The 144179-nt window shown below is 39.9% G+C and overlaps 1 protein-coding gene across 1 annotated transcript; it reads left to right on the plus strand.

Moving 5' to 3' along the window:
- The first annotated feature begins 10639 nt into the window (after window positions 1-10639).
- On the plus strand, window positions 10640-11275 carry LOC110938730 (transcription repressor OFP8). The gene has a single exon (XM_022180853.2). It carries the CDS (start codon window positions 10640-10642, stop codon window positions 11273-11275), a length of 636 nt encoding a protein of 211 aa, XP_022036545.1.
- The last annotated feature ends 132904 nt before the right edge of the window (window positions 11276-144179 follow it).

Genomic DNA, 144179 nt, shown 5'->3' on the forward strand with positions numbered 1-144179 from the left:
AATGTCCACCCGAGGAGGGGAATTCCATTTCAGCACCCCTCGCCACTCGAGTGCGAGTCACTTTCCGTCAGTACCTGAAGAAGAACTACAATTAGGGGAACCTTCTGGTCACCCTGCAGAGGTGAATTCTGCACCAGTTGCACCATCTCCGCCACCTTTCGGATATGACAATCCGATACCAGCGTACGGCGCTTCCACCGCATACAACCCGTTTGAGCAGCCGACTCACACGCACTACAACTATAACTATGATGCCGATCCATATGTGGTAGCGGCTAATTACAATGCCCTCCATGGAACCTCTTGGATACCAGATTACTCAGCTCATAGGTATCCAATACCTCCTAGACCTCCGGTTCAGCAACCGTCGTAGCAGCCACGTTTTTCTCCACCGGAGCAAGAAGAAATACTCCACCGTTTAAACCGTGTGGAACGAGACTTCGAACAAGAACGTAAGAGTAATCGTGGATTTCTCAAGGGCCTAGCAAACCTGCTAAAAGGGAGGAAGAAACGAGATCATTAGTCTCCTTATGTATTGTTGTATTTACAATTTAGTCCCTGCGTGGACATTTGTCGTATTTTAGTCCCTACATGGACTTATCTTTTAGTCCCTGCGCGGACATCTATCTTGTATTGGTCCCTGCGTGGACTTGTTTTTCTATAAACCTCTGTGTAGGTATTTATTTATTTAAAAAGTCCCGTTAAGGGCAGCGTGTAATCATATTTGAAATTTATGGAATGTTATGTTATGAATTTCAATTTTGTTATTATATATGAAATAAATCAAAAATCATTCCTTTTAAATTTAAATCTGCCTAAATAAAGAATCTTAAGAGTGAAACCTAGCCAGGTGTCTTTATAAGACCCGACCAAGATGGTAAGACCTGATTAGAAGATTCAGATTCCAAGTTAACCTCTGTAATCATGTTAACGTTCATGGCAGATGTGATTCGTTAAAATCGCACGCGTCATTCTTATATAAGAATCCTTTTAAGGATTTCAAAGCCCAAATTAATGATTTATAAATCATGGGTTAAATCATCAATGAAGATGATCATTTATTAAACATCCATTAGCGATGTAGTGCCTACGAGCCAAACTTATTAAAACATCCATTAGCGATGTAGTGCCTACGGGCCAAACTTATTAAAACATCCATTAGTGGTGTAGTGCCTACGGGCCATAATTATTGTCATATAAGACAAAAGGCAGTGGTAGTCTATGACTCCATGTCAGAAAAGGTAAAAGGACTATGGTTCAAACTTTCATGCCTTGATTCTCTGTAATCCCGACTAATATTATAAAAACGTCCTCGTGACTAGGCTTTTATGCCACTAACAATATTGTTTGTAATTAGGATAGGTTATGTTCAAATCCTAAATAAAAGTGAGTAACAAATTAACCAGATATGGTCTCTGTTTACCATGGTTAATGAATTGCCATAAAAGACAATTCCATAATAAACTCCTAAATAAAATTTTTCGTTATCTTCTGTAGCAGATTCAAGTTACCATGGCTGATCCAAGTGGGGAGAATAGTCATTCGAAAGAAGACGAATACGATAACGCCCAGGTTCATTTGACGGGCGCTGAATTAAAAGCTCTTGTCGACAGTGCTGTTCAGGCAGCCCTGGATCAACAATACGAGGAGTATACTGAATCCCGGAGCAGAACCATATCTAAACCACACTCAAAGCCGAAAACCCACTCAAAATCTTACAGCAAACCACCGTCCAAGCCTAAAAAGGACGATGATAATCACTCGTCCAATGAAAACAGTGTCCGTCCAGAAAAAGTGTATACTGATGCATCTCGCGCCAGGGGCTGCACCTACAAGTATTTCGTATCATGCAAACCCCGAGACTTCACTGGGGAGAAAGGCGCGGTTGATTGTATGACGTGGCTAGACGAGATGGACACCGTGGTGGACATCAGTGGTTGCGCAGAGAAAGATGTGGTAAAGTTTGTTTCACAATCATTCAAGGGCGAGGTCCTGGCTTGGTGGAGGTCTTTGGTTCAGGCCTCGGGAAAGGTTGTCCTATATAGCATGACATGGGAGGAATTCTTTTCTCTCATCAAGGAGAATTACTGCCCTCAACATGAGGTTGAAAAGATAGAGACCGACTTCCTATCGTTGATTATGACGAACCTTGACTGTCAAGCTTACCTCACGAGCTTCAACACGATGTCACGGTTGGTTCCGTATCTGGTAACCCCGGAGCCAAAGAGAATAGCTCGTTTTATCGGTGGTTTAGCCCCCGAAATAAAGGCAAGCGTAAAGGCCTCTCGGCCAGCAACCTTTAGATCTGTAGCTGACATATCTTTGTCCCTTACTCTGGATGCGGTCCGACAAAGATCGCTGAGGAACAAAGAGGCTGAGAAGAAAAAGCGTGAAGATGATACTTCACGGAGGTCGAGCAAGAAACACCGTGGAAGCGGTGACAACAAGAGGGGGTCTGAGTCAAGGAAGGATGGGCAACAATCTGGTGAGAAGCCCAAGTGCAAGAATTGCAAGAGACATCACTTTGGAAACTGTAGACTCGAATAGAACTCGCAGACTCAGTCAAAGTCATTTGCTTGCGGGTTATGCAAATCCAAGGACCACAAGACCGTGGATTGCAAAAAGATAAAGGATGCAACTTGCTACAGTTGTAATGAGAAGGGGCACATTAGAACCAACTGCCCTAAAAATGCCAAGAAGCCTGAAGAGGCCAAGAAGACCAATGCGAGAGTCTTCAGAAAGGATGCGAAAGAAGCAATGCTAGACGATAACGTGATCACAGGTACTTTCCTCGTAAATGATATCTTTGCAAGAGTACTTTTTGATTCGGGTGCTGATAAGTCTTTCGTAGATCATAAATTTTGCAAATTGCTGAATATGCCTGTCAAAACCTTAAATGTGAATTATGAGGTAGAGCTAGCAGATGGCACCATAGAAACCGTCTCCACTGTGTTAGATGGATGTGTGATATCCATTAAGAACCACTCTTTTCCTCTATCTCTACTTCCCTTTAAATTGGCTGGTTTTGACATAGTTCTGGGTATGGACTGGTTATCTCACAACCAGGCCCAAATCGTCTGCAACAGAAAGTAAGTGGTGGTAAAGACTCCGTCTGGTGAATCGCTTACCATTCGGGGAGATACCCAGTACGGATTGCCTGAGCAAGTGACTATGCTCAAGGCTTCAAAATGCCTAAAGAAGGGTTGTGTCATCTACATGGCACAGGTGATTTTTGATGAGCCTAAACCGAAGATAGAAGACATTCCCGTCATTTTAGAATATCCAGAAGTTTTCCCTGAAGATCTACCTGGTTTACCACCAGATAGGCAAGTGGAATTCAGGATCGATATCATCCCTGGAGCAGCACCTATTGCTAGAGCACCTTACAGGCTAGCACCAACCGAAATGAAGGAGTTAAGGACCCAACTGGATGAACTGCTAGCTAAAGGTTTCATCAAACCTAGTTCGTCTCCTTGGGGAGCGCCAGTCCTGTTTGTCAAGAAGAAGGACGGGTCGATGCGTCTGTGCATCGATTATCGCGAGCTTAATAAGGTCACGATAAAGAATAGATATCCCTTGTCGAGGATCGACGATTTGTTCGATCAGTTACAAGGGGCAAGTTATTTCTCGAAGGTTGACTTGAGGTCAGGCTACCATCAACTGAAAGTCAGAGATGAAGACGTACATAAAACCGCATTTAGGACTCGTTACGGTCACTACGAGTTCCTAGTGATGCCTTTTGGGCTCACTAATGCACCGGCTGCATTCATGGATCTTATGAATCGCGTTTGCAAGCCATACTTAGACAAATTCGTCATCGTTTTCATCGACGACATTCTTATCTACTCTAAGAACCGAGCTGACCATGAGAAACACCTTCGCTGTATTCTCAAACTCCTACATCACGAGAAACTCTATGCCAAATTCTCTAAGTGCGAATTCTGGCTTCGAGAAGTCCAATTTCTTGGACATGTTGTCAGCGAGCGTGGTATCCAAGTGGATCCCGCTAAAGTAGAAGCTGTCATGAATTGGCAAGAGCCAAAGACGCCTACAGAGATTCGTAGTTTCCTGGGGTTAGCAGGATATTACAGGCGATTCATTGAAAACTTTTCAAGGATTGCTGCGCCCTTAACTTCCCTGACCAAGAAGAAAGTAAAGTTCATTTGGGGCCCTAAACAGCAAGAGTCCTTTGATATTCTGAAGCAAAAGTTGAGCAACGCTCCTGTACTGACATTGCCTGAAGGTACCGAGGAGTTCGTAGTTTACTGCGACGCATCACACACTGGCATGGGATGTGTGCTCATGCAGAAAGACAAGGTTATTGCCTATGCTTCGAGACAGTTAAAGGTGCACGAGAAGAATTACACCACCCATGACTTGGAGCTGGGTGCCGTTGTGTTCGCACTAAAACTGTGGAGGCATTATCTGTATGGTATCAAGTTTGTGATCTATTCTGATCATAAGAGCCTTCAACATCTGTTTAATCAGAAGGAACTAAACATGAGGCAACGCCATTGGATGGAGACTTTAAATGATTATGATTGTGAAATCAAATATCATCCCGGGAAGGCGAATGTAGTCGCTGATGCCCTGAGTAGAAAGGAAAGGGTGAAACCCATCCGAATCAATGCCAAGAGCATTGAAGTGAAGAATAATTTGATTGAAAGGTTGTTAGCTGCACAGCGAGAAGCTGTGTTGGAAGCTAACTATCCTAAAGAAAAGTTAGGAGTAACTGAGGAGCAGTTAACTCTTAGCAAGGACGGAATTTTACGATTAAATGGACGAATATGGGTTCCCATTTATGGAGAACTACGAGATGTTATCCTCCAGGAAGCCCATAGTTCCAAATATTCTGTTCACCCGGGAGCTGATAAGATGTATCAGGATCTAAAGGCAAATTATTGGTGGATAGGCTTGAAAAAGTCTGTAGCCGCTTATGTAGCCAAATGCTTGACTTGTGCGCAAGTCAAAGCTGAGCATCAAAAGCCGTCAGGCTTGCTACAACAGCCCGAACTTCCCGAATGGAAGTGGGAATGTGTAACTATGGATTTTATTACCAAGTTACCCAAGACGAGGAAAGGAAATGACACAATATGGGTTATAGTAGATAGACTGACTAAGTCAGCTCATTTCTTACCCATCAAGGAGACTTATAGCTCCGACATGTTAGCCCAGTTATACGTTGATAAGATTGTAGCCTTACATGGCATACCTGTGTCTATTATCTCTGACAGAGATACTAGATACACGTCTCATTTCTGGAAAAGCTTCCAGCAATCTTTGGGCACACGTTTGAATTTTAGTACGGCTTACCATCCTCAGACGGACGGTCAAAGTGAGCGTACTATTCAGACGTTGGAAGACATGCTACGTGCATGTGCTATCGATTTGGGTGGTAGTTGGGATAAGAACCTACCATTAATCGAATTCTCCTACAACAATAGCTACCATACCAGCATTAAGGCTGCGCCTTTCGAGGCATTATACGGTAGAAAGTGTAGATCGCCTGTTTGTTGGGCGGAAGTTGGAGATGTCCAATTATCAGGACCAGAGATAGTCTTCGAGACGACGGACAAGATTGTCCAGATTCGAGACCGTCTCAAAACTGCCCGAGATAGGCAGAAGAGTTACGCAGATCCAAAGCGTAAAGATTTTCAGTTCGAAGTAGGTGAAAAAGTGTTACTTAAAGTATCACCCTGGAAGGGGGTGATGCATTTCGGTAAGAAAGGCAAACTAAGCCCGAGATACATAGGACCTTTCGAGGTTATCGAACGTGTCGGGTCAGTTGCCTATAAGTTAAACTTACCGGAGGAGCTTAATGGAATTCACAATGTGTTCCACATCTACAATCTAAAGAAGTGCTTCGCTGATGAATCATTGGTGATACCACATACAGATGTGCATATAGATGAGAGCTTAAAATTTGTGGAAAAACCTTTGTCGATTGAAGATCGACAGGTAAAGAAGCTTCGAAGGAAGCATGTACCTATACTAAAGGTCAAATGGGATGCCCGTAGAGGTCCCGAATTCACGTGGGAGGTTGAATCCACGATGAAAGAGAAATACCCTTATTTATTTCAGTAAATCTCGGGTCGAGATTTATTTTAAGGGGGTGTGGATGTAACACCTCGAAATTTTGTGTCCAATAATGTGTTGACACGTGTCATGAGCTTACACGTGGCATTAACTATTAAATAAAGGACTAAAGTTGACAAACCTTGGAAGTATGTAAATTCGAGGGTTATAAATGTCAACGAAGGGTAAATATACTGTATAGTAACCATAAATGATTCTCGTACCTTCAAACGAATAAATCATGGATCGTACGGAGCGAAACGCGGAAGAAAGTGAGAGATTACAAGCTACAGGGGTTAATTGTGTCAACATGTTTAATTTATACCTCTGAGTGACCCTTTGACAAACCCGAGGCCTTGTAACAGTAAAATACGCTCACTAGAATATACTATATAAATTTCGCGAAGTTCCGTTTTAAAATGAGAAAGTGCTGATCAAATTCGTATGCGAGGGGTTAAAAGCGTCAACAATAAAAGTTATGGCTTTTCGGATAGTAATTAAACTAACCGGGGACTTAACAATGCGGGTAAAAGTCACGAGGCCCTTCATTGTAAATAATCGAGGGCCAAATCGCAAAGTTACCCCTTCGGAACCGAAAGGTCAGGTTAATCATTACAAAAGATTTGAAAATCTTGGAATTTAACCCTCAGGCGGGCCACGTTATGGTTATGGTTGAGCTAATGCGGGCCGCGCGCCAGTTGAAGATACGTTTACTGACATTAGGATTCATGCGGCCCGCGTCCGAGTTGCTGAATCCTAATGCGGGCCGCGTACGAGTCCCAGATGCAGAAACTTTGGACAGATTCAATGTTTAAGATTGTAAACGATCATTGAAGCATTTATTGAAGCATGGGCGCCCTCTACATGCCCCCTAGCACTTTAGGACACCTGCTGATCATCCATGAACCCTTGTAGGTTGAGTTGTAATGATCTTGAGCTAAGTTATTCACTATAAAAGGCACTACATTGCACACAATTGAAACACACCTCAAATCTGCATTCTAGTTCATCTCTGGAGCTCTAAACCATTCTTCTATCATCCCTAGTCGTGCACCAAGCTTCTGTAAGTGTGTCTACCCTTTTGTGGCTTAGTTTATGCATAGTTTAGCTTAAAAGTCAATCCGTCGTAATTAACGATTGACTTTGCGATCAATCACAAATGGTCCAGTGGTTTGTCGAATCAAAGATAGTTATATGATGGTAATCATGTGGGCTATAAACCCCTAAAAGGGCACCCTCTGATTCCCACTCTAACTAGTCCAAATATCGAGTCAAACGTGCTTAGAAAAAGTCAACAGAAATGCCATTTTGCGATTTAATGCATAATCAGTAATGTAGATGAAATGTAACCAGTTTAAACACTCATAAAACATGATAGTAAGTATATTTACTGTTTTGACCCGGTTCGGAGCCGAAAGTCGCAAAGCTTTGACTTTTGCATTGACTTCCGTTCTGACCCGTTAAAGTATGATTTAGATATGCCTTAGGACTCTCTTAGGAGCAGGTTACATGATGGTATAACCCTCTGCGACCGGTTCATTGTTAGTCCGAGTCTTTTACACATTTCCGTTAAATGCTTAAAAGTTGACCGTAATGCCCTTTTTGATTTAAAACGAGAATTTCAGACATGTGAAAAAATCATAACCTTAGTTACTGATTTCTAAGCATGTCCCTAAAATTTCACGTCAATCCGAGGTCCAGAATAGGAGTTATGCTAAATAGCGCAAATTATGGAAACTTTAGTAATTTAATAGCGCAATTAGCATAACGCCTATCTAAACCCAGATTTCGACACCAAACCTTTTTACACACTGATGTAAAATAATATTTTGGGATTTTTAAAGATTTTTAATTATTTTTAACCTGCTCATAACCTGCGGTTATGGCAACGGTTCGGTAAATACCGAATATACCCCTTTTCGGCCATAACTTGAGTTCTACAAGGTCTTTTGACCCAATTCCAGTTGCTACTGATTTTAAATAATAAATAAAGTATTTTAGACTTTATAAACTGTTCGGGAAACTCAGATTTCCTGTAGAACTCAGAAACCTCTTTTATAATCTTTAAAAAGACCGAAATACCCCTACGGGGCATAATATGAACTTAAACTCGTTACGGGCATTATGGAAGGTATCCTACTGATACCATAACCTCTTTAAAGCATATTGACTTAGGAAAACAGTGTAGGACTCTTACGGTTACCCGTTGCGCCTTTTGCGCGCACGGTTCGGCTTATGTAACTAGTTTACATAAACTAGCCGAAACGGGTCAAACCATATTGTTTTGACCCCAAAATCCAGAGTGTGATTATTACACCCATATAAAACAAGTCTTCAAACTTGTTGGGTCAAAATCACATTCCATTCCCGGTTTTCGCCTTTCACGCGATTAAACCGTAACTATCCGTTGAAACTGACCGGTCTAAGCTACGGCTAAATTAAAGACCCGTTAGGATTCTAATAGGTTAATTTAAACCTTCGTTCCAGAATAGGGGACCAGTAAAAGCTATCTGCAATTTATTTCGATTAAGGATTAATACTTGCAAAGGTAAATACTTTTAACTTATTTTCCGTTATACGGGCTTGGGTTACGGTATATAGCATACCGCTTGATCGGGCATCAAATTCTCCACAGTTAAGTGGGTAATTGAATAAATTTGATCGGCTCGTTTAAACAGTCTTGTTACTTAAAAGCCTTTGGGGGGGTTAATGACCATGTCCCGGATATCCCTGGCATCATTTTACGAAATGGCCACGACCTAAGCGCGGAGTGTAGGCGTACACTCGTCAGTGCATAAATAGTCGTTGTGGTGTGTCTATTGATCTTTAACCCGGACTTGATCCGGGCTACTGAACGCATAAGGAACATGTAATTCGTTCACAAGATTATATATTTAAATAATTCTCCCAAGTTATAAAAGAGTTTGTGCCTTGTGCATTCAAATCAATTTTAATAAACATTTTTCAAAAGTGTCGGTTGAATGTATTTACTAGTGTAAACTGACGTATTTTCCCAAAAAGACTAAATGCAGGTACTATGCGTAATTGGCTGGATATTCTCCTTAGCATCATAAAGAGTCTCGCAAGCTTAAGATGCCTTCGTCTGTTGAACAAACTTATATTTTTATTTGATCCCCTGTGGATACATTTTCGACTATTCGTAATACATTTGATATTACAAACAATGGTTGAAATATAATTATCTTTATGCTTCCGCTGTGCATTCATATATTGTGTGGTTTGACTATATTGTTGCCAACTACGTCACGGTAATCCCCCACCGGGCCCACCGGTGAGACACGTGGAAATCGGGGTGTGACATTAAGCTTAGGGACGGGTTACTAGCGCCTCCGGCTGCTCATGAGGTGGCTCGGCGGGCTCAGCGACAGGCTCTGGGTGGGATGAGCCTGAGGATTAGGCTCAGCCTTTGCCTCCGCATCTGCCGGGTTCGCCTCTGGCTGATCACGTCGTTGACGACGAGATCCCACCACCGTCGCCGCCGTCACCTGTGCACCCGCCGTAGTACCCACAGCACGTCATTGCAGACCTTCCTCCTGCTGCGCAGACGGTGGTTCGGGACTTCGATCTGCGCCTCCGACGTGCTGACGCCCGACAGAGGTGCATCATACAGACGCTCTTGCAGATCATGGGTTATTTGGGATTTCCGCCCCAGCCACTGCCACCGTCCCCACCGCCAGAGGATCAGTAGCTTTAGTCTTTATTTTGTATTAGACATTAAGTTGTACTTTTGTATTAGACATTCAGTTTACTTATGAATTGTATATACAAACTGATGTTATATATATATTTATGCGGTAGATCTTTTATTTACACGATGTTTGTTTCGATTGTTTCCGTTTATTTCATACGTCTCTTTTGCAACTTATTGTACGTTGTTTTAATTAAACATGTTCGTGTAATATAACAAAATAAAATCGGTTAGCATTTATAAAAACAATGGCATAATGAAACGTATCTTATAAACGATTGTTATAAATTAACTATAACCGGTACACTCATGTTAAACGACCGTTATAAATCAACTTTAAATTATATATGTTTTAAAAAATAAAACAAAAATCTACAACTTTTTAACAAAAAAAACACAACCAAACAACAAACCAACAACCCATTTTTTCCACCAAAACCTCACTTTTTCCCCCAAAAATAAACAGTCAGCCCTAAACGTCCCGCTTTGGCCAAAGCGGGGTTTTTTGAGGTATGTGAATAGACAAAGTGCGTGTGTACGGGACGCTTTGGTACGATTTTAACAGACAAGGACTGAGATGCTTAGTCTGTTGACTTTACTCCAAAACAGTCGTTTTAAGGTGCGTTACTACACAAAGCGTGTGTGTGAATAGCGTAGGACGTTTTTACAGGCATCTACACCAAACCTTACAAATTTAAAGATGTGGATGCAAGGTGTAACTTTATTTAACCCACTATAGTTATGTTTCATGCATAGATAGTTCTTTTTTATTAATTATCAAATATTTCACCTTCAACTAGATGTTTTTAAATCAATCATAAATATTTCCACTTCACTTGTTCAACCTCCCTCTCAATGGAGAACCGTTTGAAGCTAAAACTCTCCAAACTCTTCGAAACATGCCGGTCAAAAAACATTTCTGACGTCTCCTGCGAACCGTTTTTTTTTCCCGAAAACCGCCACCACCGGCAACTCATTGCTCTGTTTTCCCCAAACCCCCACCCAAATATCCCCATAAAACCCTCCCCTGTTTCAGCCGATACCGACTTCCGGCCAAATAAAACCACCAAAAAGAAACCCCGTCACCGGAAACCCAAAAAAATCGAATGTTTCTCATCAACAACACATAACTACTACTACGATTGGCGTAGCAGTGACGATGAAGACGATACGAGTGATGAAACCACTCTGTTTTCATCTCGTTCGGAATCATCGGGTTCTTTTCATAAAAACAGAGCATGCCGGAAGTCTGAGAAGAATAATGGGAAGTTGGTTAAGGATAGTATTGCGGTAGCAAAGAAATCCAGCAATCCGTATGAAGATTTCAGGGTGTCAATGGTGGAAATGATTGTGGAGAAGCAGATATTTGGGGCAGAAGAGCTTACGAATTTGTTTGAGTGTTTTATTTCGTTGAATTCCGGTGAACATCATAGAGTAATCTGTGAGGTTTTTGTTGAGATTTTGGATGCTATGTTTCCTAGTTGTGATTGATGAAGCACAATGCTCTGTTTTGTGCTTGTATCTTTTTTTTCTTTTCATTATTAATCTTGTTATTATAAGCTAGTTACTTAGCATTTTAGTTTGAATAAACAGTTTATAAGAATTTATATTTGAAACTTTAACTCATGCTACTAATTTCAATTGAAAAATCTCAACGGAATTAATTTTTTTGGGCCTAGGTCTGCCAAAAAAAACTCATTTGGATTTTTTGGGTTATTTTGGCTTATTTTAAAAATGAGTATGAGTCAGGATGGGTTAAGAAATAATTAAAGATGGGTCATGATGGGTTGTATGATATCTATTTAAAATAATTCATGGGTCAGAATGGGTATTACGTTGGGTAAATGAGTAACTTTAAAAAGAAAAATAAAAAAAATTCTAAAAAATCAAAAAATAATAAAAAATATCAAAAAATATCAAAAAAATTTTAAAACTCAAAAAATTTTACAAAAATCAATAAGAAATTCTAAAAAATCAAAAAATAAAAAAATATAACAAAATCTAAAAAATCCAAAAAATTAAAAAAAATCAAAAAAAGTCTAAAACATCCAAGTTGGGTCCAAGAAAATACACATTAATACATTGTGATTTATTTAGAAAATATGAAATGTTAAATAATTTTTTGAAATATTTTATATTATTCACTCTTAATTTTGCTTGTATATAGTTAGCAACTTTAATTCCTTTTTTATTTTATTATTATGCTAGTTACTGAATTTACTTCCACTTAAAATATAACTTTGCTTAAAGTTTTAAAAGTAACATTATTTAACTTAACATTTAGGTTGAATAGAAAGTTTTAGATTAACAATAAAAGATTTAATTCATAAAACATATAATTTGTAGGTTGATACAGTATTTTATCAGATGTTTAGGATCAACAAAATTTAATTATGCACATAGTAACAGAAAAATAATACAGATAAATGTTTATGGGAAAAACAAGACAATAGGTTTTCTTAATGATTCTTAGGGTGAGGGGGCACTCTCGGTGACCCCATGCGGGGACCAAATCCGCCGAAGAGGGGCGGTGCCGCCATTCAATCGGGGACTAAAATCGGGGAGCCGGCACCGAAGAGGGGAGGAGAGAGAATGTGGGCCCCCCATTCAATCAACCAATGATATATATATATATTTTTAATAAAAAAACAAGTCACCTAAGAGGGGAGTGCCGCCATCAAATTGGGGTGTGAGGAGAGTTTAAGAGGGGAGTTGACGTGGCATAACCTGATTGGGTGTGCGTAAGAGAGGGGACTCCCCTCTTAGGAAAGTGCCCCGCTCACCCTTAATATTCAAAAGGCTATATTGAATTGAGATGCTATAAAGTATGTTGTACTTTATTTTGGTGTTCAGGGTTGAAGGACTACGACAGTCCTGTTGGACGACTTATTCCCTTCAACTCAGGCCAACTCCTTGTGCATTTTAAAGGTGTATTTTATTTAAGAATTTAGAAACTAACAAAAAACATAACAAAAGAGTACGGTTGACTTGAGCTGAAACGAGTGAGCATCAGCGTGATTACGGACTCAAGTTAAACGGCTTAAGTAAGCTTGTAACGTACAGTTTCATTCGCAGGAGTTTACATCTAATCGCAGGTTTAATTATCATTTGGAAAAATTTAACAATCCAGTCCCTGTGGTTGTCAGTTGCAATCAATAAAGTTCTTTATGCAAACGTCCGTTACTTCACCTTTACAGAACTTGTTAATTGGCTATAATCCAGGGACCAAAAGTTCAAGTGCGAAAATTCATCTTCTTTATAACTCTCTACAACACATAACCAGATTCATCACCATCACTGTTCCTCAAAATCTGGATAAGATAAATTGATTGAATAAAAGAGTAATCAGATGGTAGTGGATGTATAATTAATCCTCATACAATATTGCAGGCAAAATGAGGTAAAATAAATAATCACTTCATGTAACACCCCGTGTTTCGAAAGTCAAAGTCAAAGTCAAGATTGAAGTTAAAGGAAGAAAAGATTGCTAATTGCGATCTGTCACTCCTTGCTCAACTCCTGTTTTGACTTCTTTGACTTGTAATTAGCCTATTATATGTATCGCATTAGTTGTATTATGTGGAGTATTTGTTAATAATCGAGGTTTATTCGCTATTTATCGCATGTTTTATCGCCTATCGCAATCGCAATCGCAACTCGAATTATGCGTTCTGGATATTGTTTTACGTGTGTGTGCTTTTTATGTGTTACTTGTGCATGTTTATTTATGTTTAGGTTGTGGTGATTAATCGAGCCGCTATCGCAATCGAATCGCAGACGCTGAACGCAAGTTAACTGTAAGGATTGTATGTTAGATATAGTAGTTGGGATTAATGGGAAATTCTATCGCATCGCAAAACTCAACGCATAACACGAAGCGCCGAAACTCAAACCGTCGGAGCCACCCGATCGAGTGACAGCTCGATCGGATGGCCACCCGATCGGGTTACCACCCGATCGGACAACCCCCGATCGGTGACTCACCCTATCCTATGCACTTTCCTTTTTGGGAAACCCTATAAATACCCACCTATCACATCATTTGTGATGTGACAGCTCTCACTTGACTCAACTCACTCCAGCTCACCTTTCTTCAGATTTCTCGTGATTCTTGTAAGTTTTCAACCTAAATCTTGTACTTTCTTGATCTACACGCACTCCTACACCTTTCTATCTTTTGAATCTTAACTTTTGACCGTGAAATCACTGGATTTGAGGTGTTCTAGGATGACGTCATCATGGAGTTCTTATGAACTTCATGTTTTGGCTTCAATCCACCAATAACAACTTAGATCTAGCCGATTTCCACGTGAGTGAAGGAAGATCTTGTATAGATCTGAACATATTCATGGTGAAAAGGATTGAAAGATGGTTTCAAACTTTCTTTCAACTCCTTTACACCCAATACACTTAAAACTGATAGAACCAGAGACCGTTCTGACCTTCTACTCTTTCACAGTGATGTGACGGTTCAAGATCCGAGTTCTATCAACGAGACAACCGACCTCGGGTTAAGCATGAGCCATCGTCTCAAACAGTTGAACGGTCGGACTAGGGTGATTCCTGCCCGATCGGGTCACCTGGATGTTGATAAGGTTCTGTTGTTTGGCACGTGGTCACACCGTCTCGAGAAACCGCAAAACTTTCAAAACAAGGGCCAAGACGATCAGACCGCCCGGACGGATTGTCGTCCGATCGGATTGCCACCTGATCGGACAGTCGTCCGATCGGCTTGCACTTGGTCCCACACTTATACTCTATTTCAAACTCTTCAAGAAGCTTGACGTCGAACGGATTGCCGTCCGATCGGATTGCCACCCGATCGAACGACCACCCGACCATGTGACGTTTGAACTTCAACATTTAAACAATTTTCCACATGTTCAATACAAAGTCAGTTCCAACGGATTGCCAGCCGATCGGATTGTAATCCGATCGAGTGACAAACTGCTGTGAACTTGTTCTCACTAAGTGTCCAACCTATCGGATCGTCACCCAATCGGACGGTCGTTCGATTGATCGACTTGATGGGTAGAGATACTTCTCTGTTTCCAAAATGCTACAACAAAAACTTCAAAAGTCAAACCATCATACACAAATACATCCTTCCAAAACGAGGTAACAGTCCAATTGAATGGTCACCCGATCGGATGACCACCCGAACGGATTGTCACCTGATCGACTTGCCATCCGATCAGATTGCCATCCGATCGGATTACTGTCCGATCCTTGACACTTTGCTCCGTTTTACGCGTCGCTTATCGTTATGCTATCGTTAACTGTTCAGGCTAATCTCACTCTAGCGCTCCCTTCAATCCATCATCGCTGTGAGTATACTCGAACCCTTTTTGCTTTACGCACTTTTGGGTGTTACATACGTTACTTATTCAAAATCACATCGAACATACTACGCAATACTTTAACGCTGACCATTACTGCATGTATATGTGATTCAATGAATGCTTGTTTGTTATGTTTACACATGGATTGCTGTCTACCTGCCTTAGCAACGATAGTACTATAGTTTGGACTCAGCACCCGTTCACTCAGGGGTTGTTAAGGACAATTAAACACATGGTTCATAGTGGTGAATATGTATTACGAACTGCCTTGCGCAGTCAACACGCAGTCATTGGTATTGGTAGGATCATGTCGAGAACTTACGTGCTTCATTTCACGCATTGTACATGCTGGTTATGCGTAAACGATTTCGACTCTATTATGCTATATCAAACTTGTATGCTCACCTTTACACTACGTGTATTGACTTTTACTTTAACGTATGTGACAGGTGCTTAAGATGATAAAATGCTTGGATTGCTGTGAAATCGAGGCTAGGAAAGAGTCTAGAAACAAAGACAATTTAATTTTTATTTGAATCTGAGTTGTCGGAACAGAACTACCTGTCTTGAATTTTGTCTGTAATAACTATGCTACTTATTATGTCATGGTATGCGACGTGATGCTTTAAATAATTGGTAATCGTAGTTGTTATGGAAACTTCTGGATAATCTGTTTCGCTCAGTGCCGCGCCCCGATGATTCCGTCATCGGTTGGGGTGTGACAGATTGGTATCAGAGCCATAACTATAGGGAATTAGGCAAGACTCGACCTAGTACGAGTCAATGTCTTAGAAACGACCTAGTCTATAGTTTAAGTACCAATGGACCGACTTGTGCGAACCCTGTAGGGGTTCTGCGCAAGCTTACTTGCTATTTCTCACTCGCACTCACGCTATACTATCTCAACCTCCTTCCCTATGGCAGTCGCACTACACTGAACCAGTGATTGGATCGAGATTAGGTGTGAAAACCGCAAACTCTTGATTAGATCGCGTGTTCGGCCCGTATTTTTATCTATAAACAAGAGAATTTGCGTTAAACCAGGAGTGAAATCCGTACTTTAACGTAGATTTCCTTCCCTATTTTCATCAAAACAGGAACAAAGTTGTTGAGTCAGGGGTGAAACCCGAACCTTGACGACTTATTCCGCCCTCATTTTGGTTTTTCAAAAACTCCCACCAAAGTTTCGACGGACTCCAATGACTTGAAGTACCAGTGTAACTGAAAGGATGCGTGCCATTCGCCCAAATTGAGGCGAGAGCACAGTCCTGAAAGCCAAAGCAGGTACTAAGAGTCCTTGTGAATAGTCGAATCGCTTTTGGTAGTCGATGTCTATCAGCCTTAGACAATCTATATTCGATTTCAATCTCGCATTTTTGCCAATTTTTATGTGTTTTCGATTCTGAGCCTGCAACTGCTGACTTTGATACTCGCCGATTTTATATGTTTATGTGTGTATTTACCTGTTTATATGTTTCGAATTTTTGGTGATTTATTCGATTTTCGTTGTTCGCTTTGATCGACACACACGAATCGCACTGCACATCTATCTCAAACCGCTGACAAATCGTTGATACTTATGGATGTTCGCAAGCTATGTTGTTTCGCTATGCTATACTATACGCTGTATGCTCGCTAATCGCAACCGTTATTCTTGAACGCGCGACCTTGAATGATTGGTTTCTGTATTCTGACTGCTTCATGTTCTTGTGTGTTTCCAGGGTATACATGCTTCTGTGCCTTATGTGCTTATGAGATTCTGTGATTATGTGCCTATGTGACTATATGTTTATGTGCTTGTTCGTGTTTCTGAGCTTTAGTAGTACTAGGCGTGTGAGGTGAGATTCGATTAAATAGTGATTGAATCCTATGGCGATGCTTGTTGCAGAAAATGTCGTCCACTGGATCACTTCACTCTCGCGCTATGAAGCGAAAGCAAGCTGACAAGCGACTCGCCTCTCTCGTCGCTACTCAAATAGCTAAAGTAATTCCTCAGATTGTCAGCGAGCTAAATGAGAACGCCAGCAAGTCGTCTGAAGAGTCTCGAACAGATGCGCCGAAGTCTGCTTTTAGCTTTAAGCAATTCAAAGCTTGTGGTCCAAAAGAGTTTACTGGCGAAGATGGCCCAACAGCTATGTTCCAATGGTTTGACTCTATCGAAGTCACTCTACGCCAGAGTGGATGTCCTGAAAATCTCCGTACTCTGAATGCTACCGGCGTCTTCCAGTCCCGTGCTCTAGACTGATGGACGGCTGAGAGGAACAAACGCGGAAATGACGCAGCCTATGAGCTGACGTGGGATGAGTTGAAGAACCTTATGATGGAAGAGTTCTGCCCTCCCCACGAACGCCAGAAGCTGGAGGACGAATTCTGGCATATAAAGCAGAAGGATGGAGATAACGCAGCTCTGACTGCTCGCTTCAAGCAGCTCAGTATCATCTGTCCCGATTAAGTGAAGACGCCTGACATCACAATCAAGAAAAACATCCGTGCTCTGCTGGACTGTGTGGCTGATTTTGTTCAGGCCGCCAAGACAACTACCATCAAAGTGACTTATCTGCTCACCGCTGAAATCAACGACAAACGTGTCAAGGCTGGTGTCTGGGGCAAAGCCTCCAAGAGTCTGCATCAAGCTACAACCGCCACCACCGCTGAAACCGCCACCGCTGCTCCTCAAACATCCAAGTCCTCTCGTCGTAAGAGGAAGAATGCCAACAAGAATTGTGTTGTCACCATTGCTGCTCCACTTCAAGCCGTACCGGCTCAGCAACAACAACACCGCCAAGCTGCACCAGTTACCTATGCACCGCCTGCCAAGCGCGCGTATACTGGTCCTCATCCTGCCTGCCCGACATTCACTTATCATCACCCGGTGGGTATAGCCTGCAGATATTACGTGCATTGCAATATGTATGGCCATTTCACCACCAATTGTCGAATCGGCCCCCGCAATGCAGTAACTCCTGCCCCTGCTCAACAAGCTCTTCTTACTGCCCCGCAGGGTCAACAACAAGCTCCGGCACCCGTGATCCAAGCTAGGGTTTGCTTCGCATGTGGCGATCCTAACCATTTCGCCAACATGTGTCCCAACAGGGTGGTCAAGCAGGAGCCACAGCGGCAGCAGCCCCAACAACAGCAACAACAGCAGCAACAACAACAGCAAGCACCACGCGGATGCACCTTCAACATCAATGTCCGCCAAGCTCAAGCCGGCAATAACGTGGTCAATGGTACGTTCCTTGTGAATGGTATATATGCTTCGTGTTTATTTGATACTGGAGCCGATAACTGCTTTGTGTTGTTGGAATTCGAAAAGCTCCTTAATCATAAGAGCACCCATCTACCCTCGTCATTTGATGTCGAAGTTGCCACCGGAAGAACCGTCGCCCTCAATTCTGTCCTTCGTGATTGTACCCTCGAGCTCAACAATCACATCTTTCCGATCGATCTTATTCCGATGCAACTCAGAAGTTTTGATATCATAGTAGGCATGGATTTTCTTCGCGAGAATCGTGCTGAAGTTGTGTGTTTCGATAAGATGATTCGCTTCTTGCTTGCTCATGGTGATTTATTGTGTGTTTATGGTGAAACTGTTTCGAAAGGTCTCAAGCTCATGTCATGTATCCAAGCTAGCAAGTATCTCCGCAAGGAATACAGAGCTTTCTTGGCTAACATTGTAGTAGCGGGAAAGGAAAAGGAAAAGATAGGTAATCCGGGAGTAAACGGTGTCCCCGTTGTATGTGAATTTCCAAATGTGTTACCCGATGATCTTCATGGTATTCCTTCGAGTCGTGATATCGACTTTCGTATCGACCTCATTCCTGGAGCTAATCTTGTCGCTAAAGCGCCGAATCATCTCGCTCCGTCTGAAATGCATGAACTCTCAAATCTGCTCCAGGAACTACTTGATAAAGGCTTCATTCGCCCTAGCACCTCTCCTTGGGGTGCACCAGTCCTTTTTGTCAAAAAGAAGGATGGGTTGTTCAGGATGTGCATCGACTACAGGGAATTGAATAAGCTAAGTATCAAAAATCGCTATCCCCTGCCTCGAATCGATGATTTATTTGATCAATTGCAAGGTGCCTCATGTTTCTCGAAAATCAATCTACGCTCAGGCTATCACTAATTACGCATCCAAGAGGAGGATATACCCAAGACCGCTTTTCGCACTCGTTACGGCCACTATGAGTTCGTTGTTATGCCTTTTGGTTTAACCAACGCACTGTCACACCCTGGCTTTTGCGGAAGCGTGGGTTTATTTGGTGTGACTTCTTAATACCATAGCGTAATCACAACAATGCTATATGAAAATAAAACCATGATAGTCATCCATTCATTAAGTTTTAAAAGTTATCACACCAACATTGTTTAAAAAGTCGACACTTAAAACAAGTTACAACATGACATAATTTAAAATGTGTTCACATGACACAACCAAAAGACATGAATAAAAACACAGTTTAAGACTTGTAACCCGTCCAGGCAAGGGTCACATTTCCTAAACTCGGATGACATCATTATTCCTTATGCAGCTTGACGTGAATCCATACCTTGCCAGATCCACTAATTTCCTGAAATACATGTAGTTTGAAAAATAAACAAAAAGTTGAGCGAGTTCATGTAAAATTGAGTATATATAAACCTTTAAAGTACGTATAAAAGTTCCTGGTATGTAGCAATAAGGAAAAAGAGATCACCAATGGGTCGCAAAGCCACTGGCATGTGTGAGAAAGTGCAGGGAAACTCAAACCTAGCAAATTTGTTACCGGGCTTCGGTTGGAAGACACAATCACCTCTATGGGCCGCCCCGGCCTCACGGGTGTGGGCTCGCTACACCCATATAGATCTATCACTCTTGTGTCCCTCGGTCCTAACTACGAGGATTAATGGCCTCAAGTGTTGTACCCACCCCTCACATGATCTATTAGTATAAACCCTCCCTACGCTAACCATACCATGTAAATAAATGTTTGTAATAATTGTCGCATGTATTTCACCCCCGAAGTATAAAACTGAAACAGTAAAGAGAAAAGGGGGGACATGAACTCACAGAAGTGCGTATCCTGAAACGTCAATCTCCAGCTCAATCTGCTGCGTGACGACCTACACGTACTAATGCCTATTAGACGGATGGCCGTGCCTTGGCTTAGGGTTTAACGTTTTTGAAAAAATAGTTAGGCAACTATTTCGTACTCACACTTCTTATTTATTTTATAAGTATATTCCTTCCCAAGGATGAGGGTTTCTATACATGTACACGTTATAATTCCAAAAAATATATTTTAAGTCCCACTTAGAAAATATATTTTTAATCACTTGTCTAAAACATTTTAATTCCAAAATACATATAATTTTCCCAAAATTATTATATTTTACCTCATACATTTTCTAAAATAATACTTTATAAAAATATACGTATGAGAGTATTTTCCGAAATATACATAAGTTACGTTTTAGCGTGTCGTAAGGCAACAATACTTGTGTAACTTAAATATTTATTTTGTGAGGGCGTTGGTATTATTTTGGAGTCGTAATTTCATGGTATTTTCAAGTTATATTATTTTTACCCTAAAAATAATATATCTAGTGCACAAAATAACAAACAATCCCACAAGAGTTTTAGTATAAAATATATTCTAAATATACATTTAACAAATTTTATTTACGAAAACTCAACCTCCTCCGGTACTTAGTATTTTTGTAATAAAATCATGGCGAAGTTTATTTTGAAAACCAAGTTAAAAATATATTTGTAAACATTTGTTAGGAATATATTTCTAAGTGTTGAAATTCTAGAAAAATTTCGCCAGAGTTTCCTTTGTAAATGGAGGTGTCCATGCTTTTTAGCATATCATTTTCTTTTGTAAAATCATTCAAACAATCATCAACCAAAAATATACAATCTCTTATCACCAATCTTGACAAAAATAAGCATAAATCATAAACTTATGAACTTGAAATATTTATAAAAGCAAGTAGTAATTTACTAGCATAATTAGTGAGTCTTGTTACCTTTAAAAATGTGATTAGTTTCTTAAAAACTTTATTTTTAAAGGATTTAAACATTTACAACTTCTAGTCATGATTTACAAAAATATTTCTTTGTGAAATTTTCTTGTTACACAAGTGTTTATACACTTGTTTACTTACTAAAAATGTGTTTATTTCATATAAGGTCCAAGTTTTAACAAAACTTATTCTTTTCACTTGGTTCTTTCGAAAAACCACTCATAGATCTTTAGATCTACAAGTTTATAACTTTATTTTCCAAGAAATCACTTATTTGTTCAAGTTCAAAGTTCATGTGTGGATGATTCCATCATCCACAATATCTTTAACCTTCACACCTTGCTAGTTGATGTCTCTAAACATGATCTAGCAAGTCTATGTGATGAATCATCTCATTTTAACTAACAAATAACATTCAACAAGCACAATAACACAAGATCAACATGATTTCAACATCACTTAACACTACTTCATTACTTTATCCATTCTTCATCGTTTATGTTTTAAGACTTGTTTAAGTTCTTAGAGTTTCTTAATATTTTATCATTCTTTCAACTATTAACCACCGGAAATAAGAACAAGATGAAGATTTAAGTCACTTACTACTAGCTCAAGGCTAGGGGAGTTTCAAAGCGTAAAAGTGGTGGATAAAAGAAAACTAGAGCGGTCCTTGAGCTTCCAAGTACACCAAGCTTAATTGTATGATCTTTAACACCTTTGAGTGTATGGAAATTGCTTGAAAGGAAGCTTGATGGTGGATGGTGGTGGCGGCCGAACTCAAGGGAGGAGAAGAGAGAAGAGCTTTGTTTGATGGGTGTTTGTGAAATGAATGTGTTAAACCATTGTGCTTATATATAATCCAAGTTTCTCCTTTATCCATCATATAACATGTTTCATTATCCAACATCATTTGGATAAAGTATTGAAAAGAATGGTGGAGATGTCCCCACCATCATGCAACCGTCGATTGGGGGGGGGGTATGGGGTTGGGTTGTAATGTTAAGGTTACAAATCTAGTTAAGTTTGAATGATATAGTTAGTGTATTATTATGTGTTGTATAATATAAGGTGTGTTAGGGTGTTCGGGGACCCTAACTAGCTCAGAAAAGTGAAAACAATGTGTTTGGCAATATTTTTATGTTTCGGGTAAAGTCCGGTTGTTCGGTTGGATGTTGATCCGTTAAAGTTCTAAATTAGTCTACAAAGTGTCTTTTATACTATTTTTAGTGACACATTAAATTTCTAACACTTTGGAAAGTATCTAGGACTATTTTGCCAAGTTTTTGCACTTTACTAGCATTGTTAAGTGCTGAATTTTGGTTATTTAGTGCAGAATTCTGCACTTAAAATATGTTTTAGGCACTTCCGGGCACTATAACTATCACCTAGTGACGCAGTTTTATGGTCCTCACCTCCCTACACTCCCTACTAGTGTAGTACTCTATCTCTGGCTCATACTGGCCTTAGTGACATTGTCTGTCTATGTGCTGGCATTGTCAACATGTCTTTTTGGTTATCCGCTCATTGTGCTAACTGTGCTTTTGTGCATCAAGTTTGTCACTAATGTTTGTGTGTAAATAATAGAGTGACAGTATAAAATGTGATGCATGGGTATGTATGTATCAAAAAACAGAAAGCAGTTTAATCACAGTTGAAATCAAGCATAGTCATTAAGCATAAATTAATTATTAATTAATTGTACGAATACCGGGAATTGTGAGGGTTGTCACATTCTCCCCCCGTTAAGAAAATTTCGTCCCGAAATTTTAAGCTCTGCTTCTAGTTGCAGGGGTCTTGGGAAATAAATAGGGGTACTTCTCTTTCATACGATCCTCACGTTCCCACGTGAATTCTGGCCCATGTCTTGCATTCCATCGAACTTTGATGAGCTTGACACTACTCTTGCGTGTCTTGTTAATCTTCCAATCAGTAACCTCAACTGGTTCTTCAACAAAGTGGAGCGTTTCGTCAATATGAACTTCGTCAGCAGGAATGGTAACTGTCTCTTGTGTTGGACTCTTCTTCAGATTTGATACATGGAATGTATCATGAATGCCATTAAGTTCAGTAGGTAAGTCCAATTTGTATGCTACAAGCCCAATCCTTTGCAGGATTCTGAATGGGCCAATATAGCGCAGATTCAACTTTCCACGCTTCCCAAAGAGTGCCACACCCTTCCAAGGTGAAACCTTCAATAATACCATATCTCCCACCTCGAATTCCAGATGTTTCCTTCTTCGGTCCGCATAACACTTTTGTCAATCACGAGCCGCCTTGATGCGTTCTCGGATCTGTGCAATCTTGTCTGTCGTCTCCTGGACCAATTCCGGACCAACTAGTTGTCTATCACCTGCGTCAGCCCAGCAAATCGGTGATCGACATTTGCGTCCATAAAGAGCTTCAAACGGTGCGGCTTGAATGCTTGCATGGTAACTGTTATTGTATGAAAATTCAACCAATGGTAGGTGAGTATCCCAACTTCCACCTAAATCCATTACGCAAGCTCACAACATATCTTCTAAGGTCTGAATTGTTCGTTCACTCTGTCTATCAGTTTGCGGGTGAAAAGCTATACTTAGATTCAGCTGAGATCTGAATGCTTCTTGAAAGGATTGCCAAATCCTTGACACAAATCTTCCATCTCTATCAGAGATGATTGAGAGAGGCACTCCATGACGTGCGACAATCTCCCTCATGTATATCTCAGCTAGTCTACTCGTGTTGTCGTTTTCTCTGATGGGCAACAAATGCACAGATTTCGTTAGACGGTCTACTATTACCCAAATTGTATCGTGGCCTTTGGGCGTTCTTGGCAACTTTGTTATGAAATCCATTGAAATCTGTTCCCATTTCCATTTTGGTATTTTAGGTTGCTGCAGAAGACCTGAAGGTTTCTAGTATTCGACTTTTACCTTGGCGCACGTTAGACACTTGCTAACATAAACTGCAACATCGCCTTTCATCCTAGGCCAGCAGTAGAAATCCTTAAGATCTTGGTACATCTTATCCGCTCCTGGATGGATCGAGTACCGTGACTTGTGAGCTTCGTCGAAAATAACCTTTCTCAATCCACCAAACAGAGGAACCCAAATCCGTTTAATGAAACATAAAGTTCCTTCCTCGTTTGGTACCACCTGCTTCTCCATCCCACGGAGATATTCATCCTCAATATTCCTTTCTTTAAGAGCTTCTCTTTGCGCGGCACGAATGCGCAATGAGAGATCTGTCTGGACAATCATCTTTAGAGACCTAACCCTTATGGGCTTGATCCTTTCTTTTCGACTTAGGGCATCGGCGACCACATTCGCCTTCCCCGGATGATACTTGATCTCACAGTCGTAGTCGTTCAATAGTTCGACCCAGCGTCTTTGTCTCATGTTGAGCTCCTTTTGGTCGAATATGTGTTGCAGGCTCTTATGATCCGTGAAGATTGTACATCACGTACCGTACAAATAATGTCGCCAAATCTTCAACGCAAATACCACGACGCCTAACTCCAAGTTGTGCGTGGTATAATTCTTCTCATGAACCTTTAACTGGCGTGACGCGTACGCTATAACTTTTTGTCGCTGCATCAACACGCAACCCAAACCTTGATGCGAGGCGTCACAATATACCACAAAGTCATCCGTTCCTTCGGGTAGCGATAAGATCGGTGCATTACAAAGCTTGTCCTTCAACAACTGAAACGCTTCTTCTTGTTTGTCTCCCCAATCGAACTTCTTGTCTTTCTGCGTGAGGGAAGTCAAAGGTTGAGCGATTTTTGAGAAATCCTTAATGAACCTTCGATAGTAACCAGCCAAACCTAAAAATTGTCGAATCTCGGTTGGCGTCGTTGGAGTCTCCCAATTCTTTATCGCTTCGATCTTTGTTGGATCCACATGGATTCCATTTCCATTAACCACATGTCCAAGAAATTGGACTTCGCGTAACCAGAACTCGCACTTTGAGAACTTGGCATACAACTTTTCCTTTTTAAGTAGCTCCAAAATAGCTCTTAAATGCTGTTCATGCTCGTCCTTCATTTTCGAGTAGATCAAGATATCATCGATGAACACAATCACAAATTTGTCGAGGTACGGCTTACAAACTCTGTTCATCAAATCCATGAAAACGGCTGGCGCGTTTGTCAACCCAAACGGCATAACCAGAAACTCGTAATGTCCATAACGAGTTCTAAAAGCAGTCTTGGGAATACTTTCCTCTTGTATTCTCAGTTGATGATAACCTGATCGCAAATCGATCTTTGAGTAGAAACTTGAACCTTGCAGCTGATCAAATAGGTCATCAATTCTCGACAGATGATATCTATTTTTGATAGTCAACTTGTTCAGTTCTCGGTAGTCGATACACATACGAAAGCTACCGTCCTTCTTCTTGATAAACAAAACTGGAGCTCACCAAGGCGAGAAGCTTGGTCTGATAAATCCCTTGTCTAACAGCTCCTGGAGCTGCGTCGACAACTCTTGCATCTCCGAAGGCGCATGTCGGTAGGGTGCCTTAGCCACAGGCGCGACGCCTGGGACCAAGTCAATGTGGAACTCGACTTGTCTTTGAGGTGGCAGTCCTGGCAAGTCTTCTGGAAAGACTTCAGGATATTCCTTTACAACTGGAATGTCCTCGATCTTTGGCTCAACAGCTTCCTTATCCATGATGTGTGTCAAGAAGGCAACACATCCCTTCTGTAAACACTTTCTTGCTTTCAAACAGCTAATGATTCTCAAAGGCGTATCACGCTTTTCTCCATGAACTACGATCTTCTCTCCATCTTCTATTGGGATGCGAATGGTCTTTTTGTGACAAACAATCTCGGCTTTGTTGCTTGACAACCAATCCATCCCTACCACCACGTCGAAACTTCCCAACTCGACTGGTAGTAGATCCAAAGTGAACTCGCGTTCTCCCAGCTCAAATGCGCATCTTCTGATGACTTCATTGGCTTCAACTAGCTTTCCATTAGCCAGTTCAATTGAGTATGGAATATCTAACTTACTAGCAGTTAACCCAAGCATATTCTTAAATTCTAACGATACAAAGCTATAGTCGGCACCAGTATCAAATAGAACAGATGCAAAGCGTTGATTTATAGGGAACGTACCAGTGACAACGTTGGGATCCTGGCACGCTTCCCTTGCTCCTATGTTGAACACTCTTCCACGGGCTTGATTCAGCTTTGGGCATTCCCTCTTGAAGTGCCCAACTTCTCCACAATTAAAACATCCCAGTCCTCGACCATTACCATTCCCATTTCCAGCTTGAACATTGTTTTGGTTGCGATTTCCATTCCCAGCTTGATTTGCAACATTCCCATGGTTTCCATTTCCGCCATTTCCTCCTTGTTAGCGGTTTCCATTACCATTCCCATGACCTCGATTACCAATACGCCCAACACCAATTCCGGCCCAACACGTATCCTTCGTGTGGCCGTTCCTTCCACATGATTCACACTTCCTCAATCTGCACTGACCAGAATGATGGCGCTGGCACGTGTCACACTTGGGCAGAGTGCCCATATAACCTTTCCCTTTGTTCTCAACACCGGTTGCAGCTCTGGCCGGTGTGCTTGATTCACCCTTCTTGTTCACATTGCTTGTACCTTGCTTGAAGTTTGAAAATTTCCTTTTGTTTTCGCCAGACGACTGCACATGAGTCTCTTTCTTCTTCTTCTTCTTCTTCTCAGTAACTGAAAACTTGTTCAATCGAATAGCTTCCTCCGTAAGAGCCACACTGAGATCTATGGCTTATGTGATCATTGCAGGCTTAGACGTGGTAACCATACTCATAATCTGAGGGGCCAATCCCCAGATAAAGCGCTCAACACGTTTAAACTCAGATGTGACCATGTACGGCACTACATGGGACAGATCGTGAAATCTCTAAACATACTCTGCAATCTTGGGACCTTCCATTTTTAGGTGCCAAAACTCAGTCTCTAGCTTCTGAATTTCAGCACGTGAGCAGTACTTCCTTCTGATGAGCTCCTTCAGCTCATTCCATGATAACGCATAAGCAGCAGCTGCACCTAAAGTTTGCACTTGCAGATTCCACCACGATAGGGCTCCATCCAGAAACAGCCCTGAGATGTAGGTCACTTATTGCTTGGGAGCACACTTGCTCATTCTAAGGACAAATTCTGTCTTTTCAGCCCACCGAACAAATGCAACAGCACCTCCTGTGCCATCGAAATTCACGGGCTTGCAATCAAGAAATTGCTTGTAAGTGCACCCTGCACATACGTTAGAATTTACAAATGGTATTAGCGAACGTGCTATAAATATCCAAATGTATCATAGTATATCTCAAATGACTTAACATTACCATTGGGTGGATTGTTATTGCTGTGGTTGTGCTAGATATTTCCACTTGTTTCTGCATGAAAGGCATCGTATTGTGCGATAGCTGCGGCAATGATCCGTTGGAGTTCCGCCTCTTTAGTGGGCATGCGCGGGTCACGTCTTGGAGGCATCTTCTAAAAGATGTTTCACGTTGGTCAGGTCATAGTAGTAAATAGTATGCGTACGTAATAACATTCACCAATCACATAACATCACATGTTATTAAAACAATTAATTCAACAACGCATATAATGAGAATACTGCGATTGTGCTATCATAAAATCAAGACCACAATACAATGTTTACAAGTTTTATAACTGTATCGTACAACAACAGTGACTAAGGGCCACATCGCCTTTGTCTGAATTATCTAGTCATCTACAACAACCAAAAACTAAATATCAAAAGTCGTGATATCAAAATGCGGTCTTCAAGATGCTGTATAGTCGGCACAATCGCGGTCTTCTCACCAAAAGCCTACCTGCATCGAACCAAAATGCCTATGCTGATGGCGGAGGAGGAGGAGGAAAACGAGAGAAAAGCAAGCGGCGCATGTGTAACCAGTCCTCCTCTAAAGCACGACAGACGCGCAACAAATATGCTATCTGCTGCTCAGATGTCAAGAATCGAACGTCTGAATCAGGGGAAAGTGGACGAGGAGTGTACGGTGCTGCAAAGGGGGTCTGACAATGGCAAGGTGGTCGTGGAGCTCTCTCCAACTCCTGAATACGACGTGTCAATTCATCCTGCTATATAATCAAGGATGTAAGTATGTCCTCCGCAGTGTACCCAACATGGTACGGGTAGTACGGATCAGACAATGGCATGATAGGGGCGTAGTCCATAAAAAAATGGCTCGCTCGATGGTATGAAAAATGGTGCAATAAGGGGAAACTGAGATGTGAACGGTAAAGATGATGACAGCATGGGTGGAGCAGAAACAGACGGCTGCCTCGATGACCCCTCACCAGGACGAGGTGGCGGTATGTCCTGGAGGAACGTAATGGGAAGATCAGTGCGACGAGCGTCTGTGGTGTGTGGGGGAAACAATGGGATATCAGTGGGTGCAGAAACGGGTGCTACTGGGGGAGTGACAGGCAGCACAAACGGTGGGTAATCATCATCGTCATCAATCCACCCGTTGCGGGTGTCGACATAACGAGGGTCTATGTGAGCAGCAAAAGGTGCACGGTCAAACAGTACCGGCACGGGATCGGGTAATGGTGCATCAACAACAGGATCATCCATCAAGGGTGGAGCAACAACGGGAAGATCAGCAATGGGTATATCATCAACAAGAGGTGTAATGGCTCGTGCACCCATATCAGGCGGTGCATCGGCTGGGGCATCATCAAGAACAGGGTCATGGTCAACAACAGGCTCGGGGGCCATGGCGGGCTCAGGATCAACAAGATCCATGTCAAAATCAGCAGGAATGTCAAATAAAGGATCAATAGGAGCTACGGGCGCCTCTAAGGGCTGGTCCATGTGAATAAACTCGTTCTCCTGGTCAGGATCGAAGTCAGGGGGAAAGACCGGATCCAAATCATCATCGACCTCGTGGTCAAACTCGAACTCGTGTGAGGGACCAGGTGCAGCTGACATCGCCAAGTTGGGGCCGGTGTCGGTGTCAGGAGAGTGATGCTGCACTCCCTGGTCGTGCAAAGACGCAGATGCCATAGACTCAAATGAATCCAGGACAGGTGAACCAACAGGAAGCTCCTCTACAGGGGCTTCAGCAATGGGAAGAATAACGTCAGCATCAATAGGGGCCCCGCCCTCATAGTCATCCTCAGGCGGACCTTCCTCGAACAGATCAATGTCGTCATCAGATACGACATCGTGTGGCGCATCCACCACAAGGAAAGCAGCAAGCGGAATGGGAGCAGGGATCACCGTAAGAGGTAAATCCCCGGCAGGAATGCCATCAGCAGGCTCAACTCCAATGTCTGGCAGCACGAAGGGCTGAAAATCGTCGTCATCTGTACTCATGGTGTCAGAGGTGTATACGTCTCCCTCTGATGGTATCTCGTCATCTGACACAACTGCCATAGGATCCAAGGTGTCCGATACTCCTGTGTCTGAAGATGAAACCATGGTGTCTGTAACACAATCACACATATGCACGTATATCAACATGAAATCAAATAAACATGTAAGTCGCCATATAGCAAACAAGTAATTCTCCTAGTCTCCTAGACTACCCTCCCAGCCTCTCAGACTGAACCTCCTAGCCTCTCAGACTAACTCCCTGGCCTCTAAGACCAACCTCCCAGTCTCTAAGACTAAACCTTCCCAATCTCTAAGATTGAACCCTTCAGTCTCTAAGACCGAACCTCCCCAGCCTCTAAGGCTGAACCTCCCTCAGTCTCTAAGACTGAACTCCCTCAATCTCTAAGACTGAGCCACAAATTTTTGAAAAAGAATTTTTGTGCCTTTTATTTGTAAAAATGTTTTGTACTCTGGTTCTGGACGTTTTAGTGTATGCTATGTAAAAATGTTTTCGTGAGAGCCCCAGTGATCATAGTCTAGACTCGAGAAAGAATCCTAGTTTGCTATGATCGATGCTCTGATACCAAGCTCTCACACCCTGGCTTTTGCGGAAGCGTGGGTTTATTTGGTGTGACTTCTTAATACCATAGTGTAATCACAACAATGCTATATGAAAATAAAACCATGATAGTCATCCATTCATCAAGTTTTAAAAGTTATCACAACAACATTGTTTAAAAAGTCGACACTTAAAACAAGTTACAACATGACATAATTTAAAATGTGTTCACATGACACAACCAAAAGACATGAATAAAAACACAGTTTAAGACTTGTAACCCGTCCAGGCAAGGGTCACATTTCCTAAACTCGGATGACATCATTATTCCTTACGTAGCTTGACGTGAATGCATACCTTGCCAGATCCACTAATTTCCTAAAATACATGTAGTTTGAAAAATAAACAAAAAGTTGAGCGAGTTCATGTAAAAGTGAGTATGTATAAACCTTTAAAGTACGTATAAAAGTCCCTGGTATGTAGCAATAAGAAAAAAGAGATCACCAATGGGTTGCAAAGCCACTGGCATGTGTGAGAAAGTGTAGGGAAACTCAAACCTAGCAAATTTGTTACCAGGCTTCGGCTGGAAGACACAGTCACCTCTATGGGCCGCCCCGGCCTCACGGGTGTGGGCTCGCTACACCCAAATAGATCTATCACTCTTGTGTCCCTCGGTCCTAACTACGAGGATTAATGGCCTCAAGTGTTGTACCCACCCCTCACATGATCTATTAGTATAAACCCTCCCTACGCTAACCATACCATGTAAATAAATGTTTGTAATAATTGTTGCATGTATTTCACCCCCGAAGTATAAAACTGAAAACAGTAAAGAGAAAAGGGGGGACATGAACTCACAGAAGTGCGTATCCTGAAACGTCAATCTCCAACTCAATCTGCTGCGTGACGACCTACACGTACTAATGCCTATTAGACGGATGGCCGTGCCTTGGCTTAGGGTTTAACGTTTTTGGAAAAATAGTTAGACAACTATTTCGTATTCACACTTCTTATTTATTTTATAAGTATATTCCTTCCCAAGGATGGGGGTTTCTATACATATACACGTTATAATTCCGAAAAATATATTTTAAGTCCCACTTAGAAAATATATTTTTAATCACTTGTCTAAAACATTTTAATTCCAAAATATATATATATATATTTCCCAAAATTATTATATTTTACCTCATACATTTTCTAAAATAATACTTTATCAAAATATACGTATGAGAGCATTTTCCGAAATATACATAAGTTACGTTTTAGCGTGTCGTAAGGCAACAATACTTGTGTAACTTAAATATTTTTTTTGTGAGGGCGTTGGTATTATTTTGGAGTCGTAATTTCATGGTATTTTCAAGTTATATTATTTTTACCCTAAAAATAATATATCTAGTGCACAAAATAACAAACAATCACACAAGAGTTTTAGTATAAAATATATTCTAAATATACATTTAACAAATTTTATTTACGAAAACTCAACCTCCGGTACTTAGTATTTTTGTAATAAAATCATGGCGAAGTTTATTTTGAAAACCAAGTTAAAAATATATTTGTAAATATTTATTAGGAAAATATTTCTAAGTGTTGAAATTTTAGAAAAATTTCGCCAGAGTTTGCTTTGTAAATGGAGGTGTCCATGCTTTTTAGCATATCATTTTCTTTTGTAAAATCATTCAAACAATCATCAACCAACAATATACAATCTCTTATCACCAATCTTGAAAAAAAATAAGCATAAATCATAAACTTATGAACTTGAAATATTTATAAAAGCAAGTAGTAATTTACTAGCATAATTAGTGAGTCTTGTTACCTTTAAAAATGTGATTAGTTTCTTAAAAACTTTATTTTTAAAGGATTTAAACATTTACAACTTCTAGTCATGATTTACAAAAATATTTCTTTGTGAAATTTTCTTGTTACACAAGTGTTTATACACTTGTTTACTTACTAAAAATGTGTTTATTTCATATAAGGTCCAAGTTTTAACAAAACCTATTCTTTTCACTTGGTTCTTTCGAAAAACCACTCCTACATCTTTAGATCTACAAGTTTATAACTTTATTTTCCAAGAATCACTTATTTGTTCAAGTTCAAAGTTCATGTGTCGATGATTCCATCATCCACAATATCTTTAACCTTCACACCTTGCTAGTTGATGTCTCTAAACATGATCTAGCAAGTCTATGTGATGAATCATCTCATTTTTACTAACAAATAACATTCAACAAGCACAATAACACAAGATCAACATGATTTCAACATCACTTAACACTACTTCATTACTTTATCCATTCTTCATCCTTTATGTTTCAAGACTTGTTTAAGTTCTTAGAGTTTCTTAATATTTTATCATTCTTTCAACTATTAACCACCGGAAATAAGAACAAGATGAAGATTTAAGTCACTTACTACTAGCTCAAGGCTAGGGGAGTTTCAAAGCGTAAAAGTGGTGGATAAAAGAAAACTAGAGCGGTCCTTGAGCTTCCAAGTACACCAAGCTTAATTGTATGATCTTTAACACCTTTGAGTGTATGGAAATTGCTTGAAAGGAAGCTTGATGGTGGATGGTGGTGGCGGCCGAACTCAAGCGGTCCTTGAGCTTCCGAGTACACCAAGCTTAATTGTGTAACATTTGTGCTTGAAATCATTGTGAACAGTTCAGTTGTCAATAAAACAAAGTTATTTGATCCCAATGTTTTTTTTGTTTATGTTTTACATTTTTCATGTTTTGACTTTTGTTGAATTTCAAACTCTACATCGCTTTCTGGAGAATTATACACAAACTGGTGCGTAAACGTACTCAGTTTAACGCGACAAATACTCCGGAATATCAACATAAACCTAACATACCTTAAATAACCTTTACATAACTTAGAAATAAGTTTTGAAGGCTTTGGTATGGCAAAAACAAGTTAATTCGCCTAGAGGGACTAATTTTGACAAACTGCGAATGTATGCCAATTTAAACTGTAACAGACATTCCGGAACATGACCATAAGTTAAACATACCATAAATATCCTTTACATAACTTAGAAATAGGCTTTGAGGGGCTCAGTATGCTAAAATAAACTTTTGGATCATTCAGGGACTAAAAGTGTCAAAAAAGTGCATAAGTTTGCACTTTCGCCATAACTTACGTTCTGAATACGTCCGGACATCCAAAAATTTATGTAAGCACTAAAATATTTTATTTTAGTGTTTGGCATGAGAAAAATCCATTCGTCACGCATTTTGGATTGTTTTTCGCGCTTGTGTGCATTCCGTTGTAATTAAGCGAACATCGCGATCGTGTGACCAAACGAACTGACATCCGGCATATTTTTGAGCATGTTTCATGTCCACAATATTTAGGCATCTTTCTAGGGCCTTAAAGTTGGCTTAACGGGCCTTAAACATGTCGGGAAAGGCTTTAAACACCAACAGGGACTGAATCTGTCATTTTCCAAAGTTGGTTGCAGATCAGGACACCCAGGCGGGGCGTGTAAGCCCTGTCTGAACCTTACGTGGGCTGCTAGGCCTCCCCAGATATGCAGAAACTGGTTTTCATAGCTGTTAGCAGCCTTTCAACACTCCAAAGGGCAATGCCTCTTGCAAACCTCTGGGGTTGGGGTTATATTGTGATACCATAACATTTTGACACTTGTACGGATGAGATTCAAGCACGTAAATCGATAAACGATCCTAACGGTCTTGCATATCCTATAAATACCCCCCCCATTCTTGCAAAACCCACAAAATCTGATCTAAAAGCTCTAAGTTGAAGCCATTGCTTCATACCTGAGCTACTGGACCAAGATTAGCTTTCGGGGACCCTTCGTAAGTGTTCTTTGGTTCTTTTATCGCTTTTCGAGTCCTAAAGTCAAACTTTGTTTGACTTTATGCATTGACCAGTTTATGGTCAATGCGAAGTTCGTTTGAACTTCATAACGTGAGCGTGATCACGATGGTTATAGTCCATAGTGACTATACCTACTGATTAACACGTTATCTAGGCTCAGTGACGAGTCGTAGTTTCGGCCAAAATGCGCATTCTTGCGTATTTTGTAACCAAACTACTCATAGGTTTCAAAACTGTTTGTTTTGATACCAAACCTGTTTTCTAAACTTAGGTAAGCATGTTTTAACATGCTTAGCTCGTCACTTTTAGTTTAATGCTTATATAGGGTCGTAAGGTAAGCGATCTAAACAATCGCTTATACTTTCGAACCCGACCCATTTGGTCGATCATTAGGATCCGACTAAACGCTTTGGGTGACCATAGTTGTTTAGGGAATAACCTTTCGAGGTTATACCTTGTGGTCACGACGTTTATTTAGTTATATGATAGGTAGTTTATATGCCTTAGGTAAATTACCAAAATGCCCTTTTTACGCCAAAATTCATATTAAGCATATGTAACATAACTTTTGATATCTAAACTGATTTGGCAACAATATTAGATATGTTAAGGCATATTTTACTTATCATAGGGCTAGTTAGGCGTTCCGAACGCGTTTTACACGAACGACGCGTTAAATTAGCATAAGCTACATAAACGGGTCGTAAGCACTTAGGTTAGGTTTCATTTTAGTATGTAGGCTTTGTTAAACCATATTACACGAGTCTCCATACTCGTTTGGTTTACGAACCCTCATTCTATCCAATCCTCCGATTTAGGTCCGGTATATTAACATAGTTACCTATATTAGGTGCCGTTTGATATCCGTGATCTCTAGCATTGTTTGGTTGTTACTCAAGGACTAATAAGCAATCTCAGGTGAGTACATAGACCCCTCTTTTACTATTTTCCAAACTGTTTTGGGGTGAAACACATGTGCCTACTTGTTACTTTCGTGCTTTCCTGTTTTCACATCATATACTTGCTATGCTCATTAGTACACTATTAGTACATGATTTACATTACATTGTTTCGCTAGGTATGTTTACTTAGCATACTTAGTACATTGTTTTACTTTACATTTCTGTTGTGTATGTTGACTGATAGCATGCTAGCACATTGATTTACATGACTTTTCTACTTTGTGTGTTAACTTAGCATACTTAGTACATTGTTTTCAAATAACATGTTTACATTTGCTATAACATTTGGTTTGCACAAACGGGACTTATATACGTTCATTAACATTAGCTACGCCGCTCGGTAGTAAGTAGTGGTACCATAGGACTTGACAAATCCCATTCCTGACATCTTGGGTTTGTTTGGATGTAAGGAATGATTGAATCCGAAAACATTTCTTTTGATGACCTTGACTTAGGGTTATCCGACTGTCTCAAGGCTTGAATGTATGCGTTAACTTACCACATAAATGTATGTATCAATGTAACATGCTTTTACTTTGCAAAACATAACTTTTTGATATATTCAAAATACCCTGTTTTGTACATTTTTCTACATTTGGTTATGTGACAATACTTTACTTACAATACATAACATTTGTTACACATAACTTGACTACATTTGGACTTTTTAACATTTGCCAAGGTTTATACAAGGACTTTTGACAATTGGTTTTTACATAGACATTATACATTGTTGGTTGGTTTGAGTGACTTAAGTAACAAGATGTGAGTAGTATAATACAAACATGGTAAATACGCTGCTGGTACTTTTTATATATAAGTGTTTGTATTATATTAGATATCATAGCGTTACTTAAATTATTCATTTTTTACTTATACATTTTACACAAGTAGCACGTTTTCACAAGGCTTCGGTTTGCAATACAGTTTATTTTATACAACTCATTTTACTTGGTTATTCATTTAACCATACATTATTCTTTTATCTATACATATCATTTGATCTTATCGCTTTTAAATGATTTACAAAACAAAACAATTTACAAGGTTCATGACTGAATTTTATTAAACATTTCTTAATCTTAAGTCATGAATCCTATTTTCACAAAACCTATGTATCTCACAGGCATTTTATGCTGACGTACCTATTTTCACATGTGTTTTCAGGACCTTTTGCGTAGGACGATGATCGTGACACTAGGGCGGACCTGTGCCTTAGAGACATAAAATGAAGATAGACTTAGTTTAACTATGTTATGTACTCTTGGTTTTCATGTTTAAAACAATGTTACTCTATTGTTGATAAATAAAACGTAACTTTGTATGCCATGGTTGTGAAACAATTAATTCTGTTACAACACTCCCCGGCGTTTCCGCCACGATTTGATGTTTTACGTGGTCGGGGTGTGACAGAAGAGTTGGTATCAGAGCCAATGGTTATAAGGAATTAGGTTATTTGTAATGCTTTGACCTAGACTATAACTTTCTAGGACCCTAACACAAGTTATCTTGTGTTTAGATTTTAAAACATGCACTTCACCTATCCTTAGGTGATAACCGCAACAAGAACATAAATTTCAAAACCGCTTTGAAAACTAATCATCTGTTCTAGGATGATTGATTACTAGGTTTTGAACCCTCTGCTATATGGTTTTGAATCCTCGTCAAAGTTTTGGATTTTTAATAGTGTGAACACGTGCAAACTCCTGTACCCTGGGTTTTTTGTCTAAGGCTAGAGTGTTCGTACAAATCCACATAATCGGACCAGTCACTCTTACCTGGGAACTCTTGGGGTGAGTGTTCGTTTATAGGCGAGCATGTCTTCGCGATACATTATTTTTAACCCATTTACTTCAATTAGACACTGTGTGTCGCTTGTTTGCTTTGCGATGCGAACAAATGACCACCATCTTTGCTTTTGTTGATTTTGTTTCATCTCATTCTCTTCATCCAATCATCTCACTCGTTTCCTTTCTTGTTTTCCTCTTTTAGAATGCCTCCTCGACGCGACAATCAGATAGCAAATGCCGAACTGGCAGAAATCATTGCGCAGCAAATGGCTGCAGCTTTTCCAAACCTTATTGCTTAATGGAACCAAGCCAACAACAACAACAATGCTCCATGCAATTTCAAGAACTTTAACTCGGCTAAACCACTCAAGTTTAGTGGTTCTGAGGGAGCAACTGGGCTTCATCAATGGTTCGAGAGCATTGAGAATACTTTCCGTCACGTTCAGTGTCCTGAAGATCGCAAGGTCGAGTTTTCGTCGAGTGTGTTCCAGAAGAGGGCTCTTACATTGTGGAACGGGGTTATGAGGGACCGTGGTGCAGAAGTTGCTCTAGCACAGACTTGGGCTGAACTTAGGGCTCTTATGATAAGGGAGTTCTGTCCTCGTCATGAAGTGCGAGCTTTGGAGAGGGAGTTTGATGATTTGAAGCAAGATAGTGGTGGGCATCGGGCGTATACTGATAGGTTTGAGGAGTTAAGTCTGCTTTGCCCAACAATGGTTACCCCACTCGACAAGGCTATCGAAAGGTACATCGATGGTCTACCTGAATCATTACAAGACTTCATTACGGGTAGTAACCTTACCACACTCCGTCAGGCGATCGAGTTAGCAGCGACATTGACTGAGTCGCAAGTTCGAAAGGAAAAGCTGCACAAAAAGGGTGACAAGGGTAAGAAGCAGGCGTCTGACAAAGAGGATAGCAATAAAGGTCAAGACAAGAAGGGAAAGGATTTTGGTTCTCCAAGGGGGTCTAGGAAGCGAAAGGCTTCCCAAAACTATGCCGTTACTGCACAGGCTCAAGCTGCACCAAATCAGCCTGCGCAACCACTAGCCAAGAAGCCTTATCTTGGCAATGCACCTTTGTGCAACAGGTGTAACGGCCATCACCCACCTCATCTTCAGTGTCGTCAATGCACCAACTGTGGAAGAAATGGTCATCTTGCTGCCACCTGCCGCATTCCTGCTAACCAGAATCAAGCAGTTCAGAACCAAGCCCAACAAATTGCTCAGCCTCTTGCTCAGCAACAAGGTCAAGCTGCACGCCCTCATTTCCTCCTGGTTCGTGCTACAATTGTGGGGATCTGACCCACTACAGAAACCGGTGCCCAAGGCTAGCCAACCAGAATCAGAATCAGAATCTAAATCAGAATCAGGCTCGAGGACGAGTCTTCAAAATGAATGCACAAGAGGCACAAGCAGATGATAATGTGGTGAACGGTCAGCCAACATCTGTTCTTTTTTATTCGGGCGCCGATAAGAGTTTTGTGTCTTTATCTTTTGAGCCATTTCTTCGCGTGTCTAGAACGAAACTAGGTAAACCTTTGACAGTAGAGGTTGCTAGTGGTGAACCCATTATTCTTGATTCTGTTCTTCGCAACTGCCAGTTGAACCTTAACAACCATCTTTTCCCATTGACCTCACGCTTATGCAACTTGGAAGCTTCGACGTTATTGTGGGTATGGATTGGTTAGCCAAGTATCGCGCAGAGGTGGTTTGTTTTGAGAAGATCGTTTGTGTGAAGCTTTCGACAGGTGAGATCCTACAGGTTCGTGGTGAGAAACCTGCTGGTGGTCTCAAACTCATGTCTTGTTTTAAAGCTCGGAAGTATCTGCGAAAGAACTATGTGGCATTTTTGGCACATGTTGTAGAAGATAAGGGCAAAGGTAAGTCTATTCAAGATATTCCTGTTGTACGGGATTATTCTGAAGTATTTCCTGAAGAGTTACCTGGTCTACCCCCAGCACGCCAAGTCGAGTTCCGTATTGATCTCGTACCTGGTGCAGATCCCATTGCCAGAGCTCCATATCGTCTTGCACCGTCTGAGATGCAAGAGTTATCTAAGCAGCTGCAGGAGCTCTCTGACAAAGGTTTTATCCGTCCTAGCTTTTCACCTTGGGGTGCCCCCGTTCTTTTTGTCAAGAAGAAGGATGGATCTTTTAGGATGTGTATCGATTATCGTGAGCTTAACAAGCTCACCATCAAGAATCGATATCCCCTACCTCGCATCGATGATCTCTTTGATCAGTTACAGGGCGCTTCTTATTTTTCAAAGATTGATCTGCGATCTGGATATCATCAACTTCGTGTGCATGAAGAAGATATTCCCAAGACAGCGTTCCGCACTCGATATGGGCATTAAGGGTTCACAGTTATGCCTTTCGGTTTGACTAATGACCCTACTGTTTTCATGGATTTAATGAATAGGGTCTGCAAGCCTTATTTGGATCAGTTCGTCATTGTTTTTATTGACGACATTTTGATTTATTCTAAGACGCGAGCTGATCATGAGCAACATCTTCGTCTTACTTTGGAACTCCTAAAGAAAGAGCAACTTTTCGCCAAATTCTCCAAGTGTGAATTCTGGCTTAAAGAAGTTCAATTTTTAGGACATATTGTCAACGAACAAGGTATTCATGTAGATCCCTCCAAGATCAGTGCGATTAAGGATTGGGATATGCCTACTACTCCTACTGAAGTTCGTTCTTTTCTTGGTCTAGCGGGCTATTACCGCCGCTTCATTGAAAATTTCTCAAAAATTGTAGTTCCTCTAACTGCTCTAACTCATAAGAACAAGCCATTTGATTGGGGATTCAAGCAAGAGGAAGCGTTTCTGATTTTGAAACAAAAACTTTGCGACGCGCCTGTTCTAACTTTGCCCGAGGGCAATGATGATTTCGTCGTTTATTGCGATGCATCTAAATTGGGTCTAGGCTGTGTTCTCATGCAAAGGAACAAAGTCATAGCATATGCATCGATGCAGTTGAAGATACATGAGAAGAACTACACCACTCATGATCTTGACTTGGGTGCAGTTGTCTTCGCTCTTAAGATCTGGAGACACTACTTGTACGGTACAAAATGTGTGGTTTTCAAAGACCACAAAAGTCTTCAGCATATCTTCAATCAGAAAGAACTCAACATGAGGCAACGACGTTGGGTGGAACTTCTAAACGACTATGACTGCGAAATTTGCTACCGTCCTGGTAAGGCGAATGTCGTAGCAGATGCATTAAGTCGAAAGGAACGTACTAAGCTTCATTGCGTTCGTGTTCAATCTGATATTCAAGCTCAATCCGATATCCAAACCCGCATTTCTCAGGCTCAACACACTTGTGTTTCACAAGGTTTGATAGATAAGGAATTTCCTTATCACATAACACCTGCTCTTGAACTGAAGGACAATGGATCGTATTACTTCATGGACCGTTTGTGGGTCCCAAGCCAAGATGATCTTCGTACCTTGCTTATGGATGAAGCCCATAAATCTCGTTATTCTGTTCATCCTGGCTCAGATAAGATGTATAAGGATCTTCGTAGTCAGTATTGGTGGCCTGGTATGAAGAAATACATTGCCTTATATGTATCAAAATGCCTTACTTGTCTTAAGGTTAAGGCTTAACATCAGCGTCCTTCTGGTTTATTGGAGCAACCAGAGATCTCAGTTTGGAAATGGGAAAACATTACTATGGATCTCATTACCAAACTCCCGCGCACAAAGAAAGGTCACGATGCCATCTGGGTAGTTGTTGATCGTCTTACTAAATCAGCGCATTTCTTGCCAATCCGTGAGGATTTTTCGGCTGACAAACTTGCTAATATCTATGTGGATGAAATTGTAGCTCGACATGGTGTTCCTTTGAACATCATTTCTCACAGAGATGCTCGTTTCACTTCTCATTTTTGGAGAACCATGAAATCTGCTATGGGGACCCAACTTAATCTGAGCACAGCTTATCATCCGCAAACGGATGGTCAGTCTGAAAGAACAATCCAGACTCTGGAGGATATGCTTAGAGCTTGTGTGATCGATTTTGGTGGTAGTTGGGATTCACATCTTCCGTTGATTGAATTCTCCTACAACAACAGTTATCACTCCAGCATCAACATGGCTCCTTTCGAGGCTCTCTATGGTCGAAAATGTCGTTCACCAGTCTGCTGGAATGAGATCGGCGAGGCTTAGCTTACTGGACCTACCCTCATTTTCGAAACAACTGATAAGGTTAAGAAAGTTGGTGATAACCTTCAGACAACTAGATGTCACGGCCCTCGGCCCCGGTTTGACCAGGTCCAGAGCCGCGAGGCAGGAAATCCCGTGGTATTAAATTTTAAGTGACAGCGGAAGTCTTTTTAAAACAGGATATTTTAATATTAAAACTGCCCGTTTACATAAATTAGGGATAAAACCTTGTAATTTAGAATAAGATGATTTCACTGGGAAATCTTTATTTTACAAAACATGTTTCTTTATTTATTTATATTGAGCCACTTCTCTATGCTTGTAGTGCTTCACGACACTTTTCTTGGATCACAATAGATCACCTAAAATATGTTTGAAAAAGGTTTTGTCTGCGGGGAAATACTGAGTGAATCATTCAGTTTACTAAAAATGACACATTGGTTATAAATTACAGTATTAAGAGCGATTACAATGTTTCTGATATCAAACCAACTACCCACGGTACTTTGTCACTCGACCCATTGGCCCTCTAATTGTCCAATGGTGTCTGTGATTATGGTCATATCACCCATTGGCTGGCCCAATGGTGAAGATTATCAAGTAATGTATACAAAACCCCACATACCGGGTGTAATATGGTGACTACAAAGACTTAATCCCTGTAATTATAACTTTGAAAAATAATTTGGAGTTTTGTAAAACAGTTGATAAAAGAGAATGACTCACATTGCAGATTTAACGAGCAGTGTATAAGCTTACTGATTAGCCTTGATTAACCTAATTTAAATAACAATGCACACAAACGGGGTTAGTAACCAATACAGCAGTTACGACAATTCACGAGATTAAACCCTCACAACGATTAATAAAGTGCAATGCTTAACAATTCAGCGGATTCACAACGAATGAGAGAGTATAGCCCGAGTTCGGACAGCACTCAAACATTCAAGTCGAAATCACGATGAATAACAAAGTATAAACTCAATTTGAGCTGCACTCAAACAATCGTTGGATAGTTACAATCGATCGGACGTTGAATCGTAATAGCGATCGAGTTATTACCCTGATTGCGGCAGCAATTAGTGATCTGTGTGTGTTTTTAGAAGTGTTTCTGCAATATCTCAGTCTACGTAATGAGAATTTACGTCGTTCAAGTGCCAGAAATCAAGTCCCAAAGTCTGCTATTTATACACAAAATTGGCCAGGCTTACGGACCGTAAGCCTTTTTTTCCTTACGGTCCGTAAAGGACACGAAATCACTATACGGTAGCCTAGTCTGGGACTAGCCTAGCTGAGTTGACAACTTCGTAAAATTCGAATTTGACAACGTTTTATTTAGATAATCGTAACTAGGGTTTACCCCCCCGAGTTTTAGGGGCCCTGATCCTGATTCTGATTGTTTTGAAAATTTTAGGGTTTATGCAGAATTACTTGGGTTTCTCAATTAGGATTTCCTTAATAGATAATTAATATACTAAGTATTAATATTAGTGAGAGTTGTTACATCCTCCCCCCTTAAGAAAAATCTCGTCCGCGAGATTTACTTGAATAGATGAGGGTATTTTCGCTTCACTTCTGATTCCAGCTCCCAAGTGTATTCTGGTCCTCTCTTTGAATCCCATTTGACTTTGACTAGCACTAGACGTTTGTGCTTGAGAAACTGATTTTTCTATCTTCTATATGTAGTGGTTTCTCTACAAATTTTAATTTTTCATTTACCTCTACATCTTGAAGAGGTACTACCAGGGATTCGTCAGATAAACATTTCTTGAGATTGGATACATGAAACACATCACATACTCCAGCTAGCTCTTCTGGTAGTTGTAATCGATAAGCAACTGGTCCTATTCGTTGCATTACTAGAAATGGTCCTACGTATCTTGGACTTAGCTTTCCTTTATTACCAAATCGTACTTCTCCTTTCCAAGGAGAGACTTTCAAAAGTACCTTGTCTCCGACTTGAAATTCTAGTGGCTTGCGGCGATTGTCTGCATAGCTTTTCAGGCGATCTCTAGCAGTCTTCAGTCTTTCTTTGATGTGAGTTATCTTGTCTGTGGTCTCTTGTACAATTTCTGGACCTGATAATTGACTTTCTCCTATTTCTGCCCAACAAACTGGAATTCTGCACTTGCGTCCATACAGCGCTTCGAATGGGGCAGCTTCGATGCTTGAATGATAACTACTGTTATAGGAGAATTCAGTTAAGGGTAAGTGGTTATCCCAATTACCACCAAAATCAATTACACATGCTCAGAGCATGTCTTCTAGGGTTTGTATCGTCCTTTCACTTTGTCCGTCTGTTTGAGGATGATATGCAGTACTTAAATTTAGTCGGGTTCCCATTGCTTCTTAGAAACTAGTCCAGAAATGGGAAGTGAAACGACTATCCCTATCTGATATAATGGAGAGTGGGACTCCATGTAAAGATACTACTTCATCTATGTACAACTTGGCTAGCCTTTCCATGCTAAAGGTTTCCTTCATCGGTAGAAAATGAGCTGATTTGGTTAATCGATCCACAATTACCCAAATTGCATCATCACCTTTTCTGGTTTTGGGTAGCTTAGTAACAAAATCCATTGTTATGAGTTCCCATTTCCACACAGGCATTTCCAACTGTTGTAGTAGTCCTGAAGGTTTCTTGTGTTCGGCCTTAACTTGTGAACAAGTAAGTCATTTAGATACGTATTCAGCTATATCCTTTTTCATTCCTATCCACCAGAAATTGTTTCTTAAATCTTGGTACATCTAATTGTTTCCTGGATGTACGGTATACCTAGATTTATGAGCTTCTTCTAAAATCTTATTTCTTAATTCTCCTTGCTTAGGTACCCAAGTTCGTTTCTTGTGCAATCTCCAAATTCCATCATTTCCTTGTTCTAGTTCCTTTATATAACCTTTCATTCCTTCAGCATCGTCTTTGATTGCTGTTTTCTGAACTTTCTTCAATTGTTCCATTAAATCTACTTGTAGATTTAATCTAAGAGCACGGACTCGTTTTTGCTTCTCCTGATACTTACGACTTAAGGCATCTGCGACTACGTTTGCCTTTCCTTCATGATATTGAATATCACAGTCGTAATCGCTTAGGATTTCCATCCATCTTCTTTGCCTCATATTTAACACTTTTTGCCCAAATATGTACCTTAAACCTTTATGATCTGTATAAATAGTAAATTTACTTCCATACAGATAATGTCCCCGGATTTTAAGGGCAAAAATTATGGCTCCTAATTCTAAGTCATGAGTCGTATAATTTTCTTCGTGCTTTTTCAACTGCCGGGAGGCATACGCAATTACCTTCTTGCATTGCATCAACACACATCCGAATCCTAATTTTCAAGCATCACAATATACTTCAAAATCTTCTGTTCCTTCGGGTAAGGCTAAAATTGGAGCATTCGTCAATATGGGCTTTAAAATCTTAAAAGCTTCTTCTTGTCTAGGTCCTCATTCAAACATAACGGCTTTACAGGTCAACTTAGTCAAAAGTACAGCTATCTTAGAGAACTCCTTAATAAATCGTCTGTAGTATCCAGCTAAGCCTAGAAAACTTCTAATTTCCATAGCTGTTTGCGGGACCTTCCATTTGGTGATTGCTTCTATTTTAGCAGGAACTACGTGAATTCCTTCGTGATTCACCATGTGACCTAAAAATTGTACTTCTTGCAGCCAGAATTCACACTTCGAGAATTTGGCATAAAGCTTTTCCTTTCTTAACAAAGTTAAGAGTGCATGTAGGTGCTTACAGTGTTCTTCCTGACTTTTGGAATAAATAAGTATATCGTCGATGAAAACGATTACAAATTTATCCAAGTATGGTTTACAGATCCGATTCATCATGTCCATAAATGCTGCTGGAGCATTTGTTAGTCCAAAGGACATGACTGTAAACTCATAACGGCCATACCTAGTTCTGAAAGCAGTTTTAGGTTTGTCTTCTTCTTGTACTTTTAGCTGGTGATATTCGGATCTTAGGTCTATCTTAGAAAAATACCTAGCGCCTTGGACTTGATCAAAAAGATCATCAATCCTAGGTAATGGGTATCGATTCTTAATTGTAACTTTATTTAGTTCCCTATAATCGATACACATCCTCATTGATCCATCTTTCTTTTTCACAAACAACACTGGTGCTCCCCAAGGGGATGAACTTGGTTGTATAAATCCTTTGCTTAGTAATTCATCTAATTGCTTTTTCAATTCTAGCATTTCAGTGGGTGCTAATCGATAAGGTGCCTTGGCTATTGGTGTAGTACCCGGAATTAGATGAATTCTAAACTCTACTTCTCTATCGGGTGGTAACCCAGGTAATTCTTCTGGAAAGACGTCTGGGTATTCTAAGACTATAGGGATGTCCTGGAGTTCCTTACTTTTAGTGTTAATGATTACAGAAATCATATACACCATTTCTTGTTTTCTTGAATAACTAGCCAACTTCATTACTGAAATGAATTTCAGTGGTTTTCGAGGTCTATCTCCTGTAATTAAAATTACCTCTCCTGTGGGGGTACGGATTTCTACGGAATTGTTATCACAAAGGATTCGAGCATGGTTGGCTACTAACCAATCCATTCCTAATACTACATCGAATCCAGCTAATTTCATAGGTAACAGGTTTGCAGAGAACTTATGACCTAATAGTTCTATCTTTCCTTCTTGCAAAACTTTATTTATGTTAACAGAATTCCCATCTGCCGTTTCAACTGTAAAAACCTGCCTAAGGGTGGTTAAGGGTAAATTAAGAACTTGGCAAAATGAAGTATTGATAAAACTTTGGTTTGCACCAGAGTCAAATAATACTTTCACATAAACGTTGTGAACTAAAAACGTACTAGCTATGACGTCAGTAATTAGTTCGGCTTCCTGAGTAGTCAATTGAAATGCTCGGGCAATTTTCTTTGTTGTTCCATCAGCTGGTTTGCCTTTATTGTCTGCGGTTTTAATCAATTTAGGACATTCTGTTTTGTAATGTCCTGTTTCTCCACAGTTATAGCAAACTATGGTTTTCTTTTTGCAGTTTTCTTCACTATGTCCCACAGATTTGCAAAATTGCAGGTTATATTACATCTTCCAAAATGTTTCTTTTGCAATTTCTGCAGAATGGCGAGTTTGAAGATTGCCCTGTTCTTCTTCTTTTGAAGCTGTTATTATTACCCGTACGAAATCCTTGGGTAATTTTCTGAGCTAATTCCTTCTTCCTGTTTTCATCTCTTGTGCGTACCAGTTCATCGGTTAGGGTATTAGCAAATTCCACAGCATCGTTAATAGTACGAGGTCGTGCAGCCTTAACGATGTTACGGATTTCACTAATTAGTCCCCAAATATTGTGAGAAATGAGTACCGGTTCTGGCGAAGCCAGTGTTGGTACCACTCTAGCATATTCAAAGAATGTCGAAGTATTACCGCGACACTCTCTGCCTACCATACGATGGCTTAGGAACTTATTCACCATTTGTTCCTTTTCATATTCGGGACATAATTTTCTTTCTACAAGATTCTTAAATTCTTCCCAGTTCATAGCATAAGCCATCCTTCTTCCTTTTGCTTGTAATACTGTGTTCCACCACTCTAGTGCCCCTTCTTTGAACAAATTTGAAGCATACATGACCTGATCTTCTTCGGTACACTTACTTATTGCAATTACTGCTTCGGTTTTCTCTAACCAACGCAGTGTAGCAGTTGCCCCTTCATTACCTGCAAATTCTGCTGGTTTACAGGCAGGGAATTCTTTGTAAGTGCAACCAGGCGTTGCAGCTTTCATTTTCTTAGGAAGTGGGGCCTCTCGTGGATTATTATCATCATGATTGCCGCCTCCATTTATGTTGTTACTGTCGTTATCTTCCGGAGTACGTTTGCTAGGAATGATTTGTTGTGGTTCAGCAGGTTTCTGAGCAGCAACCATAATTTCTGGAATAGCATTAGCTATCCCTTGAGCAACGATATTTTCGATATCTTGCCTATTCATATATTGATTTTCTTGATTTTGCTCAGATTGGTTTACTTCATTAACTGGTTCATTCGCGTTTTCCATCTGTTAATTAGTATTGGTATGAATTATTAGTATCCAATAATTGATAGTTAGATATAACAAAATAATTACACAGAAGCACATAAAATTTTACAACGCATATATATATATAGTCAAAATTGTGGATTTTCTCGACTTCTATTTTGTTTTATAGATTATATAGGCATCCATACACACTGTTTATCTTACAATGTTTTATTTCCTATTTTACAGAGTTATATTTTACTACTACTATTATTATATAGACATTCTTCCCACCCCACTATTCTTTGATCAGCTTGCAGTTTAGTAGCGACCCTCCCTCTCGTCGTATTTCTAGGAGATTTGTTCCCCCATTTCCCGGATCCTATTTCCTGTACCTATCAGCTCTTCACTGAACTGACGAAGTTCGGCTAAGTTTTCGTTGCTCATTGGAGGATTGGGGATAGGTTCTGGATCAAACTGTGGGAGAAAGGTATAAGGACTATTAATTATGTTTTGAAATTGCCAGTCATTCATCCACCACTCTTCCATTTCGCCTAGAGGTCGAGTGTGGATTAGAGGGTCCGGAATAGCTGGTTCCAGATTTACGGGAAGTTGGATTTCGGCCGGGTAAGGGTATAGATTGTTGTTGATAGGGCTAATGACATCACAATTTGCCAGCAGACGGTCTATTTCGTCTTGAAATGTGATTTCTTCAGGTTGTTTAGAGCTCTCTCCTACTTCTATTCCCTTTTGTTTAAAATTTTCTCTAGTTTCTATCTCTGCTGGTTTAGAACTCTCTCCGGTCTCGATTCCTTTTCCTTTGTCTATAGGGTTTTCTACTTTGGGAAGTTTCCTAGTGGCTGGCTTCCTCCTGCGTACTTTCCTCCATCCTACATATCTTCTTCTTTTCTTAGGCTTTGCTTTTTCTGGAGGTGGAGCTTGAAATTCCAGGGGTTCCTCCACATCAGCAAAATAACCAGTAAAATCGTGAGAGACTTCGATTGGTACTGGGTATAGATTGAGATTCTGAAATGCTTCAGATAGCTCACTCATGCTGTTTAGCATATATGCAAAATGCACAAAAATGCTGAGTTAAAATCTTATAAGGAAATCTAAACAAATATTTAGTTTTATTGCACATTGAAAGACTAATTTTACAAAAGATAATGGAAAATTTAAACCACACTAGGATTTATTTATTTACGGAGTAGTAATTTTCTACTAGACCAGCTTATTGGTAGTTTAGAGGTTTGCATTCTCTGCTACGGTAGCTAGCATATAAAGGTTTGCCCATTTTTCATCTAATTTGTCTTCCCAAGGTGGACTATTGCCTAATTCCTGGATTTCCGGATTAAACCTCACTTTCTTGACTTGGGGTTTCTGGCTTTTCCTAATAATCGAATTTCTTTTCTCTGGGGTAAGAGGATTCTCATATTGTGCTTTACGGACAAAACCCTTCTTCCAGATTTGCTGGGTATTTGGAGGAAGAGGTTCCTTTTTCTGTGGGTGTAGTATCTAATTTGTGGTAGATAGCAGAAAGCCTTTGTTTACCCATACTATAACAATTAATTAATTAATAAACACATATTCATAGAATGGCAATTAGAAATTCCTAACTGTTTCTCAATTACTTTAATAGGCTAAAATCAATAGTAAGCTTAAATCAGTGGCTCTGATACCACCTTTTCCTGTCACGGCCCTCGGCCCCGGTTTGACCAGGTCCAGAGCCGCGAGGTAGGAAATCTCGTGGTATTAAATTTTAAGTGACAGTGGAAGTCTTTTTAAAACAGGATCTTTTAATATTAAAACTGCCCGTTTACATAAATTAGGGATAAAACCTTGTAATTTACAATAAGATGATTTCACTGGGAAATCTTTATTTTACAATACATGTTTCTTTATTTATTTATATTGAGCCACTTCCCTATGCTTGTAGTGCTTCACGGCACTTTTCTTGGATCACAATAGATCACCTGAAACATGTTTGAAAAAGGTTTTGTCAGCGGGGAAATACTGAGTGAATCATTCCGTTTACTAAAAATGACACATTGGTTATAAATTACAGTATTAAGAGCGATTACAATGTTTCTTATATCAAACGAACTACCCACGGTACTTTGTCACTCGACCCATTGGCCCTCTAATTGTCCAATGGTGTCTGTGATTATGGTCATATCACCCATTGGCTGCCCCAATGGTGAAGATTATCAAGTAATGTATACAAAACCCCACATACCGGCTGTAATATGGTGACTACAAAGACTTAATCCCTGTAATTATAACTTTGAAAAATAATTTGGAGTTTTGTAAAGAGTTGATAAAAGAGAATGACTCACATTGCAGATTTAACGAGCAGTGTATAAGCTTACTGATTAGCCTTGATTAACCTAATTTAAATAACAATGCACACAAACGGGGTTAGTAACTAATACAGCAGTTACGACAATTCACGAGATTAAACCCTCACAACGATTAATAAAGTGCAATACTTAACAATTCAGCGGATTCACAACGAATGAGAGAGTATAGCCCGAGTTCGGACAGCACTCAAACATTCAAGTCGAAATCACGATGAATAACAAAGTATAAACTCAATTTGAGCAGCACTCAAACAATCGTTGGATAGTTACAATCGATCGGACGTTGAATCGTAACAGCGATCGAGTTATTACCCTGATTGCGGCAGCAATTAGTGATCTGTGTGTGTTTTTAGAAGTGTTTTTGCGATATCTCAGTCTACGTAAGGCGAATTTACGTCGTTCAAGTGCTAGAAATCAAGTCCCAAAGTCTGCTATTTATACACAAAATTGGCCAGGCTTACGGATCGTAAGCCTTTTTTTCCATACGGTCCGTAAAGGACACGAAATCACTATAAGGTAGCCTAGTCTAGGGCTAGCCTAGCTGAGTTGACAACTTCGTAAAATTCGAATTTGACAGCGTTTTATTTAGATAATCGTAACTAGGGTTTACCCCCCTGAGTTTTAGGGGCCCTGATCCTGATTCTGATTGTTCTGAAAATTTTAGGGTTTATGCAGAATTACTTGGGTTTCTCAATTAGGATTTCCTTAATAGATAATTAATATACTAAGTATTAATTTTAGTGAGAGTTGTTACATCCTCCCCACGTTAAGAAAAATCTCGTCCGCGAGATTTACTGGAATAGATGAGGGTATTTTCGCTTCATTCCTGATTCCAGCTCCCAAGTGTATTCTGGTCCTCTTTTTGAATCCCATTTGACTTTGACTAGCACTAGACGTTTGTGCTTGAGAAACTTGATTTTTCTATCTTCTATATCTAGTGGTTGCTCTACAAATTTTAATTTTTCATTTACCTCTACATCTTGAAGAGGTACTACCCGGGATTCGTCAGATAAACATTTCTTGAGATTGGATACATGAAACACATCATGTACTCCAGCTAGCTCTTCTGGTAGTTGTAATCGATAAGCAACTGGTCCTATTCGTTGCATTACTAGAAATGGTCCTACGTATCTTGGACTTAGCTTTCCTTTCTTACCGAATCGTACTACTCCTTTCCAAGAAGAGACTTTCAAAAGTACCTTGTCTCCGACTTGAAATTCTAGTGGCTTGCGGCGATTGTCTGCATAGCTTTTCTGGCGATCTCTAGCAGTCTTCAGTCTTTCTTTGATTTGAGTTATCTTGTCTGTGGTCTCTTGTACAATTTCTGGACCTGATAATTGACTTTCTCCTATTTCTGCCCAACAAACTGGAATTCTGCACTTGCGTCCATACAGTGCTTCGAATGGGGCAGCTTCGATGCTTGAATGATAACTATTGTTATAGGAGAATTCAATTAAGGGTAAGTGGTTATCCCAATTACCACCAAATTCAATTACACATGCTCGGAGCATGTCTTCCAAGGTTTGTATCGTCCTTTCACTTTGTCCGTCTGTTTGAGGATGATATGCAGTACTTAAATTTAGTCGGGTTCCCATTGCTTCTTGGAAACTAGTCCAGAAATGGGAAGTGAAACGACTATCCCTATCTGATACAGTGGAGAGTGGGACTCCATGTAAAGATACTACTTCATCTACGTACAACTTGGCTAGCCTTTCCATGCTAAAGGTTTCCTTCATTGGTAGAAAATGAGTTGATTTGGTTAATCGATCCACAATTACCCAAATTGCATCATTACCTTTTCTGGTTTTGGGTAACTTAGTAACAAAATCCATTGTTATGAGTTCCTATTTCATACAGACATTTCCAACTGTTGTAGTAGTCCTGAAGGTTTCTGGTGTTCGGCCTTAACTTGTGAACAAGTAAGACATTTAGATACGTATTCAGCTATATCCTTTTTCATTCCTATCCACCAGAAATTGTTTCCTAAATCTTGGTACATCTTATTGTTTCCTTGATGTACGGTATACCTAGATTTATGAGCTTCTTCTAAAATCTGATTTCTTAATTCTCCTTGCTTAGGTACCCAAGTTCGTTTCTTGTGGAATCTCCAAATTCCATCATTTCCTTGTTCTAGTTCCTTTATATAACCTTTCATTCCTTCAGCATCGTCTTTGATTGCTGTTTCCTGAACTTTCTTCAATTGTTCCATTAAATCTACTTGTAGATTTAATCTAAGAGCACGGACTCGTTTTTGCTTCTCCTGATACTTACGACTTAAGGCATCTGCGACTACGTTTGCCTTTCCTTCATGATATTGAATATCACAGTCGTAATCGCTTAGGATTTCCATCCATCTTCTTTGCCTTATATTTAACTCTTTTTGCCCAAATATGTACCTTAAACTTTTATGATCTGTATAAATAGTAAATTTACTTCCATACATATAATGTCTCCAGATTTTAAGGGCAAAAATTATGGCTCCTAATTTTAAGTCATGAGTCGTATAATTTTCTTCGTGCTTTTTCAACTGCCGGGAGGCATACGCAATTACCTTCTTGCGTTGCATCAACACACATCCGAATCCTAATTTTGAAGCATCACAATATACTTCAACATCTTCGGTTCCTTCAGGTAAGGCTAAAATTGGAGCATTCGTCAATCTGTGCTTTAAAATCTTAAAAGCTTCTTCTTGTCTAGGTCCCCATTCAAACTTAACGGCTTTACAGGTCAACTTAGTCAAAGGTACAACTATCTTAGAGAAATCCTTAATAAATCGTCTGTAGTATCCAGCTAAGCCTAGAAAACTTCTAATTTCCATAGCTGTTTGCGGGACCTTCCATTTGGTGATTGCTTCTGTTTTAGCAGGATCTACGTGAATTCCTTCGTGATTCACCATGTGACCTAAAAATTGTACTTCTTGCAGCCAGAATTCACACTTCGAGAATTTGGCATAAAGCTTTTCCTTTCTTAACAAAGTTAATAGTGCATGTAGGTGCTACAGTGTTCTTCCTGACTTTTGGAATAAATAAGTATATCATCGATGAAAACGATTACAAATTTATCCAAGTATGGTTTACAGATCCGATTCATCATGTCCATAAATGCTGCTGGAGCATTTGTTAGTCCAAAAGGCATGACTGTAAACTCATAATGGCCATACCTAGTTCTGAAAGAAGTTTTAGGTATGTCTTCTTCTTGTACTTTTAGCTGGTGATATCCGGATCTTAGGTCTATCTTAGAAAAATACCTAGCGCCTTGGAGTTGATCAAAAAGATCATCAATCCTAGGTAATGGGTATCGATTATTAATTGTAACTTTATTTAGTTCCCTATAATCGATACACATCCTCATCGATCCATCTTTCTTTTTCACAAACAACACTGGTGCTCCCCAAGGGGATGAACTAGGTTGTATAAATCCTTTGCTTAGTAATTCATCTAATTGCTTTTTCAATTGTAGCATTTCAGTGGGTGCTAATCGATAAGGTGCCTTGGCTATTGGTGTAGTACCCGGAATTGGATGAATTCTAAACTCTACTTCTCTATCGGGTGGTAACCCAGGTAATTCTTCTGGAAAGACGTCTGGGTATTCTAAGACTATAGGGATGTCCTGGAGTTCCTTACTTTTAGTGTTAATGATTACAGTGTAGGACCGGTTTTGACTCCGAAACGATTGTGAAACGTACGTATAACGTGCGGAATCCGTACACGAACGCGACCGAACACACGAGATGTAATATAATCTGTGATTCTATTGATCAAATCTGAAAACGTACAAGAACCTGAATCACGATGTCACTTTCTCTCTCTAGTTTCTCTCTCTAGCTCTAGAAAGCTCCAAATGACAAATGTAGCCAAAAAGTCCTAAACTAAACATAAAGTCTCCTATTTATAGGCCTTGGCTTTTAATGATATTTCTCATTAATTACAATTATGCCACCTTGCCTTCTTGACTAAGTATCACTAATATAACAATATAAATCTCGTTTTCTTCGGTTTCTGCTACGGACTAGATTGACGGAGGCGATAGACAGATAATGCACTAACAAACTCCCCCTTGGATATTGCCGCAGTCAATCCATAGTCAAGCTCGTAGCGACTTTTCTTTCTCTCTCTCTTGAGTCTTCTTGAAGCTTTAACACGTCTTCATCAACGTAGACTCTCTTTTGTTTGAACAGAATCCCCGTGGATCTGTTTTCAGTTTCAGCTCCCTCTTTCGGTAAACTCTTCAGGTTCCCCCTTTCGTCAAGCTTTCATGCTTTTGGGATCGACACCTGGCTTTCCAGTTACAAGCTCTTCCAGGAATGATACCTGGCTCTTTGCACGCGTCCGTTTGCGTTGAGCTCGTCTTCAGACTCCCCCTTAGACTTGGCTTTCGGGATCATAGTCTGGTATAACATCTGCAACACTCAGACATTTATAAGTAACAATGTTTTGAACATTCAATTTTCCAGAAATCGTAATCTGGCATTATTCAACTCTCTAAATCACTCCCCCTATCAACAATCTTTACAGATTTGGCAGTGTTAAAGAATCCAACTCCCTTACAGTTAATCATCCAAGTCCAAACTAATGACCTTGGAGATATCACAAACTGTTTTTGAAATTTTTGATTTTAATTCAAGTATCAAATTAATGTACTTGTTTTATTTTCAGAAACACAATCAGCTTACTTAGATTTTGAAACTTAGCATTTCAGACATCGGTTGTCGAAAATAAAGCAGAATCAAAAATCTTTTTGTATTTTCTGAATATATAAAGCAGTAAAGAAATATGTACAAACATATTTACAGACAATATTTTTGTTTGAGTATGTGTCAGAGGATCATATCAGTTTTCGACAAATCACAAGTACCGTTGAGCTTAGTTACACATTAAGAATTAAACAATTCACTTAGATTGTCGATATACCGATCCATTTAAATTTTCATACAAATTTCAACTGATTCAGGATACGAATTAGATGTTTTAAAAACTTAACTCATTCATGTGTCCCACCTCTTGAATATACTCCCGTATCCAGATCCCAATATTCAGTCTTACAGGTGAGTATACCACAGATGATATCTGTAAGGGGTTAAATGCGAGGGCCGTGAGAGCTCAGGTCGATACTTCCGTATACGCAGAGAGATGACGGCTTCGACTTTTCGGTGTGTCCCCTTTAGAGGATCTTTTGATTACAACAGCAGCGACTATCAATTTTATTGTTTCATCAGCTTGCTGAGGGCGATGCTATATTTCACGCATTTGCGGAAAGTATTATTCGGGGACTAGGTCAGTACTTCCATACAACAGAAATCCCGGAATAATACCCCAGATATCACTGAGTATAAAGACCTAGTATCTCATAATAAGGGACCTTTCAAACGAGATTTCAGGGGTTACCTATATATCCAAGTAGTGTTCCCCACGAAATAAGCAAGTGTTTGAATTTAGGTTTATATCCCGAAAAGTTTACTAAGTGTATAAAAACCTATCGACATATCATCAGTGAGACTGTTTAAAGCTATTTAATCATTACAATTCTTTAGCATACTGTAACTGTCTACTGATGTACTATCATTTCCTCTTTTTACACAAAAACTCAATTTTTGAATTTTATCATGTTTTTGGTTTTTTTAAATTTTCTAATGTTTTTGAATTTTCTGACAATTTTTCTCCCCCTAAAATTCAAAACCATTAAAGGAAATTTGATAACCGATGCTGATAGCTTTGTCTCGCCATCCATGTTCTGCTTCTCGTGTACCGAATTATAGAAAAACTAACATAAAGTACCCCCATGATTTACAACACATTGATTTTTACAGTTTGAAAACCGTTTTCCACTCTGGTGAAAGTAATCATGTTTGTTCAGCCGTGAGGGTTTCGGCGTATTCAATCAACACATATTTTTGAAATTTTCTATTTTAACAACTAAAAACATATTTTTGGTTTTTAATTTTTCAAATTTTTAGGGTTTTGAAATATTGTTTATTTATGTACAAAAAAACACATAAACTCCCTGTTTCAACCAACACAGGGTCCAGCAGCCTCTGCTTCCTCTTCATGTGCCAGGCTGCTCCAACTTCCACTTTTACAATCTTCAGTAGTATTCTTGAGCACCTGCACATTCAACTAATTGAATTACTTGAACAATTTAGCCCAGGTCTGTTTGACCTTAGGCATCTCAACACAATAATTTTCATTCAATGCTGGAAATTCATTGTCATTTTTCACAAAAACTTTCTCAATTTTAACTTCAGCTTTCTCATCTTTACCGAATCAACATGTTTCTTAACACTCCATGTTTGACCTTTCGGTGTACCACGTTTGTAAAAATGTGAATCTTTTTGAACACTTTGGTTTTGAACAACATTTTTTGGTTTCTAAAACTCTTGGGGTTTTGTCATATCAACTGATGTTTTCCAACTTTGTGTTGTTCTGAATCTGGGTGTGTGAGTATTCCAGACCTGTCTTGAATCGAACCTGTTCGGATTTGATTTCCAATTTTGATTCGAAGCAAACTTGTTTGTGTTGTACCTCCAAGTTTGTTTTGAATCAAATCTCGTTGACCTTTGTCTCACATTCTCAGATTTTTGTTTCTCAGAATCAATCTTATTGTTATCAACATCCACAGGTTTTAGCTTTGGACATTTTGGTGCAAGATGTCCTTTTTGATCACATTTGAAACATGTTCTCATGGACACATCTTTGACTTGTGGTTGTTGCTTTTTCTTTTGAGCATGAAACTCATCATTAGACTGTCGTCCAATTTTAAGTTCTTTTTCTTCAGCTAAACTGTTTCCTTGAACAAAACTCATTTTTGCCTGATAATTTGGCGTCTTATTTTTGTTTCGATGTTGTTTCTTCTTATAACCCAACCCAGCCTTCATGTTTTTCTTTTTGAAACAAGGTTTGTTATACGAACCTTTATGACTCTTACCAACAAATTTTGAAATCTTAGACTTCTCAATCTCAACCATTTTGAAAACTTTGTCAACTTTTTCTGAAATCACATTCTGAATCAGGAATATAACATCTAAGAATAATTTGTCCGATCCAATCATGGTATAAACCAATCCCTTTGAATCATCATTCAAATTTTTCTTGGATTTTATGTTTTTCAGATATGCATCATGAAGATTTCCTTCATCTTCATCCTGTGATTCAGATTTACCTGTATCAACCGACTCTTCTTTCAACACACTTTCAGCGACTTTACCTACCACCTCTGAATCATGATAATCATCAGATTTGGAATAGGTTATGTCAATGTTGTCTGGCAATTGGTCTACCATGTTGAAAGCTTTTTCGACCTTTTCCTCATCATAAAATGCAAACTTTTCCGGTGGTGGAACTTGATGAAACTCTGAGCCAATGCCTTTCTTGTTCTGCTCAGACTCACCATCACCCGATTTTATATTGAAAATTCGTTCAAGCACATATGACGACACGTGGTAACTTTTTAACTTGTTTTCCTGTTCTAAATCAGCAATCTGTCGCTTTAGCTTAGCAACATCTTCAATATAGGAATTAACAACATCTTGTTTTATAGCATACATTCGTTTAAGCTCTTTGGTTATTTCAGATAGATAATTCATTCTTGATTGAGCATATTTCATTTCGTCTTTTACTTTTTCATATGACTCTTTTGTAATATGATATGCTAATTTCATAGAGTCATATTCCTTTTTCATTTCTTGACAGACAATTTCTTTTTGTTCGCATTCATCTTTCATTTTCAAAACATCTTCTTTCAAAACTTCATTTTCTTTTTTCTAACTTTGAACATTTTCTTGAAAGTTTTTCATCATTTTCGTTAAAAACCTTTTCTTTTTCTAACATCTCTTTGCATTTTTCTTTGTAAATGTTTTCGATTTTTGTGAATTCAAGATTTCTTATTCTGAATTGCTCATCTTTTTCAGTACAAGATCTGCATGGTTCCATGCATTTCTTGCACTCATCAATCTGTTTTAAGTTTTTAGAATCAGAATTTACCTCAGTGATAGGCACCTCAGTATGTTCAGCAGCTTCTGTCTGCTTCTGATCAGCATCATCTTGTTTCTCTTCAGTACTGACTTCATCACCATCATTATCAACATCTTTCTCATTCTCAATCTGTTCTTCTTTCTTCACCTCTTTTTCAATCTGCTGTTCTTCAGTAACAGCTTCTTTCACAACTTCTTCAGCAACCTTCTTCAGATTATCCACCATCTCTTCAACATTTTTCTTCATTCTTTCCTCATCCCTTTTTTCTCAAACATGACAGCATAGCATATCTGATATCTTTTTTATACTGTTTAACGTATGCATCATCTTTCATCACCCTTCTGTAGTATTTGGCTCTTAACGGGACAACAAGAAGAACATCATCAAAAATTATGTCTTTCTTTGGAACAACCGGTTCACCTTCTTTGTTGTAGTAACATTCTCTCTTTTTATCCCATCTTCTGTTACTGACATCACTTTCATACTCTTCCTGCATTTCATCCATTCTGTTATAGACCACATTTCTTTCTCTCTAAGTCTTCTCACTCAAGATCTCTTCTCGAGTTTTCTCCTTGATCTCAACTTTTTCTTCATGGATTTCAGCAGTGTCTTTGTCTTTGTTTTCATCTTGAATCTCAGCAACGAAAACATGATGCTGGGACTTTGATGCTTTTCTGCCATGAGTTGTTACAGGAGGATCTTTAGGACGATCTTCATCTGGAAGAACTACTATGCTCCAGTCAAAACCTTCATCCTCGTAAATTACAGCACAAGCTCTTGACTTTTCTTTCGGTTTATCTTCAATCAACTTTGGCTCTTCTCTGCTTCGATGGTAAATCGCCTTTCGATAATAGTCATCGTTGAAAGGACGTTCATTTCCTTCAGCAACTTCATAGTTTCTGCATTCTCTTTTGAAATGACCTTTTTGCTTGCATCTGAAGCAGGTCACTTTGGATATGTCGAATCCAAGTTTTGTTGAAGCACCTCCAAGCGATTGTTTCCCGGTAATCTCCATATACCTCTGAGCTCTTCGAATACAACTAGCTAAACACCAACGGATGTCAATGAGCTCCATCTCTTCCGGATCAATCTGATCTTAGTCTTCTTTGGTCAATTCCGAGTTTCCAATTTTACCAGCTACAAGACCTTCATATGATTCCAGAATAGATGCAAGGAAACTCATTTGCTGCTTTGCTGCATTGATGCTCATCGTAGGAGAATTCTTCAGTTTAAGAGCAATGTTGCACAGAATTTCTTCAGATTCATCAGAATTTGACTGTGAAGATGAATGATATCCAGAATGATGACTTGTTGACGTTGTTTGTGGCTCTTTCATCTTCTCATCACTAAATGTTGTTTTTGGAGAACCAACGCCTTTATCAGAAGGTACACTGCCTTTGTAGTACAAGCCCACATTCTGTTGATGTGAAGAACCAGTCATCGTGCTTTGCTTTTGTAACTCCAGATCATGACATTCAATCTTTTCAAACAGAGAATCAAGAGAAATTTCATCATATGAAGCATTACTTTTTAAGATAAAAACAAACGTTTGCCACTGATCGGCTCGTGGTAACGCTTCAATGACTTTATCAATAAGTTCCTCTCTTGTTTTGTCAATTATAAAACGTTCAAGTTCGATTTTGAGGTGACAGAATCTCTCTATCATTTGTCTCACTGTCTCTCCTTTTATATCGTCAAACAGATCAAATTCTTTTTTAAGTAACGCAATTTTATTTTTTCTAATCTGTTTTCCCCCCTCAGCTTTAACTCGTAAAGCTTCCCAAACTGACTTTGACGATCCATCATGAGTGAGCAAGGCAAATATATTATTTCTGATTGTTGTCTGGATCAAAGCAATCATTCTCTGTTCAGCTGCATATTCTGCTTTGTCATCTTTTGAAAATCTCTTGAATGGTAAAACTTCGCCTTTGTCATCTTTTGGCTTTTCGTACCCAAACTCCAGACAAAACCAGCTTTCATGGATATACGCTTTTGCCTAGTTGATGAAGCGTTCTTTCCACCAGGTATAATCTTCAATGCTTTCCAGAGTTGGTGGCTTTGAATGAGTTCCGTAAAAGTTATCATGCTTGATATTTTCGTTGATCGCCTTCATGATAGTTTTTGGTGTAACATTTGCAATCTCGGACGATTCGGATGTGAACGCGTTGAAAAACGTGTTGTAGAATTCTTCAGCCATGATGCGAACCTTGAATATCTCGAATTACCTTGAATCAACAAACAAACAAACAAACACTTATCAACCAACTAACTCAAAATAATACTCGGACTGGTGAATATTCTGTATTGACTGAAGGTTGACACACTGTGCGGACTGAAGGTTGACACACTGTGCGCACTGAACTTGATGCGAACTGAGATTTAAATTGTCAAACTGTACGAAGTGCTATGACCCGGATCAAATTCAAACAACCTGACAAAACTTAAAGCAATTTAGTGTCCGACAAAATTAATGCACCTAAAACACTCATTGGGCCGCTTGATAATTCTTTATTTGATGATTGGACCGTTTAAAAATGGGTCGGTTATAAGGTGAATGAAAAGAGCTGATTGGGCCGATTATAATGAACAATTGTGATTGGGCCGATTAAGTGCTTAAATTGTGAGTGGGCTGCTTATTATGACATCAGATCTCATGCAACACAAATGCATTTAATGAACTTTGATAGGACCGGTTATCTACAATATTCATGCACATGGGTTGTCAATGTATTTTCTACAATATTCATGCACATGGGCAGTTAACTTCTCGATGACAATTAATGACCGACAATTTGATTTTATTCGTTTAATGTGTCTAACAACTTTATGAACTTAAACAACACATGCACTAATTAAACCTTTCTCTTTTATTAAACAATGACCGACATCTTTTCATGCAATACTTTGAATCAATACAATCAATGCAATGAGCTGACAAAATTCTGATGTAATCACGTGAATGGCTGATAAAGAAGACTGACAACACAATCAATAGCTACACAATTAATATTGGACCGAGATATCACATGGGCTGACACTTTAAAACTCAAATGGGCCGATCAAATTCGACAGTAAACACACTTTACTCAGATTGGACCTCCCTTTGAATGTGGCCGACAAACTCAATGAAAATTCAATCTAATTGGACCAAGTAATTTGATGCTATTATCTTTATAAATTTGTATATTCAATCAGGGTAAGTGGCCGGCAATCTTATTTAATGACCTAATATACTCGTGACTATGTTTTTTTATTTAACCGAAATGATGACCTTTTCAAACGAAATACATTCTCAAACGGAAGGTTTAGTTTTCAAACGAGAGGACCACTTCAAACGATAAGTTCAAACGGGATGGATAAATTCAAACGATAGGTCAGTTTTTTAAACGGAAAGATGCGGATTTCAAACGGTCACATGCATTTTCAAACGGTATGGTGCTTGTTCAAACGGACAAGACAGTTTCAAACGGTCAGGACTGCTTCAAGCGAACCTAAAAACTCGAATATCTCCTAATCGGCTAGGAGTTTGAATCTGAAACTTGGTAGGGTTGTAAATCAAGTGTTTTCGCACAACATATCAAAAAATCAGATGATTTGGACCGTAAAAACCCATTCAATTTGACGAATTTCAGCTAAAAACGTGAAAAATATGAAAAAGATGAAGAAATAGATGAAATTCAGATCTGAAATCGATGTAATCCTGTGCGAAATCGTGTGATAGATCAGTGCAATCGAGCTCCTGCTCTGATACCACTTGTAGGACCGGTTTTGACTCCGAAACGATTGCGAAACGTACGTATAACGTGCAGAATCCGTACACGAACGCGACCGAACACACGAGACGTAATATAATCTGTGATTCTATTGATCAAATCTGAAAACGTACAAGAACCTGAATCACGATGTCACTTTCTCTCTCTAGTTTCTCTCTCTAGCTCTAGAAAGCTCCAAATGACAAATGTAGCCAAAAAGTCCTAAACTAAACATAAAGTCTCCTATTTATAGGCCTTGGCTTATAATGAGATTTCTCATTAATTACAATTATGCCACCTTGCCTTTTTGACTAAGTATCACTAATATAACAATATAAATCTCGTTTTCTTCGGTTTCTGCTACGGACTAGATTGACGGAGGCGATAGACAGATAATGCACTAACATACAGAAATCATATACACCATTTCTTGTTTTCTTGAATAACTAGCCAACTTCATTACTGAAATGAATTTTAGTGGTTTTCGAGGTCTATCTCTTGTAATTAAAATTACCTCTCCTGTGGGGGTACGGATTTCTACGGAATTCTTATCACAAAGGATTCGAGCATGGTTGGCTAATAACCAATCCATTCCTAATACTACATCAAATCCAGCTAATTTCACAGGTAACAGGTTTGCAGAGAACTTATGACCTAATAGTTCTATCTTTCCTTCTTGCAGAACTTTATTTATGTTAACAGAATTCCCATCTGTCGTTTCAACTGTAAAAACCTGCCTAAGGTTGGTTAAGGGTAAATTAAGAACTTGGCAAAATGAAGTATTGATAAAACTTTGGTTTGCACCAGAGTCAAATAATACTTTCGCATAAACGTCATGAACTAAAAACGTACCAGCTATGACGTCAGGAATTAGTTCGGCTTCCTGAGTAGTCAATTGAAATGCTCGGGCATTTTTCTTTGTGGTTCCATCAGCTGGTTTGCCTTTATTGTCTGCGGTTTAAATCAATTTAGGACATTCTGTTTTGTAATGTCCTGTTTCTCCACAGTTATAGCAAACTATGGCTTTCTTTTTGCAGTTTTCTTCACTATGTCCCACAGATTTGCAAAAATTGCAGGTTATATTACATCTTCCAAAATGTTTCTTTTTGCAATTTCTGTAGAATGGCGGGTTTGAAGATTGCCCTGTTCTTCTTCTTTTGAAGCTGTTATTATTACCCGTACGAAATCCTTGGGTAATTTTCTGAGGTAATTCATTCTTCCTGTTTTCATCTCTTGTGCGTACCAGTTCATCGGTTAGGGTATTAGCTAATTCCATAGCATCGTCAATAGTACGAGGTCGTGCAGCCTTAACGATGTTACAGATTTCACTAATTAGTCCCCAAATATAGCGAGAAATGAGTACCGGTTCTGGCAAAGCCAGTGTTGGTACCACTCTAGCATATTCAAAGAATGTCGAAGTATAACCGCGACACTCTACGCCTACCATACGATGGCTTAGGAACTTATTCGCCATTTGTTCCTTTTCATATTCGGGACATAATTTTCTTTCTACAAGATTCTTAAATATTTCCCAGTTCATAGCATAAGCCATCCTTCTTCCTTTTGCTTGTAATACTGTGTTCCACCACTCTAGCACCCCTTCTTTTAACAAATTTGAAGCATACATGACCTGATCTTCTTCGGCACACTTACTTATTGCAATTACTGCTTCGGTTTTCTCTAACCAATGCAGTGTTGCAGTTGCCCCTTCATTACCTGCAAATTCTACTGGTTTACAGGCAAGGGCTTTTTTGTAAGTGCAACCAGGCGTTGCAGCTTTCATTTTCTTAGGAAGTGGGGCCTCTCGTGGATTATTATCGTCATGATTGCCGCCTCCATTTATGCTGTTACTGTCGTTATCTTCCGGAGTACGTTTGCTAGGAATGATTTGTTGTGGTTCAACAGGTTTCTTAGCAGCAGCCATAATTTCTGGAATAGCATTAGCTATCCCTTGAGCAACGATATTTTCGATATCTTGCCTAGTCATATATTGATTTTCTTGATTTTGCTCAGATTGGTTTACTTCATTAACTGGTTCATTCGCGTTTTCCATCTGTTAATTAGTATTGGTATGAATTATTAGTATCCAATAATTGATAGTTAGATATAACAAAACAATTACACAGAAGCACATAAAATTTTACAACACATATATATATAGTCAAAATTGTTGATTTTCTCGACTTCTATTTTGTTTTATAGATTATATAGGCATCCATACACACTGTTTATCTTACAATGTTTTATTTCCTATTTTACAGAGTTATATTTTACTACTACTGCTATTATACAGACATTCTTCCAACCCCACTATTCTTTGATCAACTGGCAGTTTAGTAGCGACGCTCCGTCTCGTCTTATTTCCAGGAGATTTGTTCCTCCATTTCCCGGATCCTATTTCCTGTACCTATCAGCTCTTCACCGAACTGACGAAGTTCGGCTAAGTTTTCGTTGCTCATTGGAGGATTGGGGATAGGTTCTCGATCAAACTGTGGGAGAAAGGTATAAGGACTATTAATTATGTTTTGAAATTGCCAGTCATTCGTCCACCACTCTTCCATTTCGCCTAAAGGTCGAGTGTGGATTTGAGGGTCCGAAATAGCTGGTTCCAGATTTACGGGAAGTTGGATTTCGGCCGGGTAAGGGTATAGATTGTGTTGATAGGGCTAATGACATCACAATTTGCCAGTAGACGGTCTATTTCGTCTTGAAATGTGATTTCTTCAGGTTGTTTAGAGCTCTCTCCTACTTCTATTCCCTTTTGTTTAAAATTTTCTCTAGTTTCTATCTCTGCTAGTTTAGAACTCTCTCCGGTCTCGATTCCTTTTCCTTTGTCTATAGGGTTTTCTACTTTGGGAAGTTTCCTAGTGGCTGGCTTCCTCCTGCGTACTTTCCTCCATCCTACATATCTTCTTCTTTTCTTAGGCTTTGCTTTTTCTGGAGGTGGAGCTTGAAATTCCAGGGGTTCCTCCACATCAGCAAAATAACCAGTAAAATCGTGAGAGACTTCGATTGGTACTGGGTATAGATTGAGATCCTGAAATGCTTCAGATAGCTCACTCATGCTGTTTAGCATATATGCAAAATGCACAAAAATGCTGAGTTAAAATCTTATAAGGAAATCTAAACAAATATTTAGTTTTATTGCATATTGAAAGACTAATTTTACAAAAGATAATGGAAAATTTAAACCACACTATGATTTATTTATTTACGGAGTAGTAATTTTCTACTAGACCAGGCTTATTGGTAGTTTAGAGGTTTGCATTCTCTGCTACGGTAGCTAGCATATAAAGGTTTGCCCATTTTTCATCTAATTTGTCTTCCCAAGGTGGACTATTGGCTAATTCCTGGATTTCCGGATTAAACCTCACTTTCTTGACATGAGGTTTCTGGCTTTTCCTAATAATCGAATTTCTTTTCTCTGGGGTAAGAGGATTCTCATATTGTGCTTTACGGACAAAAATCCCTTCTTCCAGATTTGCTGGGTATTTGGAGGAAGAGGTTCCTTTTTCTGTGGGTAGAGTATCTAATTTGTGGTAGATAGGAGAAAGCTTTTGTTTACCCATACTGTAACAATTAATTAATTAATAAACACATATTCACAGAATGGCAATTAGAAATTCCTAAGTATTTCTCAATTACTTTAATAGGCTAAAATCAATAGTAAGCTTAAATCAGTGGCTCTGATACCACCTTTTCCTGTCACGGCCCCCGGCCCCGGTTTGACCAGGTCCAGAGCCGCGAGGCAGGAAATCCCGTGGTATTAAATTTTAAGTGACAGCGGGAGTCTTTTTAAAACAGGATCTTTTAATATTAAAACTGCCCGTTTACATAAATTAGGGATAAAACCTTGTAATTTACAATAAGATGATTTCACTGGGAAATCTTTATTTTACAATACATGTTTCTTTATTTATTTATATTGAGCCACTTCTCTATGCTTGTAGTGCTTCACGGCACTTTTCTTGGATCACAATAGATCACCTGAAACATGTTTGAAAAAGGTTTTGTCAGCGGGGAAATACTGAGTGAATCATTCAGTTTACTAAAAATGACACATTGGTTATAAATTACAGTATTAAGAGCGATTACAATGTTTCTGATATCAAACCAACTACCTACGGTACTTTGTCACTCGACCCATTGGCCCCCTAATTGTCCAATGGTGTCTGTGATTATGGTCATATCACCCATTGGCTACCCCAATGGTGAAGATTATCAAGTAATGTATACAAAACCCCACATACCGGCTGTAATATGGTGACTACAAAGACTTAATCCCAGTAATTACAACTTTGATAAATAATTTGGAGTTTAGTAAAAGAGTTGATAAAAGAGAATGACTCACATTGCAGATTTAACGAGCAGTGTATAAGCTTACTGATTAGCCTTGATTAACCTAATTTAAATAACGATGCACACAAACGGGGTTAGTAACTAATACAGCAGTTACGACAATTCACGAGATTAAACCCTCACAACAATTAATAAAGGGCAATACTTAACAATTCAGCGGATTCACAACGAATGACAGAGTATAGCCCGAGTTTGGACAGCACTCAAACATTCAAGTCGAAATCACGATGAATAACAAAGTATAAACTCAATTTGAGCAGCACTCAAACAATCGTTGGATAGTTACAATCGATCGGACGTTGAATCGTAATAGCGATCGAGTTATTACCCTAGTTGCGGCAGCAATTAGTGATCTGTGTGTGCTTTTAGAAGTGTTTCTGCGATATTTCAGTCTACGTAATGAGAATTTACGTCGTTCAAGTGCCAGAAATCAAGTCCCAAAGTCTGCTATTTATACACAAAATTGGCCAGGCTTACGGACCGTAAGCCTTTTTTTCCTTACGGTCCGTAAAGGACACGAAATCACTATAGGGTAGCCTAGTCTGGGACTAGCCTAGCCTAGCTGAGTTGACAACTTCGTAAAATTCGAATTTGACAGCGTTTTATTTAGATAATCCTAACTAGGGTTTACCCCCCCTGAGTTTTAGGGGCCCTGATCCTGATTTTGATTGTTCTGAAAATTTTAGGGTTTACGTAGAATTACTTGGGTTTCTCAATTAGGATTTCCTTAATAGATAATTAATATACTAAGTATTAATTTTATTGAGAGTTGTTACACTAGAAGCCGTCAAAAGAGTTACGCGGACCTAAAACGCAAGCCCTTGGATTTTCAAGTCGGTGATCCTGTATTACTTAAGGTCTCACCTTGGAAAGGTGTGATCATATTTGGAAAGAAAGGAAAACTTGCACCTAGATACGTTGGACCATTCAAGATCGTCGAAAGAATCGGTAAGGTAGCCTACAGACTTGAGTTACCTCCTGAACTTGGAAATGTTCATCCAACCATTCACGTGTCTAATCTCAAGAGGTGTTTAGCTGATGAGAACCTCCACATACCGCTTTACGAAATTCGTGTCGATAACACACTGAAATTTGTTGAGAAACCGGTGGAAATCATGGAACGTGAAGTCAAGTGGCTTAAACGCAAGCGCATTCCTTTGGTCAAGGTTCGCTGGGAATCTAAACATGGACCCGAGTTTACTTGGGAACGCGAAGATCAATTGAAGGCGAAGTATCCGCATCTTTTTCCACGAGTTTCCTCTAAATAAATTTCGGGACGAAATTTCCACAAGTAGGGGAGACTGTAACATTTGTGCTTGAAATCATTGTGAACAGTTCAGTTATCAATAAAACAAAGTTATTTGATCCCAATGTTTTTTTTGTTTATGTTTTACATTTTTCATGTTTTGACTTTTGTTCAATTTCAAACTCTACATCGCTTTCTGGAGAATTATACGCAAACTGGTGCGTAAACGTACTCAGTTTAACGCGACAAATACTCCGGAACATCAACATATACCTAACATACCTTAAATAACCTTTATATAACTTAGAAATAAGTTTTGAAGGCTTTGGTATGGCAAAAACAAGTTAATTCGCCTAGAGGGACTAAATTTGACAAACTGCGAAAGTATGCCAATTTAAACTGTAACAGACATTCCGGAACATGACCATAAGTTAAACATACCATAAATATCCTTTACATAGCTTAGAAATAGGCTTTGAGGGGTTCGGTATGCTAAAATAAACTTTTGGATCATTAAGGGACTAAAAGTGTCAAAAAGTGCATAAGTTTGCACTTTCGCGCATAACTTACGTTCTGAATACATCCGGACATCCAAAAATTTATGTAAGCACTAAAATATTTTATTTTAGTGTTTGGCATGAGAAAAATCCATTCGTCACGCATTTTGGATCGTTTTTCGCGCTTATATGCATTCCGTCGTAATTAAGCGAACATCGCGATCGTGCGACCAAACGAACCGACATCCGGCATATTTTTGAGCATGTTTCATGTCCACAATATTTAGGCATCATTCTAGGGCCTTAAAGTTGGCTTAACGGGCCTTAAACATGTCGGGAAAGGCTTTAAACACCAACAGGGACTGAATCTGTCATTTTCCAAAGTTGGTTGCAGATCAGGACACCCAGGCGGGGCGCGTAAGCCCTGTCTGAACCTTACGCGGGCCGCTAGGCCTCCCCAGATATGCAGAAAATCGTTTTCATAGCTGTTAGCAGCCTTTCAACACTCCAAAGGGCAATGCCTCTTGCAAACCTCTGGGGTTGGGGTCATATTGTGATACCATAACATTTTGACACTTGTACGGATGAGATTCAAGCACGTAAATCGATAAACGATCCTAACGGTCTTGCATATCCTATAAATACCCCCCCATTCTTGCAAAACCCACAAAATCTGATCTAAAAGCTCTAAGGTGAAGCCATTACTTCATACCTGAGCTACTGGACCAAGATTAGCTTTCGGAGACCCTTCGTAAGTGTTCTTTCGTTCTTTTATCGCTTTTCGAGTCCTAAAGTCAAACTTTGTTTGACTTTCTGCATTGACCAGTTTATGGTCAATGCGAAGTTCGTTTGAACTTCATAACGTGAGCGTGATCACGATGGTTATAGTCCATAGTGACTATACCTACTGATTACCACGTTATCTAGGCTCAGTGACGAGTCGTAGTTTCGGCCAAAATGCGCATTCTTGCGTATTTTGTAACCAAACTACTCATAGGTATCAAAACCGTTTGTTTTGATACCAAACCTGTTTTCTAAACTTAGTTAAGCATGTTTTAACATGCTTAGCTCGTCACTTTTAGTTTAGTGCTTATATAGGGTCGTAAGGTAAGCGATCTAAACAATCGCTTATACTTTCGAACCCGACCCATTTGGTCGATCATTAGGATCCGACTAAATGCTTTGGGTGACCATAGTTATTTAGGGAATAACCTTTTGAGGTTATACCTTGTGGTCACGACGTTTATTTAGTTATATGATAGGTAGTTTATATGCCTTAGGTAAATTACCAAAATGCCCTTTTTACGCCAAAATTCATATTAAGCATATGTAACACAACTTTTGATATCTAAACTGATTTGGCAACAATATTAGATATGTTAAGGCATATTTTACTTATCATAGGGCTAGTTAGGCGTTCCGAACGCGTTTTACGCGAATGACGCGTTAAAGTAGCACAAGCTACCTAAACGGGTCGTAAGCACTTAGGTTAGGTTTCATTTTAGTATGTAGGCTTTGTTAAACCATATTACACGAGTCTCCTTACTCGTTTGGTTTACGAACCCTCATTCTATCCAATCCTCCGATTTAGGTCCGGTATATTAACATAGTTACCTATATTAGGTGTCGTTTGATATCCCTGATCTCTAGCATTGTTTGGTTGTTACTCAAGGACTAATAAGCAATCTCAGGTGAGTACATAGACCCCTCTTTTACTGTTTTCCAAACTGTTTCGGGGTGAAACACATGTGCCTACTTGTTACTTTCGTGCTTTCCTGTTTTCACATCATATACTTGCTATGCTCATTAGTACACTAATAGTACATGATTTAAATTACATTGTTTCGCTAGGTATGTTTACTTAGCATACTTAGTACATTGTTTTACTTTACATTTCTGCTATGTATGTTGACTGATAGCATGCTATCACATTGATTTACATGACTTTTCTACTTTGTATGTTAACTTAGCATACTTAGTACATTGTTTTCATATAACATGTTTACATTTGCTATAACATTTGGTTAGCACAAATGGGACTTATATACGTTCATTAACATTAGCTACAACGCTCGGTAGTAAGTAGTGGTACCATAGGACTTGACAAATCCCATTCCTGACATCCCGGGTTTGTTTGGATGTAAAGAATGACTGAATCCGAAAACATTTCTTTTGATGACCTTGACTTAGGGTTATCCGACTGTCTCAAGGCTTGAATGTATGCGTTAACTTACCACATAAATGTATGTATCAATGTAACATGCTTTTACTTTGCAAAACATAACTTTTTGATATATTCAAAATACTCTGTTTTGTACATTTTTCTACATTTGGTTATGTGACAATACTTTACTTACAATACATAACATTTGTTACACATAACTTGACTACATTTGGACTTTTTAACATTTTCCAAGGTTTATACAAGGACTTTTGACAATTGGTTTAAACATAGACATTATACATTGTTGGTTGGTTTGAGTGACTTTTGCTTTGTTTTGTCTACTAGATGTCTTGTCATGATGTAGTAGACTAGGTTATGAGGTGTTATAGGTCTTTGGTTTTTGTTTTGATTACATATATGGGGCATGTCCTGTATATGAATTAGTGTGGAACACATCCTCACTACTTGTACTTAATTGCGGTTGCATTTTAATAGATTCACCTGGGTAACCCTTTACCCAAAAAAAAGTAACGAGATGTGAGTAGTATAATACAAACATGGTAAATACGCCGCTGGTACTTTTTATATATAAGTGTTTGTATTATATTACATATCATAGCGTTACTTAAATTATTCATTTTTGACTTATACATTTTACACAAGTAGCACGTTTTCACAAGGCTTTGGTTTGCAATACAGTTTATTTTATACAACTCATTTTACTTGGTTATTCATTTAACCATACATTATTCTTTTATCTATACATATCATTTGACCTTATCGCTTTTAAATGATTTACAAAACAAAACAAAACAATTTACAAGGTTCATGACTGAATTTTATTAAACATTTCTTAATCTTAAGTCATGAATCCTATTTTCACAAAACCTATGTATCTCACATGCATTTTTATGCTGACGTACCTATTTTCACATGTGTTTTCAGGAGCTTTTGCGTAGGACGATGATCGTGACACTAGGGCAGACCTGTGTGACACCTGTGTCACCGCGACCATCAAACAAATACCAAGCCAATGAAATATTGTATTTCATACATGGGATCTTGTATAAATATGTGTATCTTTTGCACATATCAATTCTTGTTCAATTTCAAACTTTATATCGCTTTCTGGAGAATTTTACGCAAACTGGTGCGTAAACGTACTCAGTTTAAATGCGACAAATACTCCGGAACATCAACATATACTTAACATACCTTAAATAACCTTCACATAACTTAGAAATAAGTTTTGAAGGCTTTGGTATGGCAAAAACAAGTTAATTCGCTTACAGGGACTAAACTTGACAAACTGCGAAAGTATGCCAATTTGAACTGTAACGAACATTCCAGAACATGTCCATAAGTTAAACATACCATAAATATCCTTTACATAGCTTAGAAATAGGCTTTGAGGGGTTTGGTATGCTAAAACAAACTTTTGGATCATTCAAGGGCTAAAAGTGTCAAAAAGTGCACAAGTTTGCACTTTCGCGCATAACTTACGTTCTGAATACATCCGGACATCCAAAAATTTATGTAAGCACTAAAATAATTTATTTTAGTGTTTGGCATAAGAAAAATCCATTCGTCACGTCATTTGGATCGTTTTTCGCGCTTATGCGCATTCCATCATAATTAACCGAACATCGCGATCGTACGGCCAAACGAACCAACATCCGGCACATTTTTTAGCATGTTTCATGTCCACAATGCTTAGACATCATTTTAGGGCCTTAAAGTTGGCTTTACGGGCCTTAGAAGTGTCGGAAATGGCATAAATATGCAACAGGGACCAAAACTGGCATTTCTGAAAGTTTGTGCAGATCAGACATGCCCAGGCAACCCGCCTGAGTTTTGTCTGCATCCTAACGCGGGCCGCGTGAGCCCTGCAGATGCAGAAATTTGTTTTTTTGCTGTTTTTGGCCTTTCAAACACTCCAAAGGGCAATGCCCTTTCACAATCTCTGGAGTTAGCGTCACCAAATGATACCACAACTTCTTGACAAGTGTACGCATGAGATCATGGCACGATATTCAAGAAACGATCCTAACGGTTTTGATTTTCCTATAAATACCCCCCCTATTTGTGTTAAAACCCACAAAACTGATCAAAGAGCTCTAAGTTGATGCCATTGATTCATACCTGAGCTCCTGGATCAAGTTTACTTTCGGGGACCCTTCGTAAGTGTTCTTTCGTTCTTTTAATCGCTTTCTAGTGCTAAAGTCAAACTTTGTTTGACTTTCTGCGTTGGCCAGCTTATGGTCAACACGAAGTTCGTTGGAACTTCATAACGTGAGCGTGATCGCGATGGTTACAGTCCGTAGCGACTATACCTACTGATTACCACATTATCAAGGCTCAGTGACGAGTCGTAGTTTCGACCAAAATGCGCAATTTTGCGTGTTTTGTAACCAAACTACATATGGGTATCAAAACCCTTTGTTTTGATACCAAACCTGTTTTCTAAACTTAGTTAAGCATGTTCTAACATGCTTAGCTCGTCACTTTTAGTTTAGTGCTTATATAGGGTCGTAAGGTAAGCGATCTAAACAATCGCTTACACTTTCGAACCCGACCCATTTGGTCGATCATTAGGATCCGAGCAAACACATTAGGTGACCATAGCTGTAACCTTCCGAGGTTATGCCTTATGGTCACGATGTTAGGCGTTCCAAACGCGTTCTACGCGAATGACGCGTTAAGGTAGCATAAGCTACCCAAACGGGTCGTAATGGGTCGTAAGCACCTAGGTTAGGTTTCATTTTTGTATGTAGGCTTTGTTAAACCATATTACACGAGTCTCCATACTCGTTTGGATTACGAAGCCGCATACTATCCGATCTTCCGATTTTGGTCCGGTATATTAACATAGCTACCTATTTGGTGCCGTTTGATATTCCGTGATTTCTATCATTATTTGGTTGTTATACAAGAACTTCAAAGCAATCTCAGGTGAGTACATTGAACCCCTCTTTTACGGTTTTCCAAACTGTTTTGGGGTGAAACACATGTGCCTACTTGTACTTTCATGCTTTCCTGTTTTCACATCATATACTTGCTATGTTCATTAGTACATTTATAGTACATGATTTACAATACATCTCATGCTACGTATGCCCGTTGTGTGCATACTTAGTACATCACTTTACAATGCATTTCATGCTACGTACGCCCATTGTGTGCATACTTAGTACATCACTTTACAATACATTTCATGCTACGTACGCCCATTGTGTGCATACTTAGTACATCACTTTACAATACATCTCATGCTACGTATGCCCGTTGTGTGCATACTTAGTACATCACTTTACAATACATCTCATGCTATGTACGCCCATTGTGTGCATACTTAGTACATCACTTTACAATATATGTCATACTACGTACGCCCATTGTGTGCATACTTAGTACATCACTTTACAATACATTTCATGCTACGTACGCCCATTGTGTGCATACTTAGTACATTGTTTCACATTACATTTCTGTTGCATATGCTCATCCAGCATATGAACACATTATACTACATTTTGAACCGTTGTAACCATTTAACTATGTGAACCGTCTTAACCCTTTGATTTTATGAACCGTTTGTAACTATTGAACCGTGTGAACCAGTTGTATCTGTTGACATCATTTACATTTGACAATAGACATTTGACTATACATAAACATTTCTACAATTGTTAAACATTACATCTTGATGGTTTGGTTTGAGCAAGTGATCTAAGTAACGAGGCGTGTGTAATATGATACAAGCATGGTGGATACGCCGCTTGTACTTCCTATATATAAGTGTTTGTATGGTATTACATATCGTAGCGTTATTTGAATCATTTCAATTTGAGACATATAACATTTTATAAAAATAACACACTTTTAACAAGACATTGATTTACAAACGACTTATCTTATACAAACTCATTTTACATGGTTATCCATTTAACCATACAGTGTTCTCTTATTTATACATATCATCTGATCTTATCATTTTTCAAATGATTTACAAGACAAAGCAAATTACAAGGTTCATGACTAAACATTTTCTCAAACATAAGTCATGAATTCCGTTTTCACAAAACCAATGTATCTCACAGGCATTTTTATGCTGACGTACCTATTTTCACATGTGTTTTCAGGAGATGATGCATAGGACTTATCAAGACATACTTAGGTGGACCTGTGCCTTAGCGACTTAAAACGAGACAAGAACTAGTTAAATTATGATATGTACTCTTAGGTTCTTGTTTAAAACAATGTAAACTTTCATGTTTGATTAATAAAACGAAACTTCATTTGCCATGGATTTGAAATAATTGATTCTGTTACAACACTCTTCGACGTTTCGCCACGATTTGTATGTTCCTCGTGGTCGGGGTGTGACAGAAAAGTTGGTATCAGAGCCAATGGTTATAGGGAATTAGGTTATTAGTAATGCTTTGACCTAGTCTATAACCTTCCTAGGACCCTAACGCGAGTTTACTTGCGTTTAGTCATAAAACAATACCATCACCTATCCTTAGGTGACGACCACAACAAGAACATAAATTTCAAAACCGCTTTGAAAACTAATCATCTGTTCTAGGATGATTGATTACTAGGTTTTGAACCCTCTGTTATAAGGTTTTGAACCCCTTTGAATTTTCAAAACTCTCGTGTGACAACCCTCAATTTACATGTATTCCGTACAATTCATTAATGATAATTAAAGTGCTTGACGACTGTGTGGAAATATTTACCTGCTCTCTAATTTATGTGTTATATTCACATGTGCGTATTAACATACTAGTAGTATGCAGAAAACCTGACTAAATGGTCCTGAATATTTTCCTATATGTTAGAAATTTATTTCATTACAAAAATATATAAATAAGACACTTTACGGTACAATTAAACACTTTAACGGACAGTATCCGACCGAACAACTGGACATTACCCGGGACACCAAATTTTTGTCAAACACAATGTGTAATTATTTTTAGCTAGTCGTGGTCCCCGTTTGACATAATACCCACTATAAATCAAATAACCAACATATATTATTAAGTTACTTACATGATAACTTCCAATTCCATTCTAGTTACAATTTTTGCAAACATACCCCCCCCCCAACGATTTTAGTTTTCTTGTGGACCCACCAAATGATATTCACCATGCTTCATATATTCTACTTGATTTTATTTCATTTCTATAATGGATCCTTGCTTGTAGACATCACCATAAAATATGAAGCAATCTTATATGTAAGGAACTCTAAGATTCATCATCATTCACTTAGATCACTCTCTCTCATCACATCTCCGTCTCTCTCATTCAGTCACCATCACCACCATATCTCCACAAAGATTTTTCTTCTTATTTTATTTGATGTCTTGCTTGAGGATATGAACAAAACATATTGAGTGTAGATTATAAGTATGGCAAATGAGATTACAAGATCATTCTTCTCACACTTCACTCAACTTCACCCCACACTATCTCACCCTCTCCTCCCTCTCCGCTCACTTCAACCGCCACCACCATCACCATAACAACATCATCGTCATCAATTTTGAGCTTCATCTAAGTGCTAGAAGGTGAAACTAAGGTGCTTGAAGTTGTGGATCATTAAGGAGCTTCATACATTGCTTTTTCACCATCATCTTCTTCATCTTTTTCACTAGAGATTCTCCCCTAGCCTTGTGCTAGTAGTAAGACACTCTAACACTCTTGATCTACATATTTATGATGGTTAATAGATGATTAATGGTTAAAAACTTAGGAAACTCTAAAAGAACTTACATTAGTCTTGGATAAAAGATGAATAAGATGAATAAAGGGAAGATAGGTGTGTAAAGCATGTAGATCTTGTATGATTATGATTATTGGTTGATTATCTGATGTGTTGCTGGATTATATGGATGTTTGATGTTGTTACGATCACTAAACATAATTAACGGGATCAACCGAACACAAACTAGTAAGCTAGAGACCAAAAACAGCAATCTGTCCATACTTTACAGCCAACTTCAGTTGGCTGTAAACAGGTCATAAACTTAACGAAAAACCGATATTTTGAATCTAAAATATGTTATTATGAAATACGGTTCTAATGGCACCAGAATCGTAATTTTTGGACTCCGTTTACTATTTTTAAAGTGTTAATTTGTAACAGCAACTTAAGCTGAATTTTGACAGCAATAAATGGGTGTCATACTTTCAGTCATAACCTAAGTTTTGTGATGAATCGGACCATGAAATTTGTACAGTAGATGACAACCGATGCATATGTAATTACCCCACTGGAATTTCGTAAATCGGACACTCGATAAATTTTTAATAAATTGTTCCGTGGACTGTGGTCAGAAATACACAAATCTGAGTTCAGTCCGGAACATGAATTTTTATAAAATATTGGTAATTAAACGGACCCCGATATTTTTACACAATAAAATATGGAACGTTTAAGACATCCTGTAAAAATATGGGAACTTTTGGAATAATTTAACTATTTTATTTAAAATGTCCGAGAACAGCCGGTTTTGAATATAAATGCTGAATTGAGATAAGTTGTGACTTGCGTGTCTAAATGTCGAGTATGCTATCCGTGAATGATCTAACATGTTATATATGTTATGTGCATTATCGTATGTTTGATTTTGAGTGGGGAATGGATGGGAAACTTAGAGGGCATAAACCGTTAAAGTGATGCATGTTATGTGATAGATACGTGTAGGAACTTTGTGTTCTATTTGAAAGCCACTAAATGACTAACTGGTAAATCATACTAGGACGTGATTGACCGACCTTGACTGTTAGCTATATTGAGAATCTAACCGAGCAAACCGAGGTGAGTTCACACACTTTCTAAGGCATGGGATTCCCGGTGGTATGGGAGTGGGTTAAAGAATTAAAACGGAATCTACATATCTTACTTAGGTAGGATATGTACGGCCATCCTCCTCGGATAGGATGCCAGTATTAATCCTGCGTATTCTCTTTGGGAGAACTACGTACGTTCGTCCTCCTTGTGTAGGACAACAACCTTAAACTTACTAGACAAAACTCTATCATAAGTCCCTCATTTTATATCGACTTAATCGCCCAGGCCAATGGCGAGCGGGTCATTAGTTAATAGCGCTATTAGGTTTAACAAACCTCACACCGTGCCAGTCGGATGGGCGTGTACTAATGGACTATGGCAAACCATCAGTGATGATAGACACTGATGTAGGGCACAACTTACTTGCGTAGTAGTCGATACCATACGCTCTAGTCGTTCACATGGGGAAGCCCCCACTAATCATGGAAATGGTTTGGGTAATAAAGAATGAACTGGTTAATCTTACTTTCAACTACGGGGTAACCCCCACGGCAATTACGCCAATGAAAGACAAACCACGTTTTCAGAAACAACTTAAAACTAAACAACTACACGTGAACTCACTCAACTTTGTTGTTGACTCGTTGTTACATGCCTTACAGGTTGTTAAATGCTTGGAGCTTGCACGAGGAAGGAGTCGTTGTGGGATACGGACTGTCATGTTCCGTAATAAACACTTAATCCTTATGAACTTATTAAATCTACGTTTTGGATTTTAAACTTATGGACTATGAACTTATATTTTGGTATCACGTATTATGCTTTCGCTGTTTAATTTAAAACTTGGTTAACTGGCTTTTGGTCACCAATTGTATTGTGGTTGGTTTTATTTACTTAAATACGTTGTTCAATATGATTGGTGGCTCGATCCTGGTCACGTCACGCCTCCAAGCGGTGGTACTCCGCATGGTGGATTTTGGGGGTGTGACATCTCGTCAAAGTTTTGGGTCCTAAATAGTGTGAACACGTGCAAACTGGAAGAGTGAATGCATGTACTCTGGGTTTTCTGTCTAAGGCTAGAGTGTTCGTACAAATCCACATAATCGGACCAGTCACTCTTACCTGGGAACTCTTGGGGTGAGTGTCCACTTATAGGCGAGCATGTCTTCGCGATACACTATGAGGATCTATTTGCTTTGATTCAGCCTTGGTGTTGTTTGTTTGCTTCGTGGTTCAAACAAATGACCATCAACCATGATTATGGTCGGTAATTGTAACATCCTATTCTTACCCAATGCCATTTCATTTGTTTTCTTTCTTGTTTCTCTTTTAGAATGCCTCCTCGATGCGAAAACCAGATAGCGACTGCCGAACTGGCAGAGATCATTGCGCAGCAAATGGCTGCTCAATTCCCAAACCTCTTTGCTCAATGGAACCAAGCCAACAACAACAATAATGCCCCCTGCAACTTCAACGCATTCAACTCGGCTAAGCCATCAAAGTTTTCTGGGTCTCAAGGAGCGACTGTACTTCTGCAATGGTTCGAGAGTTTAGAGAGCACCTTCAGACATGTTCAATGTCCAAACGAGTGAAAGGTAGAATTCGCATCTAGCGTCTTTGAGAAACGAGCTTTGACATGGTGGAATGGTGTGATGAGAGATAGGGGTGCCGATGTGGCATTGGCTCAAACATGGCAAGAGCTTCGAGCTCTGATGATGAAGGAATTCTGTCCTCATCACGAGATCAGGGCCTTGGAAACGGAGTTCGACGATCTTAAGCAAGTTAGCGGTGAGCATCGAGCCTACACGGATCGTTATGAGGAGTTAAGTTTGTTATGCCCGAATATGGTTACACCTTTGGATAAGGCAATCGAAAAGTACATTGATGGCCTCCCTGACTCCATACAAGACATTGTGATTGGTAGCAACCCTACTACAGTTAGACAGGCCATTGAGCTATCTGCAACCTTGACTGAATCAAAGATCAAGAAAGGTAAACTTTTCCGAAAAGGTGACAAGAAACCGGTCGGGGAATCGAACCCAATCGAGGAATCAAAGACCATGGATGATCAGATTGAATCCCCTAAGAAGTCAAAGAAGCGAAAGGCTTCTCAGAACTTCGCCGTGGTCGCTCACAATGGTCAAGCCATCCCCAACCAACCAGCTCAACCCCCTGCTAGAAAACCATACAATGGAACTGCACCCTTGTGCAACCAATGTAGCCTTCATCATCACGCCAATGTACAGTGCCACAAATGCCAAACTTGTGGACTTATAGGCCATACAGCAAGAGTCTATCCAGCTGCAGCTGCGCCAAACCAAGCTGGCAACAATCCTGCTCAAGGTCGTTTTCTACCAGGCTCTTGTTTCAACTGTGGCGAAATGGGTCATTTCCGAAGAAATTGCCCAAAGCTTGCTAATGCAAATCCAGCACAGAGATGAGCATCTGACTGACTAGAAGACAACATCGTTTAGAAATAATCACGTCTTATGTATTATTTTCTTTTGTTATCAAGGTCCAAGAAACAGTTGTTATCGTTGTTTATAAATAAATCTTTTATTTACATTGCAATGTATTTCTGTGGTTGCATGTATAAACGACATATCCCTTACAATACCGACAATCAAGGAACCGTATTCCTTGATGAACAAACTACCCCCAAAATTCTCCCATTCTATGATCTCTTGCGTCTTCCACGAAATTCCTAAGTACCCGTTTCTTCTAAGAAAAACAAAGTACATGGCGCAAGTTACAACACGTGACGAATACCCAAAGTGCCACTATAAATCCTTAATAGGGTACCTAAGGATTTCCCGTAAGTCCTTAATTGTTGTATACCTTAATTCGAATGTGGTGATTCCTTGTAATCAAAAATCGAATTTTGGGAGATCTTCCTATCTTCTCAGATAGATCCCAATGGACATTGAGGCCCGTCGACTGGTTTCCATATTCGTATTCAATCGATAACAAGTTAATAACAAATTATAATCAAGTTAAACAATTATGTGACTTTGTGCTTATATGTTCCCTTATGTGTTGTTGTGTGATCCAAATTATGTTATCCAAATCCTTGTAGAATCTTCCATATCATTCGTATAAAGGATTCATAGTAGGATACCCAAAGGTACTACGTAAAAAAAAAATCCTCAATGGACTTCTACATTACAGTTAAGTCCCTTGGATTATAAAGTACTACTTCATAATTAGACCCCTTGAGTGGTCTAGTTAAACAGATTGATCCAAAAATCTGGTTAGGGATATCATGTGATGATATAGCTGAAAGGACTCCTTGGTGGCCTAACTAAGAAGATCCCCTGTCGATCTAATTAAAAGGACCCGATGGAAGTCTAGTCACCCTCATCACAAGTTTGATATCCTTCCCCAAAACATTACAAAACAAACTGTGCGGACTGTGCAAGGGATTACGTAATTATGGATGCATACATAATTATGGAATTTAGTGCACAGAAATCACAGCAAGTTCTGTCATGTGTCTAGAGTTAACCCTATTCATTTCCAAATCTGATGAAGCAATTGTTGAAAACGACTCCGTTAGTTCATTTTCGTTTCTGAAGATTTATCCGTTGAGGAAATGAATATCCGTTGTGTAATCCTTCATTTCCAACTCTGATGAAGCAACCGTTGAAAATGACACCGTTAGTTCATTTTCGTTTCTGAAGATTTATCCGTTGAGGAAATGAATATCCGTTGTGTAATCTTTCATTTCCAACTCCGAGGAAGCAACCGTTGAAAATGACTCCGTTAGTTCATTTTCGTATCTGAAGATTTATCTGTTGAGGAAATGAATATCCGTTGTGTAATCCTTCATTTCCAACTCCGAGGAAGCAACCGTTGAAAATGACTCCGTTAGCTCATTTTCGTTTCTGAAGATTTATCTGTTGAGGAAATGAATATCCGTTGTGTAATCCTTCATTTCCAACTCCGAGGAAGCAACCGTTGAAAATGACTCTGTTAGTTCATTTTCGTTTCTGAAGATTTATCTGTTGAGGAAATGAACATTCGTTTATTTCCATTTCTGAAGAATACTCGTTGAGGAAAATGACTCCGTCTGTTCATTTTTGTTTCTGAAGAATGACCGTTAAGGAAATGACAGGATATTGCCTTGCATGTCGCTGGTGGTTATTTGGCAAAGTCAAAAATAAACTCCTACGGATAAATTTCGGGACGAAATTTCCTAAAGTAGGGGAGACTGTGACACATGTGTCACCGCGACCATCAACCAAATACCAAGCTGATGAAATATTGTATTTCATACTTGGGATCTTGTATAAATATGTGTATCTTTTGCACATATCAATTCTTGTTCAATTTCAAACTTTATATCGCTTTCTAGAGAATTATACGCAAACTGGTGCGTAAACGTACTCAGTTTAAAATGTGATAAATACTCCGGAACATCAACATATACTTAACATACCTTAAATAACCTTTACATAACTTAGAAATAAGTTTTGAAGGCTTTGGTATGGCAAAAACAAGTTAATTCGCTTACAGGGACTAAACTTGACAAACTGCGAAAGTATGCCAATTTGAACTGTAACGAACATTCCGGAACATGTCCATAAGTTAAACATACCATAAATATCCTTTACATAGCTTAGAAATAGGCTTTGAGGGGTTTGGTGTGCTAAAACAAACTTTTGGATCATTCAGGGGCTAAAAGTGTCAAAAAGTGCACAAGTTTGCACTTTCGCGCATAACTTACGTTCTGTATATATCCGGACATCCAAAAATTTATGTAAGCACTAAAATAATTTATTTTAGTGTTTGGCATAAGAAAAATCCATTCGTCACGTCATTTGGATCGTTTTTCGCGCTTATGCGCATTCCGTCGTAATTAACCGAACATCGCGATCGTACGGCCAAACGAACCAACATCCGGCATATTTTTGAGCATGTTTCATGTCCAAAATGTTTAGAAATCATTTTAGGGCCTTAAAGTTGGCTTTACGGGCCTTAGAAGTGTCGGAAATGGCATAAATATGCAACAGGGACCAAAACTGCTATTTCTGAAAGTTTGTGCAGATCAGACATGCCCAGGCGGCCCGCCTGAGTTTTGTCTGCATCCTAACGCGGGCCGCGTGAGCCCTGCAGATGCAGAAATTCGTGTTTTTGCTGTTTTTGGCCTTTCAAACACTCCATAGGGCAATGCCCTTTCACAATCTCTGGAGTTAGGGTCACCAAATGATACCACAACCTCTTGACAAGTGTACGCATGAGATCATGGCACGATATTCAAGAAACGATCCTAACGGTTTAGCTTTTCCTATAAATACCCCCCCCCCCCATTTGTGTTAAAACCCACAAAACTAATCAAAGAGCTCTAAGTTGATGCCATTGCTTCATACCTGAGCTCCTAGATCAAGTTTAGCTTTCGAGGACCCTTCGTAAGTGTTCTTTCGTTCTTTTAATCGCTTTCTGGTGCTAAAGTCAAACTTTGTTTGACTTTCTGCGTTGGCCAGCTTATGGTCAACACGAAGTTCGTTGGAACTTCATAACGTGAGCGTGATCACGATGGTTACAGTCCGTAGCGACTATACCTACTGATTACCACGTTATCAAGGCTCAGTGACGAGTCGTAGTTTCGGCCATAATGCGCATTCTTGAGTGTTTTGTAACCAAACTACTTATGGGTATCAAAACTGTTTGTTTTGATACCAAACCTGTTTTCTAAACTTAGTTAAGCATGTTCTAACATGCTTAGCTCGTCACTTTTAGTTTAGTGCTTATATAGGGTCGTAAGGTAAGCAATCTAAACAATCGCTTACACTTTCGAACCCGACCCATTTGGTCGAACATTAGGATCCGATCAAACACATTAGGTGACCATAGCTGTAACCTTCCGAGGTTATGCCTTATGGTCACGATGTTAGGCGTTCCAAACGCGTTCTACGCGAACGACGCGTTAAGGTAGCATAAGCTACCCAAACGGGTCGTAACGGGTCGTAAGCACTTAGGTTAGGTTTCATTTTAGTATGTAGGCTTTGTTAAACCATATTACACGAGTCTCCATACTCGTTTGGATTACGAACCCGCATACTATCCGATCTTCCGATTTTGGTCCGGTATATTAACATAGCTAACTATTACGTGCCGTTTGATATTTCGTGATCTCTAGCATTATTTGGTTGTTATACAAGAACTTCAAAGCAATCTCAGGTGAGTACATTGGACCCCTCTTTTACTGTTTTCCAAACTGTTTTGGGGTGAAACACATGTGCCTACTTGTACTTTCATGCTTTCCTGTTTTCACATCATATACTTGCTATGTTCATTAGTACATTTATAGTACATGATTTACAATACATCTCATGCTATGTATGCCCGTTGTGTGCATACTTAGTACATCACTTTACAATACATTTCATGCTACGTACGCCCATTGTGTGCATACTTAGTACATCACTTTACAATACATTTCATGCTACGTACGCCGATTGTGTGCATACTTAGTACATCACTTTACAATACATCTCATGCTACGTATGCCCGTTGTGTGCATACTTAGTACATCACTTTACAATACATATCATGCTATGTACGCCCGTTATGTGCATACTTAGTACAACACTTTACAATACATTTCATACTACGTACGCCCATTGTGTGCATACTTAGTACATCACTTTACAATACATTTCATGCTACGTACGCCCATTGTGTGCATACTTAGTACATTGTTTCACATTACATTTCTGTTGCATATGCTCATCTAGCATATGAACACATTATACTACATTTTGAACCGTTGTAACCATTTGACTATGTGAACCGTCTTAACCCTTTGATTTTATGAACCGTTTGTAACTATTGAACTGTGTGAGCCAGTTGTATCTGTTGACATGATTTACATTTGACAATAGACATTTGACTATACATAAACATTTCTACAATTGTTAAACATTACATCTTGATGGTTTGGTTTGAGCAAGTGATCTAAGTAACGAGGCATGTGTAATATGATACAAGCATGGTGGATACGCCGCTGGTACTTCCTATATATAGGTGTTTGTATGGTATTACATATCGTAGCGTTATTTGAATCATTTCAATTTGAGACATATAACATTTTATAAAAATAACACACTTTTCACAAGACATTGATTTACAAACGACTTATCTTATACAAACTCATTTTACATGGTTATCCATTTAACCATACAGTGTTCTCTTATTGATACATATCATCTGATCTTATCATTTTTCAAATGATTTACAAGACAAAGCAAATTACAAGGTTCATGACTAAACATTTTCTCAAACATAAGTCATGAATTCCGTTTTCACAAAACCAATGTATCTCACAGGCATTTTTATGCTGACGTACCTATTTTCACATGTTTGATTAATAAAACGAAACTTTATTTGCCATGGATTTGAAACAATTGATTCTATCACAACACTCTTCGACGTTTCGCCACGATTTGTATGTTCCTCGTGGTCGGGGTGTGACAACCTGTGCCTTAGAGACATAAAATGTGGATAGACTTAGTTTAACTATGTTATGTACTCTTGGTTTTCATGTTTAAAACAATGTTACTCTATTGTTGATAAATAAAACGTAACTTTATATGCCATGGTTGTGAAACAATTAATTCTGTTACAACACTCCCCGGCGTTTCCGCCACGATTTGATGTTTTACGTGGTCGGGGTTTGACAAATTGTATGATCTTTAACACCTTTGAGTGTACGGAATTTGCTTGAAAGGGAGCTTGAAGGTGGATGGTGGTGGCGACCAAACTCAAGGGAGGAGAATAGAGAAGAGCTTTGTTTGATGGGTGTTTGTGAAATGAATGTGTTAAACCATGGTGCTTATTTATAATCCAAGTTTCTCCTTTATCCATCATATAACATGTTTCATTATCCAACATCATTTGAATAAAATATTGAAAAGAATGGTGGGGATGTCCCCACCATCATGCAACCGTCGATTAGGGGGGGGGGGGGTATGGGGTTGGGTTGTAATGTTAAGGTTACAAATCTAGTTAAGTTTGAATGATATAGTTAGTGTATTATTGTGTGTTATATAATATAAGGTGTGTTAGGGTGTTCGGGGACCCTAACTAGCTCAGAAAAGTGAAAACAATATGTTTGGCAATATTTTTATGTTTCGGGTAAAGTCCGGTTGTTCGGTTGGATGTTGATCCGTTAAAGTGCTAAATTAGTCTACAAAGTGTCTTTTATACTATTTTTAGTGACACATTAAATTCCCAACACTTTGGAAAGTATCTCGGACTATTTTGCCAAGTTTTTGCACTTTACTAGCATTGTTAAATGCTGAATTTTGGTTATTTAGTGCAGAATTCCACTTAAAGTATGTTTTAGGCACTTCCGGGCACTATAACTATCACCTAGTGACGAAGTTTTATGGTCCTCACCTCCCTACACTCCCTACTAGTGTAGTACTCTATCTCTGGCTCATACTGGTCTTAGTGACATTGTCTGTCTATGTGCTGGCATTGTCAGCATGTCTTTTTGGTTATCCGCTCATTGTGCTAATTGTGCTTTTGTGCATCAAGTTTGTCAATAATGTTTGTGTGTAAATAGTAGAGTGACAGTATAAAATGTGATGCATGGGTATGTATGTATCAGAAAACAGAAAGCAGTTTAATCACAGTTGAAATCAAGCACAGTCATTAAGCGTAAATTAATTATTAATTAATTGTATGGAATAGATCAGATTTTAATCACAGTTGAAATCAAACACAGTCATTAAGCATAAATTAATTATTAATCAAGCACAGTCAGAGGAATTGAACCTCCTCCAGCCTGACTATTGACTATTGCAATGCTCCCGTCCTTGCTTTACCCGACGGAAACGACGACTTTATAGTCTATTGTGATGCCTCGAACCTTGGTCTTGGCTGTGTTCTCATGCAGCGGGACAAGGTTATCGCTTACGCGTCTCGTCAGCTTAAGATCCACGAGAGGAACTATACAACCCATGACCTCGAGCTAGGCGCAGTTGTTTTTGCGTTGAAGATTTGGCGACACTACCTTTACAGTACTAAGTTTACGGTCTTCACCGACCATAGAATCCTACAACACATTTTCAACCAAAAAGAGCTAAACATGCGTCAACGCTGATGGGTGGAACTTCTCAACGATTATGACTGTGAGATTCGTTATCATCCTGGCAAAGCAAATGTCGTTGCCGACGCTCTCAGCAGACGAAGCTATTTGCATAGCGTTCGTAATATTCCCGTGCAACATCATCTCGAGTCTCTCATTCGAGAAGCCCAACATGCGTGCTTTACCGAGCGCACTCTGAAGAAGGAAAGGATTCTCAACGATGGAGCCCAGTTAGTAAGTAAATCGAATGGGATATTCCATTATCTGGACCGAATCTGGATCCCTAAACGGACCGATTTACGACAGATTCTGATGGACGAAGCCCATAAGTCTCGATATTCTATTCATCCCGGTGCCGACAAGATGTACCAGGACCTTCGTTACAAGTACTGGTGGTCGGGCATGAAGAAAGATATCGCTCTATATGTTTCAAGGTGCCTGACTTGCTCGAAATTCAAGGCCGAGCACCAAAGACCCTCAGCCTTGCTTGTACAACCCGAAATCCCAAAGTGGAAGTGGGAAAGCATAGCTATGGATTTTATCAAGAAACTCTCGCGTACAACGTCAGGTCATGATAGCATCTGAGTTATCGTCGATCGTTTGACCAAATCTGCTCATTTCCTGCCAATACGAGAAAACTACAAGGTAGAAAGGTCAGCCCGAATCTACATAAACGAAGTTATCTGTCGACACGGTACGCCTCGCGACATCATCTCTGACCGCGATGGTCAGTTTACTTTGCGTTTGCGGGAAACATTTTAATCTGCTCTCGGTACTTCGCTTAATCTAAATACCACTTTCCATCCCCAAACCGACGGTCAGACTGAGAGAACGATTCGTACTTTGGAAGACATACTTCGCTCATGTGTCATAGATTTCGGTGGTAATTGGGACTCATACTTACCTCTAGTCGAATTCTCATATAATAACAGTTATCATTCCAGCATTCAAATGGCACCATTTGAGGCGTTATACGGAAGAAAATGTCGATCGCCAATTGTATGGCACGAGATCGGTCACTCGCAATTAACCGGTCCTGAGCTACTGCAAGAAACGACTGACAAAATCCTCCAAATTCGAGACAACCTGCTGAAAGCTTAGAGTCGTCCCTTGAATTTGACGTTGGCGACCATGTACTCCTAAAGGTATCACCTTGGAAGGGTGTGGTCAGATTCGGCAAGAAAGGGAAACTCGCGCCACGATTTGTTGGACCCTTTAAGATTCAGGAAAGGATCGGAAAATGTCCTACGGACTCGAACTACCGGAGGAACTTAACAACGTTCACCCGACTTTCCATGTGTCGAACCTTAGAAAGTGTCTTGCTGAGCATGATTTACAAGTTCCGTTGGAGGACCTCCAAATAAACGAAACACTACACTTCGTGGAAAGGCCTGTCGAGATCATGGACCGACAAACCAAGCAGCTCAGGCGCTCACGCATTCCCATTGTGAAGGTTCGCTGGGAAGGCAAGCGAGGCGCAGAGTTCACTTGGGAAGTCGAAAGCGACATGAAGGCGAAGTACCCGTAGGTGTTTGTTACGGCTGAAGCCTAATTCCGGGACGAAATTCCCTTAAGAGGGGGAGGCTGTAACACCCCGTGTTTCGAAAGTCAAAGTCGAAGTCAAGATGGAAGTCAAATGAAGAAAAGATTGCTAACTACAATCTGTCACTCCTTGCTCAACTCCTGTATTGACTTCTTTGACTTGTAATTAGCCTATTATATGTATCGCATTAGTTGTATTATGTGGAGTATTTGTTAATAATCGAGGTTTATTCGCTATTTATCGCATGTTTTATCACCTATCGCAATAGCAATCGCAACTCGAATTATGCGTTCTAGATATTGTTTTACGTGTGTGTGCTTTTTATGTGTTACTTGTGCATGTTTATTTATGTTTATGTGGTGGTGATTAATCGAAACGCTATCGCAATCGAATCGCAGACGCTGAACGCAAGTTAATTGTAGTGATTATATGTTAGATATAGTAGTTTGGATTAATGGGAAATTCTGTCTACATGCACTCCTACACCTTTCTATCTTTTGAATCTTAACTTTTGACCGTGAAATCACTGGATTTGAGGTGTTCTAGGATGACGTCATCATGGAGTTCTTATGAACTTCATGTTTTGGCTTCAATTAACCAAGAACAACTTAGATCTAGCCGATTTCCACGTGAGTGAACGAAGATCTTGCATAGATCTGAACATATTCATGGTGAAAAGGATTGAAAGATGGTTTCTAACTTTCTTCCAACTCCTTTACACTCAATACACTCAAAACCGATAGAACAAGAGACCGTTCTGACCTTCTACTCTTTCATAGTGATGTGACGGTTCAGGATATGAGTTCTATCAACGAGACAACCAACCTCGGGTTAAACAAGTGCCAAGACGATCAGACCGCCCGGACGGATTTCCGTCCGATTGGATTGTTATCCGATCGGATTGCCACCTGATAGGACAGCCGTCCGATCGGCTTGCACTTGGTCCCACACTTAAACTCTATTTCAAATTCTTCAAGAAGCTTGACGTCGAACGGATTGTCGTCCGATCAGATTGCCACCGGATCGAAGGACCACCCGACCATGTGACATTTGGACGTCAACATTTAAATAATTTTCCACATGTTCAATACATAGTCAGTTCCAACGGATTGCCCCCCAATCAGATTGTAATCCGATCGAGTGACAAACTGTTGTGAACATGTTCTCACTAAGTGTCCAACCTATCGGATCGTCACCTGATCGAACGGTCGTTCGATCGATCGATCTGAAGGGTAGAGACACTTATCTATTTTCAAAATGCTACAACAAAAACTTCAAAAGTGAAACCATCAAACACAAACATATCCTTCCAAAACGAGGTAACAGTCCAATCGAATGGTCACCCGATCGGATGACCATTCGAACGGATTGTCACCCGACCGACTGGCCATCCGATCGGATTGCCATCCGATTAGATTACCGTCCGATCCTTCGACACTCTGCTCCGTTTTATGTGTCGCTTATCGTTATGCTGTCATTAACTGTTCAGGCTAATCTAACTCTAGCGCTACCTTCAATCCATCATCGTTGTGAGTATACTCGAACCCTTTTTGCTTCACCACTTTTGGGTGTTACATACGTTACATATTCCAAATCACATCGAAGACACTATGCAATACTTTAACGCTGACCATTATTGCATGTATATGTGACTCAATGAATGCTTGTTTGTTATGTTTACACATGGATGGCTGTCTACCTGTCTTAGCAATGATAGTACTATAGTTTGGACTCAGCACCTCTTCACTCAGGGGTTGTTAAGGACTATTAAACACATGGTTCATAGTGGTGAATATGTATTACGAAGTGCCTTGCGCAGTCAACCCGCAGTCATTGGTGTTGGTAGGATCATGTCGATAACTTACGTGCTTCATTTCACGCATTGTACGTGCTGGTTATGCGTAAACGATTTCGACTCTATTATGCTATATCAAACTTGTATGCTCACCTTTACACTACCTGTATTGAATTTTACTTTAACGTATGTAACAGGTGCTTAAGATGATAAAATGCTTGGATTGCTGTGAAATCGAGGCTAGGAAAGAGTCTAGAAACAAAGACAATTTAATTTTTTATTTGAATCTGAGTTGTCGGAACAGAACTATGTAGGATCGTTGTCGGACCCGAAAGAGTCGATCAAAGGCGTTCTACTCAGAATGAAAGGCGCAGATAGACATAATGAGTTGAATTCAGCTAGATTTACACTAATAACTGTCTTTGTATTGTTTCTGAAACGATTACAGATCTAAAGATACTTCGACAGAGCTTCGCCGTTGGAAAACACCTAAGTAATTTCGTACCAAATGATACGGAATCACACCTATTTATAGTTGAACTAATTCCGCACGAACAATACTCACACGAAATTACATACATGCGAAATTACAAGTCAAACAGAATTACAGACTAATTCCGTACGGAATACTAAATGATACTTCATACGGAATTAACATCTTCATGCGGAATTAACTGTTTGTCTCATTTCTCGATCTTCGTGCCATGTGAAATGCAAGACTCGATACAAGACGAAGTCGACAGATGTATGCACCAACAGACTCCCCCTCAGATGTTGGCGAGTCTACTGTGTCGAGTCTTTGCCACCTTCAGTCTTTATCAGTTTGTCTGCTCTTTTTTCTATCAGCACCAAACAGACTCCCCCTCTCAACATGCCTTTTTTCTGGATCAGGATCAGAACATGGCTTTATCTTCTCTCCAATTCTCTTGATCAGATCTCTTGATTCCTTAAGTTCATCAGCATTCTCAGCTTGCGTGAACTTAAGTTCCAGAATCGTAACCTGGCTCTTTGCAACCACAGGCTCCTCTTTTGCAAGCAGATTCTACCTCGAGTTATGCTTGTAATCAAGATCGTCACCTGGTATCCATTCTGATCTTCAGGTATCAGAACCTGGCTTTCTCTAATCACATAGTCCTCAGGTATCGGAAATTGGCTCTTCTCAAATTTCAAACCTGTATTGTCTCTACCACAAACATAAGTTTTTTGATTTTAAGATTTGACGATCGCAGACACCACTTGTAAATCTCTTTCTGATGAACCACTTGAAAGAATGATTTAATCATTTTAAAACTTTTTAAACACAAACTCCCCCTCACGAAATGTCATCATGTTTAGCATTTGGAATTTTGAAAATCAGCTCTTCAACACCAGTTGTCAAAAATCTTTTGAATTTTTCAAAAATTTTATGCTAAAACACACTCAAAATCATTTTGGGATTTTTCATTTTAAAGAAAATGCACTAAAGAAATATTTACAAGCAATATTTTTGTGATTTTATGTAAGAGGATCATATCAGTTTATAAGACAAATCACTAACACCATTAAGCTTTAAACATTTTAAGTTCTAAACAATTCACCTAGATTGTCAGTATACTGATCCACTTAAATTTTCACACAAAGTTCAACTGTTTCGAGATACGAGATTAATGTTTTAAGCACTTAAACTTATTCGCGTGTCCCACCACTTGAATATACTCCCGTATCCAGAACCCAATATTCAGTCTTACAGGTGAATGTACACTAGTGATATCTGTAAATGGGTAAATGCGAAACTGTGAGAGCTCAGGTCAGAACTTCCGTTCAGCAGAGAGATGACGTTTTGACTTTCGGTGTGTCCCGTTTGGGGATCTTTTCTTCAACTGCCATGGATACATATCTTTCGATATTCCTCAATTTTTTAGCAGAGGGCTGGCTTTACGATTAAAGCTTTTGCAAAGTATTATACAAGGACCAGGCTATTGCTTCCGCAAAATCAGAAGTCCTGGTATAATACCCCAGATATCACCACGCACAAAGACGTAGTATCTCAGAAAGAGGGACCTTTCAAACAAGATTTCGGGGGTTACCCATATTTGTGCATATATCCAAGAAATGTTCACCACCACCACCCACCACCGTCCATCACCACCACCACCGTCCACCACCACCACCCACCGTCCACCACCACCAGTTTATTTTAGAAGTCTACATAGTACATATGTTAAAAAACAAACAGCACCTAAGTCTCAATTCACTATCGGATCTTTTCATGCGGCGTGAATTGAGACTTAGGTGCTGTTTGTTTTTTAACATATGTACTATGTAGACTTCTAAAATAAACTGGTGGTGGTGGACGGTGGGTGGTGGTGGACGGTGGTGGTGGTGATGGACGGTGGTGGGTGGTGGTGGTGAACATTTCTTGGATATATGCACAAAGACCTAGTATCTCAGAAAGAGGGACCTTTCAAACATGACGTATGGCACTGGTGATTCCTGATGTCTGTAACGTAAACACAAATATGCACAAATAATCAGTCATACAATCAGGTAAACACATTAGTCACCAATTAAGTAATCAAATAATTCTCCTAGTCCCACTAGCCTCCCAGTCTCCTAGACTGATACTCCTAGTCTCGCTAGCCAAATTCTCCCAGCCTCTTAGACTGCTCTTCCTAGTCTCACTAGCCATCTACCTCGATCTCTTAGACCGAGCCTCGCCTCTCAGACCGAGCCTCAGCCTCCCAGACTGAGCCTATAAATAACAAATAAAATGTGCTCAACATTTGTTTATAAAAACGTTTTGGATCTGGACTTAAGTGGTATGCAGTAAAAATGTTTTCGTGAGAGCCCTAGTGATCATAGTCTAGACTCGAGAAGGAATCCTAGTTCGCTATGATCAGAGCTCTGATACCAAGCTATCACACCCTGGCTTTGCGGAAGTGTGGTTAATTTTGGTGTGACTTCTTAATACCATAGCTTAACCAAGCTATATGAAATAAAAACCATGCAAGATCATCCATTAAATTAAGTTTGAAAAGTAAAGAACCACAACATTGTCTTAACGGAAATTACATCCTAACAACATAAACAGTGTTCATCAGACACAAACATCAACATGACATAAACATAGTTTAAGGACTGTGACTTGTCCAGGAAAGAGTCACATCCCCTAAACCCGGTGACCTCGTAACTAGTGCAGCGGGAAAACGTGTCATACCGCGCCAGATCCTTTAATTCCCTGAAATACATGTAAGTTGAAAAATCAACAATAATGTTGAGCGAGTTCATGTGTAAGTGAGTAAATAAACCTTTGTATGTATAAAATCCTGGTATGTAGCAAATAAGGAAAAAGAGATCACCAATGGTTTGCAAGGCCATTGATATGTGTGAAGTGCAAGTAGGAAGACTCAAACCTAGCGGATTTATGCGTTGGGCACAAAGTCACCCCGAGGTCCGTTTCTTGTTTGGCCTGGGGCTGGGCTCGCTACACCCAGATAGATCTACCGCTCCTGTCCCTCGGTCCTACCATGAGGATTAATGGCCTCATGTTGCGCCTACTCACTCACATGATCTAAGTAGTAAACCTCCTTACGCTAACCATACCATGTATAAAGTACTTGTAATCAAAGTAACATGTATTTCACCCCCGCAGTTTATAAAACTGAAAACAGTTAAGAGAAAAGGGGGACATGAACTCACAGTGGTGCGGCTCTACCTAGTATGTCTCCTGATCAAGCAGTTGTGCGAGGACCTACACGTACTAGCTCTATTAGACGGACGGCCGTGCCTTAGCTTTATGGTTTAAGTTTTTTGGGAAATAGTTAGACAACTATTTCATGTTTACATTTAGTAAATACTTGGTAATCATTTTCCTTCCCAAGGATGGGGGATTTAATACATGTGTGTTCGAAATATATTATTAAGTCTCACTTAAAATATATTTTATTTCTAACTTCAAAATATAAATATTCTTCTCAAAAATATTATATTTTCTATTACATAAAATTTTCCCAAAATAATACCTTGACAAAATACGCGTTCAGTTATATTTTCTTAAAAATGCGTAAGTTACGTTTTAACGATCGAGTGGTAATAATAATTACCGGTGTAACTTATATATTTATCGTGAAAGCGTTCGTATTATTTTGGATTCGTTATCATTCGATAATATTATTTTTACCCTAAAAATAATATTTGTATATTTCACAAAATAATCATAAACACATAACAAGTGACGTTATGAAAAAAAATATATACTAAATATATATTTACCAAGTTTTATTTTGTGAAATCCCACCTCCGATGTTTTGTAAATAAAGTCGTGGCGAAATCTATAATTTGAAAACAAGTCGGAAAGTATTTCTAACACTTGTAGTGAAAATAATTCTAAGTGTTAGGTTTTTGGAAGAATTTCGCCAGAGTTTCCTCTGTAACGGGAGGTGGCCACGCTTTCAAGCGTATCATTTTCTTTTATAAATCAAACCAACAATTTTCTTATTCAACCAAAACAATGTTCAGAACAACAAACTAGTCAATAAATATGTAAATCGCAAAAATTACATGAACTTGTAGTTTTTCAAAACTATGAAGTAAATCCGATTACTTTTAGTGGATCTTTATATAAATCAATCCGGTTTCATGAAAACCTCGTTTTTAAAGAAATTCCATCTTTACAACTTATTGTAAATTTTTTGACAAAACTAGTTCTCTGTCGATACTTAGTGCTACACAAGTGTTTACACACTTGTGTGTTCTAAAAATCATTCTTGTTCATGTAAGATCCATTTTTAGAAAATATGGTTTTTTTTACACTCGGTCTTTTGAAAATACCGCTTGTAGATCCGTAGATCTACTAGTTTTAAACACTATTTCGTAAGTAAAATCATTTTTACACAAGTTCAAGTTTCGTGTGTGGTAGAGTTTCATCAGTTAGCCCTTGTTACACTTAAACAAGCTTTAGTTCATTATCCATGATCATGACCAATCCGGGTTAAACGATGATCCGAGCTACCACAACATAGATCGGGCCTAAACAACTACACAAATCAAATACTACAAGATTTACACGACATCCAAGCTTTTAACCATCATTACTAGCATTTTTAGTAGACTTTTACACTTCATCTTGTATGTTTACGAGTTTTAACCGTTACATATCATTTTAACCACCTTAAAATAGTTCGAGAGGGTGATTATAGTGACTTACTACTAGCTCGAGGCTAGGGAAGATTCTAGACGCAAAATGAGTGGATAAAAGCTATGAGATGGGGTCCTTCGAGTTCCGAATGCACCAAGCCTCCTCGTATGTGATCCTTAGCACTTGAATGAACTTGGAATTGGATGAAGGAAATCGAAAGATGGATGGTTGAAAGTGTGGTGTTCGGCCGTGAGTTATTTAGAGAGAGGGAGAGTGTTTTGAGTGGTGAGTTGTGATGAAATGATCATGTGTGCATATGCTAGAACTTATAGGCAATTCCTAATGTAATTAACCATAGGATTTCATGTCTCTTAGATATTAGACAAAAGAGATTAGTTTAATCAAAATAGTACAAGGGAGTCCCCCAAGGGGACGAGTTCGGTTAAGAGGGGGGGTCTTGGTTCATTTCCAACTATTTAGTTAGTATACAGTTAGGTTAGTTTAGTTAGTTTAGGGATTAACCCGGTTACTAGTGTGTTGTGCATTACACTGGGTGTTAGGGTGTTCAGGGACCCTAACTGGCTCAGAAAAAGATAAATAAGGTTAATGGCAATACTTTTATGTTTCGGGTATAGTCCGGTTGTTCGGTTGGATAGTAATCCGTTAAAGCGCTTAACAAAGCTTTAAAATGTCGTTATTATTAATTTTAGTGACACAACTTATTCCTGACACTTTGGAAAGTGTCTAGTAATATCTTTCTCATGTTTTGGCACTTTATTAGTTAGCTAGAAGCTGAATTGTTAATTAAAGTGTTGAATTTTGTACTTAGAGTTCGTTTTAGGCACATCCTGTCACTGTAACTTATCCCTAGAGACGCAGTTCTACAACCCTTGTATCCCTACACTCACTACTAGTGTAGTAAAATATTTCTGGCTCATACAGGCCTTAGAGGCAGTATCTGCCTGGTGCTAGTTATGACAGCACGTTCAATAGGTTATCCGTTCATAGTGCTACTGTGCTTTTGTGCATCATGTTTGTCACTAAGGTTTAGCATGTAAATAATGTAGTGACAGTAAACAGAGTATGATGCAAGTATGTACATGTATCAACATTCAAGTAGCAGTTTATCCACAATTTCAGGTAAGCACAGTAATTAAGCAGTAATTAATTATTAATTAAGTCGTACGGATACCTGGTTTAGTGAGGGTTGTCACATTCTCCCCCCGTTAGAAAAATTTCGTCCCGAAATTTTAAGTTCTGCTTCTAGATGCAGGGTTCTTGGGAAATAAGTGGGGTATTTCTCTTTCATACTGTCCTCACGCTCCCAGGTGTATTCAGGACCATGTCTGGCATTCCAACGAACCTTGACGAGCTTGACACTGCTCCGGCGGGTCTTGTTCACTTTCCAATCTGTAACCTCAACGGGTTCTTCAACGAAGTGGAGCGTGTCGTCAACCTGAATTTCGTCGGTAGGAATGACAACGGTATCTTGCGTTGGACTCTTCCTCAAATTGGATACGTGGAATGTATCGTGAACACCATTCAGTTCAGCAGGTAAGTCCAGCTTGTATGCTACTAGCCCAATTCTTTCCAAAATTCTGAACAGACCAATATACCGCGGATTCAACTTCCCACGCTTCCCGAAGCGTGCCACACCCTTCCAGGGTGATACTTTCAACAAAACCATATCACCTACCTCAAACTCTAGAGGTTTCCTTTTTCGATCCGCGTAGGCTTTCTAACGGTCACGAGCCGCATTGATGCGATCTCGGATCTGTGCAATCTTATCTGTGGTTTCCTGGACCACATAAGGACCAACCAACTGTTTATCACCTGCGTCAGACCAACAAAGCGGTGACCTGCACTTGCGTCCATATAAAGCTTCAAATGGCGCGACTCCAATACTGGTGTGGTAGCTGTTGTTGTATGAAAATTCGACCAGTGGCAAATGTTTATCCCAGCTACCGCCCAAATCCATAACACACGCTCTCAGCATGTCTTCCAAAGTCTGTATCGTCCGTTCGCTTTGCCCGTCGGTCTGTGGGTGAAACGCGGTGCTCATATTCAGTTGCGAGCCAAAAGCTTCTTGGAAGGATTGCCAAATCCTTGATACGAACCTTCCATCTCTGTCAGAGATGATCGAGAGAGGTACTCCATGGCGTGTAACAATTTCTCTCATGTAAATTTCAGCCAACTTGCTCGTATTATCCTTCTCTCTGATAGGTAAGAAGTGCGCTGACTTCGTTAATCGATCCACTATTACCCAAATAGTGTCATGGCCTCTTGGCGTTCTTGGCAGCTTTGTAATAAAATCCATGGAGATTTGTTCCCACTTCTACTTGGGAATTTCCGGTTGTTGCAGAAGTCCTGAAGGCTTCTGGTATTCCGCTTTCACCTTAGCGCATGTTAAACACTTGCTCACATAAACAGCCACATCGCCTTTCATCCTAGGCCACCAATAATAATCTTTTAGATCTTGGTACATCTTATCCGCTCCTAGATGTATAGAGTACCGTGATTTATGTGCCTCATCAAAAATAACTTTCCTCAAACCTCCAAACAAAGGAACCCAAATCCTTTTCTCAAAACATAACGTTCCTTCTTCGGTTGGCACCAATTGCTTCTCCATCCCACGGAGATATTCCCCTTCAAGGTTTCTTTCCTTAAGAGCTTCTTTTTGCGCGGCACGAATGCGCAAGGAAAGATCGGTTTGGATAATCATCTCTAAAGCCCTAACCCTTATGGGCTTGATCCTTTCCTTTCGACTTAGGGCATCGGCGACCACATTCGCCTTCCCTGGATGATACTTTATCTCGCAGTCGTAATCATTTAACAACTCAACCCAACGTCTTTGTCTCATATTCAACTCCTTCTGATTGAATATGTGTTGTAGGCTCTTATGATCTGTAAAAATTGTACACTTCGTACCATATAGGTAGTGTCTCCAGATCTTTAAAGCAAAAACCAGTGCGCCAAGTTCCAAGTCATGTGTGGTATAGTTCTTTTCGTGCACTTTCAATTGACGCGATGCGTAAGAAATAACATTTTGGCGTTGCATCAACACGCAACCCAAACCTTGGCGTGAGGCGTCACAGTATACCATGAAATCATCTGTACTTTCTGGTAGTGCTAAGATTGGCGCATTGCAGAGCTTATCTTTCAATATCTGGAACGCTTCTTCCTGTTTGATTCCCCAATCAAACTTCTTATCTTTCTGCGTGAGGAGCGTCAATGGTTGAGCGATTTTTGAAAAATCCTCAATGAATCTTCGGTAATAACCAGCCAAACCTAAGAATTGCCGGATCTCGGTTGGCGTCTTTGGCGTTTCCCAATTCTTAATCGCTTCGATCTTGGTGGGATCCACATGGATTCCATCTCCATTTACCACGTGCCCAAGGAATTGTACTTCTCGTAGCCAAAACTCGCACTTAGAGAACTTGGCGTACAACTGTTCCTTCTTCAGCAATTCCAAAATGGCTCTTAAATGCTGTTCGTGCTCAGCTTTCGTCTTCGAATAAATCAAGATATCATCGATGAACATGATCACGAACTTGTCCAAGTAGGGCTTGCAAACTCTATTCATCAAATCCATGAAGACTGCAGGTGCGTTTGTCAACCCAAACGGCATAACTAGGAACTCGTAGTGTCCATATCAAGTTCTGAAGGCTGTCTTCGGGATACTCTCCTCTTGTATCCTTAACTGATGGTATCCAGATCGAGGGTCGATCTTTAAATAAAAGCTTGAACCTTGCAGTTGGTCAAACAGATCATCAATCCTTGGCAGAGGGTATCTATTCTTGATCGTCAGCTTGTTCAACTCCCGGTAGTCAATGCACATTCGAAAACTACCGTCCTTCTTCTTGACAAACAAAACTGGAGCTCCCCAAGGCGAGAAGCTTGGTCGGATAAATCCCTTGTCTAACAACTCTTGAAGTTGTGTCGACAGTTCTTGCATCTCAGACGGAGCAAGTCTATAGGGTGCCTTAGCCACAGGCGCGGCGCCTGGGACTAAATCGATGTGAAACTCTACTTGCCTCTGAGGTGGCAGTCCAGGCAAGTCCTCTGGGAAGACTTCTGGATATTCCCTCACGACAGGGATGTCTTCGATCTTTGGTTCTTCAGCTTTCTTATCTACAATGTGCGCCAGGAAGGCAGCACATCCCTTTGCAAACACTTTCGCGCTTTCAGACAACTGATAATTCTTAACGGTGTATCACGCTTCTCTCCGTGAACCATAATTGCTTCGCCATCTTCGGTTGGGATACGAACGACCTTTTCATGACAAACTATTTCTGCCTTGTTGCCTGATAACCAATCCATTCCTACCACCACATCGAAGCTTCCTAGCTGGACTGGTAGTAGATCCAAGGCAAACTCACGCTCTTCCAATTCGATCACACAGCCTCTGACAACTTCACCGGATTCTACCAACTTTCCATTAGCCAATTCGATTAAGTACGGAATATCTAATTTACTACCGGCTAAACCAAGCATATTCTTAAACTCTAACGACACGAAGCTATAATCGGCGCCAGTATCAAATAAAACAGATACATAGCGTTGGTTTACAGGGAACGTACCAGTAACGACATTGGGATCCTGGCGCGCTTCCCTCGCTTCGATATTAAACACTCTTCCACGGGCTTGGTTTAACTCTGGGCAGTTCCTCTTGTAGTGCCCAAGATCACCACAGTTGAAGCATCCGGGTCTTTGCTCGTTTCCACGTCCATTCCCAGCTTGATTATTCCTCTGGTTACGATTCACAGCGCCCGCTTGATTAGCATTGTTGCCTCAATTTCCATTACCTCCATTGTTTCCTTGTGGGCGATTTCCATTCCCACCCCGGTTATTATTTCTGTTTCCGAATCCTCCCTGGCCTCCCTGGCCAACAATGGCCCAACAAGAATCCTTCAAGTGGCCAGGTTTCCCACAAGCTTCGCATACTTTCACAGTACAATGGCCAGAATGGTGTCGATGGCAGGTATTACACTTGGGTTGGGTGCCCATATATCCCTTTCCTTTCTTTCCACTACCAGCTGTAACCTGAGCTGGCATGCTTGTTTCTCCTTTCTTGACAACACCACTGGTGCCTTGCTTGAAGTTCGAGAACTTCCGCTTGTTACCTCCTGATGACTCGACGTGAGTCTCTTTCTTCTTTGCCTCGATCTCATCGAACTTGTTCAGGTGAATAGCCTCCTCAGTGAGAGCCACGCTCAGATCAATCGCCTCAGTAATTGTTGCAGGCTTGGAGGAGGTCACCATGCTTATGATTTGAGGAGCTAATCCCCAAATAAAACGTTCAATCTGCTTGAACTCTGGAGTGACCATATAGGGTACCACATGCGATAAGTCATGGAACCTCTGAACGTATTCTGCGATCTTTGGACCTTCCATTTTCAGATGCCAGAACTCAGTTTCCAATCATTGGATTTCCGCGCGAGAACAGTACTTTTTGCGCATAAGTTCCTTCAGTTCGGTCCATGTCAGTGCGTAGGCAGCAGCTTCTCCAAGAGTCTGCACTTGCAAATTCCACCAAGATAGGGCTCCATCCAAGAATAGCCCAGAGATATAGGTGACTTGCTGGTCTGGTGCACATTTGCTCATGCGAAGAACAGATTCAGTTTTCTCAGCCCAACGAACAAAGGCGACAGCACCTCCTGTGCCATCAAAGTTGACAGGCTTGCAATCTAGAAACTGCTTGTAGGTGCACCCTGCACATACGTTACAACATATGAACGGCATTAGCATCTTTGCTATAGATATCAATTAGGTCACGGTATGTCTTAATGACTCAGTATTACTGTGAGGTGGATTGTTGTTGCCAGAGTTACTTCCACTAGTCCCTCCTTGAGAGGCGGCGTATTGTGCGATGGCAGCAGCGATGATTTGCTGGAGTTCTGCCTCATTGGTAGGCATCGGCGTTTGACGTCTCGGCATCTTCTAAAGATGTGTTCACGTAGGTCAGGCCATAGTAAACGTACGTATATAATAATAGTAATAGCACATAACATCCCATGTCATAAAAATATAAATAACCAAATCAAGCATCAAATATGATGAGAATACTGCGATTGCCATATATCGAGACCACATAGTAAGTGTACAAGTACATCATAGTGTCATACAACATCAGTCGACTAAGGGCTACATCACCCCAGTCCAAAAATTATATCAAATCAGTGTCAATACATCCCATATACATGATCAACAAAAGTCAGAATTAGAAGGTGGTCTCCAAAAATGCTATGCAGTCAAAAGCAATCGCCGTCTTCTCACCAACGTCTACCCATACGGTACTGAAGAGCTCTACACTGATGGCGGTGGAGGAGGGGGAAAGTGGGTGTAGAACAAACGACGCAACTGGAGCCAGTCCTCCTCCATGGCTCTCTGGGTACGCAAGAAAGAAGCAACATGCTGCTCTAATGCGAGAAGGCGTGCAGCATAATCTGGTAGTGCAGGTCGAGGGTGCTGCAAAGGAGCAGGGTGGGTCTGACCCTGGCACTGACATGTCGGCGGCTGAGCTCTCTCAAGCTCCTGAATGCACCGCGTGTGTGCCTCGTGCTGGGCGACAATTGACATCAAAACGTCCTCAATGGAATACCCCAAATGGAAAGGATGGTAGGGATCGGTCGGTGGCATAACAGGTGGTGACGACCAAAGGAATGGCTCACTGGCTGGATCAAAAGGTGATACAGGAAATGGTGGAACAGGGGAAAAAGTAGTAGAAGACGGTGGTATAGCTGGGATAGATACCGGTACATGTCCAAAAGGGTGAGCCGAAGAACCCTCTCCAGGTCGAGCGGGAGGTGTAAACTGAGGGAATGTAAAAGAAGTATCAACGTGACGAGTATCAGTGATCTGAGGGGGAATAGGTGGAACCTCGTCATCAGCAGGAATCCACCCGTGTTGTGCGTGCTCATCTCGTGGGTCAATCTGTGCCTCAAAAAGTGCACGGTCAAACTGAACAGGCATAGGATCATGGTGGGGTGCAACAAAAGGGTCAACAGGTACATCATCGATAAGTGGGGGATCAACATGATCAGCAGCAATGACATGATCGCCCTCCAACAACGGAGCATCCATAGGATGATCATCAATAGGTGGGTCAGCAATCACGGGCTCAATAATGGGTGCGCCAGCATGAACTGGGTCATGCTCAAACGCAGGGTCTAGAGCGGCTACCTGCTCAGGGGCCATGACAGGGTCGGGATCATCAAAGGCCATCTCAAAATCAAACTCAGGGTCGATGGGATCAACTGGGTCAACTGGGTCGATCGGATCCTCCATAGGCTGATCCATGGGTATAAACTCTATATCCTGATCTGGGTCGAATCCTGGGGGAAAAATAGGATCGGAATCCTCCTCATCGTCGTGGTCGAAAGCAAAGCTAGGAGCAGGGGCAACAGAGGATGCTCTATCTGGATCTGAACCGTGAGAAAAGTGCTGCGCACTCTGAGTGTGTGAAGGTGCGGAGGCCACAGACTCGAAAGAGTCTGGGACCGGTGAATGTGCAGGTGACTCCTCAGCGGGAGCATCTGCAAGCATCAAAAGATCACCAGCAGCAAGAAGGGCCCCGCCCTGAACATCCTCCTCTAAGGGCTCGTCATCAAACAGATCGACGTCGCCATCAACGTCGGCGTCGAGAAGCAAATCGTAAGCAGGATATGAAGCAAGTGGTATGGGAGCAGGGATCTCTACAAGCGGTAGGTCCCCGGCCAAAGGGCCATCAGCGAGCTCATCAGCACCATCAGGTAACGCAAAGGGCTGAAAGTCATCCTCGTCTGTGCTAGTAACGTCGGATGTGTGAACCTCGCGCTCTGAAGACTCTAGGTCGTCTGATACTATAGGTCTAGGGCCTGTGGTGTCTGAATCACATACGCACAAACATGGCGTATGGCACTGGTGATTCATGAGGTCTGTAATGTAAACACAAATATGCACAAATAATCAGTCATACAATCAGGTAAACACATTAGTCACCAATTAAGCAATCAAATAATTCTCCTAGTCCCACTAGCCTCCCAGTCTCCTAGACTGATACTCCTAGTCTCGCTAGCCAAATTCTCCCAGCCTCTTAGACTGCTCTTCCTAGTCTCACTAGCCATCTACCTCGATCTCTTAGACCGAGCCTCGCCTCTCAGACCGAGCCTCAGCCTCCCAGACTGAGCCTATAAATAACAAATAAAATGTGCTCAACATTTGTTTATAAAAACGTTTTGGATCTGGACTTAAGTGGTATGCAGTAAAAATGTTTTCGTGAGAGCCCTAGTGATCATAGTCTAGACTCGAGAAGCAATCCTAGTTCGCTATGATCAGAGCTCTGATACCAAGCTGTCACACCCTGGCTTTGCGGAAGCGTGGTTAATTTTGGTGTGACTTCTTAATACCATAGCTTAACCATAACAAGCTATATGAAATAAAAACCATGCAAGATCATCCATTAAATTAAGTTTGAAAAGTAAAGAACCACAACATTGTCTTAACGGAAATTACATCCTAACAACATAAACAGTGTTCATCAGACACAAACATCAACATGACATAAACATAGTTTAAGGACTGTGACTTGTCCAGGAAAGAGTCACATCCCCTAAACCCGGATGACCTCGTAACTAGTGCAGCGGGAAAACGTGTCATACCGCGCCAGATCCTTTAGTTCCCTGAAATACATGTAAGTTGAAAAATCAACAATAATGTTGAGCGAGTTCATGTGTAAGTGAGTAAATAAACCTTTGTATGTATAAAATCCTGGTGTGTAGCAAATAAGGAAAAAGAGATCACCAATGGTTTGCAAGGCCATTGATATGTGTGAAGTGCAAGTAGGAAGACTCAAACCTAGCGGATTTATGCGTTGGGCACAAAGTCACCCCGAGGTCCGTTTCTTGTTTGGCCTGGGGCTGGGCTCGCTACACCCAGATAGATCTACCGCTCCTGTCCGTCGGTCCTACCATGAGGATTAATGGCCTCATGTTGCGCCTACCCACTCACATGATCTAAGTAGTAAACCTCCTTACGCTAACCATACCATGTATAAAGTACTTGTAATCAAAGTAACATGTATTTCACCCCCGCGGTTTATAAAACTGAAAACAGTTAAGAGAAAAGGGGGACATGAACTCACAGTGGTGCGTCTCTACCAAGTATGTCTCCTGATCAAGCAGCTGTGCGACGACCTACACGTACTAGCTCTATTAGACGGACGGTCGTGCCTTAGCTTTATGGTTTATGTTTTTTGGGAAATAGTTAGACAACTATTTCGTGTTTACATTTAGTAAATACTTGGTAATCATTTTCCTTCCCAAGGATGGGGGATTTAATACATGTGTGTTCGAAATATATTATTAAGTCTCACTTAAAATATATTTTATTTCTAACTCCAAAATATAAATATTCTTCTCAAAAATATTATATTTTCTATTACATAAAATTTTCCCAAAATAATACCTTGACAAAATACGCGTTCAGTTATATTTTCTTAAAAATGCGTAAGTTACGTTTTAACGATCGAGTGGTAATAATAATTACCGGTGTAACTTATATATTTATCGTGAAAGCGTTCGTATTATTTTGGATTCGTTATCATTCGATAATATTATTTTTTCCCTAAAAATAATATTTGTATATTTCACAAAATAATCATAAACACATAACAAGTGACGTTATGAAAAAAAATATATACTAAATATATATTTACCAAGTTTTATTTTGTGAAATCCCACCTCCGATGTTTTGTAAATAAAGTCGTGGCGAAATCTATAATTTGAAAACAAGTCGGAAAGTATTTCTAACACTTGTAGTGAAAATAATTCTAAGTGTTAGGTTTTTGGAAGAATTTCGCCAGAGTTTCCTCTGTAACGGGAGGTGGCCACGCTTTCAAGCGTATCATTTTCTTTTATAAATCAAACCAACAATTTTCTTATTCAACCAAAACAATGTTCAGAACAACAAACTAGTCAATAAATATGTAAATCGCAAAAATTACATGAACTTGTAGTTTTTCAAAACTATGAAGTAAATCCCATTACTTTTAGTGGATCTTTATATAAATCAATCCGGTTTCATGAAAACCTCGTTTTTAAAGAAATTCCATCTTTACAACTTATTGTAAAATTTTTGAAAAAACTAGTTCTCTGTCGATACTTAGTGCTACACAAGTGTTTACACACTTGTGTGTTCTAAAAATCATTCTTGTTCATGTAAGATCCATTTTTAGAAAATATGGTTTCTTTGACACTCGGTCTTTTGAAAATACCGCTTGTAGATCCGTAGATCTACTAGTTTTAAACACTATTTCGTAAGTAAAATCATTTTTACACAAGTTCAAGTTTCGCGTGTGGTAGAGTTTCATCATTTAGCCCTTGTTACACTTAAACAAGCTTTATGTCATGATCCATGATCATGACCAATCTGGGTTAAGCGATGATCCGAGCTACCACAACATAGATCGGGCCTAAACAACTACACAAATCAAATACTACAAGATTTCATGTCTCTTAGATATTAGACAAAAGAGATTAGTTTAATCAAAATAGTACAAGGGAGTCCCCCAAGGGGACGAGTTCGGTTAAGAGGGGGGGGGGGGTCTTGGTTCATTTCCAACTATTTAGTTAGTGTATAGTTAGGTTAGTTTAGTTAGTTTAGGGATTAACCCGATTACTAGTGTGTTGTGCATTACAGTGGGTGTTAGGGTGTTCAGGGACCCTAACTGGCTCAGAAAAAGATAAATAATGTTAATGGCAATACTTTTATGTTCCGGGTATAGTCCGGTTGTTCGGTTGGATAGTAATCCGTTAAAGCGCTTAACAAAGCTTTAAAGTGTCGTTATTATTAATTTTAGTGACACAACTTATTCCTGACACTTTGGAAAGTGTCTAGTAATATCTTCCTCATGTTTTGGCACTTTATTAGTTAGCTAAAAGCTGAATTGTTAATTAAAGTGCTGAATTTTGTACTTAGAGTTCGTTTTAGGCACATCCTGTCACTGTAACTTATCCCTAGAGACGCAGTTCTACAACCCTTGTATCCCTACACTCACTACTAGTGTAGTAAAATATTTCTGGCTCATACAGGCCTTAGAGGCAGTATCTGCCTGGTGCTAGTTATGACAGCACGTTCAATAGGTTATCCGTTCATAGTGCTACTGTGCTTTTGTGCATCATGTTTGTCACTAAGGTTCAGCATGTAAATAATGTAGTGACAGTAAACAGAGTATGATGCAAGTATGTACATGTATCAACATTCAAGTAGAAGTTTATCCACAATTTCAGGTAAGCACAGTAATTAAGCAGTAATTAATTATTAATTAATTCGTACGGATACCTGGTTTAGTGAGGGTTGTCACAGTTCATCATCTTGTTCTTACAACCACTTATATGAGGGTTACATCAAGTTCAACTTAATGACCTTGACGAATCATTTGTAAGCACAAACCTCTGTACCAATTGTAGGAATAAAACATCTACACAAATTCATTTTTTCAATAAAAATGCCGATTTCTGCTTCACACTTACCAACCTGGAAGCTCCGACAAGTCACAACCTGTAAAATTTATCAATTTAAGATTCATTCTCAATTATCAATTTTAAGAATGATGCCGATTCATGCTCCACGATTACAAACTTGGGAGCTCCGGCAAGTCAGATTTTTCATTTAAAAAGAATGTCCACCCAAGTCTGACCAACCTTGGGTGATCTTAACTCTGATTCAGTTGGGTTATAAGTTGCCTTCTTTGTCGCATAAAAATCTTTAACCCCTTTGGCCTTTCCCTCGACTCTTTTCTCAAAAATCTTTTTCACATTTCCATTAAATGCTTTCTCGACATCAAATTCTTTCTTCTCAGAATAGAATTGATTCGAGATCTCAACCTTACCAACTTTTTGTTTAAAATTTTCATCCTTCAATGATAGAAAATTAACATCCTCCACTGAAGGCACTGAGTTCTCTTCTTTAAACTCAAACTGTGGCTCTTCTGGCTTTATGGAACCAGAATCATCGCCAGATTTTACATCAGACTTTTTAACAACCCACATTTGGTTGTCTTTGGCTTTCTTTTTGTAAAAATTTCTTTTTGAACACTCCCCAACTTCATAGGTTGAATTTTCAAAAATTTTGAACTTTTCAGTTGGTGGTTCAACATCGACAACCTTTTCTTTGAATTTTTCAGAAACTCCCTGATTTTTCTTTGTATCCAACGGACAATTCCATGCAGTGTGATTTAAAACAAGTTCTCGTATCTTTTCTATGAAAAACTCCAGTCCCTTTCCTCTCAGCGAGAAACTCCTGGTTTGATTGTCTCCAAAAAGGTTTCTTCTGTTCTTCTTCAGCACTACCTCCTGAAACAAATTTTGAGTTTGTTTTAGAAATTTTATCATTTTTATAATTTTCAGGTAGAATAAAACCTAAACCTTTCTTTTTGAAATTACCGTTATGGTTTGGTTTCTTTTGAAAACCACAACCAGAACTGTAACCTTTTTTCTTGTTTAACCGTTGTTGAACTCTTGAAGTGTATTTTTTAGGTTTTTCAGTAAGATTTAAATCTTTTATTTCAGAAATATTAATTTCTGTCACTTTGAAAACCTTTTTGATCATTTCAAATTTAACACTTCTTATTGGAAATTCTTTGTCAGAATCATTCAAAGTATATGCAACTTCAAATGTTTCATCATCCAAATTCGATTTTGATAACAAAAACTCTTTACTATAAGCCTGTTTAACCGACGTCTTTGGACTGTTGACCGACGAACTCGAATTTCCAGACTCAGACTCCTCATCTTTATCCAATGCCTGATCGACCACCTATTTTATTAACTCAGACTCATGATCAGTGTCAGACGATGTAAAAGTGATGTCAATGTTTTCTGGTAACTCATCGGTTATATCAGACTTCAGTTTTCTAGGAGAATATCCTTCCCAGATTGGAGGCGGACACTTGTTGTAACTAACACTCTGTTTCTTACCAGTATCATTCTTCCTCGGCTTTTCATCTTTAAATGCTTCCATACCTGCAACAGTTGGATAAATTCGATCAATAAGATAATCAGAACTAGAATAACTTTGTAATAATCGTCTGATTCTCTCATTTTCAATCTTTTCAGTTTCTAACTCTTGCTTCCACTTTGCACTTTCTTCAATATAAAAATTGATAGCTTTCTGCTTCGACATCATCACAGCATTCAGCATTGTCAGTGCATCTTCTCTTTCAGAATTAGTCTTTTCCAAACCAGTTACCGTCATGTTCAATACATCGTATGATTCCTTCACGTAGTTGAGATCAAACAGTAACTTTTCTATCATCTTGTCTTTCTCACTTAGTTTTTCATCTTTTTCTGCACACTGCTTGCAAGACTCTAAACACTTTAAACAAGGCTTGATGACTTCCACAATATTTTCGACTACCTTTTCGACTTCAACAACTTTATCAACCTCAATCACCTTCTCAGCTTCATCATTCTTCTCACCAATTTTAACTTCATCCTTTTGAACAATCTCTTCCTTTTGAGCAACACTCTCACATTTCTTCTTCTTTCGTTCTCTTGCTGCTCGTCTCTCTTTCAACTTCTCCACATGATCTGCAAAATAAAATTGAAAACTTTCAGGAGATAAATGAGTTTTTGCAACATCAATATGCATTTCTTCCTCATAATCACTGAAATCATCAGATTCTATTGGTGATTGATCAAACTCTGTTGTCTTTTCTGTACTATCATCTGAAGAACTAGAATCAGATGGTGTTTGATCAAAAACGGTTATTCTTTCTGAATTTTCATCTGATGAAACACACTCTCCTTCTTGACTTTTATCATCATTAGCAAACACTTTCATCCATTCTGTAAATAAATCAGGTTCTTGAATGACTTTTGCAATGAGAGCAACAACTTTTGAATCAGGTGGAATATATTTGTCCCAGCTGAAACATTCTGCCACTTTTTCATCATCTTGATCAATGATACCATAATAAGCTTTCTTGTTTGCATCTTCGATCATTCTGGCATGAGCAGTTTGTGACTCCTTTTGTTGAGATGGTTGATGAGCAACTTGTTGATATATGGCTTTCCGATAGTAATCATCTTTTTCGAATGGATTCTTTGCTCCACTAGCTTCCTGATTTTTACATTCTCTCTTGAAATGACCCTTCTCCCTGCATCGAAAACAAGTAACTTTGGATTTATCAAAACCCAAAGTAGACACATGAGCATCCAAAAAGTTATTTCTCCCTGTAATCATTTTGAATTTTTCAGCTCTTCTCAGGACACTAGCTAGACACCATTTGATGTCCATAAGCTCCATCTCTTCAGCGTCTATCTGATCGTAATCCTCTTTTGTCAGCATAGGATTTCCGATCCTTCCAGCAACCAAACCTTCATAAGATTGTAGCATGGTAGCAAGTAACTCCATGTGATCTTTAGCAACTTCTTCGGAAAAACTTTGACCATTCAGAAGATTTAATGCAATGTTGCACTGTATCACACAACCATTTCCAGTTTTTGAGCTTTGATGTTGAAAGCTTGTAGTTGAACTCTTTGGATTCACACTTGGATATGAAGAGATTCCACTACCACTGTTTGGACTTTGATTGACTGAATCGGATGAATTTCCAGTACTAAAAGCGGTTTGGATTTTAGGACTCATTTCAACCTCTTGAACAATGCCTTTGTAATACATTTTCACATCTTGTTGATTACTCGGATTGTTCATCCTTGCAATCTTTTGCTGTTCAAGATCCTGACTTTCAATATTTTCAATGAACTGTGAAATAGTCAATCCATCATATTCCCCAATGTTCTTCAGATCATCAAAAATGTACCCCACTCTTTTTGAGGTAAAACATCAGCTAACTTGTCGACCCACTCATCTTGAGTTTTCTATATTCCTAACAAAGACATAGATCGAACTAAGTGGCAATATCTTTCAATCAGCTTCTTTGATGTTTCTCCTGCCAAGCTTGAAAACAAATCGAATTCTTTCTTTAGCAATGCTTTCTTGCTCTTAATCATTTTCTCACTACCCTCGAATTTATCCTTCAATGCATCCCATATTGAACGCGCAGTGTTATCATGTTAAAGCAGAATAAAAATATCTTCCTTTACAGCTTGCTGTAGAAGACTGGTCATCATCTTTTCTGCTTTATACATGTCACGTTCTTTATCATTCAGTTCAGAAATAGCTTTTGTGACTCCCAACTCAATACGTGGTCTAACATACTTTTTCTCGATACATTCCCAAGACCTCAAATGATTAGCTTGTACCCAGTTTTCGAATCGATCTTTCCATCCATAATACTCCTCGATTTCCATAAGCTTCGGGGGCTTTTGCAAAGTTCCGGTTTTGTTTTCCATGTTCATGCTTTGAGCAATGGCAGCCGGAGTAGTTGGAGATGAAGCAAACGCGTTATAAAACTCTTCATCCATGATTCGGTAACACGTTTTCCAAAATCAGCACTTTCAAACGAAATTACCTGCACAGAACTTTCAAACGGAATTAAAGGTTCAAACGAAATTATACACTTCAAATGAAAATGCCTAATTTCGTGCGAAATTAGATATCAGTTCAAACAGAATTAAAACCTTTTGAGCGAAATTACTAATTCCGTGTAGAATTAGTAATCTTTTCAAACGAAATTATCTAAATTTGTTAATTCCGTGCGAGATTAAACTACAATTTCACACGAAATTAATGATGATGTCAGCATATTTGAAACGGAATTACTTGTTTTATCAGATTTTGATTGAATTTGGGTCCAATTTTATCAAGGCTTTGTTAAAACATGATTCCAATTAAGATGTGTGAAGTTCAGAACTTTTTAACAGTTAAAACTTGTTCAATTGATAAAAGAAGGTGTAGAAGTAAGAGAATAAGATGAAATCAGGCTGAATTGGCTAGAACTCCTCCTCCTAAGCTCTGATACCAGTTGTAGGATCGTTTTCGGACCCGAAAAAGTCGATCAAAGGCGTTCTACTCAGAATGAAAGGTGGAAATAGACATAATGAGTTGAATTCAGCTAGGTTTACACTAATAACTGTCTTTGTATTGATTCTGAAACGATTACAGATCTGAAGACACTTCGACAGAGCTTCGCCGTCGGAAAACACCTAAGTAATTTCGTACCAAATGAGACAGAATCACACCTATTTATAGTTGAACTAATTCCGCACGAACAATACTCACATGAAATTACATACATGCGAAATTACAAGTCAAACAGAATTACAGACTAATTCCGTACGGAATTACTAAATGATACTTCATACAGAATTAACATCTTCATGCGGAGTTAACTGTTTGTCTTATTTCTTGATCTTTGTGCCATGTGAAATGCAAGACTCGATACAAGACGAAGTCGATAGATGTATGAACCAACAAACTACCTGTCTTGAATTTTGTCTGTAATAACTATGCTACTTATTATGTCATGGTATGGGACGTGATGCTTTAAGTAATTGGTAATCGTAGTTGCATTGGAACTTCTGGACAATCTGTTTCGCTCAGTGCCGCGGCCCGATGATTCCGCCATCGGTTGGGGTGTGACACTTCAATCCAGGGATGGGATTGGAACTCTACTTATACCCGTATTTATACCGGGACCAAAAAATATCAGTACCGAATTTGAACAAAACTGGGTACCAAATACCATACCGTATATATTGGTATGGTATGGGTGCAGGTATTGGTATGTGTATTTCGGTACAGTCCGCTTTGGTACCATTTTGTTTTTATTTTATTTTTTGAGCACTTTGCAAGTACTAAATAGGTAAAATATGCACAAGTACCATACAATACAAGTACCAAATAGGTAAAATCGGTGCGAATACCAATACGATACGAGTACCATAAATACTATAATACGAAATAAAACATAATATAAAAAAGAGTTAAATGTCATTTTAGTCCTTGTGGTTTGGGCCATTTTGTTAGTTTAGTCTAAAGGTTTCATTTTTCGTCTGTGGGTCCAAAAAAATTTCACCGTTGCCGTTTTTGTCAACTAGGTTAACTTCATCCATTTTTTCCGTTAACAAGAAGGGCAATTCGGTCATTTTACATAGCCGAATTGCCCTTCTAGTTAACAGAATTACATATAAAATAATCAAATTGGCCTTCTCTGTAACAACCCGACTTTCCAAAGTCAAAGTCAAGGTCAAAGTGAAGTTGTTATTCAGATCTGTCATTCATTGCTTAATTATTGCTTGTACTCTCGAGACCCGATAATCTATATATATATATATATATATATATATATATATATATATATATATATATATATATATATATATATATATATATATATATGGGAAGGTTCTATGCAGAACACTAAATATTGCGAGAACACGCAGAACAAAACGAATCACTTATTTTTTTTCAATCCTAAAAACCTAAAAAGTAAATGAAAATGTTATAAATGTAAGATTTATTGTTTCTCACACTATAATTTAAAACAAAATATGAAAAATCTTCAGTTTTTAAATAACCTACACACATGTAGGTTATGTGTAGGCTAAATTACCTACATGTATGTAGACTAAGTATAGGGAAAAATATATGATTTTTTATGTATATATAATACACATATGAATGTAAGAAACATAAAATTTAAGAAATATGAACCTTAAATCCCAAAATTTAGAGATTTAGAGTTGTTCTTTTTGTTCTCGCAATAATTAGTGTTCTGCAATGATCCTTATCCTATATATATATATATATATATCAGTTAACGCTATTTTAACTACGATGTATTATTATGTGAAGTAACAATGCGGTAAACGCTACTAAACACTGTTATACTAAACACTATCACATCGCTATCACATCGAAACTTGAATCGCAGCTTTTCGTATTTGTTCTATGTGTTATTATGTGCTTTATTTGTGTGTGCTGATGATATGTTTTGGGATGTTATTCAAGAACGCAATCACAACTCTATCGTAGCGCAATCTCATCGCGACTCGATACGCAGGTTTACTTACTTTTATGCCTTTATGTGTTAGTTATGTTATTTGTGTAACTATTGCTTAATACTATCGCATCGCTTACTCGCAACTCGCTTAAATGCAACACAACGCTTAATGAACAAAATGAAAGTCGGAAAACTAACTTGCGAAAGTCAACCGATCGAACGACTGTTCGTTCGAATGGACATCTGACCGGATGACCATCCGATCGGATGGCCATCCGATCGAACGGCCGTCCGACCTATTCACTTCATACCGCCTTTCTCCCTCCCAACTATAAATACCCCTCCTGTCACATCAACTGTTCATTGATGTGACAGCTGTGGCCGACCCACGCACTCTCAGGCTCTTTTCTCTCGATTCTTCGCGATTCTTGTAAGTTTTCTTCCTAAATCTTATACTTCCATCTTCATCACACACTTTCTTGGGCTGTTCTAAGGTAACGTCATCACGGGTTACGATGAACACTGCTGAATGACCACATCTTATCAAGAATGCTTCGGATCTAAAGGATTTCTATATGTTTTTACACTGATTTCGCCTAAATCTAAACATTTGACAACTGATTCAAACTTTTCTTCAACATCTTTCACTTTTCACTCAAAATCGTTAGAATCTGGACTCGTTCAGGCTCTCTACTCATTCTCTAGTGGAGAACTGGTCTGAGAATGGATTTCTACCGGAGAGACGACAGATTCACGGGTTAAACATGAAACTTCATCTTGAACAGTTGAAGTCTGATCGGACGGGGTGGTTCCCATCCAATCAGCTGAGCTGGACTTGGTACGGTTTTCGTTGTTTGACGCGTCGTCACACCGTCTCGGTTAAACCGCAAAACTTTTCAACTTAACTGATTTTACAAAATTTTCAGAACATCAGAGAAGACGACACTTACTACTTCATGGAACGTATATAGGTTCCCTCCTATGGAAACCTACGAGAGCTTGTGATGGAGGAAGCGCACAAGACTCGCTACTTAGTACATCCTGGTTCCGACGAGATGCATCATAATCTTAAAGACATTGTACTGGTGGCCCCACATGAAAGCTATCATAATGACCTATGTTAGCAAATGCTTGACCTGCGCTAGGGTAAAGATCGAATACCAAAAGCCATCAGGATTACTACAACAACCAGAGATATCAACATGGAAATGGGAGCAAATTTCCATGGATTTCGTCACCGAGTTACCCAAATCACAACGAGAGAACGACACCATTTGGGTGATCGTAGATCGACTGACTAAATCTGCACACTTTATAGGAATCAAGGAAACCAACAAGTTTTCTACACTCACAGATATCTATTTGAAGGAAGTAGTCGCCAGGCACGTAGTGCCAACTTCCATCATCTCTGATCGTGACCCGCGTTTTGCATCTGATTTGTGGGAGGCGATGCACAAATCCTTTGTCTCACGTCTAGACATGAGTATTGTTTACCACCTGCAAACGGATGGTCAGACTTAATGCACCATCCAAAGAAGACATGCTGCGAGCGTGTGTCATTGACTTTTGTAACAGCTGGGAAAGACATCTGCCTTTGGTAGAGTTCTCATACAACAATAGTTACCATACCAGCATTAAGGCTGCTCCGTTCGAAGCATTATACGGATGGAAATGCTGATCACCTTTATGTTGGGTCGAAGTTGGCGACAGCCAAATCACTGGCCCAGAACTTGTACTCGACACAACGAAAAAGACTGCCCAAATCAAACTACAAATGGCGACAGCTCGTGACTGTCAGTGGAGCTACACTGATAAGCGTAGGAAACCATTGGCATTCCAGGATGGTGACCGAGTTTTGCTAAAAGTCTCACCTTGGAAAGGTGTGGTTCGTTTCGGCAAACAGAACAAGCTTAATCCGCATTATGTCGGACCCTTTCGAAATCATTAAGAAAATCGGTACAGTGGCATATAGACTGAATTTACCTAAAGAACTCAGTTGTGTGCACAATGTTTATCACATGTCGAATCTAAAGTAATGCTTATCTGATGAGACACTCATTGTTCCTTTCAAAGAACTCACGAATGATGATCAACAACGTTTCGTCGAGGAACCGGTGGAGATTATGGATCGGGAAATCAAAACTCTTACACGAAGCAAGATACCTATAGTTCGAGTTCGTTGGAACTCACATCGTAGCCTAGAGTTTACCTGGGAACGAGAAGACCAAATGAAGCACAAATATCCCCGGTTGTTTAAGAAAGATAAGTCCAGTACTGAAGCTACTACAGAATTTCGAGACGAAATTCCAAACCAACAGGGGGATGATGTGACACCCCACGAAAACACTCAACAAAACTAGTTTTCTCAGCGACTGTGTGCGAAATTTCTTTCAACTTGGGGATGATGTGACAACCCGCACTTCTAAGGTTAGTATGGTTTTGTTCGCGTCTAAAATCTACGTTTCATTACGCGTTACTATCCTACAACACATGTTAAATTTCATTTAACATCTCTACACTAAATTAAATGTTTAAACTGAAGTGATTAGCGAAAAATATTTATAGATGTTTCCATAGTTGTATACGAATGACTTAACTCGGTTCCATGACCCGACTCGAAACTCTAATGACCAAATCCCAAAGCCAACAACCTTGGTGTAACACCCCGTGTTTTCGAATGTCAAAGTCAAAGTCCAAGTCAACTTTGACTGTAGATAGTCGATTTTATGTTTTAGTCGTATTATGTGGAGTAAGTGTTGTAATCAGCTAGAATCGAAGTAATCGAATGTGTTTTAACGCGAACCGATCTACGACTGTGAATGATAGGAAGTAACAATGCGATAAAGTTAACTAATCAGTAATCAAACCGATCTAACAATCAATCAAACTCGAGACTCGAATTATGTGAATTGTGGTATTGTTATACGTGTGTGTGTGCCTTATGTGTTACTTGTGCATGTTTACTTTATGTTTGGTGTGGTATTCAAGCAAATCAATCGAAAATCGAATCGAAACTCGAAAGGCAATCGAACTCAATCGAAACCGACATCGAAACGTGACTTATAGAAGATTGTATGATAGATATAGTCCCAACTACTGAAAGTAATTTGACTAGGAACTCTATCGTATTCGTATCATCGTCCATTGAAATCGAAACGTCGAAAATCGTCGCGAAATACTCAAAGTGTGTAGCGGATCGAACAGGAAGCATCCTGATCGAACAGGCCAGCCGATCGGCTAGCATCTTGCCAGCCGATCGAGCAGCCCACTCGATCGGAGCTCCTGGCCGATCGGCTGCCACTTTCCTCTTTTGGAAGCCTATAAATAGGGTTGTCCTTGTCTTCATTTCCACTTTTAGAAAGTTCTGACCGGCCAGCTCCTATTCTTCACCTTTTCTCAGATTTCTCTCAATCCCGGTAAGTTTTCACCCTAATTCTTGTACGATTTTTATCATTACTTGATTCTACACCTTTCTATCTTTCAAAACTTGGATTCTAACCGTGAAATCACCAAGATCTAGGTGTTCTTGGGTGATGCCATCATGGTGTTCTTGAAGAACATCATGTTTTGGCCTCATTCAACTACGAAGTAGTGTTCGATCGAATATGTCACTCGATTGGTGAACATTACTGTTTGGATCATGAGATACTATGCTTCAACACTTAATCGTTTTCACAACTCGTTCGTAGTAGGGAATGCCAGCCGATCGAACAGACTGTTCGATCGAGTGACATTCAGTTGAGGACTAATTCTGAAGTTCCTAGCCGATCGAGTGAGCTAGCCGATCGAGCGAACCGCTCGATCGATCGACTTGAAAGGTAGGAACACTTCTGTGTTCTCAAATGCTGCAACGAAAACTACAAAAGTTCAATTCCTCAAACACAAACACACCAGAGGAAGAAACAATCCACTCGAATGTCCCAGCCGATCGAGCCTCCCGGCCGATCGAACAGGACTGTCCAACCGGACATACCAGCCGACCGAACAGCCCATTCGATCGAACCTGCCGTTCGATCGGCCAGCCCATTCGATCCATTTCACACTTGTTTACTTTTCCGTGTTACTTATCGTTATGCTATCGAACTATTCAGCCCATTCGATCCATTTCACACTTGTTTACTTTTCCGTGTTACTTATCATTATGCTATCGAACTATTCAGGCTAATCTTACTGTCAGCGCTCCCTTCAATCCACAATCAATCACTGTGAGTAAATTCGATCCCTTTTTGCTTTTAGCACTTTTGGGTGTTACATACATTACCTATCAAATCACAAACAAACACAAACTATTTGAACGCTAACCAAATTGCATGTGCTATTTGACTAAATGAATGCTGTTTATTATGTTTACACGTGGAGTGCTATCTACCTGCCTTAGCAACATAGTACTATAGTTTGGACTCAGCACCCGTTCACACGGGGGTTGTTAAGGACAATTACTTGCATGGATTACGGTGGTAATCATGTATTGCGAACCGTCTCGGACGGTCAACCCGCAGTCGTTGGTATCAATGGTCCCATGTCGATAATTAACATGCATCGTTTTCCTCTGTGTACGTGCTTGGTTATGCGTAAACTATTCGAACTCTATATGCTATTATCAAACTTGTGTGCTCACCTTTACATTTTATGTATTGACTTTATTTTAACGTATGTGACAGGTGCTTAAGTTGCTAGGATGCTTAGGCGCATGGTGATGAAATCGAGGCTTGGGAGTCTAGAAACAATAAACATTTGTCTGTAATAATAATTGAATCTGAGTTATCGGAACGGAATTATTTGCCTAGTTGCTTTCTATGATAATTTGTTATTTATTTGGGACACGGTATGGGACGTGTCATTTAAACTGAATTTATATAATAGTTGTTGTGGAAACTTCTGGACAATCTGTTTCGCTCAGTGTCGCGCCCCGATGATTCCGCCATCGGTTGGGGTGTGACAGATTGGTATCAGAGCCATAACTATAGGGAATTAGGTTAGACACGACCTAGTCCGGGTCGCTGTCTTAGAGACCTAGACTATAGTTAGGAACCATCAGACCCAGTTTATGTGCCTTATTCTGTAATTCTTCACTATCACTGCACTCAAATTTTCAACTAACGTCAGGCGATTCAGTCAGGAATAGGTGTGAAAACCGCAAACTCCCGACTAAATTTCCTGACTTATGGGGATTTACTCCTTCATCTCGACATTTTTGCCAATAAACGAGGAGAATTATACCAAAACAGGTGTGAAACCCCCATTTTGATGAAAATTCTTCTCAATTTTTACTAAAAACAAGGAAGACATTGCTAAGCCAAGGGGTGAAGCCCTAACCTTAGCAGTTTGTTCTGTATTTTAATTCATCTCACCAAGGCTTCGACGGACTCCAACGACCTGAACTCACAAGTATGACCTAGGGAACGCGTGTGGAATGCCCAAGAATCGAGGCAGAAGCACAACCTCTAGAGTCGAAAGTGATGACAAGTCCACTGTGAATAGTCGAGTTGCCTTGGGTAGTCAATGTTTAGTAGCCGCAGACGATCTACCTCTCGATTTTATGTATTTCAATTCTGAGAACCGCAACCACGTACTCTGATGACTTGTAGATTTTATGTGTTTATGTGTGCTTTCTCTGTTTTGTGTTTATATTTGCCTTCTCTGTTTTATTTTGGGATGATATTCAATTCTGCTATCATTTTAATCGACACACACGACTCGTACTGTTATTCTATCCTTAATCGATCCCCAGTTATCGCAAATCTAGACGGTATCATACTATGTTATGCTATACGACTAAGTTAGACTATACTATACTATGCTATTCGATACAATATTCAAACGACACGCGAACTTTGAAGGATAGGTTCTGTTTTCTGACTACCTCAGTGATTAAGTGCCTAGGTATTTACGTGTTTCTGTGTTTGCGCCCTAGGTACTTATATGCTTATGTGCTTCTCGGCTTCTGTGATTCTGTGCTCTGTGTACTTCTGTGTTCTATGATTATGTGTATCTGTGATTATGTGCCTATATGTTGCGAAATATGTGATTCGACGTGATTCTAAGCTTTAGTAGTCTAGACGTGTGAGGTGAGATTCGATTTCGTTGTGTTGAGTCTCGTGACGATGTCTAATGCAGACCATGTCGTCGTCTGGATCCCGACACCGTTTGTGTCACACCCCCAAAATCCACCTGCGGAATACCACCGCTTGGGAGCGTGACTGACCAGGATCAAGCCGCCAATCATATCGAACATAACATTTAATAATAAAAGTAGATAATGTAATTCATCACAACATGATTGATGTTCAAAACCAAACTTTGTTTAAGTAGCGGAAGCATGTGAATAAACCCAATATAGTTAATAGTTTGAAATGTCATAAATGTTTAGCAAACATTCACGAATCCTTGTCCACAACGACCTGCTCCTCCTTGTGCAGGCTCCATAAGTACCTAAGGTCCTGCAAGGCATGCAGCAGAGAGTCAACAACTAGTTGAGCGAGTTCACAGTGTATAGTTCAGTAATGGTAATAGTATGAGTAGCATTATGTTCGTTCGTTAAGTCATGTATCGTATTAGTTTCCATCGCGGGCCTCTCGGCATGTATGCGAAGATTTGGGGTAATACTCCCAAATATCCTAGACTATGTATATTTGTATCGCGGCCACCCTGGCATTACTTGCGAAGTTTTAGTATCTATAGTTCGTGGCCTTCCCAAGGCATGTGTGCGAATGATTAGTCATAATATCACAGCCAACCCCTGGCGTGTGTGCGAAGATCAGTTCACATGGGTATACAAGTCTAGCCGTATCTTATCTTTACTCTTCCTCTCCCGAGGACCATATCATTAGGTTCGATTAACTAAGTATGTACGAATAAATCATTCCATCCCATTCCCACCCTGGGAACCCCATGCCTTGGCTGTGTGAACTCACCTTGGTTTGCTCGATATGCTTAACTATGTGCTAGCAATTACTCAATCAAATCCTATAGTAAGCACGTATACTTGATCAGTTCATGTTCGTAATGTTTCATATGCAATTAATACCACAGAGTATGTTCGACAATCGATATCATGCATCATACTTCGGTTAATCACATTAATACGATCCCTGTTTCTCATCAAGGCTTTCTCAATTTCATCTAACAATAACATCCGCGCGTAGCTGGATCAATACACTTTGCATAGTTCACATGCGCATCAGAGTTAATCAGGACCGTATTACAGTTAATTCACGCAACGTGGTTATCATACGGAGTTAACCATATTTAACATGCATAGCATATTTAACAGCGTTAGTGGCTTAGCAAAGTAATCTTCATATCTTAACAGATTCAACATGTTATAACATACACTCATAGCTTCATATTAACATCACACAAAGTCAGACTGGCCTTGCCCTATCTAAAACTCGGACAAGAAGTGGGGGGGGGGGTGGCTTCCCCTGTTTAAAAGTCGGATCATGAGTCCCTAGGCCAAAAGTCGGACCATGGGGGTGTTTAAAGCTCGGACAGAACATGGGGGGTGGGGGTTTAAAAGTCGGACCAAGTGGTAAGTAGTTAAAAGTCGGACAAAGAGGTTGTGGGGGTTAAAACTCGGACCCCCTATCCCCTTGTCAAAACTCGGACAAAGGTTGGAAGCCCAAAAACTCGGACCATCTCCCTTGTTAGAAGATCGGACCAAGGCTCCTAGGCCAAAAACTCGGTCCAATACATAAAGTTATAAAAACTCAGACAACATTCATGGGTAACAAGGTCGGATAACACTTGTGATAAAGAACTCGGACTAAAGCACATCTTATAACAAAACTCGGATCCTTATAAAGGTCGGTCCTTCTTCACACGTTTAAAACTCAGATCAAGCATGTTACATATACACATAAACATTGGACAAGTTTAACAACACAAAACTCTGACAAACATTTCAATCATTCATTCTTTGCATCGTAACAGTTACGTTTTCATATCATCACAACTAAGAAACCCTAGTTACATTGCATTCTGTCTAGCAGCAAATCAATTATCAGTCCAATCATGCTATCCTGACTTGTATCTTATCATCAGGCAATTGGTTACACACTAAACTAAATCATTTCTAAATCATCAGAACTCAATCAAAACCACAGAAGTATCATATGAGAGCTAGGGTTTTCATGAACACATAATCAAGAATTGATAATGATCAAGCAATCAATTAGGGTTTACAAGTATTACAATAATCAATAAACAATTACCTTGAATGATTCTAGAGAAAGAGAGGAATCAAGAGTGATGAATATTTTGTGCCAATGATGATGGTGATGATGATTGCCAGAGAATGTGAAGTACGTGCTTTGTTTCTTGTGTGAGGTTTAGTGAATGATTTAGGGTTAAGTATCATATAAGTTCCACTAATAACTCTACACACCCTTAATTATTATATTTTACAATAGTACACCATCTCAAACAGTTTCACAGTTTCACCACCAAGTTTATATATTTGACAAGTTTATCACAATTAACACATAACCATGCACAATCACACAATACACTTCATTGTATCAAAACGTATACAATTCCATAGCAACTAATTGTGCAAATAATTAACTACACAAACAATGAACGTGCAATAAATGCGAAATAGGAATCTTGGAAATTCAAGTTGTCACATTATCCCCAACTTAAAAGAAATTTCGTCCCGAAATTTAGCATGCGGTTACTGAGGAAGCTAGGTAAGTTGTATCGTTTACTGGTTTTCCTAGGGTGTCACATCATTCCCCCGTTGATTTGGAATTTCGTCCCGAAATTCCGCAGTAGTAGCTTCAGTCTCAGTAGTGGTTGCATTGGTTCCGAATAACTGGGGGTACTTTTCTGTCATCTGGTCTTCGCGTTCCCAGGTGTACTCTGGGCCACGTTTGGAGTTCCAACGAACTTGGACAAGAGGGATTCTCTTGTGTTTGAGGACCTTAACATCCCGGTCCGTGATTTCAACTGGTTCCTCGACGAACTGCAACCGCTCGTCGATAGTGAGTTCCTTGAAAGGAACTATGAGGGTCTCATCTGACAGGCACTTCTTCAGATTCGACACATGGAATACATTGTGAACTGCACCGAGTTCAGCTGGTAGGTTTAGTCTGTAGGCTACTTTGCCTATTCTTTCTATGATCTCGAACGGTCCAACATACCGTGGATTGAGCTTGCCTCGTTTACCAAATCGAACCACACCCTTCCAGGGTGAGACTTTGAGTAAAACCCGGTCCCCGACCTGAAATTCCAACGGCTTCCTACGCTTATCCGCGTAGCTTTTCTGGCGGTCGCGAGCTGCCGCCATGCGTTGTCGTATTTGTGCTATTCGTTCAGTAGTGTCAACTACCATTTCTGGACCTGTAATCTGACTATCCCCCACCTCTGCCCAACAGAGAGGTGACCGGCATTTACGTCCGTACAATGCCTCGAATGGAGCGGCTTGTATGCTGGTGTGGTAACTGTTATTGTACGAAAACTCCACTAACGGGAGGTGCTTTTCCCAGCTGTTGCCGAAATCGGTAACACATGCCCGAAGCATGTCTTCTAGGGTTTGAATCGTGCGCTCAGACTGCCCATCCGTCTGAGGGTGATAAGCTGTGCTCATGTCTAAACGAGAGCCAAAAGCTTTGTGCATCGCTTGCCATAGTTCTGAAGTGAATCGTGCATCCCGATCCGAAATAATAGAGGTGGGCACCCCGTGCCTCGAAACAACTTCTTTCAAGTAGATGTCTGCTAATGTAGAGAACTTATCCGTTTCTTTGATAGCCAAGAAATGTGCAGACTTTGTGAGTTGATCTACAATCACCCAAATAGTATCTTTCCCGCGCTGGGATCTAGGCAGGCCAGTAACAAAATCCATGGAAATTTCTTCCCATTTCCACTGTGGTATCCTGGGTTGTTGCAGTAGGCCTGAAGGTTTCTGGTACTCTGTCTTGACTCTCGCACAAGTCAAACATTTACCGACGTAAGTTGCAATGTGGGCCTTCATACTAGGCCACCAATATGTAGTTCTGATATCGTGGTACATTTTATCCGACCGTGGATGTACCGAGTAGCGAGACTTGTGTGCTTCATCCATCACAAGTTCTCGTAAACCGCCGTAAAGTGGGACCCAAATACGCCCTGTTACATAGTAGGCGCCGTCTTCCTTCTGTTCTAATCGTTGCCTTGAGCCGCGTAAGGCTTCAGCCCTGACGTTTTCTGGTTTCAATGCTTCCACCTGAGCATTTCGTATTTGTGCAGGAAGTTCAGACTGAATAGTGAGCTGCAAAGCTCGTACACGCCTAGGTAAGGTGTCCTTTCGACTGAGAGCGTCATCCACAACATTGGCTTTGCCTGGATGGTACTTGATGGCGCATTCGTAATCATTAACCTGGCTCTGATAACAATCTGTCACACCCCCAAAATCCACCTGCGGAATACCACCGCTTGGGAGCGTGACTGACCAGGATCAAGCCGCCAATCATATCGAACATAACATTTAATAATAAAAGTAGATAATGTAATTCATCACAACATGATTGATGTTCAAAACCAAACTTTGTTTAAGTAGCGGAAGCATGTGAATAAACCCAATATAGTTAATAGTTTGAAATGTCATAAATGTTTAGCAAACATTCACGAATCCTTGTCCACAACGACCTGCTCCTCCTTGTGCAGGCTCCATAAGTACCTAAGGTCCTGCAAGGCATGCAGCAGAGAGTCAACAACTAGTTGAGCGAGTTCACAGTGTATAGTTCAGTAATGGTAATAGTATGAGTAGCATTATGTTCGTTCGTTAAGTCATGTATCGTATTAGTTTCCATCGCGGGCCTCTCGGCATGTATGCGAAGATTTGGGGTAATACTCCCAAATATCCTAGACTATGTATATTTGTATCGCGGCCACCCTGGCATTACTTGCGAAGTTTTAGTATCTATAGTTCGCGGCCTTCCCAAGGCATGTGTGCGAATGATTAGTCATAATATCGCAGTCAACCCCTGGCGTGTGTGCGAAGATTAGTTCAAATGGGTATACAAGTCTAGCCGTATCTTATCTTTACTCTTCCTCTCCTGAGGACCATATCATTAGGTTCGATTAACTAAGTATGTACGAATAAATCATTCCATCCCATTCCCACCCTGGGAACCCCATGCCTTGGCTGTGTGAACTCTCCTTGGTTTGCTCGGTATGCTTAACTATGTGCTAAGAATTACTCAATCAAATCCTATAGTAAGCACGTATACTTGATCAGTTCATGTTCGTAATGTTTCATATGCAACTAATACCACAGAGTATGTTCGACAATCGATATCATGCATCATACGTCGGTTAATCACATTAATACGATCCCTGTTTCTCATCAAGGCTTTCTCAATTTCATCTAACAATAACATCCGCGCGTAGCTGGATTAATACACTTTGCATAGTTCACATGCGCATCAGAGTTAATCAGGACCGTATTACAGTTAATTCACGCAACGTGGTTATCATACGGAGTTAACCATATTTAACATGCATAGCATATTTAACAGCGTTAGTGGCTTAGCAAAGTAATCTTCATATCTTAATAGATTCAACATGTTATAACATACACTCATAGCTTCATATTAACATCACACAAAGTCAGACAGGCCTTGCCCTATCTAAAACTCGGACAAGAAGTGAGGGGGGGGCTTCTCCTGTTTAAAAGTCGGATCATGAGTCCCTAGGCCAAAGTCGGACCATGGGGGTGTTTAAAGCTCGGACAGAACATGGTGGGTGGGGGTTTAAAAGTCGGACCAAGTGGCAAGTAGTTAAAAGTCGGACAAAGAGGTTGTGGGGGTTAAAACTCGGACCCCCTGTCCCCTTGTCAAAACTCGGACAAAGGTTTGAAGCCCAAAAACTCGGACCATCTCCCTTGTTAGAAGATCGGACCAAGGCTCCTAGGCCAAAAACTCGGTCCAATACATAAATTTATAAAAACTCAGACAACATTCATGTGTAACAAGGTCGGATAACACTTGTGATAAAGAACTTGGACTAAAGCACATCTTATAACAAAACTCGGATCCTTATAAAGGTCGGACCTTCTTCACATGTTTAAAACTCAGATCAAGCATGTTACATATACACATAAACATCGGACAAGTTTAACAACACAAAACTCTGACAAACATTTCAATCATTCATTCTTTGCATCGTAACAGTTACGTTTTCATATCATCACAACTAAGAAACCCTAGTTACATTGCATTCTGTCTAGCAGCAAATCAATTATCAGTCCAATCATGCTATCCTGACTTGTATCTTATCATCAGGCAATTGGTTACACACTAAACTAAATCATTTCTAAATCATCAGAACTCAATCAAAACCACAGAAGTATCATATGAGAGCTAGGGTTTTCATGAACACATAATCAAGAATTGATAATGGTCAAGTAATCAATTAGGGTTTACAAGTATTACAATAATCAATAAACAATTACCTTGAATGATTCTAGAGAAAGAGAGGAATCAAGAGTGATGAATATTTTGTGCCAATGATGATGGTGATGATGATTGCCAGAGAATGTGAAGTACGTGCTTTGTTTCTTGTGTGAGGTTTAGTGAATGATTTAGGGTTAAGTATCATATAAGTTTCACTAATAACTCTACACACCCTTAATTATTATATTTTACAATAGTACACCATCTCAAACAGTTTCACAGTTTCACCACCAAGTTTATATATTTGACAAGTTTATCACAATTAACACATAACCATGCACAATCACACAATACACTTCATTGTATCAAAACGTATACAATTCCATAGCAACTAATTGTGCAAATAATTAACTACACAAACAATGAACGTGCAATAAATGCGAAATAGGAATCTTGGAAATTCGAGTTGTCGCATTGACTCGCCAAGAAAAGAGAGACCGACGTCTTGCTGCGATCATCTCCAAAACCGTGGCGAAAGCTGTGAGTGAGGTGTATGAAAGCGCTAGTAAGTCGTCAGAAGAATCCCGAGCTGAAATCCCTAAGGAATCGAGCAAGGCTGCTTTCAGCTTCAAGCAGTTCAAAGCATGCGGACCAAAAGAGTTCACTGGCGAAGATGGTCCAACAGCCATGTTTCACTGGTTCGACTCAGTCGAAATCACTCTGCGCCAGAACGGATGTCCTAAACATCTCCGCACTCTCAATGCTACAGGCGTCTTCCAGTCCCGTGCTTTAGACTGGTGGACGGCCGAACGAAACAAGCGCGGAAATGATGCAGCTTACGGGCTATCATGGAAGGAGTTGAAGGCGATCATGATCGAAGAATTCTGCCCTCCTCATGAACGCCAAAAGCTGGAGGACGAGTTCTGGGGAATCAAGCAGAAGGATGGAGACAACGCTGCTCTCACTGCTCGCTTCAAGCAGCTTAGCATCATCTGTCCTGACCAAGTCAAGACCTCAGATCAAGCCATCAAGAAGTACATTCGAGCTCTGCCCGATTGCGTAGCCGACTTTGTTCACGCCGCCAAGCCAGCGACGATCGAAGAAACCTACCTACTCGCCGCTGAGATCAATGATAAGCGAGTAAAGGCTGGTTTCTGGGATAAGCCAACCAAGTCTCTGCATCAAGCCACCGCAACACCCGCCGACTCATCTGCTCAAGCCTCCAAGTCATCGAGAAGGAAGAAGAAGAACAACAACAACAATAGCTCCAGCAACAAGAGTTGTGCTGCCGCAACAACTGCTGCTCCTCTGCAAACTGTACCAGTTCAACAGCAGCAACACCAGCGCTCAGCTCCAGTGATCAATGCACCGCCAGCGAAGCGTGCATACACAGGCCCTCACCCACTCTGCCCGACATGTTCGTATCATCATCCAGTGGGTCTAGCTTGTCGTTTTTGCGCTCACTGCAACCTCTACGGTCATTTCACTGCGAACTGTCGCTATGGTCCTCGTCAAGCCCCAGCTCAAGCTACTGCCAACCAAGCTCTCAAGGCCAACAAGCAGCTCAAGCACCAGCAGTCAATGCTCGAGTCTACTTTGCATGTGGTGACCCTAACCACTTTGCAAACAGGTGCCCAAACAGGGTGGTTAAGCAAGAGCCCCAGCAGCAACAACAGCAGCAGCAGCAACAGCAGCCTCAGCAATAGCAGCAAGCAGCCCATGCCTGAACCTTCAACATCAATGCCCGCCAGGCTCAGGCGGATAACAACGTGGTTAATGGTACGTTCCTTGTGAATGGTATTTATGCATCATGTTTGTTTGATACTGGAGCCGATAACTGCTTTGTGTCGTTTGAATTCGAGAAGCTCCTTAGTCGTAAGCGCTCCTATCTATCCTCGTCGTTCGAAGTTGAAGTCGCCACAGGAAGAACTATTGCCATTAATTCAGTACTCTGTGATTGTACTCTCGAACTCAACAATCACATCTTCCCAATCGACCTTATTCCGATGCAACTCGGAAGTTTTGATGTCATAATAGGCATGGACTTTCTTCGTGAAAACCATGCTGAAGTTGTGTGCTTTGAGAAGATGATTCGATTCTCGCTTGCAAATGGTGATCTTCTATGTGTATACGGTGAAACAGCGTCGAAGGGTCTCAAGCTTATGTCATGTATTCAAGCCAGCAAGTATCTTCGCAAGGAATACCGAGCTTTCTTGGCCAACATTGTAGTAGCGGAGAAGGGAAAGAAAAAGAAAGTTGAAGTCAAAGACGTTCCAGTGGTTCGTGAATTTCCTCAGGTGTTCCCTGACGATCTTCCCGGACTACCACCAAGTCGTGATATCGACTTCCGCATCGACCTCATTCCTGGAGCTAACCCCGTTGCCAAAGCCCCTTATCGACTCGCTCCATCCGAAATGAGGGAACTCTCGAACCAACTCCAGGAATTACTTGAAAATGGCTTTATTCGCCCAAGCACCTCTCCTTGGAGCGCGCCAGTCCTTTTCGTCAAAAAGAAGGATGGGTCGTTCCGGATGTGCATCGACTATCGGGAATTGAATAAGCTAACCATCAAGAACCGATACCCCTTACCCCGAATTGACGATTTGTTTGATCAGCTACAAGGTGCAGCATGCTTCTCTAAAATCGACCTGCGTTCAGGATATCATCAGCTACGAATTCAAGAGGAAGACATTCCTAAAACCGCTTTCCGAACCCGTTATGGCCATTACGAATTTGTTGTTATGCCCTTTGGTCTAACCAATGCACCCGCGGTTTTTATGGACCTGATGAATCGCGTGTGTAAGCCTTATCTTGACCGTTTCGTCATCGTGTTCATCGAAGATGTCTTGATTTATTCCAAGTCGAAAGCCGAACACGCGCAACATCTACGTTTGGTTCTCGAGTTACTCCAGGGGAACCAACTCTATGCCAAATTCTCCAAGTGCGAATTCTGGTTGGAAGAGGTTCAGTTTCTGGGTCACATTGTGAATAGTCGGGGTATCCATGTCGATCCTGCGAAGATTGAAGCTGTCAAAAGCTGGATTACGCCTAAGAACCCGTCAGAAGTTCGTTCTTTTCTCGGACTAGGGGGCTATTATCGACGATTCATTGAAGGATTCTCCAAGATCGCTCTGCCACTTACTGCTCTTACTCATAAGGACAAGCCTTTTGTGTGGGGAAACGCATAAGAGACTGCCTTTCAAACCCTCAAACATATGCTGTGCAACGCACCGATTCTTACGCTGCCCGACGGAAGCGACAACTTCATTGTCTACTGTGATGCTTCTAACCTTGGTCTCGGCTGTGTCCTCATGCAGCGAGACAAGGTTATAGCCTACGCATCTCGTCAGCTCAAGATCCACGAGAAGAACAATACAACCCATGACCTCGAGCTAGGCGCGGTTGTCTTTGCATTGAAGATTTGGCGACACTACCTGTATGGCACCAAGTGTACAATCTACACTGATCACATGAGTTTACAACACATCTTTAATCAGAGAGAGCTTAATATGCATCAACGCCGATGGGTAGAACTTCTCAATGATTACGACTGTGAGATTCGTTATCACCCAGGCAAGGTGAATCTGGTTGCTGACGCGCTCAGTAGAAAGAGTTACGTGCTCAGTACCCGAAACATCCAAGCCCAGCACAACCTCGAAACCCTTATTCGCGAAGCTCAACATGCTTGCTTTAACGAGCGTACATTGAAGAGAGAGAGAATCTATCACGACGAAGCTCAGTTAGTGAGCAAATCAGATGGGATATTCTATTACCTGGACCGAATTTGGATCCCTAAGCGGACCTATTCATCCCGATGCAGACAAGATGTACCAGGATCTTCGTTCTAAGTACTGGTGGCCGGGTATGAAAAGGGATATCGCTCTGTACGTTGGAAGCTGTTTAACTTGTGCAAGAGTCAAGGCTGAACATCAAAGACCTTCTGGCTTACTCGAACAACCGCCGATACCTATATGGAAATGGGAGAGTATAGCTATGGATTTCATAACGAAACTCCCGCCCACGCCATCAGGTCACGACAGTATTTGGGTCATAGTTGATCGTCTCACGAAGTCAGCCCACTTTTTGCCGATACGAGAAGACTACAAGGTGGAATGACTAGCCCAAATCTACACCGACGAGATCATTCGTAATCATGGTACGCCTCGTGATATCATTTCAGATCGTGACGCTCGGTTCACTTCGCGATTGTGGGAAACGTTTCAAGCGGCCCTTAGTACGTCGCTTAATCTGAGTACTGCATTCCATCCTCAAACCGACAGACAGACTGAAAGGACGATCCGTACTCTTGAAGACATGCTCCGAGCGTGTGTTATAGATTTTGGTGGTAGTTGGAACAAACACCTGCCATTGGTGGAATTCTCGTACAATAACAGCTATCATGCCAGCATTCAAATGGCACCTTTCGAGGCTTTGTATGGTAGAAGATGTCGATCGCCTATTGTGTGGCACGAGATCGGTCACTCGCAACTAACCGGTCCCGAGATTCTACAAGAAACGACTGATAAAATCCACCAGATTCGAGACAACTTGGTAAAAGCTCGGAACAGACAAAAAAGTTACGCTGATAAAAGACGCAAGCCCCTTGAATTTGAAGTTGGTGACTACGTACTCCTAAAGGTATCACCTTGGAAGGGTGTAGTCCGATTCGGCAAGAAAGGGAAACTAGCGCCTCGATATGTTGGACCTTTTAGGATTCTGGAAAGAATCGGAAAAGTCGCCTACAGACTCGAATTACTGGAGGAACTCAGTAACGTCCACCCGACTTTCCACGTCTCTAACCTCCGAAAATGCCTTGCTGATCATGATCTAATCGTACCGCTCGATGATCTTCAGGTCAACGAAACCTTACACTTCGTGGAAAAGCCTGTCGAAATCATGGATCGCCAAACCAAGCAACTCAGGCGTTCTCGCATCCCGATCGTGACAGTCTGATGGGAAGGCAAACGAGGCGCGGAGTTCACTTGGGAACTCGAAAGCGACATGAAGGCCAAGTACCCGCAGTTGTTTAAATAAATAGATATGAAGCATCAAATTGGTAAATCACGGCGTTGTGTAGCCTTCGAGCCTAATTTCGGGACGAAATTCCCTAAACAAGGGGAGGCTGTAACACCCCGTGTTTTCGAATGTCAAAGTCAAAGTCCAAGTCAACTTTGACTTTCTTTGACTGTAGATAGTCGATTTTATGTTTTAGTCGTATTATGTGGAGTAAGTGTTGTAATCAGCTAGAATCGAAGTAATCGAATGTGTTTTAACGCGAACCGATCTACGACTGTGAATGATAGGAAGTAACAATGCGATAAAGTTAACTAATCAGTAATCAAACCGATCTAACAATCAATCAAACTCGAGACTCGAATTATGCGAATTGTGGTATTGTTATACGTGTGTGTGTGCCTTATGTGTTACTTGTGCATGTTTACTTTATGTTTGGTGTGGTATTCAAGCAAATCAATCGAAAATCGAATCGAAACTCGAAAGGCAATCGAACTCAATCGAAACCGACATCGAAACGTGACTTATAGAAGATTGTATGTTAGATATAGTCCCAACTACTGAAAGTAATTTGACTAGGAACTCTATCGTATTCGTATCATCGTCCATCGAAATCGAAACGTCGAAAATCGTCGCGAAATACTCAAAGTGTGTAGCGGATCGAACAGGAAGCATCCTGATCGAACAGGCCAGCCGATCGGCTAGCATCTTGCCAGCCGATCGAGCAGCCCACTCGATCGGAGCTCCTGGCCGATCGGCTGCCACTTTCCTCTTTTGGAAGCCTATAAATAGGGCTGTCCTTGTCTTCATTTCCACTTTTGGAAAGTTCTGACCGGCCAGCTCCTATTCTTCACCTTTTCTCAGATTTCTCTCAATCCCGGTAAGTTTTCACTCTAATTCTTGTACGTTTTTTATCATTACTTGATTCTACACCTTTCTATCTTTCAAAACTTGGATTCTAACCGTGAAATCACCAAGATCTAGGTGTTCTTGGGTGATGTCATCATGGTGTTCTTGAAGAACATCAAGTTTTGGCCTCATTCAACTATGATTAGCTTAGATCTAACCGATTTCCACATAAACAAGTTAAGATCTATCGAAGATCTAAACATCCACAAGTTGTGAAGGATTGGAAGAAGGAATCCCAACTTTCTTTCAACTCTTTTACACTCAATGCCTTCAAACCGCTAGAAACGGAGCTTGAACCGGCTAACTAATCATTCCAACAAGTTAAAAGGTTCAAGATTCGGGTTCTATGAACAAGGTTCATCGATTTCGGGTTAAACTCTAAGCCGACGTTCCGAACCGCTCAACGGACGGATTTGGGTGATTCCTGTCCGAACCGGAGAGACAAGTAAGGGCGAAGGTGTCATAGTTCAACTCGTTATCAAACTATCTCGATATAATGACAAGTAACTAGACGACCAAGTGTTAGACGAAAGGCCGACCAGGTCAGACTTGCGGGCCGAACGGCTAGGCTGATCGAACAGCCCAGCCGATCGGACACACCAGCCGATCGACCGGGCCAGGCGATCGGCTAGCACATGGCGTCTCACTTTTCCAAACTTTTGAGGTATAGTATTGACGAAGTAGTGTTCGATCGAATATGTCACTCGGTTGGTGAACATTACTGTTCGGGTCATGAGATACTATGCTTCAACACTTAATCGTTTTCACAACTCGTTCGTAGTAGGGAATGCCAGCCGATCGAACAAACTGTTCGATCGAGTGACATTCAGTTGAGGACTAATTCTGAAGTTCCTAGCCGATCGAGTGAGCTAGCCGATCGAGTGAGCTAGCTGATCGAGTGAGCTAGCCGATTGAGCAAACCGCTCGATCGATCGACTTGAAAGGTAGGAACACTTCAGTGTTCTCAAATGCTGCAATGAAAACTTCAAAAGTTCAAATCCTCAAACACAAACACACCAGAGGAAGAAACAATCCACTCGAATGGCCCAGCCGATCGAGCCTCCCGGCCGATCGAACAGGACTGTCCAACCGGACATACCAGCCGACCGAACAGCCCGTTCGATCGAACCTGCCGTTCGATCGACCAGCCCATTCAATCCATTTCACACTTGTTTACTTTTCCGTGTTACTTATCGTTATGCTATCGAACTATTCAGGCTAATCTTACTCTCAGCGCTCCCTTCAATCCACAATCAATCACTGTGAGTATACTCGATCCCTTTTAGCTTTTAGCACTTTTGGGTGTTACATACGTTACCTATCAAATCACAAACAAACACAAACTATTTGAACGCTAACCAAATTGCATGTGCTATTTGACTAAATGAATGCTGTTTATTATGTTTACACGTGGAGTGCTATCTACCTGCCTTAGCAACATAGTACTATAGTTTGGACTCAGCACCCGTTCACACGGGGGTTGTTAAGGACAATTACTTGCATGGATTACGGTGGTAATCATGTATTGCGAACCGTCTCGGACGGTCAACCCGCAGTCGTTGGTATCGATGGTCCCATGCCGATAATTAACATGCATCGTTTTCCTCTGTGTACGTGCTTGGTTATGCGTAAACTATTCGAACTCTATATGCTATTATCAAACTTGTGTGCTCACCTTTACATTTTATGTATTGACTTTATTTTAACTTATGTGACAGGTGCTTAAGTTGCTAGGATGCTTAGGAGCATGGTGATGAAATCGAGGCTAGGGAGTCTAGAAACAATAAACATTTGTCTGTAATAATAATTGAATCTGAGTTGTCGGAAGGGAATTATTTGCCTAGTTGCTTTCTATGATAACTTGTTATTTATTTGGGACACGGTATGGGACGTGTCATTTAAACTGAATTTATATAATAGTTGTTGTGGAAACTTCTGGACAATCTGTTTCGTTCAGTGCCGCGCCCCGATGATTCCGCCATCGGTTGGGGTGTGACACTTGGGCCCAAGCCATTTGATTATCCCAAACCAAAAGCCCAAGCCCCTTATGTGTTATATTCTTGCATGTGTGGGTATGTATGAGTTTTAGAAAAAAAATAATCAGCATACCCTACTCCTCCCCTCTTCCCCTTGGTGTGTTCGACGGTAGAGAGCAACCCCCCCCCCTCACTTTCGATCGTCCCCTCTATCTCTCTCTCTAGTCCCTCCCAGTTCTTTGATTGAAAGTTAATGTGTTATGGTGTGTTTTGATTTTAGTTTCTTAGATGTTCTTGGCTTCGTTTTTGTATGATGATTATACTTGGTGTTCATGAGAATAATCATAATCTAGGGCTTGCTAGAAATCATGCTCTTAGTGTGTTTTGATCGTATGATTACATGTTTAGTAACTAGGGATTTGTGTGATTATAGGGTTATGAGGATTTCTTGTGAAATTGAATTGCTAGGGTTTGATTTGGTTATTGAGTATGATGTTGAACATGATAAATATGCCATAATCAACTATAAACCTGCTATGAAATGTCACACCCCAATATACGTCGCAACGGAATATTAAACGTAGTGGTGACGAAAGTTGTTGCCCATTTATATCTTGTCGAGCGATGCATTTTATTGTTGGACATATTGATTTATTTCAAACATTAGTTATTAAACATTATGTTTTAAGACACGACACAACCACATAGTTAAGTTGTCTTTGATCCTCGCGGATCTTATTACAAAAGTCCCAGAAAGTTTAAAAGTTGTCCAACATATTTAAACAAAACAACATGCAACATCAAACACAAGATACGCCATGATTTCCTGAAGCCAAACTCAAGTACCTGTAGAACACGTTAAAATCAAGTGTCAACACAAAGGAAGGTGAGTTCACTTATTCGTTTACTGACAATTTTATTCCAAGGAAAACTTTCTGTTTTGGTGTTTATTTGAAAACATCCATATAATTTCGAAAGTCCATTTTACTTCCTTATAAAAATCTATGGGCCTTCCGTCGCAGTTTCAAGAATCTGACAATATTGTTACTACCCAGATTTTTGTATATTAAATTATTGCGTCAATTTTCAGACTCGTATGTTAGCTAGACGATACGAACTATATATTAACCATGCAGGGATAATCAATTCTAGACAATAAACAGAATCAAATTTCGTCGCTTGACTTGACACCGGGCGACCGGTCACGGCGGGGTTGTCAACCAGATAGATCTACCAACAATTCCTAGCGTACATTACTTAAATGATTAAACGACATCATGGGCGCAGGGTTCTATCTCAATGAACCATATGATGTATACCTCACGTACAATATATATATATCCTACTAATATGACAATTTAATACACGATGTTATACGAATTCCCCTGTCACTCAAATGTTGAGACCCAGTCCGGAATTCATCCCCAATCCGTACGGTCGTGTTTCGCTTAGGAAAATACCGTACTTTCAATATTCATTCATCAAAAACGTTTTACTTCGAAACGTATGACTTATAAAATTTCATATATTTTCAACGAAAATATATATTTTATATTAAAAGATATGTTTTATTTCAAAAACATTATTAAACCCTTTTATTGTCGTGTTCTATCCCAAAGTGTATACAAAGCAGTAAAAAGAGGGGTTTAGTGACACTCACCTTTGGGTGCGTATTTTAATATCGCAATCCCAGAGATTGATTTTCTACACGTCCTAATATAGGAACAATTCTAAATCAATATACATAACACAAAAAAATCCTAAGTTTCACCATTTCTTAAAATTATCACATAACTTTGAGATTTTCTCGAAAAGTTGTCATTTTTGATTATGTAGGCACGTTAATATATATATGAGTCCATAGACATACATACATACATACATATATATATATATATATATATATATATATGATTTTTGCGATTTGAACGATTTTATGGTTGACTATTATTGTGTAAATCCGTTAACTCTCCCGTTTATACGCAATATATCTACGATTTGCGCGTCGTAATATATATACACAAACTTTCATAGAATTTAACACCAAACACGTGAAATATTACTAACTTATCTATTTTGTCATTTTTAAAGCAAATATACATAAAACATCTCATATGTACCAAATTTCATGCTTGACAAACAAGTTACACATTTAACGCAATTTTACCGTTTCTACCGCACAAAACGTACATGCATACATGCATAGTCTAAATTTCCCACTATCAAATTAACACTTAACATATTATCACATTTACATGTTTAAATCACTTAACACATTTTATCACATAAGGTTCACTCAAAATTTACCCATACTAGTGTTCATTGAAAAATGCGTATTTTAGCGATTCGGTAACGTTTTCGGGCGTCGAAAGTCACGTATGACCAACCAAACACCAAGTAAACTTAAAATTAGTTAAAATACTTGTTTTTAAACTAAAAACATCAGTTTACTTACTGATCTAAATCAGTTTTACAGAAATCACCCGAAAAGCCGATTTTTGCCCGTTTTAACGCACAGTTTTGTGTTAAACGTTACCATAACCATCACAACTCGAAACGACTTGATATTTTAACACAATACATGTTATTTACTGATTAAAATAGTGGTTATAATCAGATTAGTGCAGTTTTTGTGTAAGTCACATAAATCATGTGATTTCATGTATTTTACAACATTTAATGCACCAAGTACAACATGCAAAGCTAGCAAACATTATGACAAAGTTATATATCATTAAACACTTCAAAATGACTTTATTTTAGGATTTATAATCTGATCAAAATTGATTTTTATCAAATCATGCTCAAATGATCATTTCATGCTTTCATATTATCATGCATGTTCACATATGTGCATCTAATGCACTCATACAACATCATCAACATCATTTATGATCTAATAATACTCAAGAACACATTAACATCATGTTCTTACAAAACAAAACACACACATCATCATGATCATCCAATCATTCATACATAAATGCTAATATCCTTCATATTTAAGAACATATGACAAACTTTTATATGCATGCATACATACATATATACGAAATATATATACACACATAAACCTCCAAAAATTCACTTTTCATTATGTCACTTTCAAATCTTAAATCACCTTTAGAACATTCTTATATGACACACATTGATTCTTACATGCAATTCTACTTTTCAAGTAATCATGTAACTCAATAATCTTTCAACAAAAATCAAAAACACAAACACCTACACATACACACATACTCACGGTCATACATACATATATATACACATCCATTTTATTTCATTCAAAATAAAACCCATTTGTTTTATGTTTCAAGTTTGTGATTAAACTCCAGATCAAGAGAAACTTCCATCATTATTTAAGATCATCAAGAATCAAAACAAGGTTTATAAAATAAGTTTTTATACCTTCAAGATTTTAGATGGGTTTTTTTTTAGTATAGATGATGAGATGGAGGTTGTTCTTGCTTGAAACCACTTCCAAACACCCTTCTTAGCTTGAAATCACCTTGAAAGACCCTTGGATCTTCATGGAATGACTTAAAAGTTTTTGAATGTGTGTGTGTATAGGGGGTTTCGGCCGTAGCTTTTAGAGAGAGAGAGAGAGAGAGAGAGAGAGAGTGAGCTTCTTTTGATCAAGGAATGATGAAGATTGAGTGTTTAAAGGAAGGTGATGATTAATCTTATGACACACAGAACACATGGCATTTTTTTACATTACCAAAGAGGGGTGGCACCACCTTGGGCTGCCAACTCTTTCTCTCTCTCTTATACACACATAATCTTACATATATATACATACATATGTAGATTTAATGAATAAAACAGGTATTTTATTGGATACCGGGTATTTTATCTAGCGTTTTAAACCCGTTTTAGTGCGTTTCTAAATTATTTTTAACGGTCTATAAAAATAAACCTGCCAAAATATTACGGGACAATATTTTGTTTGCCGGGACTGACTATGTTGTCGGTATCTGGCAGTATGCGAGCTGTGCTGCGCGGTACGCGCTTAAAATCACAAAAATAGTAATTTAAGAGTTTTTATTTATTTTTGTCATTCTATATGAATAAATTTATCAAATTATTGCTAAAATGATTATTAGTTGCCTTGACTGGTTGTATTGATAGTGTTTTGTCGGTATATACGCTATATCGCGCGGTACGCGCTTAAACTCGGAAAATAGAGTTTCTTAGCGTTTTAATTTATTTTTCCTCACGAATATGATAAAATATTTATTCTAATGATAACAGACTATTTTTAGGATTTTAACACTGATCGGGTGGTCACCGACATTCGTTTCGCATTTTAACCGTTACACGATAAGCGTTTATCTTACCGTTGCCAACATAATTTTTATCAAAGCTTAATCTTACCAACACATTAAATTTCACCTATAAACATCATAACCAGTCAAATATAGCCATGTTACCTATTCACAACACGTATTACAATTGTACGGTACGGCCTGAAAAGCCGTGTGTCACGGTCTCCCCCTGGGAAATTTCGTCCCCGAAATTTTTACTCTACACGTTTTGTTTTTGCACTAAACAAGAATAACAAAAACAAATCTAATGAATATAGTCTTATAGTTTCTGCGAGAAACTTGGATTCTTCGAAGAATCCTCGTAGACCTATATTACACATATCCTTGATTCCTAAACTCACGTCTCAACGTTCTCCACCCTCATAAGGGTCCAACGTTCACAGACTCCTAATTCAAGAAGATTCAAGTCAAAGTTCTACCATTCTGGTTATCCTCCGATTACACGACCTATAAATCGTAAATACTACTGGAATGCTGGAATCGCCCTTCCGGTTAGTAACATAACTTTTCTGCCTATACGCACTGCTTCTTCGATGCTTCGATAAACCTCCGTTAATCTCCCAAGTAATCTTTACAAAGCACAAAATTAGTGTATTATCCATTATACACTTCTTCAAATGCATCCAAATAGTACATCATGTACATCACTCATTTCTGATGGCAACTTTAGCCCATATACAACTAATCCAACTCAACATGGGCTCTCGAAAGGACCAAGTCAATGTGGCTTAGCTTTTCTTTCCTCTGCTAAACCCTATAGCATCTCTCTCAATATAACTCCTTTAACAGAACTAAATCTTCAATTGTCCATGATACACGCTTTCCAATCTCGAACTGATCTATAAGCATATTTTCATCATCTTTTCCAATTCCATAATTAACTTCAAACATTACTTATAATTCTCTTTGGTATGTGTATAGACAAACATGTCGTCGATGACTGTTATCACGAACTTACCTGATTAGGGTTTCCATACCCTATTCATGAGATCTATGAATTTAAATGGCACATTAATTAATTCAAAGGGCATGACTAATATCTCGTAATGGCCATATCACGTTTGAAAAGCAGTCCTTGAAATTTCTTCGTAGCAACCTTTAACTGATAATATCCCAATCGTAGATCGATTCCTTGTGTAGCAGCTGAGTCCCGGTAGCCTGATTGAACGAATTGTCAAATCCTCGCTAATAAGGTACCGATTCTTGATGGTCAACTTGCTCGGCTTTCTGAAGTCCTCACATATCCTGAAGAATCCATTCTTCTTTATTCCATTCAAAGCAGATGCATCTTAAGGCGAGAAGCTCAATCGAATGAAACCCTTATCCCAAAAGCTCTTAAAACTATCTCGTCATTTCTATCATTTCAGGCGGTGCCTAATCTATAAGAAGATTATGCAATCGGGCGCAGCACCGTGAGTCAGATCGATTCGAATTTCGATCCATCTCGCAGGGAAGATCCAAGTAAGTCTTTTTAGGAAGACCTCCAGATGGTTGCGATTGATAGAAATCTCTCCGACGTTCCTACATTCGGTTTCTGCATCCATCGCATTCACTGTAACGCAGGATAGTCCTTTCGCAACAACTCAAGCATCCTCACAACACTGACCACTCTTAATTATTAACACTCAACACTCGATACAATCGATTTTCGCAAACAACTTCTGATACGCGGTTGAAAACCGGTGCTTGTTATTGTTTAACTTAACGTTTTTACGTAAGTTTTAGTTTCGAATAGCCTACTTTTAATCAAGAATGTGTTTTGCAGGTTTGATGGAGTTTAAGGAGCTTTTCGGGAGCTTTACGGGTCATCGGGTCGAAAACCGGAGCACCGGGATGCGTTATGGATCAACCGGAAGTGCAAGGAGCGAAAAATGGAACTTTGGTTTTTAGGGGGCCGTCGGCTACGGGGTCCAGGCCGTCGGCGACGCCCCCTGGATAACCCCGTAGGCTGAGTTCACCCGTATCCAGGTGGTTAGGCCGTCGGCCAAATATGGATTTTTGGGAGCCCGTCGGCGACGGGGTCAGGCCCGTCGGCGACGGGTGCTGGTTTTGTGAAACGCGAACTTTGGCCATTTGGAGTTCTATTCCGATTTTTATTGGCCAAAACTCATTGAATTCGGGAGTTACAACTTATTGGGAGTTTGAAAAACATTCTTGGAGCCATTATTCAAACATCCTTCACTACCACTTCATCTCTAATCAAGAATCCATCCTCTCAACAACCCAATTCCTTACCGAATCAAAACCCTAGTTCATCACCATCACAACCCTTCTTCCACCTTCAATCCATCTATCACCATCAACCATTCCCAAACTCTAATCATTCAACCATCCATCTTCAAGCTCCAAGATGACCCAATTCACGTCTCTTGCATCTGTTGATCGTACCGTTTACACCATGAGCGGCTAATTTCTTGGAGGTTTCACCCCGGTGTAGGTTAATTGTAAGTCTAGGGTTTGAACAATGTTTTAGTTTGATTTTGTGACAACTTGATTTGTATTTGAATTGATTGACAATTGTCTTGCATTTGAACTATATTTGTGAATTGTCGAGTGAGTTATGAAATTTGACTTTGCGAAATAAGTTTGTGCAATTATGCCTTGTCATTCAAAAGGTTTTATTTGTCTGAAGTAACGAAGTGCATTGTAGTCCGTGTATGCGTTGATAACAATTGGCACCTAAGCTTTGATGATAGAAATCCGTTAATAACATATTCAAGTGAATTAAATCTAAAACGTGTAGGAACCCTAGGATTGCAATAACCGAACCGGGTGTGAACCTTGTTTTCTCTATCATTGTCAAAACCTTTATTTACATCATTGCAATTGTTTGTTTTTAGTAGTCATGATTTACATCTTCAACTCAATCAAAAATATACAAAAACCATATAGCAAGCTTCATAAAAGTGACAATTTCTACATTTCATTCAAAGTCCATTCACAAACCACATACTCTTCGTGGTTCGACCCCTTGCTACCACTAGCTATTTGTTAAGGGTAATTAGGGTATATAAATATTATCTTTGACCGGAGCGCGACACTCCGATCAAATTTTGGCGCCGCTGCCGGGGAGTGCGTGCGCTTTGTGTTTGGATATTGTTTGAAGTTGTGTGATTAACTGTTTAATTTGTTTTGCTTTCTTTTTGTATTGTCTTTTTCCTTGTTACGCGGGGTGTGTCACTTGTGCAGGTTACAGGTAGTGCATGCGTACACGAAATTCCGGGAGGACTTCACCTCTAGTCTACGAACCGGAAATTGAAAGACTCGCAAGAAGAAACTTAGCAAGCCGGTTAGAAGCAACTCTTGCTTCTAATCAAACCAACCGAACACCACCACTTACACCGATCATTGAAACCGATTCAATGGTAAACCACAATTCCAACCAAGAATTTAACCCAAACCAAAACCTCCACCCAAATCAATTCCAATCCCGAGGAACTTTTTTTCCCCGCTCAAGAGCTACCGGGTGGTAACACCAATGCAAGACCACCCACTCCACCTTTCCGAAACCAAAACACCAACAACACCCAACGAACACCTCAACAACAACCTCTTCACCGACAAGCATCGTTACCTATTAACCTTGATGATCGGAATGTCAACTCCGATCGAAGAGGTAACCGTGATCACGGCAATCCCGTGAACGAAGACCCGTTTTTCAACATCGACGATTTAAGGAATGCAATTCCCGATGATGAACCGTATAGTGTTCCCGGTTATCAATCACCGGAACACGTGAGCATTCATACGGAAAATTCGGACGATGGGGGTTATCATGATGATCGAGCCAATGATGATGAAGATTGGGGTTACTTGAATAGGGGAAACGTATACAATGCTCGAAGGTACGACGATGAGGAGTTTGGGTCTCAAAACGCCAACTATGTTGGGGAAGAGGAATATGGATACGGGGGTGGAAGAAACAATGGTTATGGGAACAACCGTCAACCACAAAACAACAACCAACGGAACCGGAATGAAGGGTTTTACAACAACAACAATAACAACAACAATGTAAACCCTAACCGGATTCCTCGTTTTGTGGGAGGTGGTAACCCGAGAAATAATCAAAGAGAGGAGCGAAGGGATGAAAGACGGGATAATCGGAGACAAGTCGATCAAGAAGTCAACGGGCCACAACGTCGTCAACAACCTCCACGGGGAGTCAATGACCGTTTCCGACCGATAGTGACCGAAAACAATTCTCCAATAGTATGTGAAAGGAGGATGTTTGATTGTAAACCCCATTACATCAACATTCTTCCTCATTTCAACGGAAGGTCTAACGATGAGCCGTACAACCATTTGACGGAGTTCTCATCCATTTGTGACACTATTGGAGGACACAATTTCGCATTAGAGGAAGTGAAGCTTCGCCTATTCCAGTTTTCATTGAAAGATAAGGCAAAGCAGTGGTTCTTTACCCTTCCGGCCAATAGTATTCGAACTTGGGAGCAAATGCAGCAAGCGTTTTTGGATGAGTACTATTCCATGGCCAAGACCGACGATGCTAGAGATGAAATTCGGTCATTTCGTCAACTTTCAAGTGAACCCTTACATGAAGCATTCACCCGATTCAAAGAACTAATGAGGAGATGCCCACATCACCAAATAGAAAAATGGGAATTGGTGAAATGTTTCGTACGGGGCTTGGATGATGCGACGTGGAATCGGCTTGAGACGACAAGCAATGGTACCCTTTTGAGCAACCATGAGGATGACGATTGGGAATTTTTGGAGAGGATGAGCAAACGGTCCAAGCAAAAAGAATCGGCCGATAGAGCAAAAAGGCATCCGGTTTCTCGGTCACTTCCCGATCTCGATTCCAAGGATCGGATTTCCTCCTTAGAGCGGGAGATAGCTCAATTGAAAAAGAAGAAAGAGGTGAACGCGGTTCAATTCGAAGTGTGTGAGGATTGTGGTGATATTGGACATAGCACCGAGCAATGTTCAATGGGTTCGAGTGGTTACACCGAAGAAGTCAATCAAGTGTATGGAGATAGGAAGCAATATGACATGAACTCCAACACTTACCATCCGGGTTTGAGAAATCACCCCAACTTTCGGTATGGTAATGCTTCAAACCAAATGAACCCGAATTTCCAATCGGGTAACCAAGGAGGAAGCGGGTCATCATACCAAAACCGCCAAGGTGGTAACCAAGGAGGCTACCAACGGAATTACAACCAAGGGTACCAAGGTGGGTACCAAAAGAATTACAACAATCAAGGCGGTAACGGAGGTGGGTCAAACAACCAAACCGGTGGTAATGACTTGAATACAAAGATGGATGTGATGCTTTCGATGATGCAAGAATCCAAGAAGGAGAATGAGATTCGAGACAAAGCACATGAGGCATTAGCAAAACAAGTGGGCCAACTAGCGGAAGAAGTGGCCCAAATCAAGGGAGGCACGGGAAAGCTTCCAAGTGACACTACCGTAAACCCTAAGCATCAAGGGTCGAGCTCAAGGAACACACGTGAGGTACCAATTAATAAAGTTACTTTACGTAGTGGTCGAGTTGTTGATAGTGGTGTCAAAACACCACCACCCCAATTTGTTGAAGGGGTGGTGGAAGATGCTAGTGAGGATGAGCTTGAGGATGGCCAAACGGGTCAAAATAAAAACGATTTGAAAAAGAATAATGTTACTCCCGTTGTGGCCATTCCCGTCCCCAAGGCTAAGGAAAAGGGTGTGGAGGTTAATACCGCCCCTTACCCCGAAGCATTGAAGGGACCGACGAAAAAGGTTGTAAACAAAAGAGGTCCACAACAAGAAGAGTTGTTGGAAATCTTCAAACAAGTAAAAATCAATTTACCTCTTTTGGATGCAATTAAACAAGTACCGTCTTATGCTAAGTACTTGAAAGATTTGTGTACCCAAAAACGCACTCACAAATTTCCAAAGAAATTAGATTTAACCGAAAACGTGAGTTCGATTCTTTCGGGTGCACTCCCACCTAAGCTCCAAGATCCGGGTGCGCCTATTATTTCAATTCAAGTGGGCGATTTTAAAATCAACCGGGCACTTCTAGATCTTGGTGCTAGTGTAAGCATTCTACCGGGTAGTTTGTATGACCAATATGAGTTTGGTCCACTTCAATCGTCAAACACCACCGTGGTGTTAGCCGATTTGACACCTAAATTACCCCGTGGAATTGTTTCGGATGTGATAGTGAAAATCGAGGATTTTTACTATCCGGTGGACTTTCTTGTACTTGATTATGTGGCCAAGGACCCAACCAAACAACCTACGGTGATTTTGGGTCGACCGTTCTTAGCAACTGCAAATGCTCAAATTGATTGCAGAACGGGAACGGTTGACATGACATTTGGAAACCGGAGGTTGAGGTTGCATGTTTTTTCCGGACTTATGAGCCCTCCAGTTGATGATGAATGCTTTATGGCAGACATTGTTGACACGTGTATACCTCTTTGCGACACAGTCGTTTATGGGGAAAACACAATGGAGGATTGTTATGTGTTTGACAGGTCACAGGTGGAGGTGGAACGAAGCATGGACGAGGAAGTGAGGAGTTTAGAGGTGCTTGCGGTTAGAGAAGGAAAACCGACATGGACGCACCAAGTCGAGAGCTTACCGGAGAGCATTGATACTAAATTGAAGCCGTCTTTAGTGGAGCCTCCGGAAGTTGAGTTGAAAGCATTGCCAAAGCATCTCAAGTATGCTTATGTTGGAGAGGGCAATACTCTCCCGGTTATCATTGCATCAAATTTAACCGGAGAGCAAGAGAAAAAGTTGATGGAGGTGTTGGTCACCAATCGGGCGGCGATTGGATGGACCATTGCGGATTTGAAGGGTATTAGTCCCTCGGTGGTGATGCACAAAATCATCACGGGAGAGAATGTGACTCCCGTTAGAGATGCGCAAAGACGGTTAAATCCGAACATGCGGGAGGTCGTGAAGAAAGAGGTGTTGAAGTGGCTTGATGCGGGTATCATTTACCCGATCTCGGATAGCCAATGGGTGAGCCCAACACAAACGGTTCCCAAGAAAGCCGGCATACAAGTCGTCAAAAATGACGCAGGTGAAGAGGTAGCTACCCGGCCGGTAACCGGGTGGCGAATTTGTATTGATTATAGGAAGTTAAACACCGCAACTTCCAAAGATCATTTTCCTTTACCGTTTATTGATCAAATTGTTGAGAAATTATCGGGGCAAAAATTTTATTGCTTCCTAGATGGTTATTCCGGTTATAACCAAATTGCCATCCATCCGGAAGATCAAGCAAAGACTACCTTTACATGCCCTTACGGTACCTTCGCATTTAGGCGGATGCCGTTTGGATTATGTAATGCTCCCGCCACCTTTCAAAGGTGCATGATGAGTATCTTCTCCGATATGGTGGGAGAGTCTTTAGAAATCTTCATAGATGATTTCTCAATTTTTGGATCATCGTTTGAGACTTGTTTGGACCAACTAGATAAAGTGTTAAAAAGATGTGTTGAAACTAGTTTGGTCCTAAGTTGGGAAAAGAGCCATTTTATGGTTCAAGAGGGAATTGTGTTGGGGCACGTGGTGTCAAGTCGTGGGATAGAGGTTGATCGTGCTAAGGTACAAGTCATATCTACTTTACCTTATCCCACGACCGTTAAAGGTATTAGGTCATTTTTAGGTCATGCGGGGTTTTATACGAGGTTTATAAAAGGGTTTAGTGATATTACAAAACCCTTATGTAATCTTTTGTTAAAAGACCAAGACTTTAATTTTGACAAACAGTGTGAAAATGCCTTTAATGTGTTGAAACAGAAATTGGTTGAGGCCCCAATCTTGCAATCACCAAATTGGTCATTACCATTTGAAATTATGTGTGATGCAAGCCACTATGCGGTTGGGGCCGTGTTGGGTCAACGGGTAGACAAAAAGCCGGTTGCCATTTATTACGCAAGTAAGACTCTCTCGGATGCACAACTTAACTATACAACAACTGAGAAAGAGCTACTTGCGGTGGTTTATGCATTAGATAAATTCCGGGCTTACATACGGGGTAGCAAAGTTATTATCTATTCTGACCACAGTGCTGTTAGGTACCTCATGGAGAAAAAGGATGCTAAGCCGCGGTTGATCCGATGGGTACTCCTATTACAAGAGTTTGATTTGGAGATCCGGGACAAGAAAGGAAGCGAGAATGTGGTAGCCGACCATTTGTCTCGATTGAGTGTAGAGGATTCCTCC

The sequence above is a fragment of the Helianthus annuus genome, chromosome 5 (genome assembly GCF_002127325.2).
Source record: "Helianthus annuus cultivar XRQ/B chromosome 5, HanXRQr2.0-SUNRISE, whole genome shotgun sequence".
In the NCBI taxonomy this organism is placed as follows: domain Eukaryota; kingdom Viridiplantae; phylum Streptophyta; class Magnoliopsida; order Asterales; family Asteraceae; genus Helianthus; species Helianthus annuus.

Bases quoted from the DNA above. Each gene is read 5' to 3' on its own strand.
- LOC110938730 (XM_022180853.2), top strand. From the start codon at position 10,640: ATGGAGAACCGTTTGAAGCTAAAACTCTCCAAACTCTTCGAAACATGC.